The sequence below is a fragment of the Dasypus novemcinctus genome, chromosome Y (genome assembly GCF_030445035.2).
Source record: "Dasypus novemcinctus isolate mDasNov1 chromosome Y, mDasNov1.1.hap2, whole genome shotgun sequence".
In the NCBI taxonomy this organism is placed as follows: domain Eukaryota; kingdom Metazoa; phylum Chordata; class Mammalia; order Cingulata; family Dasypodidae; genus Dasypus; species Dasypus novemcinctus.
The window spans coordinates 30,748,092-30,892,270 of NC_092216.1; the positions used below are offsets into that span (position 1 = coordinate 30,748,092).

Here is a 144,179-nt window from a genome sequence, read left to right on the forward strand (position 1 = left end):
CCTGCTGTTTCTTCCACACAAATGCTTTTCTAGATTGTAGTAATCTCATTCATAAATAATTGTGCTAACGTTATTTAATCGTGCTTTCCTGAAGCATTTCAGAGATTAAAGATACCTCATTTCATATTATTATTTTAATGATAAAATTAGTTATGTCAAAGTGGGTTTTTAGTACTATTTAATTTTCATTTCTGGGAAGTCTAGAATTAAAGACTATAAGTATAAAAATATAGAATTTGTATTTTATTAATATTTTATTTATGTATAATCCCTTTGTCTTCACAAAGATATTTTAAAATTTTAACAATTTTAATAAATAATAATAATGTTGATTCATTTATGTTGGCTATATCCAGATGAATTTCTATTGTATTGAAAAATATTTTGTCCAAATTGATGTTTATAATATCCTTCCTATTATATGTGTTTTCTTGTAATATCCACATTTTTTTCATTACATTAGGCAGATTATTTTATTAACTACTGAAACTTTACTCTGGTTAATCTGATAAACATCACCAATGGTGCATATTACTGAATTGACAAACACTGAAAACTATTGTTTTCTAATATTTGCTTTACCAGAATCATGTGTAAACACTGGATCATTAAAGTATCCTTCCTATCTTCCATCTCTTCAGATTCCATCTTCCTCTTCAGTCTACAGAAATTCACAACTTTCACTATGCTAAATTTACCATGGCATATTCTTCAACATACATCATGAGGGTTAAATGAATATATTTGGCCACAAGAGAAATCTCAGGGTTTTTCCCCTATTTTTTTTTACAAACTCTTGGATATTTAGAAAGTATTCACTTTACAATTTCAAAATGTGGACACTAACATAGAGAGTGGTGTTGGTAATTCTTCGTCTATGGTTAAAAAGCTATAAATGGTATCACATTAAAATGATCAGCATAGAGCAATGCTGCATCAGAAAATCAAGCAAATAAATATCAGAAATTGTTCATTGTAAACAGTACATTGGAAATCTTCATATTCATCGGATGTTTAAATGACTATTTTATTTACATTGATAGATTCCCAAGAAATTATATCATAACTTTTATTTGTCTGTAAATTTCATAGCTCTCATTTAGAAGCTAGCTCTAGAAATTTTCTTTTTTCTTCCAACACTCCAATTTTTCAAGGAATTTTGGTATCAGTGTATTTCCAGTCTTTTCAGCCAAACTGTGGATTCACAGACAGATCTTTAGGTACCATTTTAAAACATGAATAACATTTAAATCAGAAAAAACCCAGCCTACCTTATGAGCTAAAATATGTCATATGGGGAAGTTATAAGTAAGTATGCAAATGATCTTGAAGCATATCAGTGCTGTTTCAGAGAATTATTCTTTGGTAATATCAAAGAAACAAATCAAACATAATGTACAAATATACCTGAAAGGTGAGATAAGTGATATCCCCTAGCATGACTATACCTTTTGAAATATTTAAATGATTAATGAAATTCATGATCCTGCCACTTCCTTCACCAATAAAACTCATGGAGTCTCTTCTCAGTGAGATATAATCTTAATAACCAGTCTACTTCTGGATTCTTTATAAACATGTTTTTTTCCTTTGGAATGGACATATATAGGTCTTACCTCTCATGAGCCCTGGTTAACTGTCAAGGTCAACCTCAAGAAGCCAGCTTTCCTGCAACAGCTGCTTGGTAAGAATCCTTCCCTATACACTTGAGATTAATTAAATTTGTAGTGGTGTTTCTTTAAAGAAAAAGTAGGATTTTTGCTTGTTAAATTTAACAAAGAAATATTCACTAATGTTTACCAATTCACAGGAGATTCAATACATTCTTGGTTTTGTAACAGATCGTAAATGGAATTTATTTACATATAGAAAATCCATAATATTGAGTTACCCCTAATAAAATACATTTTCTGAAGATTTTGGACTAAACTTATGGCATTGAGGAAATTCATATGCAGTTTAAATTTAACTAAAAAATTAAAAACTAATAATTGACCAGCAGTTACTAAGCTAAAAATAAACGAATAAGTAAAGCCAGCATTCAAGAATAGATTTTAAAAGGTAAAGAAATTTTTTTAAAAAGAGTTTTAGCACAGAGTGAGACTTATTTAAATAAACCTGACTGAATAGATTTTCACACAGGGAATGTAAGCAATAAAGTTTGGTTGCATTTAGACTCAATTTTTACCCCTCAAAAGAAATTCTTAGTAAAGAAGACAATTGAAAATTATTCTGAAATTTTCATTAATGACTGCCCATCTGGAAAAAAGCATAATTTGGGTAGGGCTAAGAAGCTCCAAGAAAATCCTGGAAATGAAGCCTCAAAATTAGAAGATTCTACAGGATTTTAACATAGTTATAAAATTCAGCTGGGAAGTTTGATGAGTGGAGATAACCACTCCTCTTTTACATTTTGAAAATCTCTTTAATGTCTGGATTAATAGAACACATCTGAATTCTCAAATCATTTTTTCTTTCAAACTTTTTTTTTAAAGATTTATTTTTATTTATTTAATTCTGCCCCCTCCCCCGATTGTCTGTTCTCTGTGTCTATTTGCTGCGTCTTGTTTCTTTGTCCACTTCTGTTGTCGTCAGCCGCGCGGGAAGTGTGGGCTGCGCCATTCCTGCTGCCACACTTTCTTTCGTGCTGGGCGGATCTCCTAACAGGTGCACTCCTTGCTCGTGGGGCTCCCCTATGCGGGGGACACCCCTGCGTGGCAGGGCACTCCTTGAGTGCATCAGCACTGCGCATGGGCCAGCTCCACACAGGTCAAGGAGGCCCAGGGTTTGAACCTGCGGACCTCTCATGTGGTAGACGGACGCCCTAACCACTGGGCCAAGTCCGTTTCCCTCTTTCAAACTTTTGCAACATCATTTGTTAGCTGAAGTATATGGACAAAATATGGCTTCACACAAAAGGAATCTTTACAAAAAATGGTTGCCAGAGGAAAGGAGCGCATGAATCACACTTTCAGGTAAACAATGTTATTCTTTTGGGATTCTAAACCAAAATTCAACAAATGGTGGTTTCTTTTTTTTTTTTTTAATGAAAGTTAATAGATAACAGGAATGTTACATTAAAAAATAAATAAAAAAACCTAAGAGGTTCCCATATATCCCACTCCCCACCCTCATCTCATCATTTTTGTAAATTGTAGTTTTTTGAAGACATATACATCACAAAAAAAAAAATATGAGGTTCCTGTATACCAGCCCCCCCCAACTCCTCCCACACCAACAACCTCCCTCATCATTGTGGCACACTCATCACATTCGGTGAACACATTTTGGGGTCCTGCTGCTCTACAGAGATAACAGTTTAGCCTGTAGTTCACACTCTCCCCCAGTACATTCAGTGGGTTATGGCAAGATATAGAAAGTCCAGCATCTGACCCTGCAATATCATTAAGGACAACTCAAAATCCAAAAAATGCCCCATATCATGTCTCTTCTACCCTATCCCTGCCTTCAGCAACTAGTGTGGCCACTTTCTCCACCCCAATGTTACAATTTCTTCTATTACTTGTCACAATAGTTTTGTAGTAGAATACCAGTACATCTACTCTAGTCCACATTTTATTACTCCATTCTGTGGACTCTGGGATGATGATGCCCTCTCCACCTCTAGATTAAGAGGGGGCTTAGATCCCACATGGATGATGGATGCAATTCCTCTGCTTACAGATGTAGGCACTTTTGATACCCTGGTGTGGTGGTTGACTATCTTCACCTCCCTGTTAGCTGACCTAGGTAAGACCAATGAACCAGAGAATAGGAGTCGCCACTCTGCTGAGGCTCAGGGTCCAGCTGGCACATGGGCAGTCCAGAGATTCAAGTCTCCTGAGTATGGACTAACCCTAGCGCCAACCACAGATTCAGTAAAAGCGACAGAAGAAACATGTGTAGAAAAGTCACATCTCAGTCCAGCTCCGTCACACTCAGGAGCACAAATTCCAAAGTAGGGCCCTCTGACATGGCACAGAGCTCCAAATCCATCTGCCATGACTGTATACCCTGTGGATCTCCATAGTCTTCAGGAGAACCAGTATCTAGGGTTGTATCCACTTTGACTTTTTCTTGGGTCCTGCTGAGGTGTGCATAAACGCAACCCCTCAGATGACCTCCCGACTCTTTTTAGAAGACTCTTAGCCATATCATCTCATTTATCTTTGTCATTTCCCCCTTTTATTCAAGGTCAAAGAGCAGTTTTTAACACCTGATCCAACATGTAGGCTGAGATATTCTGCTGGTCTGAGTTGACCCTTTTATTCAAGGTCTCTTTCTACTTGCTTCTCCAGTTAATGATTGGTAGTAATCCCTTGGGGCTAGGAAGGCTCATCCCCAGGGGTCATATCCCATGTTGAGGGAAGGTAATGCCTTTACACACTGAGTTTGGCTTAGAGACTGGCCACATTTGAGCAACATTGAGGCTCTCAAGAGGTAACTCTTAGGCACCCTACAGCTTTAGACCTAGTTCATATTTCAGGCACACAGGCTCCTAAGCATAGTCATCAGTATCAAAGGCTCATTATTGGACCATCCTTCCTTGTTGATCTTTGCCATTGCACTTGGGGGATTATTGTTGTTCCATTGGAGAATGTGACAGAGCTCCCCTGGGTGGGAACTCAGCACTCCCTCAGTTGATGTTTGTAACTGTAACTACTATAAAAATACTCAGCATATATCCTACCATATTTATGTTTCCTACATACATGCCCTGGAGAACTACCCACCACCCATGTGCCCCCCATCAATAAGACCCCACACCAGAGTTCCTTCCATGCCATAGTTGAACCTCTCTGTAGTCCAAAACTTCTTCAACAATGAATCATATTATATTGCCAAATTCAATTAATAGGAAATTGAAATACAGTGATGGGTTTAAAGTTAAGAAATAGAATACATAGTAATTGGAAACACTAAAAGTAAAAATAAATTGGTATACTAATAAAATGAAAAATATTATAAAGATTTGTTTCTAACATTTTGCTTTCATCACTGTAATAGGTGTTGCCCTGTATGTACAATGGCAAGGCACTTTCATTTCTTCCTCAGTGTCTACATCCTTTCTTTTATTTCTAATTTTTAATTTTGTTTTCAAAAAAGTTTTAGATCACAGTAATTCACTTGCACAATACAGGGGATTCCCAAATATCTAACATCAAACTCTTCACACCTTTCCTGGCAATGATCTCTTTACATATTCACGTTATATTTGCTGCAGCTGATGTACAAATTTTGAAACAAAACTATCAAACATGGTTTCATTTTGGTCTACATTATTGTTTATATTTTAGACTGTACAGATTTTGAAATTTTTACTTCCCTTATGTTTTACATTATAGTTTACATTTTAGTTTATAGACTTTTATACACTTTAGATGTAAGTTGACATGTCCATCATTGCATGAACTTGTGGAGCACTTCCATTGCTCCCCAGTTGCCCTGCTTCCATTCATGCTATACCTCTCTCCCCCTCCCCTCAGGGTACACCGTGACACTCAATCTTCACTCCTTGAGGAATGCAATTTACAGATACTGCAATAATGCTGAGAGCTTGACATACTAGACGGTCCTAACTAACTGGGAGCCAGTGATCCTCTCAGGACACACAATTCCCTTTCTTTGACAACATCAGGTCTCTCCAGGATGTGGGTACACCTTCACATTCATTGTATGGGTCTCCATCCAATGATATAACCCATTATGATGAAATGATCACTCACATACTCCCTAGAAGCTTGCCCCTGTACCAGATCCCCCCAAGCACCTTAAACACGTGATCCTTCCTTATTATATTTTCTAAAGAGTTTTCCCAACATTGTAGTTTCAGCCATATACATGACATTCTCCTATATTCAATGGTTCCCCCCCCCCACCCTCCCCACACTTGCTTGGGTCAATGACCCATCCTCCCACCCCTAGACCCCTCAAGCCCACAAAGCCCCACCCAAAGGTATCCCTATGCCCCCATCTTATCTCTTCCCTGTACAAATACTTACCTCTAGCTTATCATAGACTTCACCCATGTAGGAGTCAGCTCACAGCCTTCCTCTCCCTTACAGATCCCTTTTAGCCTCTCTTCCAGTCTTTAGCTCTCTGAGACAGCTCTGTTTGCTTGCTTTATATTAGAGAGTTCATGCAGTATTTGTCCTTCAATGCCTGGCTTGTATAACTCAACATAAGTCCTCAAGATTCATCCATGTTATCACATATGCTTGTACTGTATTCCTTCTTATAGCTGAGTAGTATTTCATTGTATGTATATACCAAATTTTATTTATTCATTCATCCATTGATGGGTATTTGGGTTGATTCCAACTATTGACAATTGTGTATAATGCTGCTATTAACATTGGTATACATATATCGGTTTGTGTTCTTATTTTCAGATCTTCTGGATATATACCCAGCAGTGGAATTGCAGTGGAATCATATGGCAAATCTATAGCTAACTTTTTGAGAAACTGCCAAACAGTTCTCCAGAATGGCTGGATCCTTCTGCATTCTCACCAGCACTGGATAAGGATTCCCATTCCTCCACATCCTCTCCAGCATTTGTAGTCTTCTGGTGTTTTTTGTTTTTTGTTTTTTTTTTGTTTTTGATAGCTGCCAGTCTTATGGGAGTGAGATGGTATCTCATTGTAGTTTTGATTTGCATTTCCCTAATAGCTAGTGATTTTGAGCAATTTTTCATATGATTTTTAGCCATTTGTATTTCTTCTTTGGAGAAACATCTGTTCAAAATTTTTCTCCATTTTTTAAATGGGTTGTCTTTTTATTTTCAAGATATAGGAGTTCTTTATATATCCAGAATATAGTCTCCTATCAGATATATGATTACCAAATATTTTTTCCCATTGGGTAGGCTCTCTTTTCACTTTCATGACAAACTCCTTTGAGGTGTGAAAGGCTTTAATTTTGAGGAAGTCCCTTTTATCTATTTGTTCTTTTACTGCTTGTGCTTTGGGTGTGAAGTTTGTGAAAACATTTCCTGTTACAAGGTCCTGTAGATGCTTCCCTACATTGTTTTCCATGGTCTTTATGGTCTTGGCTCTAACATTTAGATCATTGATCTACCTTGAGTTGATTTTTGTATAAGATGTGAGATGGTAATCCTCTTTCCTTCTTTTGCCTATGGATATCCAATTCTCTAGACACCATTTATTGAAGTGGCCATTCTCTCCCAGCTGAGTGGGCTTGGTGGCCTTGTCGAATATCCTATGACAGTATATATGAGGATCTATATCAGAACTATCAATTCAGTTCCATTGGTCAGTGTGTCTCTCCTTGTGCCAATATCATGCTGCTTTCACTACTGTAGCTTTGTAGTATGTTTTGAAGTCTGGTAGTGTGATTCCTCCAGTTTCATTTTTCTTTTTCAGTATGTCTTTGGCTATTCAGGGCCAGTTTCCTTTCCAAATAAATTTCATAGATAGTTTCTCTAGTGCCTTAAAGAATGCTGTCTTGATTTTTATTGGGATTGCATTGAATGTGTAGATCAGTTTTGGTAGGATAGATATCTTAATAATATTTACTCTTCCTATCCATGAATAGGGAATATACTTCCATTTGTTTTGGTCTTCTTTGATTTCCTTGATGGTTTTGTGTAGTTTTTTGTGTATAAGTCTTTTACATCTTTGGTGAAATTTATTCCTATGTAATTGATTTTTTTATTTACTGTTGTAAATTATGTTTCTTGATTTCCTCCTCAGATTCCTCATCATCAGTGTACAGAAATGCTACTGATTTTTGTGCATTGATCTTATAACCTGTGAATTTACTGAACACATTTATAAGTTCTAGACTTTGTTGTAGATGTCTTAGGGATTTCCATGTATAGGATCATGTCACTGTAAATAGTGAAATTTTGACTTCTTCCTTTCCTATTTGGATTCCTTTTATATCTGGTTCTTGCATCAGTGCTCAAGCAAGTTCTTCTAACACAATGTTAAATAGAACGGATGATAGTGGGCATCCTTGTCTTGTTCCTGATCTTAGAGGGAAAGATTTTAGGATTTCACCATTGTAAATGATGTTAGCTGTGGGTTTTTCATATGTACCCTTATTATATTCAGAAAGTTTCATTCTATTTCTATCTTTTGCATTGTTTTTAGCAAGAAAGCATGCTGTATTTTGTCAAATGCTTTTTCTGCATCTGTAGATATGATCATGTGATTTTTTCCCCTTCAATCTGTTTATGTGGTGTATTACATTAATTGATTTTCTTATGTTGAACCATACTTGAATACCAGGAATGAAGCCCATTTTGTCATGGTGTATAATTTGTTTAATGTGTTGTTGAATACTATTAGCAAGCATTTTTTGAGGATTTTCACATCTAGGTTCATTAGAGAGATTGGTCTGTAATTTTCCTCTTTTGTGGCATCTTTGTTTGGCTTTGGTATTAGGGTAATGTTGGCATCAGAGAATGAGTTAGGCAATGTTCCTTCTATTTTGATATTTTGGAAGAGTTTAAGCAAGACTGGTGTTAGTTCTTTCCAGAATGTTTGGTAGAATTCACCTGTGGAGCCATCTGGCCCAGGACAGTTCTTAGTTGGGGGGTTTGTAATGACTGATTCTATCTTTAGTTGTAACTGGTTTGTTGTGATCATCAATTTCTTCTTTTGTCAATGTAGGCTGCTTATGTGTTTCTAGGAATTTGTCTATTTCCTTTAAATTGTCTTTCTTGTTGGAATACAGTTTTTCAAATATGCTCTAATGATAGTCTTTATTTCAGGGGGTCAGTGGTGATATCACCCTTCTCATTTCTTATTTTAAGTATTTGCATCTTTTATTTTTCTTTGTAAGTCTAGCTAAAGGTTTGTCAATTTAATTGATCTGCTCGAAGAACCAGCTCTTTGTTTTATTTTTGAGTGCTTTCCTATTTTCTATTTCATTTAGTTCTGCTCTGATCTTTGTTATTTCTTTCTTTCTTCTTTCTTTGGGTTTAGTTTTTTAGTTTTTTTTTTTAACTAATTCCTCCAATTGCTCAATTAGCTCTTCAATTTTAGCTCTTTCTTCTTTTTTGATGTATGCATTTATGGCTATGAATTTTCCCTCTCAGTACAGATTTTGCTGCATCCCATAAGTTTTGATACCTTGTTATCATTTTCATTAGTTTCAAAGTAGTTATTGATTTCTGTTGGGATTTCCTCCTTGACCCATTGTTTTTCTAAGAGCATGTTGTTTAACTTGCATATCATGTTGCCAAATCTGGGCCTCTGCCCCTTGCAGATTTCCAGCTTCACTCCACTGTGTCAGAGAAATTATTTTGTATGATTTTGATCTTTCTGTATTCACTGAGGCTTTCTTTGTGGCCTAGCATGTGGTCTAACTTGGAGAATGATCCATGTGCATTGAAGAAGAATGTATATCCTGCTGCATATGGGTGTAATGTTTTGTATATGTCTATTAGGTCCAGATCCTCTAATCTATTGTTCAAAGTCTTCATTTCTTTATTGATTCTCTTTTGAAATGTTCTGTCCAATGATGATAGTGGTGTGTTAAACTCCCCCACTATAATTGTAGAGGCAGCTATTCCTTCACTTAATTTCTCCAGTGTTTGTCTCATATATTTTGAGGCACCCTTGTTAGGGGCATAGATGTTTATGATTGTTCCTTCTTCTTGAAAGATTATACCTTTCACTAATATATAGTGTCCGTCTTTGTCTTTCACAACAGTTTTGCTTTTAAAGTCTATTTTGTCTGATAGTAATAGAGCTACACCTGCCCTTTTTTGGTTATTGTTTGCCTGTAAGATTGTTTTCCAGCCATTCACGTCAATCTCCTTGAATCCCTGGGTCTAAGATGTGTTTCTTATGGACAGAATATAGATGGGTTATATTTCCTTATCCAATCTTGCAATCTATGTCTCTTAACAGGTGAGTTTAATCCATTGAAGTTCACTGTTATTACATTCAAGGAATTACTTATATTAGCCACATTTTCTTTGGATTTGTGTTTGTCAGCTTAAAGCAGTGATTTTGGTCTTTTGTGCTGCTGGACCTTGAATGATTCTTCCCTGTGGCCCTGTCAGCACTGTTGCCCTGAACACCTTCCCTGTACCCCAAGGCACTGATCCCTCCTGCCCTTGGTAGAGGCGCCCAGGAAAGGGATGCCTGAACAGAGGTCACACAGACATCACTTTCAACAGTAAGGTTCAGATGGTTCAGATACCTAAGGCTGGAGTAGTTCAGTTATCACTAGCTGGCTGTTTGGGTGGGAGTGTCCCTGCACCCTGCCTGAACCTGGCTTTTCATTTTCCTTCATTTTCCTGAACAGGAGTCAGGGTGGCAAATGGCATAGCCTTGTGGTTCTGACCTCATGAGCAGTGGAGTCGTGAAAGTTGTTTACGGACCAGGTAGGTCTGCTGTTCCTTGAGGATTCTATTTAAATCCCAGGGCCTGCAAGGATCTTTCTCCACCCAGGGACACTCCAGGTATCTGCACTTTACTGGGTCTAGGATCTCATCTTTCAATTATTTCCTCACCTCAAGTTCAATTTTAAGGCTGAGGACCTTTCTTTGCTAGAGGCACACACACTCCCCTTGGCCCAAGTCACCTGAGGACTTGGGTGCAGCAGGTCTGCCAACAGCCCAAGCCTCACCTGGGGGCTACAGTTCTGCCTCCAACCACATGTGTCTCCTCTGTCCCACTCTAGAGGAAGAACAACTCAACCCTCAGAGGGAGGAGAGCTGCACAGTGTGGATGGTTAAGGCAGGCAATTGCAAGAATCTGGTGGAGTACCTGGTGCCTGCCGTCCAGGAGAGCAACCTCATGTATATCAACATCTTCTTTGGAACATACTGGGTCTTCACCACCACTGAGCAGGTACTGGACTGGTTGTTCCATAGGTGAGAGCCAGCCCCATGCCTGGGCTTGACTAATCTGCCCCCAACTTTCTTATGTCTCAGAAATATCATTTCACTCATTGGCCTCAGTTTCCTCCTTGGGAAGGGGAGCATTTAAAGGAAAAATCTTCAAGGGTGATTGTAAGGACTAACTAGGAGAATCCATGGAAATTACTTCCCCAAGCCTGACTCAGTGGACAGGGTGGCTGGAGGGGTAGGGTTGTTCCTAGGCAGGACTTTCAGCTTCCCAGCGAAGAAGCTCTCAGTCTCGCCTGCTTACTGATCCCAGTTTTCTCATTTTTAAGGGAGTTTGAGATCCTTTTCAGTGCCTCCAACCTTGGTATGGTCAGAGTAGGGGTCACTGTAGGTTTCCAGAGGGATCAAGACTCACCCTAGGTCTGAGAAGGTGCTGCTTAGGACTCATTTCTTCACCAAGTATTCATCAAGTGTCTTCTAGGTGCAGACATTTTCTGAAGTATGCAGCATCATGCAGTGAACAAAGCAAACAAGTGTCCCTGTTCTTCTGGGTTTCATTTGAGTTGGGATTGCAGGCAGTAACATGAGTCATCTTAAGCAGGGGCTACACTTAGTAAGTTAGCTGTGACACACTCATGGTCTTTCCTAGATATGGATGTAAACACCGTGACAGTGGCAGGTCTGACGTATGCCTTGAAATGAAAAAGTGAGTGCACTTTGGGAGAGGGTCTGGGGCTCTTCTCACCTGAGACCAGTGTGGGGATTTGAATGGTGGGTGGCAGGGAGGGGATAGGCAGAACACTGGGCCCCACTCATCCTATGACACCCCTGTAGGGCTGAGTCCAGAGCACTTCCCCCTCCAGTTGGAAAGGGTCAAAGGAAACTGTGGGTGGGGTCCCAGGGCACTGGCTGCAGAGGAACCTGGGGGCTCATTGTAAGTCTCTGAGAAAGCCCTTCCCCACCACAGCCACGTCACAGCCCCAAGGCCCCCAAACACCATTTCATGCAGACCCATGACAGGAGGAGGTGCACAGCCTGTTCCAAATCTTCCATGGACCTCAGTCTTGTCTGCCACCTTCAGGGGTGGCAGGGCTGGCTTGCCCCTGTCATTTGGGAGGTCAGTGTCAGTGCGAAGAGGAGACACATGGCACATGGCAGGAGATGAGGCAGCTCCTCAGGCCAGAATTACAAGGTGGGGGCCAGGAGGGTCTGGAGCAGAAGGACAGACCCTGTCCCCTCCTCACTCACATACTGATGAAACTCCTACTGTGTCAGTGCCAGACTATGAACAGACCAGTAAAACAATTCCCTGTCCTTATGGACTTTATGTTCCAGTGAGAGGGACCCTGGGGGACATCAAGGAAGAAAGGCCATTTTCTGACTCTGCTGTCCACCTACCTGACATCAGTACCCTCTCCTCCCTCCTGAGCACCTGGCTGTACCAGTAGCCTGAAGATTTCCTAGAACTGTCCCAGCATCAACCTGCTGGTGGTCTATGCCCAGGTGCATTTACCTGGCTCTGCCCTGGAGCATCATTCCATGATTCTGCTTTCACAGATGAGCCATTTGGAACCCTTTGAGGCAGACCCAAAGAGTGAGGAGGCTAGAGATGGTAGCACGTGAGCTTGTGGAGTGGGGACCAGGACTGGAACACATAGGCATGACCTACCAGATATTGCCCTTGGGCCAGCAGAGAAGACTCTCAGACTAGTCTGGGCACACTTTTTTGAGCTGGATATTCCCCTAGAGGTTGTGAGATCTTCTCTGTATTTGAAAGACACTTGGAGCCACTCATTGTGTGGACCTTCCTCTTCTCCAGCTCCTTTGTCAGCTCCAGAACTGCAAATGACTCTAGTGCAAACTGTGGCACCAATTTTGTCATCTGCAGCAGACACAGGGGCAGTTCCATAGGCTGATTCTGCTCCATTGCCACCTCTACTGCCAGCTTCTGAGTTTGCACCAGTGCTTGCTCTGGAAGTAGATCCTGATACCTGATACCTGCTGTAACACCTACACATTCAACAGCTGGAGCACCTGCTCAGGAGGTGAGGTAGCTACATCATAATCAGCTGAACAAGTTACAGAGTCTGGGACACTCATTATCAACATCAGATGTACCAGATCCAGAGCCAGAGGCAAGTCCAGCTCCACCTAACTTGACACCTATACATGGATTGGCACTACCCGCTCTGCAGGTAGTTTGCTCCTTCAATATCAGAAGCACCAGCTTTAGTGCTTGAAGAGGTTTTGGTGCCATCTCCACAGCCACTTATGGTCGTAGTGCCAATGACCACTCTGCAGATAGAGCCAGCTTCATCCCCAGATGGAGCCCCTGCTGCCAGACTGGAGGAAGGCACATCACCATCTGCATCACAAGTTCCTGAGCTAGAGGCAATCCCACCACTACCACCAGTGCCACCTACACATCTGCGCCTGTGTCCTTTCTGGAGCTATAGCCTGGTTACTCACCTTCAGCAACACTGGCTCTCGAGAGGAAGGCTTGTCTGACAACACCACCAGAGCCACTGGCAGAGCTAAAGTCAGTAGCAAGGCAGCCTACACCATCAGAGCCTTCCTGTCCCTGTCCTGAGACCTCAGAGAACCTGTTGAGTGAGGAGAAGGCTAACCTCCCAGCTTTCCCTCCTGAGCTGGTGGCAGAGCAGTTGTATGTGGATGGATGTGGTGAGCAGCTGGAAATGGCAGGGTGAATCTGGGTGGATCTTCCACCTAGGATCAGCTGCCCCAACCTTAGCATCCCCTGATCTAGAATCTTCTTTTTACACTATTTTAAATTTAATTTAATAGATCACAAAGAATGTTACATTAAAAAAAAACATTTAAAAAAGCATAAAAAACATAAGAAGTTCCATATACCCTGCTCCCCACTCCCCACTCCATCATTTTTGTAAATTGTATTTTTTGTATATACATCAAACTAAAAAATGTTACATTAAAAAATATAAGAGGTTCCCGCATAACCCCCACCCTCCCACCCCAATCCTCCCACACCAACAACCTCCCCCATCATTGTGGCACACTCATCGCTTTCGGTGAACACATTCTGGAGCACTGCTGCACCACATAGATAATAATTAACCCTGTAGTTCACACTCACCCCCAGCACATTCATTATGTTAAGGCAAGATATACAAAGTCCATAATCTAACCCTGCAATATAATTTAGGAGAACTCAAAGTCCCCAAAATGCCCCCACATCACGTCTCTTCTTCCCTCTCCCTGCCCTCAATAACTAGTGTGGTCACTTTCTTCTCAATGCTACAATTTCTTCAATTACTAGTCACAATAGTTTTATAGTAGAATATCAGTAAATCTACTCTAATCCATATTTAATTCCTCCATTCTGTGGACCCTGGGATGATGATGTCCACTCCACCTCTAGATCAAGAGGGGGCTTAGATTACACATGGGTGATGGATTCAATTCCTCTGCTTCAAGTTGTTGGCACTCTTGATCCCCTGGTGTGGTGTTTGACCATCCTCACCTCCCTGTTAGCTCACCTGGGTAAGTCCAATGAACCAGAGAGTAGGAATTACAACTCTGCTGAGGCTCAAGGCCCAGCTGGCACATGGGCAGTCCAGAGATTTAAGTCCCCTGAGTACACACCATCCCTAGCACCAATCACATGTTCAGTAAAAGTGAAAAGAGGCATGTGTAGGAATGTCACATCTTAGTCCAGCTCCATCACACTCAGGAGCACAAATTCCAAAGTAGGGCCCTCTGACATGGCACAAAACTCCAAATCCACCTGCCATGACCATATATACCCCATGAATCTCCATAGCCTTCAGGAGAACCAGCACCTAGGGCTGTATCTCCTTTGACTCTCTCTGGGGTCCTGCTGAAGTGTGCATAGGCGTGACCCCTCTGATGACCTCCCGACTCTTTGGAAAACTCTTAGCTATATAAACTCATTTGTCTTTGCCTTTTCCCCTTTTTATTCAAGGTGAAAAAGCAGTTTTTAAAACTTGATCCAATATGTAAGCTGAGATATTCTGCTGGTCTGAGCTGACCCTTTTTTCAAGGTCTCTTTCTAGTTGCATCACCAGTCAGTGATTGGTAGTAATCCCTTGGCACTAGGGAGGTGCATCCCCAGGAGTCATGTCCCACACTGGGGGGAAGGTAATGCATTTACATGCTGAGTTTGGCTTAGAGAGTGGCCACATTAGGCACCTGCTGCTCTAAGCCTAGTTCATATTTCAGGCACACAGGCTCATAACCTTAGTCATCAGTATCAAGGGCTCATTATTGGACCATCCTTCCTTGTAGGTTTTTGCTGTTGCACTTGGGGGATTATTGTTGTTCCATTGGGGAATGTGACAGAGCTCCCCTGGATAGGAACTCAGCACTTCCTCAGTTGACATTTGTTACTCTAACTACTATAAAAATACCCAACATATATCAGAACATTTTTATGTTCCCTATATACATGCCCTGGAGAACTCTCACCTACTCATATGCCCCCAACAGCAGTACCCCACACCAGTGGTACTCCCCTGCCATAGTTGAACCTCTCTGTGGTCTACAACTTGAACAATGAAGCCTAATATGTTGTCAAATTCAATTAATAGGAAATTGAAATATAGTGATGGATTTAAAGTTTAGAAATAGGGAAACGGACTTGGTCCAGTGGTTAGGGCATCCGTCTACCACATGGGAGGTCCGTGGTTCAAACCTCAGGCCTCCTTGACCCGTGTGGAGCTGGCCCATGTGCAGTGCTGATGCGTGCAAGGAGTGCCCTGCCACGCAGGAGTGCTGTGCCACACAGGAGTGCCCTGCCACGCAGGGGTGTCCCCTGCATAGGGGTGTCCCCTGCCACGTAGGGGGGCCCCACGTGCAAGGAGTGCACCCCATAAGGATTAGCCACCCAGTGCAAAGAAAGTGCAGCCTGCCCAGGAATGGCACCACCCACACTTCCCGTGCAGCTGATGACAACAGAAGCGGACAAAGAAACAAGATGCAGCAAATAGACACAGAGAACAGAAAAACGGGGGAGGGGGGATTAAATACATAAACAAATCTTTAAAAAAAATAAAGTTTAGAAATAGAAGACATAATAATTTAGAAATACTAAAATAAGTTAAAATAAATTGGTATATTAATAAAATGAAACATATTATAAAGCTTTGTTTCAAACATTTTGCCTTTCATCATTGTAGTAATTGTTGCTGTGTATGTACAGTGGCAAGGCACTTTCTTTCATTTCTTTCTCAGTATCTATATCCTTTCCTTTTTCTATCTCATTTTTAATTTTGTCTTCAAAAAAGTTTTAGATCACAGTAATTCACATTTACAATATAGGGGACTCCCATATATCCAACATTAATCCCTTTCCCCCTTCCCCAGCATTGATCTTTTTACATGTTCATGTTATGTTTGCTGTAGCTGATGTACAGATTTTGAAACATAGCAATCAAACATGGTTCCATTTTGGTTTACATTATGGTTTTTAATTTTAGACTGTACAAATTTCTAAATTTTTAGCTTCCTTATGTTTTATGTTATGGTTTATATTTTAGCTTATAGACTTTTACATGCTTTTGGTGTAAGTTAACATGTCCTATATCCATCATTGCATGATCTTGTGGAGCACTTCCATTGCCCCCCAGTTGCCCTGCTTACATCTATTCTATACCCCCCCCCCAGGGCCAACAGTGACAATCAGTCTTCACTACTTGAGGGACCAGATTTACAGATACTGCAACAATGCTGAGGGCTTGAGTTACTAACTGCCCTAATTGGGAGCCACAATTCCTGGAGAGATACAATTCCCTCTATTTGGGAACATTGGGTCTCCCCAGGATGTGGGTACACCTTCACACTCATTCATGGGTCTCCACCCAATGATATAACACACTATGACAAAATTATCACTCACACACTCCCTAGAAGCTTGCCCCTGTATCAGATGCCCCCCCTTAAGCACCTTAAATGAGTAATCGTCCCTTATTATATTTTCTAAAAGAGTTTTCTCAACATTATAGCTTCAAACATATACCTGACGTTCTCCCATATTCAACTGTTTCCCCCAGCCCTCCCCCAAATTCCTTGGGACATCTGACCCATCCTCCAAACCCTAGCCCCCATTAAGTCCACAAAACCCCACCCAAAGGTATTCCTATACCCCCATCTTATCCCTTCCCTGTACAAATACTTACCTCCAGCTTATCATAGACTTCACACATGTAGGCATCAGCTCACAACATTCCTCTCCCCCGCCCAAATTCCTTTCAGCCTATCTTCCAGTTTCTAGCTCTCTGAGAGAGCTTGGTTTGCTTGTTTAATATCAGAGAGGTCATGAAATTATTTGTCCTTCAATGCCTGGCTTGCTTCACTTAACACACGGTCCTCGAAATTCATCCATGTTATCTCATGAGCTTGTACTATATTCCTTCTTATAGCTGAGTAGTATTCCATTGTATATATTTATCACATTTTATTTATTCATTCATCTATTAATGGGCATTTGGGTTGATTCCAACTTTTGGCAATAGTGAATAATGCTGCTATGAACACTGGTGTGCATATACCTGTTTGTGTTCTTATCTTCAGTTCTTCTGGGTGTATTCCCAGCAGTAGAATTGCTGGGTCAATGGCAAATCTATAGCTAACTTTTGAGAAACCACCAAGCTGTCCTTCAGAATGACTGGATCCTTCTGCATTCCCACCAGCAGTGGATGAATGTTCCCATTCCTCCACATCCTCTCCAGCACTTGTAGTCTTTTGTTTTTTGATAGCTGCCAGTCTCGTGGGAGTGAGATGGTATCTCATTGTAGTTTTGATTTGCATTTCCCTCATAGCTAGTGATTAAGTGCATTTTTTTCATGTACTTTTTAGCTATTTGTATTTCTTCTTTGGAGAAGCATCTGTTCAAATATTTTTCCCATTTTTTAAAATGGGTTGTTTGTCTTTTTGTTTTTGAGATATAGGAGTTCTTTATATATGCAGGATATAAGTCTCCTATCAGATATATGGTTACCAAATATTTTCTCCCATTGTGTAGGCTCTTTTTTTACTTTCATGACAAACTCCTTTGAGGAGGAAAAGTCTTTAATTTTGACGAAGTCCTGCTTATCTATTTGTTCTTTTGCTGCTTGTACTTTGTGTGTGAAGTTCATGAAGCCATTTCCTATTACAAGGTCCTGTAGATGCTTCCCTGCACTGTTTTCCAAAGTCTTTATGGTCTTTGCTCTTTCATTTAGGTCTTTGATCCATCTTGAGTTGGTTTCTGTATAAGGTGTGAGATGGTAATCCTCTTTCCTTCTTTTGTATGTTGATATCCAATTCTCTAGGCATCATTTGTTGAAGAGGCCATTCTCTCCCAATTGAGTGGGCTTGGTGGTATTGTCAAATATCAGATGACTATATATATGAGGACCTATATCAGAACTCTCAGTTCAGTTCCATTGGTCAGTATGTCTATCCTTGTGTGAATACCATGCTGTTCACTACTGTAGCTTTGTAATACGATTCAAAGTCAGATAGTGTGATTCCTCCAATTTCATTTTTCTTTTTCAATATCTCTTTGGCTATTTGGGGTCTCTTTCCTTTCCAAATAAATTTTCATAGTTTTTCTAGTTCATTAAAGAATGTTGTGTTTTTTATTGGGATTGCATTGAATGTGTAGATCAGTTTTGGTAGGATAGATATCTTAATAATATTTAGTCTTCCTATCCATGAACAGGAAATATTCTTCCATTTATTTAGGTCTTCTTTGATTTCCTTGAACAGTGTTGTGTAGTTTTGTCTGTATAAGTCTTTTACATCTTTGGTTAAATTTATTCCTAGGTATTTCATTTTTTTAATTTACTGTTGTAAATGGTATTCATTTCTTGATTTCTTCCTCAGATTTCTCATCATCAGTGTACAGAAAGACTACTGATATTTGTGCATTGATCTTACACACTGCAACTTTACTGAACTCATTTATAAGTTCTACAAGATTTGTTGTAGACTTCTCAGGGCTTTCTATGTATAGGATCATGTCATCTGCCAAGAGTGAAATTTTGACTTCTTCCTTTCCTATTTCTATTTGGATCCCTTTTGTATCTGGATCTTCCCTCAGTGCTCTAGCAAGTCCTTCTAACACAATGTTAAATAGAAGGGATGATAATGGGCATCCTTGTCATGTTCCTGATCTTAGAGGGAAAGATATTAGGATTTGACCATTGTAAATGATGTTAGCTGTCAGTTTCTCATATATACCCTTTATAATATTCAGAAAATTTCCTTCTATTTCTATCTTTTGCAGTGTTTTTATTAAGAAAGGGTGCTGTCCTTTGTCAGGTGCTTTTTCTGCACTCATAGATATGATCATGTGATTTTTTTCCCATTTAATTGGTTTATGTGGTGTATTACACTAATTGGTTTTCTTATGTTGAACCATCCTTGCATACCAGGAATGAGACCCTCTTGATCGTGGTGTATAATTTGGTTAACATGTTGTTGAATATGATTAGCAAGTATTTTGTTGAGGATTTTCACATCTAGATTCATTAGAGAGATTGGTCTGTAATTTTCCTTTCTTGTGGTGTCTTTGTTTGGCTTTGGTACTAGGGTAATGTTGGCATCATAGAATGAGTTAGGCAATGTTCCTTTTATTTTGATATTTTGGAAGAGTGTAAGCAAGATTGGTGTTAGTTCTTTCCAGAATCTTTGGTAGAATTCACCTGTGGAGCCATTTGACCCAGGCCTCTTTTTAGTTGGGAGGATTTTAGTGACTGATTCTATCTTTTTACTTGTGATAGGTTTGTTGAGGTCATCAATTTGTTCTTTCACCAATGTGGCTGCTTATGTGTTTCTAGGAATTTGTTCATTTCTCTAAATTGTCATTCTTGTTGGAATATAGTTTTTTTAAAGTATCCTCTTATGATAGCCTTTATTTCAATGGAGTCAGTGGTGATTATCCCCTTTCTCATTTCTTATTTTGTGTATTTGCATCTTCTCTCTTTTTTTCCTTGTTACTCTAGCTAAGGATTTGTCAATTGTATTGATCTTCTCAAAGAACCAGATCTTTGTTTTGTTTTGTTTTGTGTTGTTTTGAGTGTTTTCTTATTTTTTAATTTCATTTAGTTCTGTTCTGATCTTTGTGATTTCTATCTTCTTTCTTTGGGGTTAGTTTGTTGTTTTTTTACTAAGTCCTCCAATTGTGAAATTAGGTCTTCAATTTTAACTCTGCTTTTTTGATGTATAAATTTATGGCTATGAATATCCATCTCACTACAGCTTTTCCCACATCCCATAAGTTTTGATATGTGTTATCATTTTCATTAGTTTCAAGGTAGTTATTGATTTCTGTTGAGATTTCCTTCTTGACCCACTGGTTTTCTAAGACTGTGATGTTTAGCTTCCATATCTTGGTGCCAAATCTGGGTCCCTGGCCCTTGCAGATTTCCAGCTTCATTCCACTATGCTCAGGGAAGTTATTTTGTATGATTTCAATCTTTCTGAATTCATTGAGACTTTCTTTTTGGCATAGCATGTGGTCTATCTTGGAGAATGATTCATGTGCACTTGAGAAGAATGTATATCCTGCTGTATTTGGTTGTAATGTTCTGTATATGTCCATTAGGTTCAGATCTTCTAATCTATTGTTTAAAGTCTTTGTTTCTCTTTTGAGATGTCTGTCCAATGGTAATAGTGGTGTGTTATACTCCCCCACTATAATTGTAGAGGTAGTTATTCCTTCACTTAGTTTCTCCAGTGTTTGTTTGCCTAGTGTATTTGGAGGTGTCCTTGTTATGGGCATAAATGTTTATGATTATTCTTTCTTCTTGAAAGTTTATACCTTTCACTAATATGTAGTGTCCATCTTTTACTTTTAAAGTTTATTTTGTTTGATATTAATATAGCTATGCCTGCCCTTTTTTGGGTTATTGTTTGCCTGTAAGATTGTTTTCCAGCCATTCACTTTCAATCTCCTTGAATCCCTGGGTCTAAGATGTGTTTCTTGTGGACAGCATATAGATGGGTTATATTTCCTTATCCAATCTTCCAATCTATGTCTCTTAACAGGTGAGTGTAATCCATTGATACTCAGTGTTATTACTTTCAAAGAATTACTTATATTAGCCATATTTTCTTTGGATTTGTGTTTGTCATATATTGTTTGTTTGTTTTTTTCTCTTTTTGTCATTTTAGTTGATCTTATACTCTCCTCCAACTCTGTCCCTCCAGTTTTTTTCTTTCCTCCTGCAGAACTACCTTTAGTATTTCCTAAAGGACAGGTTTCTTCTTGGCATACTCTCTTAGTTTCTTTTTATCTTTGAATATTTTGAACTCTCCATCATTTTCAAAGGCTAGCTTTGCTGGATAGAGTATTCTGGGTTGGAAATTCTTTTCTTTTAGCACCTTGACTATGTCTTACCACTGCCTTCTTGCCTCCATGGTTTCAGATGAGAGATCAGCACTTAATCTTATGGATCCTTCTTTGTATGTGATGGTTCTCTTTCCTCTTGATGCTTTTAGTATTTTCTCTTTGTCTTGCACACTGGATAATTTGCAAGCATATGTCTTGGTGTAGTCCTGTTTGGATTTATGCTGTTTGGGGTGCATTGTGCTTCCTGGATATGTACATGCATCTCCCTCAATAGGTTTGGGAAGTTTTCAGCCATTATTTCCTCCAACACCCCTTCTGTCCCCTTTCCCTTCTCTTCTTCTTCTGGGATGCCTATGATGTGTATGCTTGTGCCTTTTTAATTATCATTCAGGTCTCTAAGTCCCTGCTGGATTTTTTCTATCTTTTTATTGATCAATTCTACTATCTGTTTTATTTCAGATATACTGCCTTCCACATCACGAATTCTTTCCTCTTCCTCTTCAAATCTGCTGTTATTTGCTAAGAGTGTATTTTTGATTTCTTTTATTGTGCTTTTGATCCCCATTATATCTGTTATCTTTTGTGCATGATTACAATTTCTTCTGTGTGCTCTCCAAGTGTTTTCTTAATATGCTTAATCTCTTCCTTCACTTCATAGAATTGGTCCATGATACATGCTTTGAGAACTGTAATTATTTGTTCAGTGTTCCACTTCTCTTCCTGGTTTTTAGTCTGTTCATTGGGTTGGGCCATTTTTTTCCTGATTATTGGTATGGTCTGTAGTTTTTTGTTTCTTTCTGATCATTTTATCTTGTTAGGTTTATTCAGTTGCTTAGCTTCTTCATCTCATGGTTTAATTAGTTGTTTTTGTGTGCGTGTTAAGTCTTCTCTTTGTCACTTTGTTCTTCTTATTCTATTTCTTTGTTGCTGGCTAAGTTCCCTAGAAGGAAAATATCAGGGCCAGAGAAAGCAAAAAAGGTAAGAAAATAAAATACAATAGTAGTAGTGATAGTGAATGTTAGCAGAAGAACCATATGAGATCTAGAAGGATAGATATTGAACTCACATAAGCAGTGTATAGTTATAACCAAAAAAAATGTAGTACTTATAATGAGATATTAAACTGAATATGGGGAGGAATATAGTATGAATTAAAAGGCCAGCCTGGTCAGGAGAGAGGGAAAGAGAAAAGAAAAGACAGTAATATAAAGAGTGAACAAAATAAAACAGAATAGAGGTATTGGAGATAAAAAGTCAGAAATATTGGGGCTAAACAAAGGTGGAATGTAAGAGAAACAATAAATGGAGGATAGAATGATGTAAAGGAAAGAGGATAGTGTTGTTAGCCAAAATCAGCACACAAAGAAAAGAGGAAATCGAGGATGAAGCAAGGCAAATAGGAAATGTTGCCTGCAGCACTAATACAAAAAAAAAAAAAGAAGAAGAAGAAGAAGAAAAAAGAAGGAAAATTTTTAAAAAGCAAGCAAGAAAAAGAGAAAAGAAAAAAAGAAAAAAAGGGGGGGCTATGGGGAAGATAAAAGGGAAAGAAAAACCAGAAAACAAACCAACAAAAAAGACCAGGCACTGTCTCAAGCAAGGAATCCTCTTTGCAATTGAATAAACTGCTTAGGAGTCTGGCCTTCCCCCTTTCTCCCTTCCTCAGTTCCCTCTCTCCCAGGATAGAAGGATGACTGTGAGAGGGCTCCTGCAGGAAATTCAAATGGGTCCCTGGTGAACCAACTCACCTCAGAAAATAATGTCTTTTAATTTCTTGAAAGAGAGAAGCCTCCCATTGCCAGGAACCCTAAATATGCTATTAGCAGTCTGGAAAGCTCATTCTACTGTCCCTCTCCCTTAGGTGTGCTACTGGGGAGCAGGTTAATTTTCTGACTCCACCTTTTCCCAGACCGTTTCTTATCCCAGGGCATTGAGGTAAATCAGGCTCTCAGCAAAATCTCTCCTCTCTTCCTAGGCTCTCCCCAAGTCAACTGATTATGTTTTTCTAAACTCAATTAATGGGGGGGGAGGAGCAGAAAATTGAACGTACACTCCTTGGGCCCCTCTGAACCTCCCACCTAAACTCTCCAACTCCCAGAGTTAGTCTCGGACCAGAGGGGTAGGGCAATGTCAGGTTTCTGGAAGTGCTGGGCTCAGGAAACAGAGCCCTGGAAGAATGTGGACTCAAGGTATGTAAGTCTACAAAATGTGGTTTGCAGGGGTTCAGGGAACATGGACTTGGGGTTCATGCATTTCAGGGCCACAGGGCTTGGGAACGCTGCCACATAACTGGCAGCTCTCCAGGAGTGCTACATCCTCAGCCCTAGGGGAAGGGATTTACCTTTCCATGTTTTTCAAGTTCAGTGTTAGAAACGAGCCGTTCTACCTTGAGCAAGCGCTAATTTTGCTGCAGTCTCTCCAGATCAATATCCAGACACATCCTGAAACAGCCCACTCCAGCAGAATTCTGTCACCACACAGCCAGTCCTTTGTGGGAGAGATTACGATGGTGGACTCACTCAGATGCCATCTTGCTCCACCTCTGATCCAGAATCTTATCTTGTTCCAAAGTCTCGTTCCACTCCCAGAATTGTACCTGAGCAAGTTCATTAACCCCTAATCCTGTACCTCTCCTCTCTAGAGAGCAGATATAAGACACTAAACATACCTGCCATACACACTGTGAAGATTACATGAGAGCAAAGAAATAGAAAGCCCAAGGGGGCTTGGCCATTGGGGGTTGAAGGGAGCTCACTGAGGTGCAACCAACTCCGTGTGTGGCCTGCTCTGTACTGGGGTCTCTACAGCATTTATACTAATAAGACCCTGATGTGCACTGGATCCTTTGGCAGGAACCCAAAGTCTCTGCTCCCCTCCCCCCCTGGGACTGTGTACCTAACTGCTAGCAGGCCCAGGAAGCATTATCAGGAGCGACCATGGTACCATCTGGGTCTGTGGAGGCATGAGGCACATACTGGAGTTTGTGAGAGGGACTTGAAAGTGAAGTTCCATTTTCTCCTCTAGACTTGGGCATTGGGTCATTTGTGCTAGGTCCCCTCAGGGGACAGAGTACACACCCTGTCCTCAGCCTGCTGAGCTCCAGCTGAGACCACTGGACCCGGGTCTGGGTATTGAGGGTCTGCAGGATCTGAGATGCATGGATGTGGAACCCACTGACATCTCCTCCCCAGGAGCTGCTCAAGAAGGTGGTGTCCTATCACTGTCTAGGTGCCATCTGGTCCCAGCACAACAATAAGGGCAAGGAGCATGTTGCACCCACTATCCATGCCATTGTCACCCAGTTCAAGCATATGACCAACTGCATCATCACAGCCTGCCTTGGGGACCAGAGCATGAAGGCTCAGAGGGACAGGGCCAGGGTAGTGGAGCTCTGGATCAAGGTGGCCAGGTATGCTCAGGGGGCCCTCTCTGGAATCCTGGAGCCCCTTTGTACTTTTATTGGCTCTCAGGCCTCCAGGCCTTCCCTGGCCTGTAGCACAGCTCTACACTATCCTCACTTCCCACCCAGGCTACTCCCTCAGATTGAGTGTGGGTGTCCCTCTCTGGGTAAATGGCATGCACTCAGGGTCTCATTGGGTGTCTGTCTCATCCTAGAGGGGAGAAATCAGCAGAGGATGCTGAAGCTGGAGCAGGGGGGCACTCAGACCACATCTCACTGCACATTCTCCCTTTCCAGGAGTGCCAAATCCTCAAGAACTTTCCCTCATTCTGTCATCCTCTCTGCCTTTGAAAGCCATTCTATTTACCATCTCAAGAAGACATGGAAGAGGGAAACAGACTTGGCCCAGTGGTTAGGGCATCCATCTACCACATGGGAGGTCCGCGGTTCAAACCCCAGGCCTCCTTGACCCGTGTGGAGCTGGCCCATGTGCAGTGCTGATGTGCGCAAGGAGTGCCATGCCACGCAGGGGCGTCCCCTGCATAGGGGAGCCCCACGCACAAGGAGTGCACCCATAAGGAGAGCCACCCAGTGCGAAAGAAAGTGCAGCCTGCCCAGGAATGGTGCCGCCCACACTTCCCGTGCCACTGACGACAACAGAAGCGGACAAAAGAAACAGGACGCAGCAAATAGACACAGAGAACAGACAACTGGGGAGGGGGGGGAATTAAAAAAAGAAATAAATAAATCTTAAAAAAAAAAAGAAGAAGACATGGAAGAAAGTTTTCAAGTGGGCAGACTTCTTCAGGGACACCAGGTTGAACAATGGACCTTGTGGGGATTGAACATTGTCCTTTAGGGAGCTTGGGAGGCAGTGGCTCCTGGGCAAGGGCTGTGTGTGGGGGGGGGCACCTGAGATCAGCTGTTCTGTCTCAGCACTGGTTCCCTCCACTTTCCTCCACTCTCAGTTACAGAGTTGAACCAAATGGGAGCATGTTAAGTGTTTGCTTCTCAGCAACACACTTTGTCCATTGAAGTCTACATATGTCAGAACCAGCTGCTCATGAAATGGGAAGGAGGGTCCCCATTAAGCCCACCTCATAGCTCAGCTCCCAAGTCCCACGATGTCTTGCAGTGCTCAAAACTATCCAGTTTCAGCACTATGCAACCAGGCAGACTGAGTCCCAAGAGACTAAAATAAAATGGATTAGCCTTTATACCTTTCTACCCACTCCCATCATTCTCCTTCTTTCTTGCCCTCCCCAAGAGACATCTTCCACCTCTTTCAGATGTTCTCTTAGATTGTCTCAAATGAGAACAACTACTTACAGAACAGTGAGCTGATCATCAAGGTAAAGAGGAGGCTGGAGAGTCAGGGCTCAGGTGATGGGGATTTTAGTTTTTTTGAAAACATCCAGTCTGGCTTACTCTGGTTGAAGATGTAGAGTGATATGTTTGGTTTGTGGTCAGTGGGGGACAGTTGTAGGGCAGTAGGCTGTAGCTTTTGGGTTTTGTGGAGTTGGCTGGGATGTTCCAGGAGGAGAAGATGAACTGGCAGGATGAGAAGTCTCCATCTGAGTGGGAGGGTCTCATAACTATGCCTCGTAACTAGTGACATGTGTGCCAGAGAGCTATGAGAAATATTTGGGAGACAGGAAACCATGGCAGTCCTTCCTGACCAAATCTAGAAGATTCCACATAAAAGAGGAAGCCAAAACTTCAATGCTCAGCACTCCTGGCAGCTGCTACCCTACCTGGACAATCAGAGCTGGCACCATGGAGACCCATTTCTGAGTGGATACCAGGACTTGTCTGTAGGAAGAATATCCTGAGTGGACTCCAGGAGAAGGGATGCCTTTGGTATGGCTTCAGGCAGACTTTGGGGCCTCCACTCCTGTTGGCTGGGACAGGCAGGAGCTGCTCAACTTGGCCTCCAGAAACACCCCATCCTCAAGCTCCATGCCTGGGATGACACGAGGCCCTAATCCACACCCAGAGGCCAGGAGAAACAGACACCAGTTAGTGGTGGTCAGTGGTGGTGTGACATCAGTTCAGATGTGGCCACTGTCTTAAGGGAGCAACCTGTCCTCTGAGGCCCTGAGTGATTCAGTCCTAGTCAACAGCCTCTTGGGGCTCTGTGTCCTCATGTGGAATGGAAGCTGGACCATCCAGTGGTGCCACAATCACAGTGAAGTGGTAAGGTTCAAGGGGGAAAAGCAACATGGCTGAGCATTCTCTTGACTCTGAGGAGTAGAGCACGATGACCAGAGCATCCTCACTGCTAGTATGCAACATTGAGGTCTCTGGACTCCCAATGAGGGGGTTCAGATCTCTGTCCTCACATCAGAGATAAACAGGCTCAGGGAGGCTGGTCCACTTGCACAAGGTCAGGCAGGGAACCTCAGGCATGAGATGGCAACCAATCTCCACCTGCCCACTTGATCCAGGTGTCCAAGACCCCAGGGACAGTAGTTGAGGGATGGAGAGCCTCACTGACCTAGTTCTCAACCCTGGCAGGAGGAGAACTCCAAGTTTGCCACCCTGGAGATGAACCTGAATAGAACCCAGAAGAAGGAGCAGCAGCAGGAGAGGGTGAGTGCGCATGAGGCTGGGTGGTTGGGGAGGGGTGGCCTCAAAGTCAGCATGGGGCCCTCCTCAGGCCCATCCCTCTGGACCACTATGCCTGGAAAGCCTCCTATCCATGTCTCCCCTGAAACCTTTAGGACCATGAGCTATGGGAATCCTGGGGGCTAGTTGCAACAGTAAGAGTAAGAGTCTGGAAGAGTTGACTCTGGGTCTGAGTGAGGGAGGGGGGTAAACTTGGTGACTGCAATGGATTTTGGGGTCCTTGGAGTCTGGAAGAACTTAGGGGGTGAAAGCTAAGTGTCTGGCATTGTCCAGGGAAGGCTGTGTGGTCTTAGAAGTCTGAGACTGAGGAGTTTTCATGGCATGGTCATGGGGGCACCTGAGAACATGTGCTTATCCCTACCCTACCAGTGAGACAGAGTGTCATCCAGGGCATTGTCCCATGCCTGGGGACATTTCTCAGATTTTGATGATGGTCTATGCCATGCAGGACTATCTGGAAGTAAGTGAGCCTGGGGGCAGGGGCAGGGTGGGAAAGGGACCCCGAGGGTTGGGAGGAGAGACCACTCCCTGAGCTCTCACCAGTGGACACATAGGGTATCCTGAAACCGCACAGTCTCCCTGGAAGTTGGGGGTGCCATGGCCTTCTTGCAGATGAGTAAAAGGAGGCTGGGCCAAGGGTCTGTCTATTCATTGTTGTCAGAGGCTGAGATGGAAATTCTGTCTCCACTCCTGGTCCCCACACCTGGCACTCAGAGTCTGTCTGGTTCCATCCCTGGTCTGGACTGTCCTGTTCATGTTGAAACCTGCAGTAATGCAGTGTGACAGGGGTTCAAGGGTGTGAGCATGGCAATGGCCTTTGCTTCAACTACCCCAGTGAGGTGTGACCCAGGTTGGGTCTCCACCCTTTTGCTGCAGCCTTACAAAAATAGAGAACTGCAAACAAAAACACAGAAAAATATGAGAATGCCATTTTTGCACTCTCATGTGAAAGAGGATTCCATGACCAGCTTTAGCTGAAAAAGAGGCCAATCAAAATCCCTGGAGGCTGAGATAAATGTCAGAGGCTGGAATCAGTGGAGCAGGCCTGAACTGAGGAGGAGCTACAGTCTTGCTTTGCCATGTGGCAGGAGCCCAGGATCTGACCAGCAGATGGACGATTGACAAGAAAGCATTTCTGATGATGCCTTGATGTGGACATTTTAGCAGCTTTGGAACTGTAAGCTTTTACTCTAGTAAATCCCCATTATAAATGCCAATGGACTTTTGGTGTTTTTGTATTGGCAGTCTTGGCATATTAAAATAAAAAGATTCCTAACAAATCGTAAATGAGAAATTAAAAGTTCATGAGATTTCTATGTTTTCTATGTTTCCGTGTTCTTATTTCTGACTCATGGCTGGAAAATTTTAAACTGAAGCTCTAAACTCTCGATTTGCATCTGTCTGTATGTTTGAGAAATGACATTTTTGTTCCTCTGGATGGTAATATCAAATTAACTTATAAAACCCCTTTAAGACCTTTATTCTAATTTGCCAGAAGACAAATAAATGCTGATATATAAAATAATCATATAGTCTTAGAAATTAAGGAACCTAAGCTTCTAATATTTCCAAAGAAAAAAAGTGTGTAAAACTATACCAAAATTTAAAAACAAATCAAATCAACATAATTCAGAAAAACCTTACACAAATGGGATTAATTAGCTCAGTAAATAAAATTAGCTATGTCTTCTGTAATGGTATGTACAATATAAGGATAAATTTTTTTCTAACTTGGGCATGTTCTTAAATTTATGTAGGCTTACTGATCAGAGAAGCTAACATTATATCAATGAACTCTTTAAGATGAAAAATGTAAATCCATGTTCACACAAATTGAGTTATTAGGCTGACAAACTTTTTTTTGAGTAATTGTCTGAAGACAGTTTCCAAGATATTTTTGGTAATTTAAATATATAAGGTATGCAGGATGTGTTTTTTTAAGGGAAAAGAAAAGTTTTGTCCTAAAGTAAAATGACTGGTTGTTGCAGAGTGAGAACGAGCAATGTGTAGGACAAAATCTGTATAGGTAAAGAAACCTGTAGAAGGTTTGTGGAAAAGGAATTTAATTTGTCATGGTCAAGGTTGATTAAAATTTGATTGGTTAATGAGATTTTTAAGAGTTCTTATCAGACAATACCCTAATACAAAATTAGAATTTGTTTTTATCTTTGTTAAAATAACAGTTTTCTTGGCTTGTTAGCCTGCTAAAGGGTTTAAAATGGTTACTTTAACCTTCTGAGTAATCCACCTAGAAGGCAAATATTGTGATTCTAAACAGATAATGCTCTGGGCTTTATATTGACCATATAATGGTTAATTGTTTTACAAAACATACCTTCTCACTTTAAAAAAAAAACTAAGTCTTTGAACCTTTGTTTACTGGGGCAGTTAGAGAGATCTGCCTGAGATCTGCATAAGCATAGCCTCTGCAATGACGTTTGAAACGCACTTTGAAATCTCTAAACTATAAAACTCTCTGGATTTAATGTTTTCTAATTTGGGTCAAGGTCTTTTTCCAAATACATCACTGATGGCTCCTGGTAATCCCTTGGTGCCAAGGAGGCTCATCCTTGGGAGTCCTGTCTCACATTGTGGGAATGGTAGTGAGTCCAGGTACTATGGGCAAGGCATACAGCCTCATGAAATCAACAACCTTTCATAGGTCCTATTTTAGTATATATGATAATCTATTTTCACAATGTAACAAAGTTAGAATCATTTATAATTTCCTTACTCATGATTCCTCTACCCCTTTTATCTGAACCTATATTTATCACTATCCCTATTAAAGATCTGTCTCAGGGATTAAATCTTCAGTCTGTTCATGTGTTTTTAAAGCAGTTTTAGCCAACACCTACTCTCCAGTTCCCTGGACTTGCCCAGAGTAACTAAGAGAATGATAATGGTCAACTCCCATTACAAAAAACAAAGAATATCTACAACTGCAAGTGAAACAATTCTTTCCATCTGCCCCAAAATAACTAAAACCCTTTCAGTCAGAAGCAGTCAGAATCCCAAATTCTTCAATATTGAGGAATGAAAAAACACAAAGGGGGAGTGTAACCACAGATGAAGATTTATTATTATTGTTTTACTATCATGTGGTAATGAAAGAAATTTTAACTTGATATGAATAGTGATTATCAGATTTATGAGGGAAGGGGAATGGATGGATAGTTGGAATGCAGGACATTTCTAGGACATTGAAATTTTTCTGTATGATACTGCAATGACAAATACATGACACAATACATTTGTGAATGCCTATAAAACTGTACTGTATAAAATGTAAACCATAAAGTAATCTACAGGCCTTGGTTAGTAGCAATGCTTCAATATCACTTCATCAATTGTAACAGATGTCTCACACTAATATAAAATGCTAATAATAGTAGAAAATATGTATGTGGTTGATGGGTGTTATATGAAAATTCCTTATAATTTGATGTATTTTTCCTGTAATCTAAAACTTCTCTAAAAATAAAGTTTATTATAACATTTTTAAAAGTTTATGAAAAATATTTTAAGAATGGAGTATTTTTCTTATAATAATGTTAACTTCTCTATTTAATTCTGAAATCTGATTGTCACTTTGTTTGTATAGAGAACTATATTATTCAGTCAATAAGGTGCTCATGGAAAGTATCAGAAATCTGCTGGCTTTTATAAAGGGTATTTATTTGGGGTAAAAATTACAGTCACAAGGCCCTAAAGAGTCCAACTGAAGGTTCCTTCCTTACCAAACTCTGATGCCACATGTTGAAGCAAGATGGCAGGCTTGCCATCTTGTGACAGTTTAGCCTTTCTCTTCCTTCTTAAGGCTCTGTGGGCCCAACTTCTTCTGATCTCAACTGTAGGCTGGCATAGGAATCATCTCTCTTCCCAGGGCTCATTTCTTTCCAGTCTCAGCTGCTCTGTTCACTTCACAAGGTCAGCCATGAACCCTCAGGCGAATGGTTCATCTGTCTTCCTGGGGTCTCTGCAGTGTCTATGGAGCTGTCTCTCTTCCTCTGTGTGTCTTCTCCTGTGTATCTACTTCTGTGTGACAGTCTGTTCTATTGGTCCCTCAAGGGGCCAGGACTCAACCCTGCATGCCCAAATGATATGTTTGAATCAAAGCCCTAATCTTGATTTAATCAAGTAAATGTAAAGCCTTTGAATTTAAATCAATCAAAGGGTATCATTCCCAAAGAAGCAGACCAGTTTATAATCATGACCAGTATCTTTTTTTCAATTCATAAATATCAAACTGCTACAGTAACCAAATAGCACTTCACAGTGACCCATGATCCTCTTTAACAAATTGTTCAAACCTGACCATTTTGAAATTTTGCCTTTCCAATATCATACCCTACATAATATCTTCTTGATCTCAAAATGTTTGGGAATTTCAAGGGGCCTCTGGAAAATTACAAAGGATTTCTTTCATTTTACAAAAAAGAGGTAATAAAAATGTTATGTTTCCTTCATATTTTATGAAATACATGGGAAGTGTTGTCTAAATTTGAAAGGATTTTCTAAGCTTCTCTTGGTTAAGTCTGTATAGGTGAAATGCTATTAATATAAACACTTCAGAAATTTTATAAAGTTTTAGATATTTATCAATCTTTACATACCATGAGTTGTCCTAGCAGTGATCTGCCTGATGTCAGCAGTAAAATTACTTGACATAATTTGTTATTCTTAAAATATTGTTTAATGAACACCCAGCATAAAATTTATTTCTGTAAAGTGACAACAATTTAACCATTTTAATGTTCTGTCATATGCAATTAGTTTTTACTCTGATGTTTCTCTGAACTCATTTGCTGTCAGCTACAGGCTAGAAGACTTCATATTCAACAGAAAACAGTCTTAGTAACCCATGGAAAAGACTTTGCCAAGTGCTTTGGGGCACAGGTTACTAATCATATTGATATATAACTTTGAGAACAAAACACTGAACTGGGGCAGGCTTCCAGAACTCTAGTGAAGGAATTGATGTGTTCATGAGATGGTAACACAAAATTCAGTAGAAGGAGGATTGTTAGGGACTGAATTAAATGATAAAGAATGATTATAGTTTTGTTTAGATTATTGCTGATGTTAATGCTCTTTCTTCTACATACAAAGAATCTCTTATTTCCTTATCTTAAACTATCTAATTCATAAAACATTTCTCTTTTCTCACTGCCTGACTTCTCTAGAATTTGGAAACTCTTATTAAATAATTTTATTTTTACAGCACTATAATTATTTGCATAGGTTTACAGAATCTGTACTCTTTATTAACAGGACATAATTGAAGACATTTGTTATGTTACCAAGGCTTTGAAAGGAATGTCATGTTTGAGAATGATGCTCAGTTTATCACACTTGACCAGAAACTTTTAAGGAACTAAGGTTGACTTTTTGGAGCTAATGCTTACAAAACTCTCTTGGAAAATCTGGTCTGGTACCTTGCTCTTGGGTCCCCAACCTTATAGGTCAGTAAAGAAGGTTACTTTCTGGCAAACATTTCCTTATTTTCACTGATTTTAAGAAAGAGGAATTCACCCAAATGCATTGACAAACTGCAGGTGCACTCTGGTGCTGAACCTTTGTCTTGGCTTCCTAGTTTCAAGTAACTTTTCAAAGTCCAAGTGGAGGTTTCTTGTGAAAACTTCCAGAAGACCAGACTTAAAAAGGCCTATATGGTAAATCACCATTCTTGTTGCACATATGTAAATACTTAGGCCAAATCTAATGAAACCAGATTTATTTTATGGTGAAGAATATTCTTTTTGTGGTTATCTTTTATCAGAAGGAGGGAGACTATATAGAAAAATTTTGGATTTCAATGGAAAATTATAGCACACTCCTATGGGTTATCAGATTCTGTTCCTGTTTATTGTCTGAGCTCTTTTATATCCCCTTTGTAAACTTCAGATAACTGCATGCATTGTTACCTACCTGTAAATTGGCCTGGGTCCTGTGATCTTACATATCTTGTTCTGCCCTAAATGCCTGTCAAAAGTTAACAGGATCTTTTGTGTATCAGGTCTCCAACAGACAAAGGGGCATAACAGCCCCAATCCTTTGACCTACTTTACTACAGAGTCCCACTCTTCCATGTGCACCATCACACCTTCCCTAAGAACACATGACCTGGAGTGAACAGTTATAAATATACCTAAAATTATGAAACAGCTTTAACACCATTGTCAAAGTGCTTTGGGCTCCTCAGGCTGAGATTAACAGCCTAGCACCAGTGGCCCTGCTACACAGACAGGCTCCAGATACCCTGGCTGTCCATGAACAATGTTGCATTTACATTAATAATTCTGACAACATATGTAAATATCCTAAATATTTTGAAGAATGAAGTTAAGTTGTTTTATGATGTCAGTCAGGCTCAATCATTTCAATGGCCAGAACATCCTGAACTAGGTTCTTGGTTTGATGGACTATGAAGACAACTAGTTTGATTTGGATTTATGCTTTTAGTAGTGATTATTATTCTACTTCAGTTTATTTCTTGTTGTGTAAACTGTTTCCTAATTTTTTTCTATTTCTTTGTCATCCTTAAGACAGATGTCTTAAGATAGTTAATAAAAATGAAAATGAGATGGAAGTGGGACTCCCTCTAGTGGACCAAGACTAAAAATAAAAAAATAAAAATAATGAACAATCTAACTTCGAGAGAGGATCATACCCATAAACTACTCAGCTATTCTAAGGGTCTTAAGTGTGATGTAACTTCCAGCCAATTAACCTCACTGCAACCCAGAAAGGAAACAAACATAAAACACAAAAAGTGGAACAAAACAACTGACTAAACTTACTCAACCACCTGACAAGAAATCATTGGTAGTGATAGGAGTGTTTTGATCAAGTTTCAATGAAATCTTAAATTGCATGATCTTTTTTCTTTTAACAATAATATCCACCATTTTCTTATCTTGATTTTAACAATAAAATATTCATAGTCCTACAATTACAATCATCTTTACTTTTAGTATCATTTTGGAACTCTTTATGAAATGATTAAACCTTCATCTGTTGTAGAATTTGAGAGAGGTTCAATTATTTGCATATAGAGAGGCCAGGACTCAGGAATCATTTTGAGAAGGAAAAATGATTTATTGATGGCCAGCCAGACTCAGCAGCTTTCTGTTTCAATCCTGAGCCCTGAACAAGACTTTTGAGTTCCTTTTATACAGAGAGGAAAGGTTAAATGGTCCCTTTGTTTCAGTTCTCAATAGGCTTGAATTAGCATATATATCTTCCACATCTTAGGTAAGCTTTTAGCATGGACTTCATACATTCTAGATAAGCTTTTAGCATATTTGGTTTGCATTTCCCCTGAATACTTAAAGTTTATAGACCTTGCATTGTTAAACTGTTTCCTGGGACTGGAGTCATTGCCATGGTCACTAAGGGCAGGACTGCAGCCTCTTACTGTCTCACACCCACAAGTCAGACAGCTTAGGTTATCTCTGAAGAGACAGAGCCTTCCACCCATAGCCCACATCATTCCCCCCTTTTGCCAAAGTTTAACTTGCTAAGCTTTGGCATAATTATTGTTGGAGCTATGAGGTGGATGGCTGTTTATTGTTTTGTGTAGCATCTAGGACTGTTTTTAGAAATTTAGAAGTTTTTATTCTGGACAGCAGAATCTGGGGGGGGGGGCTGCAGTCATTCTGGGGCCACTGATGCTCACATGGATTTCCAGTCAGGTTCCAGATCCATCTATTAATCTTGTTTTATCCTTAAAGAGTTTACACCTTTAATCTAAAATGGGTGCTGAAGGGAGATGATCTCTTTTTTGTAACTGCTTCCTGCTGACCATGGGCTGTAGTCATTGCCTAACAAGGTGAAAAACTTTTATTTTATTTTAACTGGAGGAAGATGGATCTGGCATTTTGTATGAAGTTGGATGAAGTTTTCATATGGTTAATAAGATGTTCATTCTGAAAAAAACACAATTAAAAGTTTGGAATGCCTGTTTTTAAAAAGGACATTGGATTACAGAGGTAGACAAGGTTAAGTGCTTATAAAGATGGCAGTCCTTTTTTAAAAACTGGTGGGAACAGTATATATATATATACTTTTTCTGTTATTTATCTTTAGGGAGAAATTACAATAAATACTTATTTTTGTTTGAAGACACATTTCAAGCTGTTTAATGATTGGCACTCATGTGCTTTGTCAGATGCTCCTGGTGAACTGGCACCCTTTGGGCAATTGGTTTCATTCAGGATTAGTATACCAAGTTGGAAATTTTCCTAGTTTATAGTTGCAGGAGTGATCAGAACTACAGAATAAAGGTTTTACTTGTACAATTTTTAGTAATTTTTGACTTGTTCAATAGGTGACTCATTATTAGCAAGCAAGCTTCAGTTTTGCTATATGGTAGAGTACACTAGAATATAGTAAGTTGACTGAGCCTGGCTGAGACTGCCACCTTATTCTATAGACATGTTTATTAATTGTTTAGAAAATGAGTTTACTAGGAATTTAATATGTCTAATATACTTCTGCACTTGATCCAAAATAGAAAAGATAACATTATAATTATTAGGCATATATTTAGTACAGGATAAGAGTACAGCACTTAATATTAATTAATGTATTATTACTTAATGCAGAGGATTTAGAGTTGCAATTAATAGTTTTAAGTTTCAGATTTGTAATACTTTACATGTTATCTCTCCATGAGAGCAGGCCATAATGCCAATTGTGTTTAAGTTTTACTGACAGTATCCTGGTATCATGGCTCCACTTAGCATGTTCTTCATGAAGTGAACAAGTCGCAGCATACTTGATCTTAGAGAGATTTTCCAGTATTCTACTAGCCTGGTGCATGGTGCTCTTTGGTACTATGGAACAGTGCCTGTCTGGAGGAGATATCCATTTTACACTTGACTGTACCGAGTCATTATTGGCTGCTGCAGGAGCTTGAAACTGCAATGTAGTTTCCATTGACTTCAGGAGCAGAACCAGAGGCTGATATAGCAAATATTTTTAATTGAGGGGCCAGTGACCAGCCTAGCCAATAACTAACATGGAGAGGCCACCTGTAATGTATTCAAGGCCTGGTTTGAATGTACAAAAGAGTTTGACAATGTTAAAATTTATTCCTTATTTTTATATATATTTTAAACAATTTAATGCAACACATATATCAAATGACTGTTTACTTACACAATTTTACTATGAAGATAACACTAGGTACTTTAGTAATAGAGGGAAAAAATTTATTTTTCATTGTTAAAATGAAAACAGAAGATTTCCAATAGAATCAAGATAACTTTTTATTACTATTTACTTAAATATGTACTTTGCGGTGGCCTTTAGACAGGTTTTATTATCACGAAGTTATTTCTTGCAACCAATACCAATCTAAGTTTTTAGTTAACAATGACTTCTAGAACTATAACTATTTAAACATTTTCAGTTTGGAAGATGTTTTACAAACTCTTTATAATTGACTATAACCACATTGACTAGCCACCTCATGTTTAAATAAACTTATTAAATTACAATTACTAACCAAAGAAATTTACTCTATTTATTTAAGAGAGCATATCTACAATCTTTTTCTTTTAGCCTAATTTCATCAATGTGAACTTACAATTTTTATTACTTTAAAGATTTTGTACATATAATGTTAATTTAGTTTATAAATTAACTATGGGAGATTACACTCAAGTTAAATAAAATTGAAACCATTATAGTTTATGCAAGGAATGTTCTTTTTTTCTCTTACAGGAAACTAAAAACTTTTTTCCTTTATTTAAGTTATGAAAATGAATAATTTAAAAGCATACTGACTACCAGGTTTTAAAACACATTGCACAATTACTTAATTTATTTAATCATAATCCAGGAAAGATCTTTCCATAGATTTTATGGACTTTTCTTTATTTACTGAAATTTGTTAATAGAGCCATTAATTACTTTTATTTTGTTGGAAAGAAATATTCTGGAAGAAAATAAGGCTCACTAGATTGTGGAGAAGAAAAGAATTTATTCTCAATCTTGCAAGAAGGGGTGCAGAGCCAGATATGGCTGGTGCCCCGAACAAAGAAAAGACACAATTTATACCCCTAAGCCTAGCATGCAAGCTCCTCTGTTTCTCTATAGATTGGATACTTCAGAAATTACAGCTTATCTGAGAAGATCTAACTTTCCCATGCAAAAGTTTGTGATTTAACTGCTTCCTCTATCACATTCCAACCATTTTAGTTTTTACCTGCTCTCCTTTGTCAAATAAGGAATAGAATTTAGTGCTGAAATGGCACCGACCTAGCTCCTTCTTGGGTATTCTTCCACTGCCCACAGGACTGGCCTAAGCTGATCTCTTCCACTGCTGTCCAACCCTGGAATGGGAGACTGAGGCAGCAGGCCACCAGGTTACACCAATTAACATTTTTTTCCTTTATGTGAAAACTAACCTAATCTTTGTTTTTTTACATTTTATGGCAGACAAAAGGTTTAAACTGGGAAATTACAGGGCAAACTCATTCTTAATTCCCTAGCCTAGTAGATAGGTTTAATCTGCCATATCTAGTCTTGCCTTTAAAGCTCTTGCAAAGAGGAGGCCCTTTCCCAGTTGTTTCTATAATCAGATTTCTATATGACTTTTTCATCCTGCTTAGTTTAATTTGGGCTTTAAGAATATTTACTTACATATATAACTGCATATTTAATTTTTAACAATTTGAATAGAGCTCTTTTAAGAATTTTCATTTGTTAATTTGATATTATTATCCTGATGTATGAAGACATATACTGACCAAATGGGGAGACAAAAAGAGTTAAACACAGGGAAGTGGACTTGGCCCAGTGGTTAGGGCATCTGTCTACCACATGGGAGGTCCGCAGTTCAAACCCTGGGCCTCCTTGATCCATGTGGAGCTGGCCCATGCACAGTGCTAATGTGCACAAGGAGTGCTCTGCCATGCAGGGGTGTCCCCCGCATAGGGGAGCCCCACACGCAAGGAGTGCACCCCATAAGGAGAGCCACCCAGTGCAAAAGAAAGTGCAGCCTGCCCAGGAATGGCGCCGCACACACAGAGAGCTGACACAGCAAGATGATGCAACCAAAAAGAAACACAGATTCCTGTGCCTCTGATAACAACAGAAGCAGACAAAGAAGACGCAGCAAATAGACACAGAGAACAGACAATCAGGGGTGGGGGGAAGAAATAAAATAAATCTTAAAAAAAAAAAGAGTTAAACACAGAAACACAACTCATTGGTGTTACTTATAATTTGCATTATTTTATATACTGTTTAGCTTAATTTGGGGTCCAGAAATATATATTACTTATATAACTGCATATTTAACCTCAACAATTTGAGCAAATAGGCAGACATGAATAGTTTGACACAAAAACATAACTTTAGTTACTTTAAACTTTTAATTTTTACAAAACAAGTGTGACTGCAAAACATTTCAAAGACTCCTGAAACTTTTTTAAATTTGCACTATGACTGTGCAGTTTTACACTATGACCATGCAGTTTTACACAGGAATTTTCTTTCTTAATTGATGGATTGCAACCAAAACGTTCTCAATGCTTTAGCACCATTTTTTGTTTCAGAATTTTATATTTTACTTTGAATTTAGCAGAATTTTGGATAAGCAACAAGATTAATTTTATATATATTTACTGAGGTTATTTGAAGCCTCAGGCAGACAGACTGGTTCTCATGAATTGCCACTCTTAGGAATGCTGACCATCAAGGCAGGACACTTCTCCCCCTCTCCCCCCACCTTTTTTTAAATTTTGGAGATAATAAAACTCCAGTGGCCGCTTAATCTTATTCCATCAGGCAGCAATTTATTTAGTTTACACTTGAATTCATGAGAGGAAGGGTTACAAATACCAGGACAGGAGACAGTGATGTCCCAGCTCTTCTCTGGCCTGTAGGGACAGAGGCTATTATGAAATAACCATAGGCAAAGGCAAGGGGTGAGGTTAAGCTTGAAGCAACCATAAACAAAGGAAAGGTTAGTTTAGAATTTACACTTAAATAATAGTTTCAGTCTAAATTCACTCAGCTATAATTTCAGTTATTTATCTTTCCACTGTTTTATAATATAAATGCATTTATAAATGATTTTAACTCTTAGTTACAGTTTTTATTAATTTTTTTAAAACCTGTTAATTTTATAACACCTTTAACCACCTTTCATTTGACTTATATTAAATGAACTTAACTATTACTTTAATTTTTCTTTTAAGGTAAAAGAATAAATCTCTTGCAGTTAGTTTGAAATAAAAAGCTACTTTTCAGGATTTGATTTCTAGAACATAATGTTCTTTTAAAAGAGATAAGACCCTTTCTTCTTCAAACACTGAGGAAATGACGAGGTTAAAGCACAAGAAGCTATTTTGATAAAACATTTTCTTTGTATATTGATCTTACTCAATTTTAATCATAAAAATTTTCCTTTCACAAACCCTCCACACTTTCAGTATTCACTCAGGTTTTGTCCCACACTCTACTTTTTCCAATAATCAATCATTTTATCTTAGGACAAAATCATCTTCTGTTTCCTTAACAATAAAAACACATTCTATATATCCCACATACTAAGTTACCAGGCAAACTTATTACAACATATAATTGCCATTAATACTAAACAAGCTTGTTAAAATAATGAACTTTTCTTCATTTTAAATACTTAGTAGCATGTAATACCAGAAACAGTTTTTTGGAAGCAAGTTGGCAGGGGAGGCTGGCTGCCGACAAGTTTTCTTGTTATGAAATTACCTTTTATTACTATTATCAATTCAGTTTTTAATAATGACTTTCTGCAATTAGCCATTTAAATACCTTAATTTAAACAATGCTTTGTTAAACTTTTATAATTATTTATACTTTTAAGACAAATTTTACCTTCACAGAACACATTCTCTTACTTAAAGTTACTACAAAACCTTCTAAGAACCTGGGCAGAATGCAAACGTTTTTGGCTTTGACACCCTAGGGAGGGAACATTACTGCATTTATTTTGATTCTGCTTTTCACCCCTTTCACTCCCCCCCCCTTCCAGGCAGTCAGGTGCACAACAATCTAATTGGAATGCAGCTTATGAATAGAAGGTGTGGACTCACTGGAAAAGGGCAAGCTGCTCCCCCCTTTCCAGCTTTTGGCCAAAATGGGCAGACAGAATCTACTCAAATTTGGCAATTCTCCCAGGGACCCAGCCACCCTGACTGGGGCAGCCCCAACAAACTAGGGTGCATGGCACAGACACAGATGGCCTCCAAGCCCCAGCAAAGGGGCAAACCAGAGACAAGACAGCAGAGCATGCACGAACATCTAGACTCCGCAAACATCCAGACTCCTCAGTTTTGCCCCATAATCATTTCACCCCCTTGCCAATGGCAAGGGAGGGTTTCAGCTCAACTGAATCCTACTTTACATAACCACACAACTCCAACACTAGCATTGAGCTGACACAGACAGAAGCACAAAGGTCACTAATCTGAACCACAAGTTCTCTCTATATTTTTTCAGCATGGCTGCCCCCACAGCCATCACACACCTTAGAACACTTAACATTTGGTATAAAGCAAATTCATTCACAATTTAGCACCATAACAAAAGATTTCAGCTAGACTTTTTTCACTGTTTAACTTTACACCCAGACCAAGCTCCACTAGAAAAGCCAATCCAATTTCCTGTAACCAAGTTTTTGGTTTTTTTTTTAAATCCAGACCAATTTCCAGGATGTTAGGACTTCAACCTATAAACAGCCCTTCCTATTAAAATCAAGCCTCCACTCCTTTAGTGGATATAAGACCAGTACCAGATTCTAACATGCAGTTAGACAAACCTAAAACACCAGGACTTTTTCCCTAGAGAGAAAGGCTTCCCCCCAATTTTCTGGGGCTACTAGGGTTCTCTCAGGAGGTGATCAGCCTCTCCTTCCTAGCAATTAAAGCTAGGGCTTTCTAGACTGTGCTCATCCAGGGAGTCTTACCTTCTTCCATGTTTGGAGTTCTTTTTTGTTCCCAGAATCTTTCTCTTCAGACCTTCCATTGCCCTCAATTTTTGCCAGGAAGATTCTGGTGGAGCCCACATCTTTTCTGGATTAAATTTAACCCAGGAGTGCCCAGATTTGGGGTTCACCTGAGTCCTCCCAGCTTCCTTGGGGATTTGGAAGGGGCAGCAAAATGCTACCATCTCTGGCCTTCATTTGCAGTGCCATCTGGGTCGCAAAAAATGATGTAGAATTTGAGAGAGGTTCAATTATTTGTGTATAGAAAGGCCAGGACACATGAAAGATTTTGAGAAGGAAAATGGTTTATTGATGGCCCGCCAGACTTGGGAGCTTTCTGTTTCAATCCCGAGCCCTGAACAAGACTTTTGAGTTCCTTTTATACAGAGAGGAAAGGTTAAATGGTCCCTTTGTTTCAGTTCTCAATAGGCTTGAATTAGCATATATATCTTCCACATCTTAGGTAAGCTTTTAGCATGGACTTCATACATTCTAGATAAGCTTTTAGCATATTTGGTTTGCATTTCCCCTGAATACTTAAAGTTTATAAACCTTGCATTGCTAAACTGTTTCCTGGGACTGGAATCATTGCCATGGTCACCAAGGACAGGACTGCAGCCTCTTACTGTCTCACACCCACAAGTCAGACAGCTTAGGTCATCTCTGAAGAGACAAAGAGCCTCCCACCCATAGACCACATCACGTCTACTTCCTTAAGGCAATATGTATGTTACACATAAATGTTCAACAAAAGACATTAGCTCCAAGGATCACTCTCAGTAATCCTTCAGAATCTGATTCACTATTTTGTGTATGATTAGGTATATCCCAGTGCTTGCTCAGTGGTATCATGAAGCAAAAATAGGTCATGATGGCAGGGATAGAATTTGCCTTCTTCCCTATTTTGAGTACATTTACCAAGCACTACCATATGTGGTCTCACACCTTCTTTTTTCATAAGCATTATACCGTAAACAACAGTTTCTGAAATATTAGCTCATCTTTTTCTGGGAGATTTCTTTAATATCTTTTCACATAATGTATGATTTTACTAACTGTACAATAGGAACAATGAGTAATAATATAAACATTTTACAATTATCACATATTGTTATTATTACTAATAAATTTGTATAAACTGGGAATGAATTAAGGATTTTATATTTATTATCACTTATAATTTTCTCACAACTGTCTAAGATCACCAAGTGTGGAGTAAATGTAACTCTTGAACTCAGATATGCTGATACCAGAGTTGTCTTTTAATGACTGCAAAATTCCGCCTCATTATTTTGAAATATTTTTATGTCATGTAGACAAATTCCAACTTAGTTATGCATTGAAGATATGTGAAGCAACCATTATGATATATTCCTGAAATTAGAGTTTTTAAATAAAATCTTCTTGCTTTTCAAAATGTGTTGGTAAGTAAAACTACAGAAGGTCAGATGAAAAATCAAACTATGACTAAATTATTGATCATATAACAGTGACCATAATCATTATAATAGATTTTTATCAAGTTTAAATGTTAAATACTGCTATAAAATTTTGAATTAAAATATTTGATAAGAGAAATGTGATTTTATTTCACATTGTTAATTATCTTTCATGTATCTTATCCCTGGATTTTATATTTTGCCCTTTTTAAAATATTTCCTTTGATCCCAAAACAGTTTAAATGTAAGGAAAATCTAGCTTTCATTAATTTTATATTTTAAGATGCTTATTAATATTGATTATAGTGTTTTATCAAATCAATGCTGTGGGTATATTTGGACAATATCATTGTGGTCATCACGAAAATATAAACCCAGACCGCAAAATAAAAATTCCCCAGTCTTTTCTATTTTCCTGTGCATATGAATATTCATAAATAATCAAATTTACAAGTATGGAACTCATTAATTTATGTATCTATGATATTTGTCTGATAGCATTTAAATATATTTAAGACACACATTCATTTCAAGTTAAGTATACATGGCATTATATTTCTGTAAAGATGTACCTTTGCAGTTTTTAAAAAAGTATTCCTCAGCTATTGCCTTGTAGATTTCTTGGTTTGTTTTGTTTTTTTCTGGACCCTCGGTGGTAATCAGCTCCTTCTCTCCTGTTCTGAAGGCTCCTCGTCCTGCCCCCCCAGGGGCTCTACCAGCCCACAGGCCTGGCTGAAGGAGTGAGGCCACCCTGGTTACGTCCCTGTAGCCCCCACTCCAGGTGAGCCCAGGGGTGATGCTGCACACTGGGCAGCTGCAGGCCCCCAGTGGGGTCCAGCTTATGAAAACCTCAACTTTAAAAAGTTTATATTTTCAAAATGTCAACAGTATTTTCTTAATTTTAATTACCTGTCCACTGCTATAGTTTCTCTACTGTATATAAAAATGAAATTGCATCTTTTTTGAAATAAAATTTATAGATTTTTTAAAAATTTACCTTCCTGAATTTGAAAATGTAAAGTTCATGGAATAAAGTATAAAGTATAGTTTATTTCCACGTTTATCTTTTATTTTCCCTACTCCAGCCCTGAATCAGCTGATTCTCTAAAGAATCCCATATCATTTTTGTGGGGAAATTTCCTTAGAAACCAAGATTTAGGTTTAGGAGTATTGTTGCAATTGGAATGCCAATCCTTTTAGGCCCCTTCAGGATGTATTTTTTACAGGCATATACATTCTTAGCCAGCATCATAGCTTCAAAATATACAAAGATAAATCAAGTCAAAACTAAAAGGAAACATAAGAAATACACAATACTAACAAGAAACTTTAAACCTACTTTTATTCATAGCTTTTGGAACACACAAACAAAAATTAAATGATTATCTGGAAGATGTGAAAGGTATACATAATACATTTTATCTAATTGGCATAAATATAATACTGCACCTAGTAATGTTATAATTGTTACTATTTCAAAATCATGTGGAAGATTTATGGAAAGTATACTTTTGCTGCAGGTTAAAGAAATCACCTACAAATTTCAATATAATAAAAAATCCATTGTATCTATAAACTCCAATAGAATGATCTACATGTCTATAACATGTTTATAGTCCTAGAACTCTAGCTTCATGAGTACTCACTATCAGTGTTGGACAGAATTCTCTATAGAATAGTAAACTAGGAAGCTAACTCCCTGAAAGGAAACTAAAGGAACATTCTTTGTAATGGACATGGAAGCAAAATCCACAACAAAATGTGAATGGAACCTAGAGAAATATTAAGTGGATTATACTTCATAAAAAGGAGAATCAATCATGTATATGATGCTTAACTTCTATAAAAGCATTCAACATAGTTCACTACATTAAGAGAAATAAAAGAGAAAACCTTGTTATCTCAGTAGATGTGGAAAAGTACTTGATAAAATCTAGCCCAAAAATGAAAAACCATTTAAAAAACCTAGAAATAGACTATTCTTAATCTCACAAAGAATATCTATAATAAAACTTGTTTCCAACATTATAAGCATGTTGGGCTTTTGAAAACTTTCTGATATTCTATATAGGAATGCCTGCTACCATCATTGCTATTTAATTTATACTGTTGTGACTCAATTGTACAAGAAATTAAGACAAGTAATAAATGGCATATAAAAAGGAAGACATAAAATGGTCATTTCCAAATAACATAACCTTATATCTAGAAATTGCAAAATATTCTATAATTAGATTTAATAACTCATTACAAATTGGCTGGAAGGTCAATAATAAATCATTTGTATCACCATATTCTGGAAACAAAGGATAAAATTGAAAGAAGGTACCTTTTACAACGCCAATGAAACTATCCAATAACAGTCGTAAAATATGTTTAAAACCCTTACATTGGCAACTACAAAGCATTATTGAAAAAAGTTAAAGAAACCTTAGTAAATGGTGGCACATATCAAACAGAATACAATTGTTAAAATTCCACTAACTCCCAATTTTTCCATATATTAGATTAAATATAATTCCTCTTAAGATTGTAGGATTATTAATGTGAGTAATTCACACATTCTACATTCATAAGCAACGGGCCAAGGGTGAAACTCAACTTAAATTAGAAGAACCAAGTGGGAAGACTTAAGTCACCAAGTATGAAGAACTCTTATGGGATCTACTTATTAGAAAGCATGTTAGTGGCACAAGGGTAAATGAAATAATCAGCATAACAGGTTAAGGAGTTGAAAGCATATCCATAATTACGCAAGCATCTGACATAAGAAAAAAAGCAGACAGTGTGGTGCAGTGGGTCAAATGATGTGGCCTTTTTAATAAATGGTAATTTGTGAAGAGGTTGCCCAAAATGAAAAAAGAAATTTAGGATTCCAGTTGCACTCAATAAACCAACATCAATTCCACATAGATTGAAGGTATAAAAGTTATAGGTAAAAATAGAGGAATTAATTAAAAATACAGATTTTAGAAAAAAGATATAAACTGTAATTTGTGATTTACAATTGTAAGAGTTTTGTAAACAAGCCAAATTAAACTTTACTGTTAAAAATTAGTAAATGGGCTTTTTTCCTCCATGCCGCCCTCCCCTCCACAGGGGGTGCCTGCGCCTCCTGCGCGGAAGGCTGGGGTCTCAGCGCCCTGCCCAGCTCCCTCTCCTTTGCTCTCCCGGCCTCTTTCTCGGGGTCGGACTCCTCGCCCGCCGGCCTGGGCCTCCCTCCTGACCCTCCTCTGCGTCCCCGGGCGCCCCGCGCTCGTCCCCCCACCCCCCAACCCCTCCCCGCGCAGCTCAGCCTGGCTGGGCCGCGGAAGCCCGCCACGTGCAGTGGCGTTTGGGGGAGTCTCTGTGACTTCACGTCACGCCGCACCCTGAGTCGGAGCTAAGGGGAGAAAGAGTGAGAGTGGGAGCGGGGGGACAAAGAGGGGGAGACCGAGCCGGAGGCCGGAGAGGAGCAGAAGACGCCGCCCTGGACGGCTGGATTCGCAGTCCGCGGGGCAGCCGCGCTCTCGGCCCTCGGCACCCCCGGAGCCCCGCACTCCCCTCGGCCCGGCTTTCGGCACTTGCGGCGCAGCCCGCTCCTCGGCTCGCTGGAAGCCTTCCCGGGAAGCGGGGGGACGCGGACACCCACTCTCGGTAGGGGTGAGTGAAGGCCGCCTCTCCTGCAGGGGTGGAGATAAGGCGAGTCTGGAAATGTGTTCCACTTGGGAGAGTCTTCACCGTAGGGGATGTGTGGCTCCCGGCGCTGCGGGTTCCCCGAGGTAGCGCAGCTGGCGAACGGACCTGGCAAAGCCCTTTCCCTTCCTCCACGTCCGCACAGACACCAACACTCTATGGTGTGGAGAAGTCGAGCGGGAAGTTAAACTGTGGATGGCATTTAAAACTAGGCATCTTCCCTTAAATCTTGGTGCGGAGGCCACTGGGGCAGATCTTCAGGCCCAGGATTAGCATTCTCAAGATAAAGGGTCGGGTACAAAGTTTCCTATCTGAAAGATGAGCCCTCTTCCCATTGTCGCCCACTGGAAAAAACAAAAAACAAAAAATAAAAAACTGCCCTTTTAACTGGCTGTGTGTGACCTCTCAGGCCCAAGCAATTGCCTGGGAGCCAGGCCTCCGTGCCAAGCATGCACAGTGACTTTGGATCAAAATCCTTTAAATTATCACCAGTCAACTCCCATCTTGACTTCAGGAGATACGTTTTAAATGCGTGCAGGGGAGAGAGCTGTTTTCCAACTGGCTAAGAAAAAAATTGCAATTCCAAACGTGAGAAATATGCCAGTCTTTTTATTCCAATGTAATCACTTTAGTTTCCGAAAGGATTTTGAAATCAGTCATGGGCTAGTGTACTTTTCACTCTCTTTTGTGTGAGCATTATAGTTCACTAAAAAAAAAGCTGACTAAATGGGAAAAACGTTTACAATTATGGATTAAAATAACAGAATTCATAAATTCTTAAATATTTAATGAAAAATAACCTGCTTTAGAGAGATTTCTATGCACTATTCCTAGGTCATTAATAAGAATTAAAGGTGCTTTTTTATCACAAAAACTATCCATTTGGAGGAAATCCATCTAAAATCCAATACCAATAATATCAAGGAAACAAAGCACTTAAGCAAAAATAGACTGAGGAGTGTCGTTGATGTAACAAAGTAAGCACACAAAATTTCAATGATCAAACTTTCCCTAAAAGTTAAATAGCTACTTCATTTGTGGACTGTTTTACTTCACAAAACTACACTTAAATTATTCAGGTGCTTTATTCCTTAAATTAAGTATGTTTGTATTCAAATGATCCTGTAGCATTAATATTAATTCATTTTTTAAAAAGCTCAAACATTGTTAAAATTGAAACTACATTAAGTACTATTTTAATTTCCTTATATAATTACCCACTGCAAATTAATCTACTAGTTAATCTCACCAGTTAAATTCATTTACAACATGTGTTCTTGTGCTGCTTATTTTTAAACTTTCCATTACAGCTGTTGTTCTGAGTAACAGAGTAAATGGAAAAAGGTGAAATGTGAAAGGATTTGGAATTCTCAAAACTATGTACTTTTCCTACAGTGTTATTCTTAAGGCAATTGTCAGAAGTTATTTTTAAGCAAGTTGTTTTATTTCCTAGTATTTGCCTACCCACCTTGGCCAGTGTGATTCAGTGTGCTCCATTTGTTGTACGGTGCTTTTTAGCATGCTCACAACATAAAACTCAAGCTAGTCAAAACAAGAGTGCCTGGCATACACATTCCAAACACTGGACTTGAGTTTTTGGGGGTAGGGAACAACTTCCCATCAGGTAAAAGTTGTGCATCTCAATTTGAGAGAGCAGTTAGCCACTGAAGTCAGCCCAGAAGTCTGGCAACTGAATTTGCCAAACAAGGTTTGTCTTAACAGGGCGTGTTTAAGATTTGGCTGCCAGGATTTGGAGTTCTTCTTTTAAAAACTATCCCCCCTCCCCAATCCCCCCAATTATTTCCACTCAATTTATCTACCAGACCTGGCATTATATGAGCATGATATGCAGGTCTCAGAGCTTGCTTTGACTAGAAAATAAATTTCCAAATCACAAGAACACATAGGCATGAGCTAAGGAAGTCTCCTTGTCCTTTTTAATCCTTAGAGCCCAGCCCTCTGAGTTCTTGATGATTTCTTTTGTATTGCTTTGTTTGGTCTTCAGCACTGAAGCATTAGGGTTTGGAGAGAATGTGTAATAATTGGCTGACTTTACACTCAGCCGACCCCCCTTTTTTTTTTTTTTTTGTATATTTCATTCTTTTAAAAAATAAGCGCAGTTTGCAGTTCAAAAATTAATAAATGGGATTATTTCAAAATTAAGAATTCCTTTGCTTCATAAGACATCAGTAAGGTGGAAAGTGGCAATCCAGAATGTGGAAGAATGTATAAAATCTCCTACCAAAAAATGAGAACATGATAGGTGCCCAAAATAAAATTATCCAAAAGCTTGAACACATAATTCACAAAAGGATATACATGAGGCTAATAAACAAAGGAAAGTGTGCTGTACATACCCAGGCATCAGAGAAATGCAAACAAATCCATTGAGACATTATCACCACAAAACTGGCTAAGGTTTACATGACTTATAACATTAATTGTTGGTTAAGATGTAAAGCAACAACAAATAAATACCTTGCCAAGCAAAGTGTTTGGATACATTTTTGCAAGCACCTTGGAAATTTGGGACCAGTTCCAACAAAGACTGAATTTATTCTCAGTTTATAACCCAGCAATCCCCCACACCAACAATTTATATTCCACAAATTTAGATATGCATTACCAAAAGATACATGCTCATTTATATTTGCACAATTTAAAACAAACAAACAGAAACCACCCAAGCATCACCAAACCTAACATTAACAAAAGCATTTTGGAATGTTCATACAATGAAATAAAATACAGGAAGTAGCATAAATTAAATACAGTTATGATAAACAAAAGAGAAAAATAGCACCAACTTAGCATTGTATGATAGAAGGAGAGACAAAAAGAAGTAACACAAATAATTTTATTTATATGAATTACAAAAATGTGAAAATAATATGTTCTGATGCGTGTCAGGAAAATGGTTATCATTTGAGATGGTACTGACTAGATTGGGGCATGAGGGGACCTCTGGGGTTCTACCACAGCTCTTGATCTGGGTGCCAGTACACAAGTGTTCTTGATTTGCCAAAATTCATGAAGCTATCATTTTAATGAGAACATATTTTAGAATTTTAATAAACTCAATACAAGTGGCATGAAGAATTTTACTACTATGTCAGTAATTTCCAACAGAGAAGCCCAATAATAAGGGTGAGAGGATTAACCACGAACTACCTGATCTCTTTCCTGCCATTTTAGCAGGAAATTGTTGACAGCATCTGAGAAGACCTCCCCAAACATAGAAGTGGGATGGGTGGTGGAGGTGAGCAAAACACGGCCCCATGAGGGTCATCACTCTCTTTCCTCAATCCCAGCTTTTCCTTTACTCCTCACCACTCTCTCACAGGACAGGATGCTGGGAAATGTCTTTTAAAAAAGAAAATTACCTTGAAATCAAAGACATTAGTTTAGATTTGGTCATTTTGGGGGCACTTATGAAAGAAACAGCGTATGAGAAGGAGAAGGAGGGATATAAATTGAACTTAAATCAGTCCCCAAATAGTTTCAGTATACAATTTTTCAGGAAGTCTCTCACACCATTTCAGTGGAAGCTAGTCTCACCACCTGAGTCAAACAAATGTGCTGAACGTCATCTTTTCCTTGCAGAAAGTGTACAAAAATAGCAGACCCTTCCTGGTTTGATAACAGATATAGTCTTTCCAGAATCATAGAAAAGAATAAACAAAGTTTCCCAGCTAAAACATGGCAGAGTCAGGACATAAAAATGATTTTTAATTGTGGAGATTTGATAACAAATAAATTGTTTCTTAATATAACCATTTCATGACATAATCATTTGCCAATTCATCCTCAGTAGAGATCTGCTGAAGTGTGTGGGTGGGTGCAGGTTCTGAATTGGTATTGTCTAAGTTTTGGCAGGATAGCCTGACATTGTATTAAAAGACTATGTTAATAGTTTGGATTGTTTTCTTATTCACCAGAAAATATTCTTATTTTCTCATACAATATTCATGGCTTCTCTATAGTTGTGGGAATTGGAGAGGTCTGTGCAGATTTTTAAAAATATATATTTTTATTAGAGAAATTGTGAACTTACAGAACAATCATGCACATATGTGAAATTCCCATATAACACCCCTCCACAAATGCATGGCATTGTTGCAGGACATTTTTTGCAGATTACAAAATAATATCATCAGACTACTAGCACTAACTATGGTCTATAGCATGCCTTTGGTATTTTTTAGATACACCCCTATTATTATCATAGTACATCTTTGGCATTGATGCAAGAATATTACAGTATTGCTGTTAACTATAGTCTATAGGTTACATTCCCATGCTTCTCTGTATTATTACCACCTTTCAACTGTGATATATATTTGTTCTAGTTCATAGAAGGGCATTCTTGTATTTATACTATTAACCACAATTCTCATCTATCTCTGGGTTCACTATCTTATTTATTCCCTAGATTATTCTTGAGCTTTCTTTCAATTGACATTTACATCCCTAGACTACCCTTGTTGGAAACTGAGGCACAATGGCCTCACAAGGAGAGATGTGCTGTCTCCATGGCTATGCTTGCAACCTAAAGAATTCAGTAATTAAGAATTCTGGGCAAATGGGATGAAGTTGTTAAAGACTGAAAAGATGAGCACATACCTTTTGTAGTGAATAGAACACTTAGACTCTGTTCCTTGAGATAAGATTTTTTAAAATTCCTTAGACTATGGGTAATGCTGATAGTTAACTGCATTTTGCTGCTTGATGTCACATAGACTGGGGTATATAAACAGCCCCTTGTAAACAATAAAGTTGTCTGATGAGTCTCTACTTGCAGACCCCCTGATCCCAGCTCTCTTGTTCTTTCTTTCTCATTCTTTCTTTCTTTCTCTTTCAGTCTCCTTATTCTCTTTCTTTCATTCCCGATACCCTTCAGGTCCAAATCTCCAACAACTGGCACCCAATGTGGGACCCAAAGAAGTCAGTGAGTCTTCCAAATCAGTATCGGGAACCATGGAAAAGACCTCATTGAGGGTTGTGTGACATCCAAAGCAGTGTGACTCGAGTCTTCTTTTAAGTAAGTAACATTTTCTGTGAAGTCATCAAGAGAATGGGTAATCAAATGGGATGTGTGGAAGCATATTCACAAGTGTTAAAAACTTTACTGAAAGTTAATGGGGTGCCTGTAAAAAGTTATAAATTACTAGAGTTGTTTTCTTTAATACAAAAGCATTGTTGATGAGTCAATTGTAAACTGTATGTTTCTGTTAATGTGTTGTAATTGTTTTGTGTTTGTTCATTCAATGTCATGTATATTTTGATACCTCCAGATGGTGATATAAATTAATAAATAAAAGTTTTTAAAAGAGCTCTATTCAAATGGCCAAAAATTAAATAAGCGCTTATATTAATGCTTAAGTTTAAATGTTAATAAGATCTCTACAGTGATAAGTATTGTACGTTTTGATTCACAAAATTACTGTAAGTCTTTTCATAAAAAGTTGTTCTTGCCTAGATTGAAATGAATAATTTATTTTTCTTTACAGGATAAAATGAAGGATGTAAAACTTAAATGAATATTAAAGAAGGTTAAAAGTTTGTGGGAATGCTGGCTGAAATTTAATAAGTTTTTTCAAAAAGGTGTGTTTTGTCCTAAAATAAGATGGCTAATTTTCATAAACTCAAGGGACCTAAATGCATGTGGCAAGTTGTAGAAGGTATTGTGGTAACTTTAAGTAAGGGAATGTGTTCTGTGCAGGTAAAATTTGTCTTAAAATAATATAATTATAGTCTATATGGTTATAAAGAATTATAAGAAGTTTAATGAAGCATTGTTTAAATTAGGGTATTTAAATGGCTAATTCCAAAAAGTCATTCTTAAACAAAAACTAACTTAATAATAATAAAAGGTAATTTTATAACAGGAAAGCTTGTCAGCAGCCAGCCTCCCCTGCCAACTTGCTTCTAAAAGACTGTTTCTGGTATTGCATGTTACTGAGTATTTAAAGTGAAGAAAAGTTCATTATTTTAACAAGATTGTTTAGTGTTGATGGCAATTGCATGTTGTAAGAAGTTTGCCTGGTAACTTAGTATGTGGGATATATGGAATGTGTTTTTATTGATAAGGAAACAGGCGATGATTTTGTCCTAAGATAAAATGATTGATTATTGGGAAAGAATAGAGTGTGCGACAAAACCTGAGTGAATACTGAAAGTGTAGAAGGTTCATGGAAAAGAAATTTTTATGATTTAAGTGGAGTAAGATTTGATGGGTCTGTCTATAAAGTTTTAAAAGGTTTAGTATCAAATAGTATACTAATGCAAAGATAAAAATTTTGTCCTTTTTCAAAGTCTCTCAAGTCATTAGTCTGTCTTAGTAAGTTTTCTGAATAATCAGTATACAAAGAAATCTGTTTTATCAAAACAGCTTCTTGTGCTTTAACCTCATTTCCTCAGTGTCTGAAGAAGAAAGGGTCTTATCTCTTTTAAAGGAAAATAATGTTCAAACCTGCTTTCTCAAAGCCAAATCCTAAAAAGTAGCTTTTTATTTCAAACTAGTTACAAAAAATTTGTTCTTTTACCTTGAAAGAAAAATTAAGGTAATAAAATAGTTAAGTTCATTTAATATGTTATAAGTTGAGAGTTTTAAAAGTGTTATAAAATTAACAAGATTTTTTAACCCCCTGTTAAAGTTGTATGAGTAAAATTTCAAATGAGTACTTAAGAGTGTATAAATTTACCAATATTTCAGCATAATATTAAACAAGTACAAGGTGGTTTATTTACGGTTTTCATTATTATAAAAAGATATGTGTCACAAAACAACCTCTTATAAATTAAAATAACACTGTAGTATGCAATAGTTCCCAATATTGCTAGTTCGTTGCAAGAAATTAATGTCCAGCTATGTCACTATCACTTTGTTTTAAAACATGCTAAGACTTTCTTCAGTATTTCTTTAGGCAAGTCAAGCTAGCCTGCATTCTCCTACCTGTAGAAAAGTCAACAATGGACTTTTGCAGTGCTTCCCCAAGGCTGCATGCATAGCCCAGCCATCTGTCCTGGCATGGTGATAATAATCTAGCTGCATAGAAAAAAACTGGTGGCTGAAACTCTACTGATGACATTATGTTAACCAGTAATCCTTTTTTCAGAATGAAAAGAAACATCAGAGACAATAGTATGTTATCTTAAGAGCCTGAACTAGGCAAACAATTTGGACAGGCTGCAAAGTCCCTGCTGCTCTATCAAATTCCTAAATGTGGTTTGGTTGGGTGGGATAAAACTATGCCCTCTGTTGTAACTGATGGAATGCAATATTTTCTCATATTAATAGAGTTTGTAATATTGTTGAAGTACTGAAAATATTGCATCCCTCATTTAGCTCAAATATTAAAACCATTGTATGTATTAAATGGGAAAGGTCATTCATGGAAGTAGGAAAACCTCCAACAAGCTGCTTTAAATAATCATAAAAGGAAAGTAAATTGTGGACATTAACTTAGCCAATGAATTGGATGTAGCAAGCACCAATATTGGTTTTGGGTGGAGTTTGTGGCAAAAACAAAATTTTAAACAAGTACCCCTTGGGTTTTAATCACAATTCTGAAAAGAGGCCAAAAGCAAAATATAAAAAAGCAATTGTGTGCAGCATGGGAGGTCCTGCTAAAAGTGAAAGACTTAACCCAATAGTGTTTGGTCACTCTAAAGACTGCCATTCTGGGAAGCGGACTTGGCCTAGTGGTTAGGGCATCCATCTACCACATGGGAGGTCTTCATTTCAAACCCTGGGCCTCCTTGACCTGTGTGGAGCTGGCCCATGCACAGTGCTGATGTGTGCAAGGAGTGCCGTGCCACTCAGGGGTGTCCCCCATGCAGGGGAGCCCCCCACACAAGGAGTGCACCCCATAAGGAGAGCTGCCCAGCATGAAAGAAAGTGCAGCCTGCCTAAGAATGGTGCTGCCCACATGGAGAGCTGACACAACAAGATGACCCAACAAAAAGAAACACAGATTCCTGTGCCATCTGACAACAACAGAAGTGGACAAAGAAGAAGATGCAGCAAATAGACACAGAGAACAGATAACTGGGATGGGGGGAAGGGGAGAGAAATAAATAAATAAATCTAAAAAAAAAAAGACTGCCATCCCTATCCAGGGGTAGATTGCAAATACTAAAAACAAGACAGAAATGATGGACTGTTGTAAATCACCCTCAGATTATGAAAAAAACATCTGAGATACCTGCTAGTAGTAACAGGTGACTGTCATTTCCCTGCTCACTCCACTAACATCCCTTTTAGGACTGTTGATGCAAATGCCTTTGTGAAGATCCAGGGCCCTACCACTGAAACCTGAGAAAAGGCAGAAGTGGCTCCACCTAAAGGTGAACATCGATGAGCCATGGCCAGAAGAAGAAAAGGCATCTGGATACCGGTGACAATGACATGGATTTGGCAGTCATCTTCTGAAAGTCAATTATCGCTACATAAGAATTCTTGAAATGGACTAAACACTTTATTGGACTGCTTATTATAAGCATTTTAGGACTAATTGGAATCATTACAGCTGCTGCTACTGCTGTGGTAGCTTTCCATGAAAGTACAAACACAACAATATGTACATGATTGGCATAAAAATGCTAGTGATTTGTGGCATAGCCAAGAGCACATTGATGAGCAGTTAAATAATTGGATTAATGAGTTAGAATCTGCTGTTTTGCATATTGGAAATAATTGTATAATTTAAACTTGTTAAGGGGATTGAAATGTGATTGGAATGAAAGCAAATTTTGTATTACTCCTCTTGCCTATAATTCATCCAATATAGAATGGAAAAAATTAAGAATCATTTACTAGGCCATAAAAGTAATATCTCTCTGGAAATAATTGAATTACAAAGGAAAATATTAGAAATGTCTCAAAATCAAATTCATGTAGCCAATGATAAGGATATTTTCTCAGATATGATTTCACATATTACAAAATTTAACCCAGTTAATTGGTGGAAATCACAGCATTTCCTGACAGCTTTAGGAATAGGGCTCATCATGTTTGTTCTGTTGCTCATGATCCTTGCCTGTGCTGGACAGTGCTTTCGAAGAAAGTTGCAAAGCGTAACAGCCATGGGACATGAGAATAATCTGGTGCTAGCAAAAGCACTTCAATAATTCACCCAAGTCAAAGAGCTTGGCTGGTAGTCAAAGATGGGTAAGACTCTCAGAGGAGGGCAACCTAAGACAGGCATGGTCACCTCGACAAAAACAAAAAGAGGGAGATGTTGGAAACTGAGGCACAGTGACCTCACAAGGAGAGACGTGCTGTCTCCATGGCTATGCTTGCAACCTAATGAATGTGATAATTAAGAGTTCCCAGCAGATAGGATGAAGCTGTTAAGAAAAGCTGAAAGAAAAGATGAGCACATACCTTTTGTAGAGAATAGAACACTTAGACTTTGTACCTTGAGATAAGATTTTTTAAAATTCCTCAGACTATGGGTAATGCTGATAGTTAACTGCATGTTGCTGCTTGATGTCACGTAGGCTACATGTTCCTGCTTGTTGTCACATAGACTGGTGTATATAGAGAGCCCCTTGTAAACAATAAAGTTGTCTGATGAGTCTCTACTCACAGACCAACTGATCCCAGCTCTCTCTTTCTTTCTTCTCTTTCTTTCACTCTCCTTTTTCTCTTTCTTTCATTCCCAATACCCTTTGGGTCCAAATCTCCAACATACCCTTTTCAGCCACAATCCCATTTATGAATCAGCTTCATTAGTTCTACTCACTATAATGTGTTACCATCAACTTTATCCATTTCCACACTTTTACAGTCAAGTTAATTACAGCTTCTACATATATTAAGCATCAGTACCCCTTTTCAGCCTTCCTTTTGCAAAATTTTAATTAAGATTAGTATGAAACATAAAGCCTGTATTGTAAATTATACATTTTATTTAATTTCTCTTATTAAATTGCATTACTGGTTTTTCATCACTCACTAGGTATAGAGTCAAATTGGGGTCAAGATTCAATAGTGTAACTTTCACAATATTGATTCAACAAAGAAGTTAATAGAGGAAAATATTTTCTTAGAAGTCAGAAATCGAATTCTAACTTGTCATATCTTCTATTGGTGTAACATATATGAAGGGGGATGTACTGTGACAAAGTGAGTCAACTGCATAGTGGGAATAGTACAAATGAAATCTCTGTTTTTAATGTAAGTTGCAAGTTTGAGAGTCCCCAGAACCACCATCAATGTTTCATGGCTTGCTAGAAGGACTCCAAGAACTCACTGAAAACTGTTAAATTCAGAGTTATAGTCTATTAACTGGGATAGGACATAGATTAAAGTCAGTCAAGCAAAGAGACACATAGGGCAGAGTTCAGGGGAAAAAAAATATGGAGCTTCCTATTATCCTCTCCCCAAGGAGTCAAGAAAGTGTTATTTTGCATGCATTTAAGTGTGACAACACTAATAGATATTGCAAACAAATGGAAGTTCATGTGAGCCTTAGGGTCCCATCATGTAAGCAGGGGTCCCATCATGTAAGCAGAACTGATCTCAGTCTACATCTGCCAACCTCCCTGGAGGCTGACTAATACTACATAACCCAAGATACTACCTAAATCAAATTGTTATCTCTCTGACCAAGGTCCACAGGTCAACAAGGACACTTCTATCTACCACAACATTTCTAGGACCTAGATAATACCTCACAGAAGCAAGGGCAAAACTCAGGATTCTCTTGGGTAAGGTTTAATTGTTTACCAACAGATGGTATGATATACAAAATCCATTCTTGCATAATTTCCTTTTTAATGGATACCCATGAGATAATATTAAGCACTGTGAACCTTACAACATTTATATAACGCATTAAAGGGTAACTATATAGCAGTTCAACCATATATAACATTTTTTCTTATATTTTGTTGATATGCAGAAATTTTAACAAGGGAAGGTTGGAAATTATTGCCAATACAGTGCTTATACATTTTAGATGTATCCCAAATTAGGGATGGACATAGTGATACATTTAGATCATATTTCATTTTTATTCACTAAGATTTAAAATGAGAAACATATTGAATAGGAGACAACATTCAAGAAAATATATTTCCCCAAAGAAAGTAGAAGGAAATAGTGTAGCAAAGATATTTTTGAATTAAACAGAAAGGAATTTAGAATACATTCAGGGAGAAAAGAACTAATTAATTAATATTGAGTTGTGAGGAATTTTCATTACTTCTGAGACTCAGAGTCTTACTTCATAATTTGGTCTGCAATGTTGAAAGATATAAATGTTCATTTTGATTCCAGTTTTTCAACAATATATGAAATTTATACTTGATTGGAGCCCACAAAGAAGAGTTCATGATCAAGTCAGTATCTCTTCCAATCATAATTGCACACAAACAACAGTAATACATAGAAACACATGCACAAAGTCACAAACAGAGCACACAAGCCTGCCCTCTTTTTAAGTTGAAGAGCAACAACATAGTGAGCCTATAATTTATTTAGTTTATTTAACCAGTTAAGTCATCTCAGAGACTCAAACTGTGTTTAATTCCAAGTCTAGTCATATGGTAGTTCTATACTGAGCTTTCTGGGGATCTTCCAAACTGTTTTCCACAAGACCTGTGTCACTTTATATTGCAACCAGCAAGGAATGAGTCTTCTTCTCTATGTACATCCTCTCAAAAACTTATTGTCAGGAAGCAACTGTAGCTCAATTTGTTGGGTACCTGTCTACCATATGGGAGGACCTGGGTTCATGTCCCAAGGCCTCCTTGTAAAAAGGCAGGCATGTCCACATGCCACAGAGAGCCACGAGCCATGCACTGCAGTATGCCGCCAGCCCACAAGCGCCGTGGAGTTCCACCCAGCCTGCAAGCACTGCAGAATGCCAACTCAGCAAGGTGACCCAACAGAAAGGGAGACCAGCAAAAACACAGAAGAGCACGCAGCAGATGGACACAGAAAGCAGACAGCAAGCAAGGTGCAAGGGGGGGATAAACCAAAACAACAACAACAACAACAAAACCTTTATTCATTTTTTTAAAGATTAAGAATACCCATTCAATTTAATATGAAAGGGTTTTGTTTTGCCTGACCCTGATTGCAGATTATGTTGAGTACCTTTTCATTTGTTTGCTCACTATTCTCTATCTTCTTTGGAGAGATATATCTTCATGTCTTTTACCCAATTTTTGACTGATTGTCATTTTCTTAAATTGAAAGATTTCATTATATATACTGGATATTAATCCTTCATCAGATGTGTGCTTTCTAAATATTTTCTCTCATTGTATAGGCTGTCATTTATCATTTATGATAGTCTTTTGAGCAAAAGGAATTTTAAATTTTGATGATTTCCCATTTACCTGTTTCCTTTTTGTTAACAAATCAAATTTATTGATACATATTAAAGGTACTTGTTATAATCATTAAAAAAAAGTCCAAGTCTAATGTTTAAACCTCTAAAAATCTTAACTTCATTAGTTAGTGTGAGAAGGTGACGATCTGATTACACTTGGGAAGACTATAATGTCATTACATGAGCAGAAAGTTTTTCACAATGAATCCTTAGGGAAATTAACTTTCCTCCACTTTGTCCCCTCCTAATTACATTTCCATGGATATTTACATTCTTGCCTGTAGTAACAGATTTGTTTGCAGAATTGTTTAAATTACTATTAATATATCCATGCATTGTCAACAACCAGACTCAAATTTATTTTGAAAATTGCAACTAAACAGTTATAAAACTAAAAGTTAGAATGCTTTAATCTGATGTTTATGTGATTATTTTGCAAATTTTAGTCAGAATCAAATTAGTTTCCAGAAGATTTTTTAGCAGAGACTACACTAAACTTATTTCATAATTATGACTACATGTCTGTTAACTCCATTACTGCCTTGGAAGTTGGGAAAGTAATACACGAGTGGCAATACATAAATATATTATTTGGGAAGAAGTTCATAGTATTTTAATAAGAAAGTTGTAAGTTTATCAACCAATCATACATAAAATACAGGATTCCCATACACCAGCCCACCACCAACAGTATGCATTGGTGTGGAACATTTGTTAGAATTGGTGATAATACTCTTTAGTAATTATACTCTTTTATAACAGTAGTTACCTCTGTTGCAATTGATAAAAACTTATTAAAATAGCACTATTAGCTATGGTCCATAGTTTATATTCAATTAATATTTTTCCACATTCCACTTATTATTAACATATTGTATCAGCATAACATCTTTGTTATAATTCATGAAAAACAGTCTTATACTTGTGCAATTTACTATAATTCATCTCTACAAAAGGATGCATTGTGTTACAGTCTTATGCTTTACCTTGAAATTATGATTCTAGTAACATATGACCTAAAGTTTTCCCTTTTAACTACATTCACCTATATAATTTGGTGTTGTTAATTACACTCAAGATAATAGGCTACCATTACCACCATCCATTTGCAAACCTTTATAATAAACTTAAATAGAAATTTTTTACAGATTAAGCCTCAACTCCCCATTCTGTAACAACAATCTATCCCCTTATAACCTACATAATACATTCTAACTCTTTGTGTTTGCTTATTATAATTTCTTTATATCAAGAATAATACAATATTGGTCCTTTTCTTTCTGGCTTATTTCAGTAAGCGTAATGTTTTCAAGGTTCATCCAAGTTTAGCATGCATTAGGACTTCATTCCTTGATTTGGCTGAATATTAATCCCTTGTGTAAACATATACCATATGTAGTTTATCCATTCATCTGTTGATGGACACTGAGTTTGCTTCCAAGTCTTCGCAGTTCTGCAATTGTGAATAATGCCTCTATGAACATTAGTATGCAAATATCTGTGTGAGTTCCTAATTTCAGTTCTTCTGAGTATATTCCTAGTAGTGTGATTATCAGGTCATATGGTAATTCTCTATTAACCATCCTGAGGAATTATCAAACCCTGTTCCACAACAGCCACACCATTTTACATTGCCACCAGCAATGAATGAATATTCCTATTTCTCTACAACTTCTCCAAAACTTGTAGTTTTCCTTTTTATTTTAGTAACAGCCATTCTAGTAGGTATGAAATAATATATCATTGGGGTTTTTATTTCATTTCCCTAGTAGCTAGTGATGTTGTGCATTTTTACATGTATTTTTTTCTTCTTTATTTCTTTTAAATGTTACATTAAAAAAATATGAGGTCTCCATATACCACCCACCCCCTTCACCCCATTCCTCCCACATCAACAATCTTTTCCATCATTGTGGCACATTCACTGCACTGGTGAATACATTTTGGAGCACTGTTGCACCACATGGACAGTGGTCTACATTGTAGTCTACACCCTCCCCCAGTCCACCCAGTGGGCCATTGTGAGACACACAATGTCCAGCATCTGTCCCTGCAGCACCACCCAGGACAACTCCATCCTGAAAATGTACCCACATCATATCTCTTCTTCCCTCTCCCTACCCTCAGGAGCTACCATAGCCACTTTCTCCAACTCAGTACTACAATTTCTTCCATTACTAATCACAATAGTTCCACAACAGAACACTAGTAAGTCCACTCTAATCCAAACTCTATTCCTTCATCCTGTGAACCCTGGGATGGTTATGTCCAGTCTCTCTCTACATCAAGAGGAGACTTAGACTCCATATAGATAATGGATGCAATTCTCCTGCTTGCAGTTGTAGACATTCTTGGCTCCCTGGTATGGTGGTTGATCTTCTTCACCTCCCTGTTAGCCAGCCAGGGTAAATTCAATAAACCAGAGGGTAGGAGTTGCAAGTCCACTGGGGTTCAGGGCCTGGCTGTCACATGGACAGTCCAGAGATTCACCAACCCAATACCAACCACAGGCCCAGTAAAAGTAACAGGAGAGGCATGTGTAGAAAGGTCATATCTGAATAAAACTCTGTCACACTCAGGAACACAAACTCCAAAGTAAGGCCAACTGACATAACACTGAACTCCAGAGCCATCTCCCATGACTGTAGAACCTGTGGGTCTCTATAGCCCTCATGAGAACCAATACCTGGGTTTCTATCTACTTTGGCTGTCTCTGCTACCCTGCTGAGGTGTGTGTAAGTGTTATCCCTTTGATGACTTCCCAACTCTTTTTTTGGAGACTCAGCCATATAAACTCATTTGTCCTTTCCATTTTCCCCCTTTATCCAAAGTCAAAAAGCAGTTTTTAACACCTGATAGTACATTTAGGCTGAGATATTCTGCTCGTCTGAGTTGACCCTTTTATTCTAGGTCTTTTTCTAGTTACATCATCAGCTGGTGCTTGGTAGTAATGCCTCAGCACCAAAGAGGCTTATCCCCAGGAGTCATGTCCCAGACTGGGTGGGGGGGGTTGGAATGAAGGTAATGCATTTACATGCTGAGTTTGGCTTACAAAGTCACCACATTTGAGCAACATGGAGGGTCTCAGGAGGTAACTCTTAGGCATGTTGCAGCTCTAGGCCTAGATCATATTTCAGGCACACAGGCTCATAATCATAGCCATCAGAATCAAGGGCTCATTGTTGGACCATCTGTCTTTATTGGTCTTTGCCCTTGCACTTGGGGGATTGTTGCTCTTCCATTTGGGGAATGTGATAGAGCTCCCCTGACTAGGAGCTCAGCACTCCCTCAGTTGTTTTTAACTGAAACCACTATGAAAATATCCAAACGTTTTTATGTACCCTGTATAACATTCCCTGGAGAACTCCCTCCCAAACATGTGCCCCTATCAATAACACCCCACACCAGTTTTCCTCCCCTGCTGTAGTTGAAGCACTCTGTAGTCCAAAACTTCCTTAAAAATGAAGCCTAATATATTGCCAGGTTCCATTAATAGTAAAATGGAATATAGTGATGGGTTTAAAGATTAGATATAAAATACATACTACTTTAGAAAACTTAAATAAAGGACAAATAAATTGGGGTATCAAAAAATGAAAAAATGAAAAAGCTTTGTTTTTGAAATTTTGCCTTTCATCACTGCTATAGGTGTTGCCCTGTATGTACAGTGGTAAGAAAATTTCTTTCATTTCTTCATCAGTGTCTACATCCTTTATTTTTTTCCCTAATTATTAAGTTTTTCTTCACATAAGTTTTAGGTCACAGTAATTCACATATACAATATATAGTACTCCTACATATCCAACATCAAACCCTTTAGCCCTTCCCAAACAATGATCTTTTTACATGTTCATATTATATTTGCTCCAGCTGATGTACAGATATTGAAACAATAGCTTTCAAACATGGTTGCATTTGGGTTTACGTTATGGTTTATATTTTAGACTATACAATTTCCAAAATTTTAGTTATCTTATGTTTTATATTATGATTTCCATTTTAGCCTATAGACTTTTATATATTTTTGGTATAATTTAACATGTCCTATATCCATCATTGCATGATCCTGTGGAACACTTCCATTGCTCTACAGTTACACTGATTCCATCTATTCAATACCTCTTTCCCCCTCCCCTCAGAGCCCACTGTGACAATCAATCTTCATTACTTGAATGACCATATTCAGAGATATTTGCAACAATGTTGAGGGCTTGACATACTCGACTGCCCTAACCCATTGGGAGTCACCAATTTTCTTGAGAGAGACAATTCCTTCTGTTTGAGAACATCGGTTCTCCCCAGGATGTGGGTATACCTTCACTCTCATTGTATGGGTCTAGTGAAATATATATCCTCTTCAGAGAAATGTCTATTCAAGTCTATGCCCATTTTTTTTTTGTCTTTTTATTGTTGAGTTGTTGGATTTATTTATATATTCTGGATATTAAAACCTTAATGGATAAGTGGTCCTCCAAATATTCTCTCCCATTGAGTTTGTTTTTTCAATTTCATGACAAAGTCTTTTGATGCACAAAAGTTTTAAATTTTCTTTTCTTGCTTGAGCTTTGGTTTCAAAGTCCAAGAAACCATTGTTCAATGCAAGATCCCAAAGATGCTCCAGTATATTTTTTTTCTAGGAGATTCATGGTTCTGGTTTTTACATTTAGTGATTTATGTATTACTTTTTTATTTGGTATGAGATGGGGTCCTCTTCCATTCTTTTCACATGGATATCCAATTCTCCTAGTTCTATATGTTGAAGAATCTATTTTTTTTCTCAATTGAATAGACTTGACAGTATTTTACAAAATCAATTGTCATACCACTACCTTCTTGTCTCCATGGGTCCAGATGAGAAATCATCTGATCATGATTTTAGATGAGAAATCAACATTTAATCTTATGGAACAACCCTTATATATGGTAGATCTCTTTTCTCATGTGCTTTCAGGATTCTGTTTGTCTTGAGCTTTTGACAGTCTGAGAAGTATGTGTCTCAGAGTAGGTCTGCTAGGATTTATTGGGCTTGGAGTATATTTTGTTTTCTGGACATGTATATCCATATCCCTAATAATTTTCAGTGGTTATTAGTATATAATTACTGAATAATTTTCAATGATTATTTCCTCAAACACTTCTACTGCCCCACTTTCCTTTCTCTTCTCCCCTTGATTGCCTATAATAGATGTTTGTGGCTTCATTTTATCTTTCAATTCTCTGAGTTCCTGATGAATTTTTTCCATTTTGTCTTTTCTGTCTACACAATTCCAGATGCCCTATTTTTGATGTTACTGATTCTTTCCTTTGTTCAAATCTGCTGTTATGGGCTTCTAGTATATTTTTAATTTCATGCATTATGTCTTTCATCACTGTGAGATCTGTTTTCTTTTTACATATGTTTACAATTTCTTCTGTATGTTCCCCAAGCTTCTTCTTGTTATCCTTTATCTCTTCCTTCATTTTATTGAGTTGATTAACGATAGTTCTTTGAACATCCTTGATTAGTTGTTCTACATTGTGTCTTTCCTCCTGCTCTTTTTGAGAGAATTTGCCAAGACTCATGCCCGTCAAGAAATACTAAAGTTGGGGAGCAGATGTGGCTCAAGAAGTTGAGCTCCTACCTCCCACATGGGAGGTTCTGGGTTCAGTTCCCAGTGCCTCTGAAAGAAAAAACAGACAGTGAGCAGACAATGATCAAGAACAACAAGCAAAAACAATGAGCAAACAGATGAGAGAGTCATTTCAGGGGGAAGGGAGAAGAACTACTATAGGCACTTCTGCAAGTTGAAAGGAAGAAACAAGAGATACAGGATTAGAGCAGAGTATAGAAAGGAAGATGATTGGTTAGAGTAAAAGGATAAAAATGAAATAAAAATAAAATATAACACATATAAGGCTAAAGAAAAAATGACGGAAGTACTGCCTTTACAGTAATAACATTGAATGTTAATAGATTATACTCTCCAATCAAAAACACAGATTTCCAGAATGGATAAGAAAATATGATCCATGTATATTCTGTTGAGAAGAAATGCATAAGACTTCAAAGGGAAGGTGGTGAAGACCCCCTTTATGTTCCACAAACTGGGAACAGCTGTGTCTGTGGTGGTGGAGTGAGGACCTGAGTTCCAGGGGCAGTGAGACAGACTCTGCTCTCGATGTGGTCCTAAAGGAATGGCACAGCACACCAGACAGATGGCTCAGTGGATGAAGGGCAGACTATCTTCTAACAACTGTACAGAGGGCAGGTTCCAGGACATGGAAGACTTGATCTTCTGAGCTACTCAGCAATGCCTTCCTCCCTCTCCCTTGGAAGCTGAAGGATACCGGGTCTTCAAATCCCCGGTCCATCCCCTCTGGTCACAATGACTTGCTTCTAGAAGGAGTATCAGAACCTGGAGTGGAGACTGCCATTGTCCTCAGGTCTCTCCTAAAGTTATATTTCTCTGTAAAAAATAAAAAACGAGGGGGGATACTGTGACAAATGTTGGGAAATCAAGACAGGAATTTGAGGTACTAGTTGTAATCACATTAGATATAATCTTATAATCACTGTGATAAAGCAGAACACTTTGGCTGCGAGTATTGATGAAGATAATGAGATGTCAGAAGGCACTGAAATATAGAGCAAGGAACAGGAAGGATAAGAAGGGCTAGTCAAGAGACTCAGGAAAGTTGCAGCCAATGTACTTGACAAAAAATGATGCTGGGTAAATGTCTTTCCAGTAATGGTTATTTAGATGATGAGACAAGTGTTCCATTTCAAACAAAGAGAAAAATTGGACAAAATACAAAATAAAATGCTCTTCAAAACCTCAGAGCAAGAAGAAAATGCCATTGGAAACAAAGGGATAAAGATTTGGGGTTAGAAGTATATTGAAGAAAAGTATATCAGGAAATGGAAGCTTTTCCCCAAGTATCTGTCTATTCTGAAAGCGGGAATGGAGGTGCAGAGAATCTAGGTAAGTTTTTGAGAAGACACAGAGAGTTTGTGGAAGAAACACTGGCTTTTAAGTTTTATACCTTAAGATTAAGCCAAAATGACTTCACTCTAAGAATAAGCCAAAACCAAAGTACATCAGTGCTTCCAGGTACTGTCATATGTTTGAAAGTCCTCAATCCAATTAGGCTATGTGAAATAATGTCCACAGTGATTTAAAGAAGTAAAAGTGCATTATCCAAACAAGAATACAGTATATTCTAGTTGTCAATTTGTCTCTGAAATATTTCTTGCTCAGCATCCAGCACACATACACAGAAAACCAACCATACAGGAAAATGATACCATGTGATAAAAATAAAAAAAAAGATCTATTGGGGGTGAAAGATAGTGAAGTTTTCAGAGACAGATTTAATATAACTATGTTTAAAATATTCAAGGAAGTAAAAGCAATGATTGAGAATGTTGGAACAGAACAGAAAATTCTAGAAAATCAACAAATGAACTTTCTACAAACTGAAATTAAGCACTCACTTGTTGCTTATAACAGCATTTAATAGCAGTATAAGAGAGAGATCAATCAGAAGACTATATGCAGAATTAAACACAGCCAAAACCATGGAAAATACAGAAAAGTCCATAAGTATAAAAAGGAAACAGTAAAATACCACAGAGAGGAAACAGAGAATGTGACATAACCAATAATTAAAGAGATAATGGCTGATAATTTTCCAGTATATTCCATTTCTTTTACAATTTTCATATAAAATGTCCAAAAAATAATAATATGCAGTACATGGAAAGACAGGATGGGGCAAAAAACTGTGAAATATGGAAAATCAAATTGTTCAAAATGTAATTCACTTAAGAAAAGGCTTTCATTTCCCATTGCTCTGTATTTTCACATGTATAATGAATTAGGTGTCTGTATGTGTTTTGATCTCCATTTGTATTCTCAATTTCTTATATTCACAAAGACACTGGCTTAATTACATAGAGAATTGCTGTGGAAGGAATGGCTTCTTTCCTACTATTTCATCACAGATTCACTTGATATTCTTTTCCCTTGGAATTTCCATACATATTTTAGAATCAATGTTATTGATTGAATATTAAGTATTCCAATTCAAGAACCACATATACTTTGGGTATTGATCTGCCTTGAGTAGGTTTTTTACAAATCAAACTCAAATGGACATATCTATTCATGTGTACCTATTGTATTTCAAGATATAATTCAATACTTCAGAGGTGTGTATAAACACCATTTTACTTTATCTCCCTGTGAAGCAGAAGGTCATCTGAATGTTTACACACCATGGGAAAGTAGTTCCTGTTAACTGGCAAAGGTAACCTCCTTTTCCACTTGCAGTTTGGGAAAACCTGCAATGTTTGTTATCAGTCTTCACAATGAAATGAAGCATCATTGAATTATTATTTGATAACCTCACAGTTACATGCTCTCTTGTAGAGAAAGCTCTAGAGTATTATATATTGTCTTAAGTGGACAAAATGTATGAATTTTGACTCCAAAAATCGATCACTTTTTCTTTTCAGCATGCAATATGCATACATCCTTATCCCTATCCCTATCCCTATCCCTATCCCTATCCCCTAACCCTAGGTCTAGCCCTAGCCCTAGCCCTAACCCTAACCTCATTTTCTGTAAGTTGAAATTTTTCTTTCAATTTCCATAAAGAATAAAATGTAATATTAAAATGTCTTTATGGTATTTATCCTAAGTTGTTGTAGTTTAATAGTAAATTATCAAGCACACCCAGATGCAATGGAAACCCAAAATTCAATCCTGTAACTGTGGGGTTATCGCATATTACACAAATGTACTCCTGGAGCCTTAAGGGTACCTTAGCCTGGATCAATGTACTTCATGTGATGAAAAAGGAGTAATAACCTAAATATATATTTTACAGTCTAAATTCTTAATAAGATTATGACCTTTTGGTAGATAATTCTCTTCTGCCTTCCTTATCTTCCTTTCCCTCTGAGAGGACTACAGTTTCTACCATCTGAAAGTATAACCAATTTTCATTGTTCTAGGTTCCAAATCATTGTTTTGATTTTGTTGTTTTTTCATTCTTCATATCAGAGTTCTTCATTAATTAAAAAAATTCACTAAGTGGTTGATGTTATACAGTAAATCTCCTGGTTCAAGTATTAATCATGGGTGCCTCCATTGTATATTACCAACCCAATTTTCCTTTGGTAATCAGCATCAATCCTCCTGGCCAGTAAACTTTCCTATTTCTAAAAGTGAATGAATAAGAATAATATTGACTATGGCCATCCCACACAAATCTCTTCTCTTGCATTCTGATTCTTCTCAAAAGCACTCAGGTACTTTTGAGACATGACATGAAATACTGGCTACATATGAGGGGTCATAGGAGATGTACATTGTTAAAAGAATAAATTATGTCCATATTTCAAACTTGGACTGACACCATCTCTCTTCATTGATAGATGTGAATAAAAAATTTAGGGACCAACTTTGTGTTATTAACATGTTAGCAAGTTGGGTCTAGTGCATATCTGAAGAACTCATGCAAAGAGAAAAGAGAGATACAAGATGACAAAAATGCCAGGTACCAGTTGTTCTATGCTTGCATTATTATCTAGAAATAAGGCTGAGACCTTTTATAAGAAAGTCAACTTTCCTTGATATTTAAATCATATTTGGAGAGAATGACAAAAACAAAAAAAAAATTGTAAAGAACAATGAAACTTCATAATGGCAATGGTATAAGGGCTGATGAGGGATAATCGATTTGTTTTTTTCTTACATCTCTAAAGTGAAATTTATAGTACAAATAAATGTGAAATTTGAGAAGAAACTTTCTTTGCAAATGGAATAAAATGAGGACATCATGAAGAAGATGCATGAACTGACATAAAAGAGAAATGAAAAGTTAAAGGCAAAATCCATGGAAAAATGTGAGAAATATATATAGTTAAAATGAATAATAAGAAAGTCAGTAGCCTCAATAATAGTCGATGCTAAGTTACAATTGAAGTTTATGTACCACAGAATTTATTCTTTATTTACATTCTATCATATGTGTGTGTATGTGAATACTCTTCTTACTTGACCTAGAGCACTGCATTGTTTTCTTCTTTCCAAATTCCATATATATAAATGCAACCAAGTACTAAACTCATATACTATTCTACTGTTCTTTGACCATTCTTAACCAGTAGCACTAACACCAACACATATAATAACTACTACATCTATTACCGCAAGAGTCCTATTACCATGGGGACATCATAATTTTTAATATTTATTTAGTTCTTAAAATATTGTATGTACAGTAATCCATTCCAACTATTATTTAAGATTGGAAATTATATAAATACATAATTGGAGCACAGTAATCTCCAATTTACAGTATCAAACTGTGGACTGTAAGCCTTAGTAGGACTGAAATTTCCCATAGTTGGAATGATTGTCAAATGTTGCATTACTTGGACCTCATCCTCTTAAGGAATTCCTGGCACTTGAACAAGGTAACCTTCAGTGCATCTTTCATGGATTCATTCCGTAGACTGAAGATGAAAGGATTCAGGAGAGGTGTAATGACACTGGAGAGGATAAAGAGGATCTTGTTGAGGTGGAGGCTGCTCTTCTGTGAGGGACGGACATAAACAAAGATGGAGATCCCATAGCCCATGGAGACCACAGTGAAGTGAGAAGCACAAGTGGCAAAGGCTTTGCATTGTCCTTGTCCTGAGGGTATCTTCAGAATGGTATAGATGATATAAACATAGGAGACCACTATGAGTGAGAAGGAGCTGATGAGCAGGACAAAGGAGCTGAGGAAATCCAATAGGTCAATGGCATGTATGTCAGCACAGGCCAAGTGGAAAAGGGGAACACTGTCACAGAAAAAGTGATCAATTTCATTGGGTCCACAATATGGCAGTGTTGCTTTAAGAATAGTGGATGGGAAAATTAGGGAAAAAACACCAACCTAGGAGAAGATGACAAGATGGACACAGAGTGAACTGGTAATAATTGTAGGGTACTGAAGGGAACTGCAGATGGCTACATAGCGGTCATAGGACATGAGAGCAAAAAGGATAAACTCAGTGCATCCAGAGATGAAGTAGAAATAGGACTGAGTGATGCATTCACTAAATGAGATTCTATTCCTTTCTGACAGGAATCCTGCCAGCATCTTGGGAACAGCACAGGTTGTGGTTAATATTTCACTGAAATGGAGGTGCTGAGAAAGAAATATATGGGTGAGCGGGGCCTGTAATAAAGATCAGTGTAATGATGAGGTGTTTCCAAGGACAGTCACCAGAAAAGTCAGTAAAAATTCAAGAGTAAGATGCTTCTTAATGCTCCAGTGGTAGGTATCCAATAAGAATGACCTCTGTCACCCTGGTCTAATTCCCTCTCTCCATGCTTTGTAGGGAATTTCTTCTCTTAAGAGAATCAAGAAAGAGAAAGAAGCATGATTCATCATTAATTAAAACAGCAATTTCTAAGATAAAGGGAGTTGGGCAGTTTGATTCATTCTATTTTGAACAAGAAGTTACATGATTAAAAAATATGGTTATATTTTTCTTATAACTTCCAGATAAGAATATATGAAAATCAATGTTCTTAATAACAATCTGTAAAAATCAATTTAACTGACAGTTTTTTAAATCCTCACATCCTTATTTTTATCCCAAACATAAAAAGCCAGTAAAAAAAATATACTTATTTTCATATACACACACTGATATACAGATACACAGATATATATATGCAGGATTTTTGGTTAAGTTAGAATGAAAGCAATAAATGTATTTTTATTAATTATTTAATTTGTAGTTGATAATACTTTCAAATTAACTGCCTTGCATTAAATATTTCAGATATTCATTAAAACAAGGCCTCGATTAAATCTACAAGGCAAAGACTAATTGTGTTCTGCCACTATACATCCATATTTAACTATTTAGAGTGAACACTACAATGAAAAAAATGTTGGTTACTGGAAGGCAGAAATCAAATTAATTCACTTTTCATCAGTTAGGTACTAAAGTGTACTCCTATATAGAATTTAATCTTCACTAATGTTTTCTTTAACTTTATTGTAGTCAATGGAGTTTAATCTATTATGGTAGAACCTGTAAAAGACAACATAGTAAATACCTAAATGGAACAGATATGAAGGGTATTAAACTCTAAATAATTAAAGACTTTCTGGAACAAATTCTAGAACAACCTGCTAGCATTTTATTGATGCTTTGGAATGTCTGCATAAATGTGCGTAGGTGTATTAGGCATTAATTTCTAGCTTTAGCCAGAAATGTCTGTAATGACACTTCTCTACAAACAAGATAATGTGAGAATGTTTTCATTTTATGTAATTAAAATAATTTGGTAGAGTACACAGAGAAAACTCTAAATTTGAAGGTGACAATAGATCTGTCATTTTCAATGAAAAATTTAACAATAGAATGTGATTTTAATAGGCAGGAAAACATCAAAAGAGACCTCAAACCAAAGACAATAGGGAAAATCCATAAGAAAGTTTCTGAAAAATAAAGGAAACAAAAGTGAGAACAAATAATTTCCAGAATAATGAATCACACAATTAAAAGCGAATATATCAATGCTATTTGAAAAAGCAATAACAGCTAATTATAACTTTCAGAATGAAATATAAACAAAATTTTATTGTATGCAATTTGTATGAAGCATATGTAAATGTAATGTATCAAAAATTTAAAAAGCATTGTTGTATATATATCACTGGACTTTAAAAAATGCATAAGAAAAAAGTAGATGTTGCAATGTGAAAAATAGACACATTAGAAACTGAGGCAAAAAAGAAGACAAAAATGTTAAATGTATATTATAGTATAATAAATTTCAGAAGGCAGAGATGAAGTGTATATTATTCAACAATAAATTTCAGAAGACAAAGTGGTTAAGCATATATTATTGAATAATAAATTTTCAGTAAACATACAGATCTGTGGGTTTATGAAGTAAATGGGATTATATCATGCTTGTCAAGGAAGGTAGTAAAATGCAGGGATTAATTGATAATAATGAAATGAAATAATTTGATGTACTCCATTTTTATTGATCAATAGAGCAGGAAGTGAACACTGTTAAGGACAAAATTAATATTATAAATGAACTGAAGCCTTTCTAATTAAATTATGGAAATATATGGAATGCTAAAGGGGAACATAGAAAGATTCTATTCCTGGATTTGAAATCACTATCTCAAAATTCATATTGATGCAAAGTATATTTGTATATAAAATGTAATTACAGCCATGTATCAGTACAATTTTTATTTTTGAAATAGGTAAAAATAAATAAAATGAAATATTATATAATAATACTGTTTTAAAATCTATTAGCTTTGATAACATACTATTAAGCTACAGTAACTTAGGACAAATTTCCAAAAAATTATAAGGATATTTAAAATATTTTGCTTTATTTTTATGAAAATTGAAAGAAGTAAAATTTCGCCTTACAGAAAATGAGGTTCCAGTTGAGCCTACCCTGAATAGAGAAGCTGGCTTAGGAGATTGTGACCATGAAGTTAATGTAAGAATATGTAAAATGGAATCAGGCTTCAGAGCTGGGAAGATGGGGTTTGCACAGAAACTGTGGAGCCAGATCCCCTTTTAGGTTGGACTATTGTCAAATTATCACAGGAAATTTCCACAGCACAAACCTAGAAGAACGTTCGCTGAGACTAGCAAAGCTTTAAAAGCAGGCCAGAACTCCTCAGGGGCAACTTTGCTCCTGGAATAATTGCAAACTTGTTTCTTCTCACTCTTGAAATTTTCTTTGTAAACTCATTAGTGACTGTATTCCCTAGAGGTAAAAATATATGTTTAAAAAATCTTTATTTTCCAGGAGACTTTTTTAAAACTTTTGGCCAAGAAATTTCAAATCATGTGAACAAGATTTTTCTGAACTGTCTATACAGCCACAGAGAAAATTCATGAACCTTCAAATATGTATGTATGTAGGTGTATGTGTGATCTATCATCATGTGGGACCTCAGAGCTTCAGCTGGTTGTCTTTCAGTGTTGGAGAGACTTGACCTAAGTTACTGCTTATTTTCAGGGGGTGACTTTAATGAATGTAAAGGAGTATTTCATAAACAGAAATGCATGAATGTGAAGTCAGGAAATGCCAAATAAGTAGGTATGAAAATAGCAGAACTATTTGTTCATGATATTAAAGTTTTAATTTTTAAATTCTATACTAATTACTATTAAATCTAATATTTGAACACATTTTATTTAGTAATAATAATTGTGTACTTTTGTATTTCCTGCTTTAAACCTTGGTAATATATCACATTTTCCATATGCCTAACCATTTTATTGTAATTTACTCATTCATCTACTGACAACCACTAAGGATGATGACAGAGAGATTCTTAATTTGCAAGATCTGTGTGTTATTATGCAAATCACTAAATAAAAGTGTCAGATGAAGGAAGACAAGACATCACTAGTATTGTATAACCTAAAAGTAGGACCAGTTGATAAATATCATGGTGTTAGATACAATTCATGGAGATGTTGAAATATATTTGCATTTAAAAATGTGAATGGTGGGAGGGAAAGTTGTTTTGGTTGGAAAAAATGCACAATTAAAAGTCTTGGGTGATGGAAATATACTTAGAAAAAGAAATATCTGGAAATAATGAAATGAGACAAAAGTTAATAACCACTAATTATTTAGTGCCCTTTAATGATAAAAATGATATACACTTAAATATAATCAATATCATGAATAAATAAATTAGTTTTATGTTCAGTTGAAATCTGAAAAATTATAACTACTGTGCCTTAAAAGAGAATGTCTATACAAGTTTATTGAACATATGGCCCGGTTTGAGAAATGGACTCCTCATTTATTCCCCTTATTATACTACCCCCCATTCCTCATTAGAAATTCTCAATTATTATATTTATAATAATATAATATAAATATTATTTCTTATAGTATGTTTCCAAATATGCCTGTGCCAACAAACTTCATTTTAAGTTCCCAGATATTAGCAGTTTGGATAAGACCCAGTTTTCATCAAATTTTCCAATATTATTTAACAGTCCATGTTATTCATCAGAAGTTCCTCAATATTATTACCTAGCGCCACCACTCCTCATAAGAACTTTACCAGTAATACACAGTGCCACCCCTCCTTATAAGGAGGCTATTGTATTATTCCACAGTCCCCGTTCATTACCCGAACCATCCCAAATTATATGTGACCCCAATCCTCATTTCCTGATATAATACTAGGGACTCCATTTCCCAGGATGTTCTAAATATTTAACCAGTGCCCATTTCCTCATTAGAATCTTCCCAAAAGTATATCAGTGCCCTGATTCCTCATCAGAATTTTCCCAGTATTACAATACTGCTTCCAATCCCATTGTAACTTCACTAATATCATACCAGTGCCCCTTATCCTATCAATTCCCATTACTATCATCCTTATCAGAACTGTTCCCATTCTTCATCAACATTTCCTAATATGGCAGTCATGCATCTAGTCCTCTACAGGACATTACTAGCATTAATAGCATTATACCAAAACCCCATTCCTCAACATATGCATCCCATTGTTGCCATTGTTCGACAAAAATTTCCCAATAATATACTAGTTTTCTCCATTCCTTTTTGGAGTATTCCTAATATTACATCAGTGTTTCTTTTCCTCATTATAAATGTCCATATATGATTCCAGTGCCTCTAATTTTCATCAGATGTTTCCACATATTATTTCACTGTAACCATTTTCATAGGACATTTGTGGACATGCTTTAAGTTCAGTTTCCCAATAAAGCCCCAGTGCTCCTGTTCAGCTTCAGAATTCCTCGTGTTATACCAGTGCTCTCTTTCCTCATCTACAATTCCCCTTATCTTATACTATTGTCTTCATTCATCACTACTACTTTCTTCTTTTATTTAAAAATTATTTTTTAAAATTTTTATTGTTTTTTGAAGATACATATATCACAAAAGTGTTACATTAAAAAATATGAGGTTCCCATATACCACACACCCCTCCCACATCAATAGCTTCTTTCACCACTGTGGCACATTCATTGCATTTGGTGAATACATTTTGGAGCACTGCTGCACTGCATGGATTATAGTTTACATTGTAGTTTACATTCTCGCCCAGTACTTTCAGTGGGTTATGGCAAGATTACAATGTCCAGCATCTGTTCCTGCAATATCACTTAGGACAACTCTGAGTCCCAAAAATGCCCCCACATAACATCTCTTCTTCCTTCTCCCTACCCTCAGCAACTACGGTGGCCACTTTCTCCACATCAAGGCTACACTTTCTTGCATTACTAGTCACAATAGTTCTATAGTAGGATTCCAGTAAGTCCACTCTAGGACAGTATTTTCTGAATACAACTCTAGTGCCTCCATTTCTCATTGAAATTTTCACAACGTGATATTTCATTATCAGAAATTCCTCTTTGTAATAGTTGCATGGATTCCTCATTGGAAATTTCTCATTATTATTATTATAAGGACTTATTGATCATCATATGTGTTCCAGTATTTTACCACTATCACTTTGATCAACTGAAGTTCTCCATATGATATCAGCACCCATAGTCCTCTTCAGATATTTCTTAATATTATACCAGTGATGCCTTTCTCATCAAAATCTTTCCCATAGTACTCTAATGCCTCCATTCCTCTTCAGAAGATTGATGATATTATTATACTGAGACTCCCAAAGTTTCTCCATATTATATCTGTTGTTAGTCTGCATTAAAAGTGTCTTATCTTCTGAACCCCCAATCCCAGGCAGAATTATACAGTTATCACACCATTACATCCATTTCTCATCAGAAGTTTTATCATATTTACCATCTCCCAGGTACTCCTTATATGTTTCTCCACATTAAGGCAGCTTAACATTCCTTGCTTGAAATTCCAAATATTATACTGGTACCCCTATTTCCTTAAGAATTTTGCCTATATGATACCAGTGCTCTTATTTATCTTCAGAAGCTTTCCAATATATCATGTTTCCCCAAGATCATCAGAATTTTCTCATATTTTACCATTATCCCCATTTCTTTGAGAAACTTCTTATTGAAAATTTCACCATACTATACGAATGCCCCCATTCCTCATCAGAAGTTTCTCTATTTAATTGTTCCATATTCCTCTTCAAAACTTGTCCAATATCACACTATTTCCCCTTCCCCCATCAGAAGTTAACTGATATCAGTGCTCCCATTCCACTTCAAATTTTCCCGATGTTATACCAGTGCACCCATTCATCAATATATTTAACCATATGATACCAGTGAATACATTCTCACTGAAAAATTTTACAAATGATTTGAGTCCACATTCCTAATAAAAGTTTTCTGTTATAGAAGGAAGCCTTTGTTCATCAGAATTTCCCCAGTCTTACCAGGTTGACCATTCCTCATATGAATTTGTCTCATCATATAATTGCCGTATTTTCATCAGATGTTTTTAAATGTTGTGAGAATGTCTCCATCCTTAGTAAGTTTTTCCATAGGTTTACAAGATTACAGTAATCTTATTTCTTTTCAGATTATTCCCAATATTAAAACAGTGCAACCATTATTTTCAGATGTTTTTCCTATTATACCAGTGTTGGATATGGAAGCTCTTAATATTATTTCACTGCTCTGATTCATCATTAGGAGTTTCCCTGTATTATGGAAGAATCTCAACCCTTCACTGGAAATTTCCCAGTATTTTATGTTTTTCTTCCTTATTAGACATTTCAGAAGTTTCTCCATATGATACCAGTATTACATTCTTCTTCAGAAGTTTCCTCATATTCTACTAGTGCCTGTATACCTCATAAAATTTTCCCCAAGTTGCCATCCCCATTCCCTTCCTCATATCCCATCTCCCACCAGGTGTTTCTCATTAGAAGTTTCTCAGTATTCATCATGAATTACCAAATATTAAAATGCCCCTCCTATCTTCATGGAATCTGTTCTATTATTATACCAGTGTCCCCCAGTTTTCACAAGATGTTACCCAACATTATGCAAATGCTGCCCGATCTTATTAAAATTGCCCAAGATTATATCAATTCTGCCATTTATTATGTAAGGATGCACTCTATTATATCAGTACTCTAAACCCTCACCATGAATTTCCCAATATTATTTTGATGCTTTCCTTCCTCTTAAGAAGTTCATCAATATTATACCAGTAATATTCCTTATTAGTAGTTTTTCCTTCAGTTATTAATGTTCCATTCATTTTCAAAAGCCCCGGTATTTATATCAGGACTTCAAATTCTGCTCTTCTATTATTATTTTTTTAAATTTTGAAATAAACCTATTGATTGAAAAAATAAAATCCTCACTATATTTTCATATTACAGAAAATCACAAATTGTTTACATGCTTATATGAATTGTTTATTGCTTACATGAAAATTCACTGTATTATACCAGTGTTCACATTCCTCATCATAAATTTGCTAATATACTTGTGCTCTCAATTCCCTTTGGAAATTTCCCTGTATTATTCCATTCTTCCTATCCCTCATCCAAAATTTGCAAATATTACACCAGTAGCCTGAATCCTCATCAGAAAAATGTCTACCTATTACATATAACTATACACCTTCTTTATAGGAAGGTTCTCAATATTATACTAATGAACCTATTCTTAATTGGGAGATTTCCCAAATCATACCAGTACACCTTGCCCATGAAAATTTGACCACAATTATATCCAGATCTCCATTCCTCAATGGACAGTTCCTAGTCCATCTTCCCTTACTAGAATTGTCACAATATTATTTTGGTTATGCTTTCACAGAAGAAGATTTCTCATAATATAACAGTTCTTCAATTCTTTGTTGAAATTTTCCAAATATTGTACATTCAGTCCTCTTATACAATTTTACAGTATTATACAATTATTCCCATTCCACATTATGTCTCTCTATATTATACCAATGATTCCACTGAACTTCAGAATTTCCCTCAATTATGTCAGCATCTCCATTTCTCATAAGAAGTTTTCTCATGTTATACTAGAGCCCACATTCCTCATTTTTAATACCCTGGATAGGACCTTAAGTTATGTGGCCACCAAAATGTAAGTCAACATGTAAATTTCTAGTGTTCTAAATAGCCCACATGAATTGAACATTTTTTAATAATTGAGAAGATAGGTATTTAAGTAGGGATGTGCTTTTCTTACATGGTCACTGATGTATAGTTCCCTGCCTTAATTTTATATAATGTTATTATAAGTAGATGTCTAAACATTAGACATTCTTTCAAATCACTAAAAATATAGTAAAGTTCACAAGCACCATATACATTTAACCAATTTTACCTCATTATTAATATTTGTACTCTTATGGGATTTTGCTCATTAAAAGTTTGAGTCCCAGTAATGAATCCCTGGAAATTTCCCAGAGTTTGCAGATGTGCAATCGGAAATTTTTTCTTACTTCAGACTCATATTTAAACTGATCACTTGTTGCTCATTGAGATAATAGTCTTCACCTTGTATAGAAAACTCAATAGCCAGGAACTACCAAGCATAAGTACATAAAATACACGTACACACAGGCAAAGACATGTGTTGTCACATTTCAGTAATAATACAGCTAACATATTTTAAGTGATGCGATACTACAGATGGAACAATTAAGTTCAGTGGCTGTGGCTGAGGTCCCCAAGATCACACTCTGGTTTTTAATGTATTGCAAAAAGGAATTATGGAGCTCAGAAAAGCTTTTATATGCATGGTTTATTAAATGAAGGAAAAAACTCGAGATTAGTAATGGCAAAGATGCATGGAATGAAGTCCAGAAGAAAGAAGGTGCAAGTTGTCAGTTTTCCTCTCTCAGTGAAGTTGCATGGATGAAGTTAATTCATCCAGCAATGATGTTGGATATCAACACATTAAAGTGGGGCCAATCAGGGAAGGGCACAAGAAACTTGGTGTCCAATAATTTCACTGGGAATTAGTCAGATAGCCATGCAGCACCAATATGACTTACCTCAGATATTCATACTCCACTTCCCACAACCCCAAGGTCAAACTGATATGGTGTGAGCAAAAGCCTCAGGAATAGGAAAACAAGTATTCACAACAATCATTTTGCTGTTATAAACTATATTGAGTGGCCCACGTTCTCAGGTATACAAACCACTCTTATTGTACAGGCTATGCCAATGGCTCAGAGGATTCTCCCTTTAGCCTTTGAACAGTCAGTTCTAAAGATCTTTGGAATGTGCAGAGCTTAGTTAACTCATTACTGCACAGTCTAGCCCCTGGCCCTTGGCCTAGGTTTTCTTAGAGAAAAATTATATTTTTTCTGAACATCTGCGTTTAGCATGCCGTATACATAGCATATACAGAAACAGTATCAATTTGAATAAGCTTAACAACATTTGGATGATTCAGAGTGGGGTAGGGATCCATTTAAAGAAACACCTAATCCATCATATAAAACCAATACAGACATACATTTTCATATTCTTGTATTAATTTGATTACTCATTTTTCTCTTTGACCCACAACTATTTTTATCTTGTAGTAAACCATGGAAAACTATTTATTATAGAAATTAGGTAATTATTAGGTAAACCCAGTCCTTTCTTAAGCAAGACAATTTTTATCAGTATTAATTCTGAGAAAATTTTAACTCATTCTCCCAGTTCATTTAATCATCAGCATCTGTGTTATCATATGATATTTTTGGCATAACATTTTTTCATTAGAGAAGTTGTATGTTTACAGAAAAATCATGCATAAAATACAGGATTCTTAAATATCACACCATTGTTAACGTGCTGAATTGGTGTGGAAAATTTATTACAATTGATGATAGCATACTTTTAGAATTGTACTATTAACTATAGCCCATGGTTTAACCCAGAGTTCACTGTTTGTGTAGTGTAGTTCCATATATTATTTAAAACATTTTTTATTCTGTTACCATTATATGCAATGTAACATTTCCAATTTTAATCACATATATACTTATATTTCAGTACTGTTAATAACATTCTCAATGTTGTGTTACCCTCACCCCATTCATTACCAAAGCATTACCATAATTCCAAATATGAATCCTTTACATTTTAGCCTTACTTCCTATTCCTTATTCCCATTTCATCTCCTATTAATTCAGATTCTTATTTACACATGGTAGGTGAATCTTACAAACCTGTCAGTGTGACACTGTAATTCAGTATGGTAATGGTACAATTCAATTCAATTATGAAAGAAAAAACTAAGATTTGAAGAGGTACTTGACACGTATTACCAACAGAATCAGCCCTAGCCCAAGTGCCAGATATTATTACAGACATGTATCATTAAAATTGTTTTTGATATGGCTATTACTGAGTTCAAAGCCAGTGTCTCAGTTCACAGGCTTCTACTGGGATGAGTTTCTGTTTGTCATTTCCTTTGATTGTCCGACAGGAAGAACATGGGTGTGGTTTATAATAGTTCCTACCACTACTGAATAAGGATGTGTCTTATTCTGTTCTATTCTTGGGATGAGGACAGCCATAAGGCATTGATGTAACATGTTCCCAGAGAACTTTTATAGACTTGGGCATCTGTGAAATTGTCCTAGATGTGTCCCTTAAGCCATGGAAGCAAGGACAGAAGGACATTTCCCCATGGATACTTTGACCTTTATCTATTTTAAAAGAGTTAAGAAATACTGTTAATTCAGGGTACATACCCTTCCCAAACTCATTGGGTTCTAGCATTATTCAGTATTATTTGTTGAGGCTGCCTGATCCATTTCACAAAAATCTCATCATTTTTCCATTCTGGCTTTCATGCTTTGCCTTCCTCCTGGAAGAAAACACCCTCTAATCTTATTATTCAAGTTAATAGATGTGCTAGTTAATAAATCTTCCAGTTAATAAATGCTGTGCATTATTAATAGTAAATTAATTTTGTTCCATGAAGCTTAGACTAGCACCTATCTTCCCCTAAGCACCTCTGTGTATTTGGGATAATGTTCTTTGATCCACCATGCAGTTATTCTCATTGCAGATTAGGGGCCTGAGTTAAGGTAGGGTATATGTTTTGTTCCCCAAAATGGTGGGCCCCCCATATTAGGGTTAAATGAGTGGTAGGCACACCTAAATTTTATTTAGTTTGAGTATGCTATCAGGTCTTGTATAGCCTTGTCAATTTCTAAAAGGAAGAGTAATCTTGTCAAATATTTACTTCATCTTTCTGGGCATTTGATGTAATTGTGCTAAGTGATTTGCTTGATTCTCATTATTTGCAGTACTCATGTTCTATGAAGTCATAGGGATCACTGAATCAGTTCATAACTGTGTTAGGTTCCCGTGAGCCCCTGGACACCATGTTTCCCATCAACCAATTAAAAATTATTTTATGTGTCTTTTTCTTTAAAGACTCCCTAATGTATATTGCTGATTCATTATCATTGCATTCTTGACCCACAGCCCCATAATTCATGCCTGAATTAAGAAGTTTAAAATACATATTTTCTCTGTAGGACACATCACAGCAGTGTTCAGATTATGAACTTTGGATAGCACTCCAGCACTATCCTTTGGAAACATTTTAAACAGTGAAATCAATTTTTAAAAAACAAAATGCAAAATACTTGTCGCTGTATATAGCACAAAAAAGACTCTTTACATTATGAGAGACAAAACAAGAAAGCAAAGTGTCAAGTTTAACCTCAACTGGGATGTACTCATTGTGAGTAAAAGTTTTCACTGCTCTGCTTTTGTCTGAAATTACTGGGAGTGACAAATTAATTTTACTGAGTAGACAGAGTCACAAATACAAAAACCCATGAATAATGAGATTGGAATATATTTTTATTCTCTGCTCTGAGCATCTTTTGAGGCATTAATTCTGTCAACAGTACGCTCTGGGTTCTGGATTTCTAGGTTCTTGGTGATGTCACATAAAAAAATTTAAGGACACACCATAGGCTAGGCAGGGGAATAAGGAGTTTATTAAGAAACACACAAAAAAGGTAGTACACAACCCCAGACATGGGTGCAGGCATGCTACAGGGTGAGATACATGCCCCTTCTCTGGGGGACTCTGGTTTTATTGACTACCATTGGGAGTTAGGGTTTACTCTGATTGGAGTATTTAGGACAAAGTGGGGGGACTTTATTGGGTATTTTAATTTTTAATGGGCTGTTCTAAAGAGTGACGTCTGAGATCTCCAAAAGTTTGCATAGGGCTGAACTAAGTAAAAGGAAGAGAATAATGAACAAGAGGAAATCACTATGATAGGGAGAATAGAAAGAAAAGAAATGGGCTCAAATTTTCAGTCTCATCAATATTGATTGTGGGTGTGGTCTGCCCTATGAAATCTAGAAAAGAAGTTACCTGTTTCCAATATACAATGGAGGGACAAATATAGGATAAACATTCTAATTCGAATAAGAAATTGGAAGGAAAGCAGGGTTCATGTGTCCCAAACAATCCTGAAACCCAGCAAAGCAAAGCCCATTAGAACTAAAGATCTGTGAGTCATCTATGGATCAATGTTTTTACATGAGGACCTAATGGAGCACCAGCAACATCCCTTGCAAGCACTTGTGCAGTGGCCAAGTTCTCCCCAAACACTGGGGCATACTCTTTACCTTCTCCAAGCATTGAGATGGCATCCAGGTGCTACACAAACCTGGGTCACAGGCTCCACACTCTTGGGTGATGTTCAGGTTCTCTACAAACCCCTGGGCACAGGTCTCACACTTGGGTGGTGTCCAGGCTCTGCACAAACCTGGGTCACAGGCCTCATTCTCTTAGGTGGTGTCCAGGCAGGCTCTCCACACATCCCCAGGCCCAGACCTCACACTCTCAGCATTGGATTGTTGTTTAGGCTCCCCACAAACCTTGGAACATGGACCACACACTCTCTTAGGATTGGGGTTGTAATTAGACTCTCCACAAATCTTGAGGCATGGATCTCTGACTCTCCAAAGGCTTGGTGCTGAGCAGGCTTTCTGAAAACTTGGGGCACAGGTCCCCCCATCTCTTAGTTCTAGGGAAACAGCACTCTTTCTGAACAACGGGTTGCATGCCCACCCCCCCAAGAGCAGGGTGGGCCCACATTTTCCACACACTTGGGTGGGCCCACTCTACTGGCCTGAAGAAAGCTCTTCACCACAGACCTAGGCTTCCATTGTATTGCAGCTGACGTCATTCTTCCTTCAATTTGTCCCTTCCTGTACCTTTTATTCAAGGCTGGCAGTGGTACCATTCATACAAGTTATACATGCAAAAACAAAAACAAAAAACAACAAATCAAGACAATTGAACTTTCCATAGATCTTTCTGGTAAAACTACATTTCCAATGCTGACTTCCACTGAAATGGCTGACTAGTTCCAAGTTCAGTTAAACATTATATAGAACCCTATTCTTTTCTTTTCACTTAAGAATTCATCCCTTTCATCCCTTTCCTCTCATATTTGACTATAATCTGCAAGGAATTACCAAGCTTCATTTCCATACTTAGCTTGGAAATCTCCTCAGCTACAAATCCAAGTTCATCACTTTCAAGTTTTGATTCCCAAGCAACATCAGGTGCGGTCACCCCTCAGGCTGAAGTGTGGTTTGCTGGCCTGGCGGGGGAGCAGCCGCTGCAGGCCAAGCCACTGCCCCCAAAATAGGGTGGCTGGTCGGACTCACCGCCACCCCTGAAGGGAGCTCGGCATGGGCACAGAGTGCCCTCGGGTCTCCCCTTCTCGGCAGCCATGCTTCGGCAGCTGCCCCTCCTCCCAGATAGCGCCACACAATGCCTTTTTTCTCCCTGCACAAGCGCAGGGCGGAAAAATCCAGTCTGCCCTTTTCCCTCCCCCCGACAGCAGCAACAGCCAGGCATGGGCGGAAAAATCCAGTCTGCCCTTTTCCCTCCCCCCGACAGCAGCAACAGCCAGGTATGGGCGGGAAACTCAAGTCTGCCCTCTACCCCAGCAACAGCAGCCACCAATCACTAAACCCTGCCACTTCCCCCAGCAACAGCAACAGCCAATCCCTAATCACCACCCCTCCCCCATCCAGTACCGCCCACTGACCTTTCTCCGGCAACCAATCAGAACAGGGCATGGCTTCGACCAATCAGCCTTCCCCAGCCCCTATAAAACTGTTGCCTCTCCCTCAATAAAGTGGACTTGCGTGTTTACCTTGTCTCCGCCGTAGTTCTTCTGCCGTGTGCCCTCCAGTCCTGAGAGCCCCCGACAAGGGCCTGGCCTCCCTTGACCCCAGTTCATCACCTGCTTCTCCGGGTGACCCCTTCGTCGCCGGCTTTGCTGGGCGACCCCATCAGCCGAGCCGCGCAACCCCTGTGAGACCGACCCCTCGTCTACTGCCGGACCGACCCCTCATCCCAAGCGGGACCGACCGCTCGTCCCAAGTGGGACCGACCCCTTGTCCCAAGTGGGACCGACCCCTCATCCTAAGCTGAACCGACCCCTCATCCGCAGCCAGACCCCACCTCTACCGACCGAGCAAGCCGCCGCAGCTGGCGCCCAACGTGGGGCAAAGCAACCCCACCACAGCCTCACTCCATAACCTGGCGGCCCCCCCCTCCTCCCTTCTCACTGTGGGGCTTCTCTCATGCAACATTGCTGCTACCTGAGCCTTGGCTACCTCATATGATCCACGGCGGTCTGGGAGAATCGCTGGATGGCTTTCTCCTTCCATGTCGGGGGCTTATACTGACCCGCTATGATTAAGAGGTGCCAATAAAACTCTCAGGAGCGTGTGCCTGAGCACCTACACCCCTGCCTTCACCTCTGCCTCCTCCCCTCCACGCTTGCTCCCCTTTGCCTTGCTCCACTGCTCGTCGTTCCGCCCTCCCCTCGTCGGGGCCTTCCTTTGGCCCACGACCACCGTTGGAGTCCCATCGGCTCTGACCCCTCGTCTCACCACGCACCTCGGCTCCCATCGCCGCGCTCTCAAGGTAAGGGCCCCTTTTCTTATCGGCTCCAAAAGGCCATTAGCAATGGGTAACATCCTTTCTGCTAAGCAAGCCCTGCAAGTTCGGGCTCTAGCCGGTCTCCTAGACACTCACCGGTGTAAGATCTCTTTGAAGCAGCTCCAAGTATATTGGGACCTTCTTCTCCCCTTTAATCTGTGGCTTACCACGTGTCTGCTCTGGGACCCGGATACCTACACTCGCCTTATAGATAGGGTCACTTCTGCTGTGGAGCAGGAAGGTAAAAGATTCCCTCCTGGCTTATTACTGGCGCTTTTTACCATCCGCTCCTGCCTTCAAGGCGCCCCTACCATCAACTCCCCCCGGCTGCGCCACCGCCGCCGCCGTGATTGTCAGGACAGCGACTTTAACTGGGATCCTGATGCTGGCTCTGACTCCGACTCTGAGTCACTTGTCAAGTGCCTTAATAACGCGCTCGAAGATTGTACCCCTAAACAGTGTAATCTTGCAGCGCCGAGCACCAGTGAAGATGGCGAACCTCCGCCTTCTTCGCCATCTGAAAAGGGGAGGCACTGTCAAGATGGCGGACTTCCGCCTTCTTCCTCGCTCGAAAAGGGGAGGTCCCTTTACCCCTCCCTCCCCCCGGCGACTTCCTGCCTGAGTGGGCCGGAAGCTCCCTCCCCGTCATTTTATCCCTCCACGCAGGGCGGCCCGCAGCCATTTTGTAACACCGCATGGGCAATGGCTCCTCTCGTGCCCTCCGTGCCAGCGGCCCCCCCTGGTTCCACCTCCCCCTGGCAGCCTCCTCCATCCGATCCGTGGCAAGCTGCTGCACGCGCGGCCCCCTCTAGCCTATTCTTGGACCCATATTCCTCCCCCACCGGGGCACCTCCGCCTACCTCCCTGCCACCGCCTACCACCTGCTTTCCCCTTAACGTAACTCCCACCCCTCAGCGTCCCTTTCCTTGGTACCCACATGATGCAGAAAGTGTTAAACAGCTCCACAAGGCCATTAAGGAGGATGGGTTAGGCAGCCCTTATGCTCAGCATTTGTTAGAGGAGATGTCCACCCTTCTGTGTATCCCCCTCAATTGGCTCCAACTGGCCCGTGCCATCCTCACACCTGGCCAGTTTATAAATTGGCACACCCATTTTCATGCCGAGGCTGAAAAGCAGGTTGCGGCCAATGTCGCAATGGGTGTTAATCACCCACCAGAAGCCTTCACCGGCACCGGTCAGTTTAGCCAGGCTGCAGCCTACTACCGTGCTCTGGCTGGCTTCTGGCTTCAGATTCGCGAGGTCGCCCTACTGGCCTTTCGCGCCTGCACTGCCAGTAGTGCTGACAAGTTCACTAAGCTCACACAGACCAAGGATGAGGACTTTTCTACCTATCTTTCCAGAGTCCTCCGGGCGTGTGAGCGCAGGGCCCACGATGAACAGGCTCAGTGCGCCCTCGCCCGTGAAATTATCCTTGAAGGGGCCAGCCCCATTTGTTGACAGGTGATCGCTCCCGTGAGGGAAAAGCTGATAGATGATTGGGTAATTGCCTGTAATGGCCTTGACCAACAGGCTGCTTCTTTCGCCAAGGCTGTCACGACAGCCATGGCACTTAACTCCTCTTGTTCCAAATGTGGCGAGCCAGGACATTTCACCCGTGAATGCCTGGCAGTCTCTATGCCACCGGGCCCTCCTGTTCCTCCCCCCACCACCGCCCCAACGGGGCCCTTCTACCCCTGCCCCCGCTGCAGCTGGGGTACCACTGGGCTCACAACTGCTGTATGCAGCCTCCCCTGCAGCGGCAGCAGCCATCTTTAAACTCCAGGAGGGGCAGGCCTCAGCCCCACCCCAAAGAGGCTCCCCGTCCCAACCTTCCAAAGCCCTGATGTGGACAGTCCCCATCACGTCCACCAGGCCTACCATGAGGTTTAAGATTCACCACCGCTGGTACTCTGGGACCCTCGACTCGGGTGCAGAGGTCTCTTGTTTCCCTGCTCATTTTGCCGCCCAGTGGTCTGTTCAAGAAGGCCCTTCCGTCCAAGGGGCCACTGGCTCCTCTACCTCCCTTCGTGCCAGTCACCCTATTGCCTGGGAGGACAGTGAGGGATGTGTGGGCACATTCCGGCCCCTCTTCCTTAGCACCCTTGATACTATACTTTGGGGGCGAGATGTCCTGGAGGAGTGCGGTGTTCAGTTAACCACTCAGCCCCCCCAATAGTTTGCACCACTGCTCAATTAACACCTCCCACACCCACTCCTCTGTGGTGGGATACAGAGGAGCCTATTTGGGTGGAGCAGTGGCCCTTGCCATCCCACAAACTCCAAGCTCTTCGTGAGTTGGTTCAAGAGCAGCTTGAAGCTGGACATATAGAACCACCCACAAGTCCCTACAATTCGCCTGTTTTTATCATTAAAAAGAAGGCCACTGGCAAATACCGCCTCCTACATGATTTGAGGGAGATTAATAAGCATATCCTCCCCATGGGAACTCCCCAACCGGGACTCCCTCACCCAGTGGCCATTCCTAAACACTTTTTTGTGGCCACTCTAGATATAAAGGACTGCTTTTTTTCCATTCCGCTTCACCAAAAGGACCGCCCACGCTTTGCCTTTACCGTTCCTGTCCCCAGTCACCGAGGGGCAGCCGATAGGTATCAGTGGAAAGTCCTTCCACAAGGCATGCACAATACCCTGGCCATCTGCCAGCTGTATGTGAACGCGGCAGTCGCCCCCTTGCGAGATCTGGGCTACCTCATCCACTATATGGATGATGTCCTGGTCTCATGTGAGACCCATGAGAAGCTGCAGTATGTCCTCTCTCAGCTTCAGCATAATCTGTCCACCATCGGCTTAACAATCCAGAATGACAAGGTCAAATTTGAACCCCCCTTAACCTTCCTGGGGTTCCATATCTCCCAGCATGTAACCCCAATGGCTGTATGATTAAATGTGCCAGACCGAGTCACCCTCACAGAGCTCCAGCAGCTCTGTGGAAATATCAGTTGGGTCCATCCCGCTCTGTCTGTTACCACGGCACAGCTCCAGCCATTATTTGCTCGCTTACAAACCAGCCATAAACCCCCCTCTGCCGTGTCTGCAAAGATAGCCATCACACCAGAAGCTCGAGCCGCCATTGCCGCTGTAGATAAGGCCCTTAATAACTGCTGACTCCAGTGGTTCAATCCCCAGCGGCCTCTCCAGGCATTGGTCCTCCCCACCAAGGGAACGCCCACTGGAGTTCTTTGGCAGGACGGGCCCCTCCTCTGGCTCCATCCTTCTAAAAGCAAGATGCAGAAGATCTGCCCCGCAGTAAGACTATGGATCTCTCTCGCAGCTGATTCAGTGCAGCTGTCCATCCATATGTTTGAAACTCAGCCTGCTGTAATTGTTTGGCTACTTAATGAGAAAGAAACCACCTTCCTCATTAGGGATAATGAGCAAATGCAGGTGCTGTGTGAGGGATTTTCAGGTGATTTCAATTGCCATTTCCCTAGTCACCGCCTACTCCAAGGCGTGTCCAAATTTCCCTCCCAAAGTCCTTTTTTCCCCTTCCCATCTTCCTCCCCCTTTCCAAGGTCCGTCACTATTTTCACGGATGTGTCTAGAACTAAGTACTCCATGGTCGTGTACCTGGACGGAGTCGCAGAGCTGAAAGTCTTTACACATCTTAACCTACACTCCGTCCAGACGGGAGAGCTTTTGGCTATTGTAGCAGCATTTCGCGCTTTCCCCTGTGAACCTGTTAACATCTTTACAGATAGACTCTATTTTCTGCAAGTCTGCAGGGTCTTGGCATTAGCTACATTCTTCCCGACCTCCTCTCCTATTGATGAGGCACTGGATGCCCTTAAGACCCTTCTTGAAAAACGCATGGCACCCTGGTATATTGCTCATATCCAGAGCCACTTCGGGTTGCCTGGCCCCCTAGCAGCAGGCAGCGACACCATGGATCAGACGGTCTCTGCCCTTGCCCTTGATACGGTCAGAGATGCTATCAATCAGGCTAAGTCCTTACATTCGAGGTTTCACTTTTCTGCCACCTCACTCCACCACCTTTTGCCTGAGTTGCCAATTGAGACTTGTAAGCACCTAGTGTGGACATGCAAAACCTGTGTCCCCTTCCTGCCTCTGGGGCCTCTGCAACCGCAGGGTGTGAATCCCTGTGGCCTTAGGCCTAATTCCAGGTGGCAGATGGGTGTCACGCATGTCCCATCCTTTGGACGCCTTAAGTTCTTACATGTTATAATTGACACCTTCTCCCACGTGTGCTATGCAGTCCCCTTGCCTGGGGAGACTGCTAAGCACTGCATTAAGGCCCTTCGGCAAGGGATTCTCTTCATGGGAGCCCCCTAGGACCTAAATACAGATAACGGCCCTGCTTATCGCAGTGAGTCCTTTGCGAGGTTCCTCCAGCTCTACCAAATCGCCCAACATTTTGGCATTCCATATAACCCACAAGGACAGGCCATTGTGGAGAGCTCCCACCACCGTCTGAAACAACAAATTGAAAAACAGAGGGAAATCCTCCCTCACGCTCCTCCCGGAGACATCATCACCGCTGTCCTAATCCATCTAAATCTCATGACCTTTGATAAGGATGGTCTCTCAGCAGTCCATAGGCATTGGGGCCCCTTGTACTGCCCCACACAGGCCCCCCTGGTCCTTTGGAAGGACCCTCAAACAGGTCAGTGGCGTGGCCCATGCCCCCTCCTTACCCAGGGCCGAGGTTTCGCTTGTGTCTTCCCGCAGGATGCCGCTCAGCCAATCTGGGTCCCCGGGAGATGCGTCAAACCTGCCACCTCAGCAGCGGATGAGCCGCAGGGAACGGCGCCAGATGCGAGTGATCCAGCACCAACTGAGCCAGCTCACCCTCCACCCCGAGAGACAACCATCCAACCCTGAAGTCCGTTCGCTGCTCGCACTCTACCGTTAGTGCAGACGCCGCAACCCTCGCTGTGCTGGCGAGCCAATTAACATAGTCTCTCTCCTTCTCCTTATGCTCTCCCTCACCACCTCTGGCCAAGCTAACCCCTCTCTCCAGCCCTTCAATTGGACACTCACTCTCTGGCAACAAGAAAGCGTTCTCGCCTATAATATCACCTCAGGTGCCCTGTCCTTCACTGCACGTGTGTGTGCTCTCGCTAATCAGCAGAGCTGCTGGGGGTCTAAGCAACAATATGGCCCCTACAACCACCTTATATCAGGCTTTTACATTTGCCCTTCTGCTCGAGGCTGCCACAATCCTGCACAATATTATTGCCCCTCCTGGGGCTGTGTAACCATGGCATACGGCTGGAGAGGCGCTCCAAACCGGGACCCCTATCTCTCCTTCCGCATTGCAAATACTTCCCAGTGGAACATAATCATCTTCACTGTTAAAGACCCTACTAACACTGCCTGGCTGCATGGCCATACATATGGCATCCGGCTTTACATGTTGAGCTATGATTATGGCACCTTCTTCATAATAAAAAAGAAATTGCCTACTCTCACCCCTTCAGTTGCAGTTGGTCCCAACGCAATCATTAACCCTCCCCCTCCTCCTTCTGCTGCGCCAAGGCCAATCACCAATCCTCCTTCTCCTCCTCCACCATCTACCATTCCCTCCTACATAACCTCCAGCAGTCCATCCTATAATCCTGTCTGTACCCCTCCTACCCTTCTACCCCCACTACAGATCCATAACCCACTCCTGTCTCTAGTCCAAGCTACCTTTTGTACACTTAACTCCTCTAATTCTAACCTTACCGTTAGCTGCTGGCTATGCCTCTCCCCCTCACTTCCTCTCTATGAGGCCATAGCCACCAATGCCTCTTACCAATCTTCTGATAGCAGCAATCCCGCCTCTTGTATTTGGAACCAAACGAAGGCAGGACTGACAATCCAATCTGTCTCTCAAAGCGGGCTTTGCGTCACCAGAATCGGAGGCGCTGTTCACCCCTCCATGAAGACTCTTTGCAACCTTACAGTCACCCCTAACGTTACCTCAAAAATTCTTTTACTCCCCAATAATACAAGATGGCTGTGTTCCTCCACAGGTCACACCCCGTGTCTTAATGTTGGCACCCTTAACTCCACCAACGAAACCTGCGTGCTTGCAATCATACTCCCCTGGGTTTTTTATCATACCGATGTCCAATTCTTTGATTCCTGGCAGCACTATCTCCTTCCAGACCATGTGCAGAAAAGAGAAATCATTACCGCCATTACTGTCACCTCTCTTCTAGGTCTTGTAGGAGCTGGCACCGGAATCGCAGCCTTAACCACTCACAGCACCGCTTTCTCATCTCTCAGGGCAGCCATCGACGAGGATGTCGCCCACCTCAAAACATCTGTCTGACACCTAGAAAAATCGCTAAACTCCCTTTCTGAAGTGGTTCTTCAAAATCGTAGGGGATTAGACCTCCTCCTCCTCAGAGAGGGAGGCCTCTGTGCCGCTCTCAGCGAGGAGTGCTGTTTTTATGCTAACTACTCTGGTCTCATTCAGGACAATCTGGCCCAAGTCAGAGCCGGCCTGGAAAAGCAAAAAAGGGAGAGAGAATCCCAAGGAGGCTTCTCCTGGGGATTCAATGGCATCCTCCCCTACATCCTCCCCTTCGTAGGCCCCCTAATTATTGTCCTCTTTGCACTAGCCATTGGACCATGGGCTATTAGAAGGATCATCCGACTCACCAAGGATCAGGCTAATGCAATTTTTAGCACATACGTACAGGTCAGCTATCAGTGACTCGCCACTGCCAAGGACACCCCTCCCACTTCATCTTCATGGCCTCCTCCTGCCCGACCTCTTCCTGCTCACTCTTCCTGCAGGTGCCCCAAGTCTTCTGTAACCACAGCCCCCCATGCCGCCATCGCTCTCAAGCAGCTCCAGCCCCACTAAGCGGCCTGAACCCGCTTTCCCCGGCCCGCACCTGCTTTCTAGCATCTAATAACATTTCTGCTTTTGCCTCCCCATACTTCTGCGGAGCTTCCTCCTGTCTCAACCTCACTCCTCTTCTCAGCCATCCAAAGCGTCCCTTCTCGTCCCCCACCCCCTCCTTTTTTTTAAAACCCCCATTGTGTTGCAGATTGGGCTGCCCCATGTCGGCCCGCCCCCGTTAACATCAGCCTCTCTCGCGCCCGTGGAGACTTTGGCCTTCTTGCTGTCCTCGCCTACGTCTCCACCACTCCCGACGCTGCCACTACCACCGCCGCTGGTGCCCTGACGTGACTTGTCCTCACAGCTGCGATCCTCCAGACCATCACACAGTCTGCCTCTGCCACTCTTCGCTGCCAAGAAGAGATCAACTACCTGTAACGCGCTGTCATCCTGGACTTTTAACAGCAGATGGACCTTATAGCTGCTGAGACCAACGAGAATTGGACATTGGCCACCCTTGCTTGCAATGGCAAGATACCACCCCCAAAATTGTACATTTATATCCCCATCATACTCACCTCCCTCTTCAGCCCCACTTCCCTCATTGCTTACTGCCTCTTGGGCCTCAGCTACTTGTTGCTGCTGCCATCCTGGCCCTTATTTGAAAAGAAGGGGGAAATGCGGTCACCCCTTGGGCTGAAGTGTGGTTTGCTGGCCTGGCAGGGGAGCAACCGTGGTAGGCCAAGCCACTGCTGCCATAATAGGGTGGCTGGTCAGACTCACCGCCACCCCTGAAGGGAGCTTGGCATGGGCGTAGAGTGCCCTCGGGTATCCCCTTCTCGGCAGCCATGCTTCCGCGGCCGCCCCTCCTCCCAGATAGCGCCACACGATGCCTTTTTTCTCCCTGTGCAGGTGCAAGGCAGAAAAATCCAGTCTGCCCTTTTCCCTCCCCCCAACAGCAGCAACAGCCAGGCGTGGACGGGAAACTCAAGTCTGCCCTCTACCCCAGCAACAGCAGCCACCAATCACTAAACCCTGCCACTTCCCCCAGCAACAGCAACAGCCAATCCCTAATCACCACCCCTCCCCCATCCAGTACCACCCACTGACCTTTCTCTGGCAACCAATCAGAACAGGGCGTGGCTTTGACCAATCAGCCTTCCCCAGCCCCTATAAAACTGTTGCCTCTCCCTCAATAAAGTGGACTTGCGTGTTTACCTTGTCTCCACCGTAGTTCTTCTGCCGTGTGCCCTCCAGTCCTGAGAGCCCCCGACAAGGGCCTGGCCTCCCTTGACCCCAGTTCATTGCCTGCTTCTCCGGGTGACCCCTTCATTCCCGGCTTCACCGGGTGACCCCGTCAACCGAACCGCGCAACCCCTGTGAGACCGACCCCTCGTCTGCTGCCGGACCGACCCCTCGTCCCAAGTGGGACTGACCCCTCGTCCCAAGCAGGACCGACCCCTCGTCCGCAGCCAGACCCCACCTCTACCGACCAAGCAAGCCATCACAATCAGGGATCAATCTTTCCAAGTTCATTGCCATTGTTCTTCTGCTGGAACTCCCATAATGCATATACTGGCATGCTTGATATTAACCCTCAGGATAGTAACCTTCAGATCTCATAGGGTCTGTTCACATTTTCCATTATTTTTTTTCTTTCTGCTCCTCAAACTGAATCATTTCACTTGTCTTCTATTTGACTTTATTCATCTTTCTTCTGCCAGCTAAAAACTCCTGTTGAAACACTAGCAGTTTTTAAAATATATTGTTGGTTTTCAACACCAGTATTTCTGTTTTCTTCCCTTGTAAAATATCTCTTTATTGAAATCCTCATGTTGTTCATTCATTTTTCCCCTGATATTCTTTTTTTAAAAATTTTTTTACAAATCACTTTTATTGGTACATATTAATAAACCATAAATCCATCCAAAGTGTACAATCAAAAGTATTTGTATAATCATATATTTGTGCATTCATCACTTCAATCATTTTTTAGAGCATTTTCATTACTCCAGTAATAAAAATAATACTGAGAAACAAAATCAAACCAACCAACCTAGTCACATCTCAATCTCTCTATGCTTCCCCTGCTGCCCATAGCTGCTCTTCTGTTCCTTCTTTCTAGTTTATTTGTATTTGTTTTGTAAGAATATATGCAATATCACCCATATTCATATGTTATGCTATATAGTTCTATGTTACACTTTTTAGCTTTACTTCTAGTAATATACAAATCTGTACTTTCCCTTTCAACCACTGCCATACCCATATAACTCTGCTAGTCATAAACACCATGATGTGCTCTCACCATTTCCATTTATTTCCAAATGTTTATAACATTTTTACTAATTCTGCACAGATTAATCATCAGCTCTCCATTCTCTACTCTCATTCTATTTCCTGGTGACCTACATTCTAATTATTAATTTCATGAGTTTACATAATATATTTAGTTCAAAATAATGTAGTCGTATTTTATCTGTCCTTTTTTTTCAAATTCTGCTCAATTTATTCATTTTTTAAAAAATATTACATTAAAAAAATATGAGGTCCCCATTCACCCCCACCACCCCCACCCTACCACTCCCCCCACAGTAACACTCTCCCCCATCACCATGACACATCCATTGCATCTGGTGAGTACATCTCTGGGCATTGCTGCACCCCATGGCCTGTGGTCCACACCATAGCCCACACTCTCCCATGTTCCATCCAGTGGGCCATGGGAGGACATACAATGTCTGGCAATTGTCCCTGCAGTACCACCCCAGACAACTCCAAGTCCTGAAAATACCTCGACATCTCATTTCTTCCTCCCATTCCCCACACCCAGCAGCCACCATGGCCACTTTTTCCACACCAATGCCACATTTTCTCGATTATTAACCACAATAGTTCATGAATAGGATATCATTTAGTTCTTACTCCATTATTTCTTTTTATCCTTGAGCATGAGCATCACATGTTTAAAGTCTTTGCTTGGTATATACAAAGTCTATTCTTCCTCTTTGATGTTTCTGTTATTTTATCTTGTTCATTTCAACCAGTCATCATTTTCTGTTTCTTTGTCCTATAGTCCTCTGCTGCATAATTTACATTTAATATTTGACAGTGTACTCTCTGGAATATAGCCCATGATCTATCTCTTTCTTACATTTGTTTCCAGGTAGTAATATGACAGAGATTTCCTAGGGAGTTAGGACCTAAGTAAAATAAACAAAGCACTGTAAGTAACACCTTTCACAGTCTTAGTAGAGTAGCACTGCTCTGGCTGGTGCCCTTCTTCAGAGTTTAGCCCTTTTGTCAAAGTCAGCAGAGGAGTATGTAAAGTGTAGTTTCCACTTGTCTTCTCTGAACCGGTGTCTTGCCATGGGCTTGTGATTTTATTTGGGCATAGGAATTCCCTCAGTTACAGGAATTTTAATGTGCCCACTAATTCCTATGAAATATACTTTCTCCCAATCCTGGATGCCCTATTGTATGACATAAAGTAGATAATCTTTTGCCTCAGCCTGTTTTGACTTGATTGCTTTCCATAGTTTTTGCTCCAGCAGAGTTTTCATTTAAAGGTATATAAATATCAACCACTAGATGAAAATGAAGCAAGGTGGAGACTTGGAAGTCATTTTTAAAAAAACAAATTTTATTCATGGTTACTATAATTTACATTTAAGTATAGTTACTGGTTCACAAATAACTTCTGTGATGCTGTTTAAAAATTATTTGATGGATATATCATTAATCTTAAGCAATAACTGGGAAAAACACTAGTTTTACTGTATATGTATTGGTTCTAGATTAACTTGATTGCTATTACAAAGTTATGTAGTATTCTTGCATTTCGTTTTACTTGCTAGTCATGAAAAAAAATTCATTAGAATCACAAAAGAATAGTTTTCCTTAACTAAGGTACAAAGGCTTCAATTTTATGGTAAATGAAATGAGCCCCAAATATTTAAAAATTTGGGGTTGAGTTACAATTTCATTCAGGTCTCTGATTTCACACACAAGGCTGTCTCCCTACAGACCATTGCTTCAGGATGTTTAGTTGTCCTTTTTTTCAGACTATTAGAAGCTTGGGAAATGTAGCTCTGATAATGCTCATTTCTCATAATGAAATGGAACACCTTTGAATTATATTGCCTGAGAACCTCTGGGATATTGTAGTTAGCCTGCCTCAATAAATTCAGCAGTTTTGCCTTTCACCATCCAATAAAAGTTTTTGGGTCTTTTTTATTTCTAAATACAGGAGAAACCTAAAATTCTACCTTATTATTATAAGGCAATGCCATATTAGTCATATATTCTCCTGGAACCTTAATTGTAATTTAAACTAACATCAATATGATTCATCTTTTGAAGGAAAAGTAGCCAAAAATAAGCTGCAATATATCTGGTATAGCCCATTTGTGAAATCAGTTATGACTTTTTAAGAGATAATCTTCTTTCGCCTTTTTGGTTAATGAAGAAAATTTGAATTTTAATATTATGCACTGAAATTGCATTAATAAGCATTAGAAAACAAAAGCAAGACTACTGAATTGAATTGACTAGAAGAAATTGATGAGTAGTAACAAAGAAATGAGGGTATTGTGTATTTCTTACTAAGGAATTAAGGTAAGAAGTGGGATGCCCCATATTGTCCTAAGGTCTTAGAGCCCTCACCAGCACAGTCAGCTTAGTACAGTTTATATATTATTTTCCCAGTATAGCTATTAGCAGTGCATTTTTTCATTTTCCAAAGTGTTTCAGCTCAGAAAAAGACTGTGTTCACCTTAACTGGAAGCCTGTTTCTTGATATGATTTCAGGAGGCCACCTAATCATGATGGGTTCATGTCTCTCTTCTAGGTGCAGATATTTTATCCACAAAAGGTCAGTTCACCCAAGCCAGATCTATAAATCCCTCCCCTGTACTTCTCCAAAGTATAATGGAGAATCAGAGTCAGTTTCCTTTCTTTGGCATCAGTTGTAAGGGACTAATGCCACATCCGTCACTGGAGGTATTCTTCCCTATGGATGGAAAACATTTCACCCCAGAGAGAAAGAAGCCAAGAAGCAGAGATGCAGGGAAGAGCAATTTGATTTAAGTGCTGGTCAACACAGAGGCCTGTGTTTTGCTTACTGAATTCCTTGTAGGAGTCTCTGAGCCATCAAAATACTTTCTTTCCCCTGACTGATTTAGAATTGAGTTTTGTCACTTGCAGCAGCCCTCCAATACAGATTTTGGTTACTAAAATCAATGTGCTGCAAGTGATATGCCCAAAATTATGGATCAAGCAATATTTTTATGCTACAAGATTGTGAGGATTTTCAGACTGGGTAGCTGGCCACTTTTAATATGGAGATGTAGAGAAATTCATTAAATTATCTTCTTTATTTTTCAGTGAATTCTGAGCTTTTGGGAAATTCACTAGGAAAGTTTTAGTACATCACAGTGCTTTGAATAAATCTTGTGCCCTTCAATGGGGAGGGAATCAGGTTGGGAAAGTAATTATTCAAACAAGCAAACCTGAAAAAAAGGGAACAGAAGGAAGACAGCATCATTATGGAAAGCCATTTATTCTCATATATAATTAGCTTATCATTCATGGTGGGCAGCTTCATATACCTGTGGAACTGTACAGTTAATCTACAACTATGAAATCCTAGAAGCTATAGTAAAGTGAGGGAAAATCCAGTAATTGTTCCACCCAACTTCTGACTATGTATCCCCCAAATGACAAAGTCAAGATGGCTCCATTTAAAAGCATACACCAACTCTGGTACAAACCTGTGAACAATATACCATGAAAATATATTTGTATCTGCCCTGCCTCACTAGGCGAAACAATTATTACCACATATCTCACTATGCCAACCAATTTTTTTAACAACACTTAGAGGCCAGACAGAGGCTGAGATTCATTTATAGAACCTGAGATTAAGGGATTATGTATAACCCTGGGTGTGGTGACATGAACTCAAAGTACAGTGATGAAGTACAATGGAAAATATAAACAACTTCTCTGAAGTTTGTATTTAGCAAACTAATCCCCCTTCCAACCAAATCCTCAACAAGAAAATGAACTATATCCAAGTAATGTTAGAATGAACTGTTTGATCAGGAAACATGAAGCCAGTTGTGCCAGCATGTTGGCTGCAGCTGAAAATGGAAAAGGAAGCATACTTTGCAGGGTTGAATTCCTTTGCTAAAGTTTTCTTGCAAAATACTTTTTCTGAAATGTACTGGAGGAAGGATTATGGGAATATGGAAATAGGCTAACAGGCAGAACTGAATGCTCTCATAAAAACCATGGTGAAAGAGCCAGAATCTGTCCAAGCAACCTGCTTTGGGGGTCAGCAGACCAGGAGAGTACTACACAACTCCCAGGAGGGTGAGGGACATATAGATAAAAGAACTGAAGTGACAAATATGAGTTACCAAGTCCCCATGGAGGCCAGGAAGGTCTCCCCTCCCCTACCCCAAGAACAACTGGTTCATCACAGCTCAGAGGGAAGCAGACATGTTCCTCCCTGTCAGCTGTTTTAAGGGAAAAGGGATGGGAGATTGGGGGTGTTTTCTTCAGTAAATTCAGCTATCAGAGCCCTCTTTGAATCCCTATCTGGAGATTCAACACATGGAAATAGGAAAGCTGAGACTGAAACACCTTCATGAAAAGGTGTGCTGACTAGTGCCACCTCCTGGTAAGTCTGGAAATTGCATAGACAAAAGCTGTTTGACCTTTCCATAGCCAACCCTTGGGAGAAAATCAATGACCCACTGGTGAGTACCTGGTCTGGTTTAAGAAAACTTAAGCTGGGCAATTTAAAAACTGAGAATAAGTTGAACCAAATATTAAGGAAGAGCTTTGAAAAAAACAACAGGCAAGAGAGAGAAATTAACCATCAGAGAAACTTCGCCAATATATTTGGATGCCTGCAAATCAACAAGAAATTACAAGCCATACTAGGAAATAGACACAGCCTGGGCACAAGAACAAACCAAATATCCTGATGAGATACAGTGCTTAGTACAATAAAGCAATAATAATTATACAACTCTTCTAAATCACTTCAAATAATTTAAAGAAAATATGATTAAAGAAATAAAAGATATTCAGAAGACACTGGGAGAGCATGAAGAACAATTTGAAAGTCTGCAAGGAAAATTAACAGACCTTATGGGAATGAAAGATATGGTGGGTGAGATTTAAAATTCATTAAAGGCACATAAGAGATTTGAATTGCTTGAAGACAGAATTCATGATTTTGAAGACAATGTCTGAACTGGAAAAGAAAGAACAGAAAAAGAAGAGAATGGAAAAAAATGGAAGAGTCTCAGGAAATTGAATTACAAAATAACACACAAATATTTGCATTATTAGTGTCCCAGAAGGAGAAGAGAATGGAAAGGGGACAGAAGGAATATCTGAGGAAATAATGACCAAAAACTTTCCAAACCTTATGAAGGACCTAGATATGACTATCCAAGAAGGAAAATGCACCCCAAACAGAATAAACCTGAGTAGACTTACCCTGAGACACCTAGTATTCAGAATAACAAATATCGTAGATATAGAGAGGATTCTGAAAGCAGCAAGAGGAAAGCAAAGCATCACATACAAAGGAAACACGATAAGATTAAGTGCCAACCTCTCATCAGAAACCATGGAGGAGAGAAGAAAGTGTTATGCTGTATTTAAGGTACTGAAAGAGAAAAACTGCAAGCCTAGAGTTCTGTATCTAGCAAAGCAGTCCTTCAAAAATGAGACAGTGGCCACTGGAGGTGCTGAAGGCAGGAAGAAGGAAAATAAGGTGTAATGTAGGGGGCAGTTTGGAGGCTTGGAATTGTCCAGAATGACATTGCAATGACAGATACAGGCCATTATATATCCTGCCATAACTTAAAGAATGTAAGTTGAAGTGGAAGAGAGTGAAAACTACAATGTAAACTATAATCCATGCTTAGTGGCCATGCTTCAACATGTGCTCATCAATTGTAATGAATGTACCACACTAATGAAAGAAGTTGTTAATGTGGGGAAAAGTGGGAGGTGTGGGGAGTGGGACATACAGGAATTCATTATATTTTTATGTAACATTTTAAGTAATCTAAGTATCTTTTTAAAAAATAAAAAATATTAAAACTAATAAAAATAAAATAAAATACATGTTTTAAAAAATGGTGAGTTCAAAATCTTCACAGACAAAAACTGATAGAATATTCTACTAAAGACCAGATTCGCAAGAGATTTGCAGCTTCATAGGAAAAAACAAAGGCAAGAGATTTGGAGATAGTTTAAAAATGAAGATTATTAGGAAGGGTAAAGCATAAGACAGATATTAGAATGATATGACAGTACAGAACAGAAGGACAAAATGGATGAAGTAGCGCCTTTACAGTAGTAACGCTGAATGTTAATGGATTGAACTCCCCAATCAAAAAACATAGACTGATAGAATGGATAAAAAAATATGAGCTGGTTATATGTTGTCTACAATAAACCCACCTCAGATGTAAGGTTAAGAGTGAAAGGCTAGAAAAAGGTATTTCAAGCAAATACTAACCAAAAAATAGCTGAGGAAGACAGATAAATGTAAAATAACAACATTATCATATATGAACAATAATTACCCAGTGCAGCTGGCAAATTGTTCCCATTCTCTGAATTCTGCAATTATTTTTCATATAGAATGAACCCTTTTAGTAGAGGAGGGCTAGAGAAGAGTTAAATTCTTGGGTACATCATTTTTTTTAACCTTTTTAAAAATGCTTTTAATTAAAATAGTCTATCTGGGTCAATAATTATTTTGCATGACTACTATTGAAAAAGATTTTTAGTTTTTCTGCCTTATAAAATTATGAATTGGCAAATTATTTGTGTAATTCATTCCAACAAGATGTGAAGAATTCCCAAATAGGAATTTGGTTATCTAGAAAAAATTTTGTCCTAAATGGAAATTAAATAACTAAACCAATAATTTATTTCATTCTTAAAGATTATGTCCAATTGTTTAAGCTGTAATATAAAAATTAGAATTATGTTATAATTAATTTCTGTTTTATTTGAATTACTATTTGCATTTATAAATGTTTGTTGCTATGCTACTGCTATTCATATTTATAATTGATTATATAAAATCTATCCTGGCTTTGCACTCTCATTCAAAATTTGTAATTTCCTTTAATCCTTTTTTCTATTTATTTTACAATTTTATAATAAAGGATTTTTTAACTGTTAAAATTAGCCATTTGATTTTACACTTTGGATAGATCATATAATATGTGAATGTATCTCAATAAACCTGCTTAATAAGCAAATAAATGATTGTGCAAAAGTAGCCAGAAATAGCAGCTATGTGTATAGTATGGGAAACAGAGAAATGGAGAGGTGAGCGATGTTCTTATTTGTTTGTTTGTTATTTTTATTATTGAAATAGTGAAAATGTTTTAATAATGATTGAAGTGATGAACACACAACTATGTGATTGATTGTACACTTGGGATAAATCATGTGCTTTATTAATATGTATCAGTAAAATTGACTTGTTTAAAAATTTTATGTGGAGGACATGGGAGAAGAATACTTAGAAAAGGCTAAATCGGGGACATCCAGGTTAACTGACTGAGAAAACACTTTTTCTGAAGGCCAATGGTCAATAAATTTATATGACAATTTCTCTTACTGGCCTTATTTTTCCTATATTGAAGTAGTATATGAATATAATGTGGAACACTATATTGCTTCCATTTTTTCCCTCAACTAAATAGGAACAAATTATTCTTCCTATATCACACAATGTGTATTTCAAAAATTTACATTATTTGATTCAAAGATGGTAGAACTCAAGGTATATATCTGGGCATCTCCAATAAGAAAGACTATCATCTAGTATGCCTTGTTTGGAACAGGAAGTCATGTGGAATGCTTTTCTATTCTCTCACTGGCAGGTTGACCAGAAGATAAGATATGCCACTGGAAAGTATTTCTTTGCAACTGTCTTTTCATAACCCCATTTTATTCTCAAAAGGAGCCCAAATTTGTCAATATTGCATGCTTTCCTTATCTACTGTGAAAAGCATAGATGAAATATATCGCAGTATAAGTGATATTATGATTATATAATTCAGTGGTGGATTTATTGTATGGAGGTAAGGACAGAGAAGACAATTGAGGTTTCCTTTAGCACACATCTGTTTTATGTATGACAAGGAAATTTCTTCTCCTAGAAATCAGTTCCTCTCAAAACTGTACAAAAACTTGATTGGTCCTGGTATGATCATGTAGCTAATGTCAGATAAGGAAATTTTCTGGGTCATTGCAAATTTGAATTAAATCAACCTCAATTCATTGATAATATCATTATAAAACTCAGGATTTCCCTTCGTTGTGTTACTACATGTGAGGAAAATCAGTTTACCATGTATCTGAAGAAGATATCAATGCATGGAGAAAGTTTAAACAGAAGATGGCAAAACATTCAAGTCACCAGTTATGTATTTTTGGATTTTTATCTAGTAATGGGTTTGAAATTCTTATGAGGTTAATGTTTTCCTAGATATGAAAATTATAATTTATTGGGAAAGATAAAAACTACATAAATGTTAAGGTAAAACAGAAATTTAAAAGGACAATGATATAAGGTTTGATATTGTTTATTTGACTTAAATCTATTTCTAAAGTGATGAAATTAATAGTAAGATATGTATCAAGTTCATTGGAGAAGCAGTCTTTCTTTCTAGCTGGATGAGAATAAGTACTTCATGTAGTAGTAGATGCTTGAATTGACATAAAAGGGAAATGCAAATGTTAAAGAGTAAAATGTATGGAAAAGCATCATTCATAAATATATCTAAATTTAATAAGAAAAACAATGATTTTAATAATAATTGCCACTAAGAGCTAATTTTAAAAAGAACTCAACTTATTCATTGATTACATTTCATTGTGTGTGAGTGTGTAAGAGAGTTTGTGTTTATGTGCATATGTGTGCACTTCTTTACAAATCTGATACATATCAACTCAACCAACAATGTACAAAAATATGGGACTTCATTACTACTCTACTATTGTTTTGTCTTCACTTAACCAACAGCACAATCACCATATCAATTAAGTGTCACTATCAAAACCAAGAGTAATTTATTTAATATTTATTTGTGAATTTTAAGAATAAGAAGCATGTGAACCCAGTTTCACTACATTCTTATGACAGGACATAATATGATAACTTAGCATAGATATACTGCCATTTATTGTATCAATTGCTGAATTCATTCTCGAAAAGACCAAGAATTCTCAGGTCTGGAATGATTCCCAATGATTCCCTCACAAGGATTTCATCCACTTGATGAAACCCTGACTCTTAGTTAAGGTGTCCTTCAGTGCATTTTTCATGGTTTCATTCCGTAGACTGAAGATGAAGGGATTCGGGAGATGTGTGATCACACTGGAGAAGATAAAGAGTATCTTGTTGAGGTGGAGGCTGCTCTTTTGTGATGGGTGAACATACACAAAGATAGAGACCCCATAGCCCATGGAGACTATGGTGAAGTGAGAGGCACAGGTGGCAAAGGCTTTGCATTGCCCTTGTCCTGAAGGTATCTTCAGAATGGTGGAGATGATGTAAGCATAGGAGACTACTGTGAGTGACAGGGAGCTGATGAGCAGGACAAGGGAACTGAGGAAATCCAATAGTTCAATGGCATGTATGTCAGCACAGGCCAAGTGGAGGAGGGGAGCACGGTCACAGAAAAAGTGATCAATCTTATTGGGGCCACAGTATGGCAGCCTTGCCCTATAGATGGTGGTTGGGAGAATAAGGAGAAAGCTGCTTACCCAGGAGAGTATTACAAGACGGACACAGAATGAACTGGTCATAATCATAGAGTACTGAAGGGGGTTGCAAATGGCCACATAAAGGTCATAGGACATGATGGCAAAAAGGATGAACTCAGTGCATCCAGAGAGGAAGAAGAAATAGAACTGGGCAAGACATCCATTAAGTGAGATGCTCTTTTTCTCCAACAGAAAGCCTGCCAGCATCTTGGGAACAACACATGTGGTGGTTAATATTTCACTGAAAGAGAGATTGCTAAGAAAGAAATACATAGGGGATTGGAGCCTATAATCCAGAAGACTCAGGGTAATTATGAGGGTGTTTCCAAGGACAGTCACCAAGTAAGCCAATAAAAAAATGAAGAACAGGATACCCCCAATGACCCTGGTGGTATGTATTCCAATAAAATTAATCTCTGTCACCATCGTCCAATTGCCTCTCTCCATGCCGTATGGGAATCTCCTCTCACAAGAGAACCAAGGAAGGAAAGAGCAAAATGCAGGACTCATTAAAGCAGAATCATCTAAGATAAAAGAAGTTAGGTAATTTTATTTATTTGAGAAATTAGCTACATGAATGAAAAATACAGCTATTATAACGTTTTTCTAAATTCTAGAAAAAATATGAAAATCAATGTTCCTAATAATTAAGACATATAAGAATTGAATTCCATAAGTTTTTTTCTAGCTCTTACATCTCTATTTCATAACCCAAATGATAAGGCAATAATTACCATATACCCATATCTTGTCAATAAATATTTATCATTAAGATTATTTGAAGAAAATTGCTTTAAACCAATATAAGCAACAAATAGATTCATTTCAATAGTTAAGAATAATGTAATTTTTAACTGATTTTACTTCAGGCATCTGGTTTACACAAAATATTGAATATATTACCAGGTAATGCAAGTCTTAATTTTGTAGGGCAAAGACAAACTGAATACTACCTCTATGTCTTCATGTTTAACTACTGTGAGTAAATAGTATAGCTCAACCAATATTGGCCACTAGAAATGAATTTGCTAATCACCTTTTAGATATTTAATGTGGTTGTCACCAGAGAATCTCAAATTTTACTAATATGTTCTTTAAATTTTATGGTAATCCATGGAATTTTATCTATTAGTGGAGATCTTTTAAATAGTAAATGAATGAAAAGTTAAAGGAAATATATTTCTATAGTATAAATTTTAAAAAAATTTTTGAGATTTTCTTGGAACAAATTTTTAGAATAAATGATTTTAGACTGCCCCAATAAATGTGTAATTGCATTAGCCAGAAATGTTTGAGAAAATACTTCCCTTCATAGAGTGATAGCTCTTATGTTATATAATTAAATTGATAGTGTCAGTGCACAGAGAAAATTCCAAATTTGAAGATGTCATAATAAAGACTGTTATCATAAATGAAAGCAAGCACTTACCAGTAATATGCCATTTTGGTAGGAAAAAAATATCTAAAGAGATCATCTCGCCAAAACTTGGGAAGAGCAGTAATCAGTTATATCAAGACAAACACATAAATGGATTAAGTTCAACTAGTTTAAGTATGAGACAAAAAAACAAAAAGAAAACAGAAGTTAACTTTATTCATTTTGTAAGATATGAACATAATTAAAATGGATAAAAATGTTATTCCTTTTAAACTAGAATGAATTTGGGAATTTAAAAAATTAGTAAGAATAAAAGCAAGTATCACAATAAAATTTCAAACAAATTTCAATTCAGACAATAAAGAAACCCAATAACAAAAGAAGTGTAAGTTGATGTTGTGGAATAATAAATATCCAATACAGATGCAAAAATCTATGAATATATGAGACAATTAAGATTACATAATTATTTCCAAAGTATGTGTAAGCAATACATAGATTAATAGAGAATATTGGCATAAAAATATTTTGAGCCTCTCTATGTTTTCTGATCACTAAAAGAAAAAATGAGCTATGGTATGGATGATGTTAATATTGTTGATGAAGTCAATTATTTATAATTAAATTATGAAAATACATTCAATATTTTATGTGAGTGTCCAAAAAATGAATCAGTAGAGATAAAGATTGTAACATATTAAAATAAATTTTCCAAAATATGTGAATATATATTATAATTACAATTAAATACTAGAAATGATTTTTATTTTGAAATTAATCAAAATAAATCAAGTGCAATCTAGTAGAATAACTAATACAATTTTCATATCAACTATATATGTTTACATGCAATCAAACCACAGCAATTTAGGGAAAATATCCCAAACTCCATAAAGACATTATTAATATTATTTCATTTTATTTGTTTAGAAGTGGAAAGCAGAAAAAAATTCAGCTCACATAAATGTGATTCCAGTGTAGCATATCCTGTCTTTCAACAGCTCCCTTAAGAATCTGGGTTTAGATTGTGACCATGGGGTTAGTGCAAGGAATTGTCAAATGGAATACCAGATGGTCAAATATCATTATATTATTGCATAAAAATGAATGAGTCAAAGACCTTCTTAATGTTACTCAGTGGGTGGTGGTGAGTGGAGAACTGGGGAGAGAGCAAGAGAAAGAGATAAAGAAAGAGAAGTAAAGAGTGGGAGACAGAACAGGGAGAGGCTGATTGACTAAGGGAAGTTAAAAGGAATAAAATCTTTAGACAAAAGGCCTTTGAGTAGATCTTAAGGAAATTGATGAGGAAGAGTGACTTCCAGAGACACCAAGCAATGGAATAATATCAGAAAGCTAAAAAATGGTGAGACTCTATCTGTTATTAAATCACTAAATTAATTTATTTATGATTATTTAAAATAAATATTCAAAAAATTATTCAGACATTTCAATACTATACAACTTTCCCTAACATTGAACCCTCAAAGAATTCTCCAACATCTACCATGAGTTGAGGCCATCTTCTTTGCAGGTAAGATTTTTGTATAACAGGAAATAGTCCCATTAAGTTTCTATGCTCCTTTTCTAAGACATCCAACTTTTCCCCTCAGCAATCTCTAACCTTGCTATAGGAAATATCTTCATGCACAGCAGAAATGTCTTAGTCCAGGAGTAGGAGATTGAACTTTGTTCCATTTTTCTTTCCTTTGAAATTGGTCTTCAGAGACAAGAGGAGGGTGTTTTCATAGGGACTGCTGATACCAGATCACTTCTGAGGTTGGGCCACTTCCAAATTACCCCAGGACAACTCTGCAGCACAAACCTGAAAGAAGCCTCCCTGAGGTTAACAAGGCTTTAAAGTCAACACAGGATCCCTCAGGTGAGCCTTTTTATTTAGAAAAAATAAAAACAGCCTAATTTTTTCTCTCTACAAATTTTGCATTGTAAACTCCACTATGAATCTATTCCACAGAGACTCAAGTAGATATAGAAAAGTTTATTTCCCAAGAGACTTTTTAAAAGCAAAGGAACAAGGAGTTTCAAATAATTTGTATAACAAGTTTCATGCACATAGGCATGCACATATGTATGTGTGCATGCATGTGTATATGAGTTTTGAATATAAACTATAATCATGCAGTACTTTAGAGCTGCAGTGAGCTATCTTTCAATATTGGAGAGAATGAAATTCAGTTACTGCTCATTTTTAGTGACTGTAATGAATGTGCAGGTTTATTTCACAAACAGAAATCCATGCATGTGAAGTGCTAAGATCTACTATTAGGGCTACCACTAGTCGTTGAACATGTGTGTCCTACACTAGAACTTTGGAGAGGAATTTGAGAGGAGCTAAAATCCATCCCCACCCACAAGGCCATGACCACCTCTGAACTAGGGCATTGGGGACCTTATGAAAGCAGTTTCTCTCTTGGATTTTTCTTCAAACTTTTCATACAGAGGGATCATTTTCTCTAATTTCCACTGACATTTCTTTTTTTTTTTCTTATTAACATTTATTTTTTTTCTTATTAACATTTATTTTTTTTATTGATTTTGTAAAAATATTACATTAAAAAAATATGAGGTCCCATTCGACCATTTCTTTTTTTATTTATTTTTTATTAAGTTGTCTTTTAAAAAAAGATACATAAATCATAAAATGTTACATTAAAAAATATGAGGTTCCCACATACCCCCACCTCCCCTTACCCCACTCCTCCCACATCAACAACCTCTTTCACCATTGTGGCACATTCATTGCATTTGGTGAATACATCTTGGAGCACTGCTGCACCACATGGATAATAGTTTACATTGTAGTTTACACTCACCCCCAGTATATTCAGTGGGTTATGGCAGGATATATAATGTCCAGCATCTGTCCCTGCAATATCATTTAGGACAACTCCAAGTCCCCAAAATGCCCCCACATCTCATCTCTACTTCCCTCTCCCTGCCCTCAGCAACTAACTACCTAGGCCACTTTCTCCAGATCAATGCTACAGTTTCTTCCATTATTAATCACATCTATAGTAGAATAGCAGTAAGTTCATGCTCATGCATATTTTATTCCTTCATTCTGTGGACCCTGGGATGATGATGTCCGCTCCACCTCTATATCAAGAGGGGGCTTAGAACCATGGTTGCTGGGTGCAATTTTCCTGCTTGGAGTTAGGTTCCCTGGTGTGGTGGTTGACCATCTTCACCTCCCTGTTAGCCAACCTCTGAAACTACTTATTCACTAGTTGTAGCTCTTTTGAACATGCATGTAAAGATTTTGTGACCTTAAAAACTTTATTTCTAATCATAGTCAATTATGCATTACATTATGGTCACATCAATACTTAGCTATGATGGACTATACAAAATGGTTCCTTGGTTTTGCTTATGCGTATTCTTCTTCCTATATTATTCAACAGTTCCTTCTTTCTACAGATAGAATGAAATTCTGTCTTCATTAACCTACAGTGATTTAAACCCTTTTTTATATTTCCTATGGTCACAAGTTGAATGATTAGTTAACTTACTTTAGGTACCTATACTATTTCATATGCAAATAAAAACATACACACATATTTTTAGCATTTTGCCCTTAGATGACATTCTATGTGGGTCATGCCTCTCCCTATTGCAATTATCAATGATGTTTAGTGTCAAGAAATTGTTTTACTCACTTTGGAACATAAGTATTTAGAAGAGTAGCACAGAGCACATGGTTAAAATATTTGATATATGAGTAAATGAATGAAAAAATGAAAAAAAGAAAAAAGAAAAGGAAATATTAGATCTGTTCTAATTCTGGCACTTTTATAGAAAAGCAAAATTTGATAAATGTAAAAATCTTTCTGGAAAAGAATTCCAAATGAATACTCTGCACTTAACATTAGAAAACTGAAATATAATATTGTTTTAACATATATTCATGAAGAATCTGGACTTGAAGAGATATAGATATTCCATAGGTTTTAATTTGATAGATTCAGAAATAACATCCAAAATGAATAACTGGGTCCTGTTGGCAAGATTTGAACAGGAGAATTGCATATGATACAAACCATGAAGGGATTTTTATATTCATACTTTCTATTGAGTTAGAGTTGAAGAGAAGTGGTTTCAGCTCAATTCCTTCCTTCCTCATTTCAACCACAGACATTGATCATTTCAAAAATCATATACAGAAAATATGGATTATGAAAAATTATCCACATTAGGTTTGATTTACATATAGAACACAGTTTACCCACTTGTGGTTTTCCAAGAATTTCATTTTCTTCCAGATATGACTTAATACAGTGCTAATCAATGTGCATTTCTATAACACCTCCAATCCACACTCAGTCATTCCATATCTGACTTTATATTGTTTCAAATTGCAGAATCACTCAATTGTCTGGTAATTTCATGTTTTATTTTTAACTCTGCAAATGAATTTTATATCATTTATAATCATTAATCTGACTTCATATGTTCTCCCTACTACACAAAATGTCAAGGAAAGAGTAAAAATAAAATATAGGGTCAGTTCCGTATTGTTGGACAGATTCAGTTTGGAAGACATTGAGTTATTCCCATATGTGTTTAAATAAGGGAAGCTCTACAAATAGTTCATTGCAAGAACAGAAAAACTATCTCCACTAAAATAAGAGGAAAATAGCTCCATAAATTATTTTAATTAATTTAGTTCTAGCTAATGATCATTTGTCTTAGTTTAATAGAGATGTTGTAAGAAAGTACCACAAACAGGATGATTTAAAACAACAGAAATTTATTGTTTCACTGTTTTGGATGGTAGAAGTGAAAATCAAGTTTCCAGCAGGGAATGATTCCACTGAGACCCGTATAGTGAGAAACCTGCCTTGCCTTGTCCTTGCTTCTTGCAGTTTGCTGTCAATTCTTGGTGTGCATTGACTTGGCATAACTTCAATCTCTGCCTTAGAAATCATAATAGACTAAGGCCTTCCCTACTCCAGTTTGGCTTCATTTTATCTAATAATATCTTCAAAGATTTTCTATCCAAATAAGGTCACTGTCACATGGCTGGTGGTAAGGACATCAATTTATGTCATTTTATGTTTCCCAATATATCAATGCCTTGATATTATATCAGATGTTTCCAAAATATTCAATAACTCACTCATTCATCTCTAGGACTTTCTGGATATTAAATCAGACATTCCTATATATTATAATAATACTTGCATTTCTCATTAGAAGTGTACAGATACTAAGCCTGTACCTTCATCCATCACTGGAACTTTTCCAACATTACATCAGTGCCCCATTATCTCAACAAAAGGTATTTCTTTTCTGTATTAGAAAAGATGTTAGTTTACAGAACACTCATTGATAAAACATAGGATTCCCAAATACCACCCTCTTATTAACACCAGTTACCATTTGACATTTTGTGACTCCCAGAAAATGTAATGTTCTTGGAACTAACCCATTCTTGTGGGTGTCGGACCTTCTGATTGCTTTAGATTAATTTAAGGGAACTTTTGATAAGATCATTTGGACTGGATTGTTTTAGGGCCTTTGATTTGACTAAGTCGATGAGGCAAGGCCCAGATTAGATCTCCACCCTCTGTCAGAGTTTTATATAAACTGAGAACTAAAAATAGAAACAGAAACACAGCTGCCATTTTACCCTGCCATGTGAGGGAAGACTCCATGATCAACTATAGTTGCAGAAGATAAGAAAGCTTCTGTCTTTCTTGTCTTCTGCTGAGATCCCAGATGCCAGAGACTGGAAACAGGGAAGCACAGAGGCATGGAAAGAGGCCCTCAGGAGACTAGGCCACAGAGCAGCTTAAAGCTGTCAGAGAAAGCAGCCTGTGGGAGAAGGTAGAGATCCAGATGGAGAGCTGCCATTTTGCCTTGCCACATGGCACAGTCTAGGATCTACAGCTTCCAACCTTGATGAGACAGCATCTCTGATAATGTCTTGATTTGGATACAAGAAATGTAAGATTTTACCACAAATAAATTCTCATTATAAAAGACAAATAATTTCTGATATTTTGCCCCAGCAACTTTAGCAAACTAAAACACCATAGATTTGTGTAGAATATATGTTGAAATTGATGATACCACATTATTATTATATATTATTACATAATTATTGCTATTGTCTTTATTATTATACCATGTTTTAACTTAGAGTGTAGTGTTTGTAGTAGTGTAGCACCATGATTTTTAAAAATTTTATTAAGTTAGCATATATACCTTCTAACATTTTCTCTTTTAATCTTATTAATAAATGCATTGCAGTGCTGTAAATTTCATTCACAATTGTTGTACTGTCATAACCACCATCCATTACTAAAACATTTCCACCATTCCACACAGGAACTCTATACAGTTTAAGCCTTAACTTCAGCCTTCCCTACCCCCATCCAAATACCTGGTAATCTGTATTGTAAATGCTATGAGTTTGCTTATTAGAATTGTTTCAAATCAGTGAGATCATACAATATTTGTTCTTTTCTGTCTGGTTTATTTCACTCAACATTATGTCTTTAAGTTTCATCCATGTTGTTGCATATATCAGGACTTGATTCCTTTTTACAACAATGATATTCAATAGGATTTATCTAGCACATTTTATTTATCCATTCATCACTTGATGGACACTTGGGTTGCTTCCTTATTTGGCAAACATAAATTAAATGCTGCTGTGAGCATAGATGTGAAAATATGTTTGAGTCCCTGCTTTCAGTGCTTTTGGGAATTTACCAAATAGTGGGATTGATAGCTCAAATGGCAGTTCTAAACTCAGCTGGCTGAGGAACCGCAAAATTGTCTTCCACAGCCACTGCACCATTTTATATTTCCACCAGCATGAATGAATGTTCCTATTTCTCTGCATCTTCTACACCATTGTTATTCTCTGTTTTTCTTTTTTTTTTTTAAATAGCAGCCATTCCTATGGGTGAAAAATGGTCTGTCATTGTGGTTTTGGTATAAATTTACCTGAGGGCTAAGGATATTGTATATCTCTTCTTCTGCTTTCTGGTCATTTGTATACCTTCTTTGGAAAGATCTCTATTCAAGTCTTTTGTCCATTTTCCTCCTTCCCCTCCCCATCCTTCTTCTCCTCCCTCCACCCTGATGTTTTAGCTGTACATGTCCATTTGCTGTGTGATCTTCTGTATCTATTTCTATTTTTGTCTTCTCTTCTTGTTTTTTCCTCCTCTAGGATTCACCAGGATTCAATCCTGGGGACCTCAGATGTGGAGAAAGGTTCCTTGTCAAGTTCCTGATTTCTGCTGCACTTCACCTTGACTGTTTGCTTCATCTCTTTTGTTGCATTATCATCTTGCTGCATGACTTACTTGTGCAGGCAGTGGCTCACCATGCTGGCAATTGGCTTGCCACATGGGCATTTGTGTGGGCAACTGACTTGCTGCACAGGCTCTTGGCTCACCACTTGCACACTCATGCAGGCACTGAGCTCACTACACAGGCACTCAGCTTGCTGCATGTGCACTGGCTCACCATGCAGGCATGCTTTTTCTTTTTTTTTTTTTTACCAGGAGGCCCCAGGGATCACACCCAGGTCCTCCCATATGGTAGGCAGAAGCCCTATCACTTGAGTGAAATCCACTTTGTAGTCCATTTTTTAATTGGGTTGTTTGTCATTTTTGTTATGTTAAAGAATTTCCTTATATATTCTGGATATTAGATCTTAATTGGTTATGTGGTTTCAAATATTTATCCCATTGTGTAAGTTGCTGTAATTCTTTTATGAGAAAATGCTTTAGGGTGGATTTTTTAAAAAATGTGATGAAGTCCCATTTATCTGTTATAACTGTACCCCATTCCTCAGTGAAAATAACCCATTGGAGTATAAATTACATGCTGAAAAATGCAGCATATTATAGCATTGACTCTATTTCTCATCAGAAGTTTCCCAATATTATATGTCAGGTCCCTCATTTTACATCAGATGTTCCTTAATATTAAATGAGTGGGTTTCCTTCTATGTAGAATGTTTATCAATATTATATGAATGCCCCAATTCCTCATTGAAAGCAATGTAATACAGTGTTAGCTCCCTCTTCCTCCTTTGAGTGCCCCCAAATTATACCAACATTACCATTCCTCACTAAAAATTTCCTAATATTTTACCTGTTCCCACCTTCCTCATTTTAAATTCCCCAATATTTTGGCAGTGATGCAATTCTAATCAAAGTTTTTACAATATTATTCCAGAGTTCCTATTCTTAATCAAATGTTTCCCAATTATTACACAGTACTACCTCTATACACAGGGAATTTGTCAATAATATACAAGTAACTGGTTTCCTCATAAGAATATTAATAATATTCCATTATCCCTATCCTCATCAAAATTATTCTGTGTTGTAATAATGAAGCCATTCTCCCAGATTTTTCTGATATTTTATCATTGCCCAAATTCCTCACCAGATATTTCTCCATACTGCACCATATCTCTTATCCTTATCAGAAGTTTCCACATGATATACAATTGCCAATTACTTATATAAAGTTTCAGAATATTACATTATTGTTACCATCCTTGTCAGAAGATTCCCAATATTTTATTAGGACACTGTCCCCCCTAGGAAGCTTCAAAATATTTTTACCAGTGTCCAATTCTTTTTGTTTTCTGTGTTTTTATTTTGAAATAAATTCAAGTTAGAAGGCAATTAACAAATAATACAAAACCTCTATAGAGAGCTTCTACATAATTCCTATAAATAATCAGATTTACCAATATTAACATGGTACCACATTTGGAATTTCTTCCTCCCTCCCTCCCTCCCTTCCTCCCTCTCTCTTTCTTTCTTTCTTTCTTTCTCTTTCTTTCTTTATTTCTGTCTCTTTTTTCTTTCTTTCTTTCTTCTAATTGATCTATATTCTCAGTGTTTGAGAATCGATTGAATTCATTATTCTCCTTGAACACATTACATACTCTTACAATTCCTAAGAATACTGGTATTCAATTAAGTAACCACCAAGCATGCAGATATCAATTTAAGAAATTTAACATTGATGTAATGTTTACAACATCTATTCCAGATTTTTATACGTCAACAATAATGTGCAGAAGAGGTGGGGCAAGATGGCATCCCAGCGAGTGCACCCTCATCATCTCTCCTGCAAAAAACCAGCTGAGTAGGGACAGAATCCTGCCTGAGTGAGCAGTTTTGGGATCCCACAAAGCAGGTGGTTTCTGGACATGGACCTGGAGAGAGTGTGACAAAAGGAATACTTGCTCAAGGTAAAACCATGGGTTTCTGACACTAGAACCAGAAGCTGCGGGAAGGCTAAAACCTTCCCCTAGGACTGATAGCCACAGCATTCCCTGAACACTACAGGTCACCCAGCAGTGTTCCTGAGCAACTTGTTCCCCAAACAGATGATCACTGAACCCATGTTCCCTGAACAAAGCACTCCCAAGACCCCAGCATTCACCTAGCCCTCTGATCGTGGGCAAACTCCTAGAGAGAGAGTGTTTTGATGAGGTATGCAGATGGGGTCCAAGGAGTGCAAATTCAATTGTCTATTCCCCTCTTTTTGAACTTGGAGGAGCATGCCAGTTGGCTTGAGGAGAGGTTAGGAAGAGAGGAGAGGTGAATCTGCTGAGAGAGCCTAATTTACCTAAGCATGCTGAATTAGGGAAACATGGTGTGGGAGAAGGTGGATCAGGCAATTAGCTAGTCCTGCACATCACACCCAAGGGAGGGAGATGATGTGCTTGGTAGCTTCCAATAGCATATTTAGGATTCTTGGCAAGGTGTGGGTGCTCTCTCTCAAAGAACCTAAGAGTCATCATTTTCTGTGGTGAGTTGGTTCACCAGGGTCCCATTTGAATCTCAGAGGGGAGTTCTCATATGGCCTTCCTGCTGCCCTGGGAGAGAGGGAAGTGAGGAAGAGAGAGAAGTGAGGAAGAGAGAAAGGGGGAAGGATAGACTCCTAAGCAGTTTATTCAATTGCAAAGAGGATTCCTTGCCTGAGACCTTGTCTGGTCTTTTTTGTTTGTTTGTTTCCTTGTCCTTCCTTCCTCCTTATCTCTCTATGGCCCTTTTTTCATATTTTTCTTTTTCCTTTTATTTTTCCCCCTTCTTTCTCCCTTCTTTTCTAATAGGTGCTGCAAGCAGTGTTTCTTGTTTTCTGTGCTTTTCATCCTCGATTTCCTTTTTTCTGTGTGTACTTATTTTGGCTACCAATGCTCTCCCCTTTAATCTTTCTGTCTTCTGTCATCTATTGTTTCTCTTATGTTCCACCTCTCTTTGCTCAGCCCCCAATGTTTCTGCCTTTTTATTTCTAACACCTCTATTCTGTTTCTATCTTTTATTCACTCTTTATGTTATTGTCCTTACTTTTCTCTTTCCCTCTTTCTTACCATACTATATTCTTCTCCATATTCAGTTTACATTCACATTGTAGGTACTCCAATTTTTAATTTTATAACTCTTCACAGCTTACATGAGTGTAATATCCATTCTCCTAAGAGTCACATGGCTCTTCTGCTAAAATTTTCTATCAATACAACTATTATACTATTTCTTTTCTTAAATCTTTTGCTTTCCCTGGCCCTAATATTTTCCTAAAGGAACTTGAAAAAAAAAAAGGAAATAGAATAAGAAGAATAAAATGTCAAAGAAAAGACAATGCACACATACACAAACAGCACCTAAATAAACCCCAAGACTAGATGGGGAAGCTAATCAACTGAACAAACACATCAAGAAAAAAGGATGACCAGACAGTAATAAAAAATTACAAGCCATACCAATAATCAGGAAAACATGGCCCAATCCAATAAACAAACTAAAAACCAGGAAGAGGAGCAGTACATTGAACAACTAATCAAAGCTCTCAAAACATATATCAAGGACAAATTTAATGAAGTGAAGGAAGAGATTAAGGGTCTTAAGAAAACACTTGGAGAACATACAGATGAAATTGGAAACATATGCAAAAAGTTAATGGATATCATGGCAATGAATGGCACAATCCAAGAAATCAAAAATACACTTTCAGCAAATAAGAACAGATTTGAAGAGGGAGAGGAAAGAATTAGTGATGTGGAAGACAGTACATCTGAAATCAAACAGTAAAATTGATGGATAAAAAGATAGGACAAATCCAGCAGGGAGCTTGAGAAGGGCAAGATGGCAGTGAGTGAACTTCCTGGTTACTAGCTCCTGCGGGGAATCAGCTGGGCGGCGTTGCAGACTCTTTGGGACCGGGCTGTTTCGGGATTTTTGCTGGTCTGGAGGTGTCTGGACATCGATTTGGAGGGAAGGTAACAGAGAGGATCCATCTGTGAAATATATACGGTCATCCCAGCTACATGTGGAGGATTCCCTCCTTGGGTAGGTGGAGCTGAGGTGTCCGGTGCTGCGGCGGCGGGGGGAGCCAGGCCGAGCGCCGAGTGGCGGCGGCCGGAGGAGCCGAGCCGGGCCAAGCCGGGCCGAGCGCCGAGTGGCAGCGGCCAGGGGTGCCGAGCCGGACTGAGTGCTGAGCAGCAGCGGCCGAGGGTGGCCGAGCCGGGCTGAGCGCCGAGCGGCAGCAGCCGGGGGAGCTGGGCCGAGCCCGGCAGCGGGGTTTCTGTTCTTTTTATTTATTTATTTATTTTTTGGAGGTTCTGCAGTATTGGGGAGTTCGTGGGCCCTGGGCAGCCTATTGGGGGTTGGTGGGAAGGGAGGTGCTTGCGGACCCATTTGGGCAGACAGACGGGGATTTTAGGGCAAAGTGGGGGCAATTTTTGATTACAGACACAAACAATAGCATTTCTGCCTTGAGCCACGCCCCCCCCAAGCCTGGCTGCTGACCTACGGCAGTCTCAAAGGGATAGCAACAAAGAGACACTACCAGGGTCTCGCGGGGTGGCAGACATTTGGAAGCTGATTAGGGGAATATTTTGTAAAGCGTGGGAATTTTGGGTTTGGACTCTGTTATTAGCATTTCTGGCTGGAGCCCCTCCCCCGGAACTGGATATTGATCTGAGTCATTAAATTGGCTGCAGCCTAGAGGAGCCCCCAGGTGGACATTCCCTGAAGTCAATTGGTGATATATCCACAAAATAGACCCTAGTAAGTAAGTGAATTGTAGAACACAGAACACAGGATAGAGCTTGTGGATGAGACCTCACCCATAGGGCTGGCACCCAGCTGTGGGGATCCCTGAAGGCAGTGATGCACTGTGGTTCTCCCAGGCCTCCTGTTAACTGGTCTTGAGGTTGCCAGGTCTGAGATCCCTGGACTCTGGTGGCCCACATGCCAGAGACTCACACCTCTTGAGGCCTCAATACCTCAGACTGTCCATCCCTGAATCCACCACGCCCTGAGGTTCATCTGAGGCGCTTGAATGTCCTAGCCCTCAACGTTTGCATTTTTTCTTCTTTGTTTTATTTTGTTTTGTTTTTATTTTTATTCTATTTGTATTTTTTATTCTAGTTTTTTAATGTTCTGATTCCTGGCATTGCATTATCCCCTAGTCTTTTCTCCCAGCGTATCCCCCAAAGTCTCTTTTTTTTAAATTTTTTTTATTTTTTTATTTTTTATTTTTTTTATTTTTTATTTTATTTTTATCCTCTCTTTCTTGTCCCTGATCTTCTTCTTATTCTATTTTATCTTAAAAACACAATAAGTCCTGCAGGAAACACCTCACATTTGCTGGGTTTCCTCATCCTCCACTGCCTCATTTCTCTGTGAATAGATTTAGGCTATCTACACTATCCCCTTTCCCCTACAACTTGATATCCTCCACCATCTGCTATCTCTCCTATATTCCACCTCCCTTTCTTTGATCCACAAAGTGTCTAACTCTTAATTTCTAATACCTTTGTTTAGTTTTCCATCTGGTATCTGCACTTGAAACTATTACCTCTCTTTTCTCTTTCCCTCTCTTACAAAAACATTAGCTTCTTAGTACGTACCATATTCCTCCCATATTCAGTCATCTACCTCATTATAGGTACTTTCCTACTACTATAACTATACACAATTTACACGATCTAACCTCCATCCTCCCAGAACTCATATTGTTGCTTTGTTAACATATATCACCAATACTACTTTACACTTTTCCTTCCTTACACAGTTGCCTTTCCCCAGCACTAATACTTTCCTTTAAAGTGAATTTAACCAGCAATAAGAAATTGGAATAAGAAGAACAAAGGGACAAAGAGAAGATATAACACTTACGCAAAAACAACAGCTAATTAATCACCAAGACTGGACAAAGAAGCTAAGGAACCGATTAAACCCGTCAAGAAAAAATGATGACAAGACAACAACAAAAATCTACAAACCAAACCAGTAATCAGGAAAACATGGCTGAATCCAATCAAGAAACTAAAAATCAGGAAGGGGAGCAGATCTTTGCAAAAGCAATGAAAGATCTCAGAACATTTATCACCGACAAATTTGATGAAGTAATGAAAGAGGTTAAAAACATGAAGACAACACTTGGAGGGGAAATTGTAGACATGCACAAAAAAATAACAGATATGATGGAAATGAACACACAATTCAAGAAATCAAAAATACACTTGCAGCAAATATCAAAGGACTAGAAGAGGCAGAGCAGAGAATTAGTGATGTGGAAGACAGTACATTGGAAATCAAACAGATAGTAGAAGTGGTCAATAAAAAGGTAGAAAAAATCCAGATAGGATTTAGGGACCTGAATGATAACACAAAACGCTCAAACATACTTTTTATAGGCATTCCAGAAGGAGAAGAGAAGGGAAAGGGCTCAGAAGGAGTGTTGCAGGAAATAATGACTGAAAACTTCCCAAATCTACTGAAAGAGACAAATGTACATATCCAAGAAGCACAGTGCACTCCACTGGTCATAAACCCCAACAGGCGCACCCCAAGACATATACTTGTCAAATTATCGAATGCTCAAGACAAAGAGAAAATTCTAAAAGCAGCAAGAGAAAAGAAAACCATCATATACAAGGGAAGCTCCATAAGATTAAGTGCTGATTTCTCATCTGAACCCATGGAGGCAAGAAGGCAGTGGTATGATATAGTCAAGGTACTAAAGGAAAAAAATTTTCAACAAGAATACTCTATCCAGCTAAACTAGCATTCAAAAATGATGGAGAGTTCAAAATATTCACAGATAAACAGAAACTGAAAGAGTATATCAACAAGAAAGTTCCCCTTCAAGAAATTCTTAACGGAGTTCTGCAGGAAAAAAGGAAAAAAAACAGGACAGTCAGAGATGGAGGAGAGTGTAAGAGCAACAAAAAAGACAAAAATAGAAGGGGAAAATAAAATATTACAAACAAAATATAACAAACACAAATCCAACCAAAATATGGCTACCATAAATAATTCTCTGAACGTAATAACACTGAATGTCAATGGACTAAACTCACCTATCAAAAGATTCAGACTGGGACACAGGATAAGGAAATATGACCCATCTACATGCTGTATACAAGAGACACATCTTAGACCCAGAGACTCATGGAGGTTGAAAGTGAATGGCTGGAAAACAATCATACACGCAAACAACAACCAAAAAAAAGTAGGAGTAGCTATATTAATATCAGGCAAAATAGATTTTAAATGCGAAACAATTGCGAGAGACAAAGAAGGATACTACATTTTAGTGAAAGGGACAATCAGTCAAGAAGATCGAACAATCATAAATATTTATGCTCCTAACAAGGGTGCCTCTAAATACGTGAGACCAACGCTGGAAAAACTAAGTGAAAAAATAGATGCATCTACAATTATAGTGGGGGATTTTAATACACCACTATCAACTCTGGACAGAACATCTCAAAAGAGAATCATTAAAGAAACAAAACATTTGAACAGTATACTAGAAGAGCTGGATCTAATAGACATATATAGATCATTACACCCAAACACAGTGGGATATACATTTTTCTCAAGCGCACATGGCACATTCTCCAAGATAGACCATATACTAGGCCACAAAGAAAGGCTGAATGAATTCAGAGATCAAAATCATACAAAACAATATCTCTGATCACAGTGGAGTGAAGCTGGAAATTTGGAAGGGACAGAGACCCAGACTTCACACCACAATTTGGAAATTAAACAGCACACTTTTAGAAAAACAGTGCGTCAAAGAGGAAATCTCAAAAGAAATCAATGACTACCTTGAATCAAATGATAATGATAACACAACATACCAAAATTTATGGGATGCACCAAAAGCAGTACTGAGAGGGAAATTTATAGCCATAAATTCACATGTCAAAAAAGAAGAAAGAGCAGAAATTGAAGAACTAATTGCACTTTTGATGGAATTAGAAAAACAACAACAAAGTAACCCAACAGGAAGAAGAAGGAAGGAAATAACAAAGATAAGAGCAGAACTAAATGAAATAGAAAATAAGAAAGCACTTGAAAAAATAAACAAAAACAAGAGCTGGTTTTTTGAGATCAACAAAATTGACAAACCTTTAGCGAGACTACAAAGAAAAAAAGAGAAAAGATGCAAATACACAAAATAAGAAATGAGAAAGGTGATATCACCACTGACCCCACAGAAATAAAGACTATCATAAGAGGATACTTTGAAAAACTATATTCCAACAAAAATGACAATTTAGAGGAAATGGACAAATTCCTAGAAACACATAAGGAGCCCATACTGACGAAAGAAGAAAATGAGGATCTTAACAAACCAATCATAAGCAAAGAGATAGAATCAGTCATTAAAAATCTCCCAACTAAGAATAGCCCAGGGCCAGATGGCTTCACAGGTATTCTACAAAACATTCTGGAAAGAACTAACACCAATCCTGTTGAAATTATTCCAAAAAATCAAAACAGAAGGAACATTGCCAAATTCCTTCTATGAGGCCAACATTATCCTAGTACCAAAGCCAAACAAAAAGACCACAGGAAAGAAAATTACAGATCGATTTCTCTAATGACCCTAGATGCAAAAATACTTAACAAAATACTTGCTAATCATATTCAACAACACATTAAATGAATTTTACACCATGACCAAGTGGGATTTATTCCAGGTATGCAAGGATGGTTCAACATAAGAAAATCAATTAATGTGATACATCATATAAACAGATTGAAGGGAAAATTCACATGATTATATCTATAGATGCAGAAAAGGCATTTGACAAAATACAGCACCCCTTCTTGATAAAAACACTCCAAAAGATCAGAATACAAGGAAACTTTTTGAACATGATAAAGAGTATATATGAAAAACCTACAGCCAACATTGTTTACAATGGCGAAATCCTGAAATCCTTTCCTCTAAACTCAGGAACACGAGAAGGATGCCCATTGTCTCCCCTCCTATTTAACATTGTCTTGGAAGTACTTGCACGAGCACTGAGGCAAGAACCAGATATAAAAGGCATTCAAATTGGAAGGGAAGAAGTCAAAATTTCATTATTTGCAGATACATGATCCTATACATAGAAAACCCTGAGAGATCTATGACAAAGCTTCTAGAACTCATAAACGAGTTCAGCAAAGTCGCAGGTTATAAGATCAATGCACAAAAATCAGTAGCTTTTCTGTACACCAATAATGAGCAAGATCAGGAGGAAATCAAGAAACAAATACCATTCACAATAGTAAATAAAAAAATCAAATACTTAGGAATAAATTTAACTAAAGATGTAAAAAACTTATACACTGAGAACTATACAAGACTGTTCAAGGAAATCAAAGAAGACCTAAATAAATGGAAGAATATTCCTTGTTCATGGATAGGAAGACTGAATATTATCAACATGTCTATCCTACCAAAACTGAGCTACACATTCAATGCAATCCCAATAAAAATCAACACAGCCTTCTTTAAGGAACTAGAAAAACTAACTATGAAATTTATTTGGAAAGGAAAGAGGCCCCGAATAGCCAAAGACATATTGAAAAAGAAAAACGAAATAGGAGGAATCACACTTCCTGACTTCAAAACATACTACAAAGCTACAGTAGTGAAAACAGCATGGTATTGGCATAAGGAGAGACACATAGACCAATGGAATCGAATTGAAAGTTCAGATATAGAACCTCATGTATATAGCCATATAATATTCAATAAAGCCACCAAACCCTCTCAACTGGGAGAGAATGGCCTATTCAACAAATGGTGCCTGGAGAACTGGATAGCCATCTCACACCTTATACAAAGATCAACTCAAGATGGATCAAAGACCTAAATATAAGAGCCAAGACCATAAAGATCTTGGAAAGCAGTGTAGGGAAACATCTACAGGATCTTGTAATAGGAAATGGCTTCATGAATATCGCACCAAAAGCACGAGCAGCAAAAGAACAAATAGATAAATGGGACTTCCTCAAAATTAAAGCCTTCTGCACCTCAAAGGAGTTTGTCAAGAAAGTAAAAAGGGAACCCACACAATGGGAGAAAATATTTGGCAATCATATATCTGATAAGAGACTTATAACTTGCATATATAAAGAACTCATAAATCTTGAAAGCAAAAAGATAAACAACCCATTTAAAAAATGGGGAAAAGATTTAAACAGACACTTCTCCAAAGAAGAAATGCAAATGGCTAAAAAGCACATGAAAAAATGCTCCAAATCTCTAGCTATCAGGGAAATGCAAATCAAAACTACAATGAGATACCATCTTACTCCCATAAGATTGGCAGCTATGAAAAAAGCAAGAATACAAATGCTGGAGAGGATGTGAAGAAAGAGGAACACTCATCCACTGCTGGTGGGAATGCAGAAGGATCCAACCATTCTGGATGACAGTTTGGTGGTTTCTCAAAAAACTAACCATAGATTTGCCATATGACCCAGCAATACCACTGCTGGGTATATACCCAGCAGAACTGAAAACAAGGACACAAACCGATATATGTACACCAATGTGCATAGCAGCACTGTTTACTATCGTCAAAAGTTGGAATCAATCCAAATGTCCATCAACAGACGAGTGGATAAATAAAATGTGGTATATACACACAATGGAATACTACTCAGCTGTTAGAACAAATACACTACAATCACACGTGATAACATGGATGAACCTTGAGAATCTTATGTTGAGTGAAGCAACCCAGGCATTGAAGGACAAATACTACATGACCTCAATGATATGAAATAAGCAAACTGCCTCAGAGTGCTAGACTCTGGAAAAGAGTCTTACAGGAAATCCGGGGGTGGAGGAAGAATGTGAGTTAACATCTGTAGGGGTGGAATCTGTGATGAGCTGGCGGTAAGTATGAGCACAAAGAAGGGACAAAATGGTGGCAAGGGGTTACCTTCAGGTGGGGCTTTGTGGGTTTGAGGGGGGCTGGGGATGGGCAGAGGGGTAATATTGTCCAAACATTGGGGGGAGGGAGGGGCAACATATGAACATGGGAGAGTGTCAGGTGTTCGTTGAGAACAAAATGTTGAGAAAATCGTATCAAAGTATAAGTAGGAGGGTTACCTGTTTAGGATGCTCAGGGGGTATGGTCTGATGTGGGACGGACTCTGGGCGAATAGCTGAAGGCTCATTTTGCCAAAGTGGGTTATACCATTGGGAAGAGACCCAAGAAATGAGAGTTGGGGTGGACCCACATCCTGGGGAGGACTAATGCCATCAAATAGAGAGAACTGTATCTCTAGTGAGAAAGGATGGCTCCCAGGGCATCAGGGCAGTTGAGAAAGTCAGGCCCTGAATACTCCTGCAAGTATCTGTGGAAATGGCTTCTTGGGAAATGGAGATTGGCTGGTGCTGTGGGCCCCAAGGAGAGGGGAAAATGGATGTGGAATGGATGGAACCAAGGTAAATATGGGAGCAAGAGAGGAGTTTTGTGAGAGTACATGAAGATGAATATAAAACATGTAATATTACACCAAAAACATATAGGGGATGACAGACTAATAATGTAAACCATAAGGCAAAACATAGGATAACTAAAACATTTAGAAAACTGTACAACCTAAAGTATGGACCACATAGTAAGCACAGATGTCATCTTGTTTGAAAGCTATTCTCTCAGAATCTGTACATCAGTTTCAGTAAAAATGATATGAACAAGTTAAAAGATTATCGCTGTGGAAGGGAAAAGGTTTTATGGTGAATCTGGGGAAGTACTGTATATTGTATATATGAATTTCAGTGATCTAAGACTCTTGTGAAGCTGCATTATGTTGGGATTCACTTTACAGGAAGTTTTGGATCACAGAGTGGTTCAACAATGGCAGCGGAGGAATACTGATATAGGATGTTATTGACAGGATATATATGGTTGACAGGGAGTTATACAGGGCATATGCCCAGGGTATATAGTAATGTCCAGATATACTCATAGTGGAAACAATTAAAAACACCAGCTGGGGGGGTACTGGGCCCCTGGCTGGGGGTCACTGTCGTGGACCCTGGGGGAGCAGCGGCAGTCCCCCAGGGGCAACGGCAAGAACCAGGAAGGAAGGAGGTCCCAACAGTGGGCTCCTGATACTAATGGCTATGCTTTTGAGCCTATACACCTGCAATAAGAATAAGGCCTAGAGTAGCACTGTGCCTGGGAGTTTCCTCCTGACAGCCTCATGTTACTCAAATGTGGCCACTCTCACAGCCAAACTCAGCATGTAGATGCAGTGCATTCCCCCCAGCATGGGACATGACACCCAGGGATGAGCCTCCCTGGCACCGAGGGATCACTACCACATACCAGCTGAAGATGCAACTAGAAAAGGACCTTGATTTAAAGGTTCAACACGGATCAGCAGAAGATCCCTGTCTACATATAATAACATGACTTCAAAATGCTGTTTGACCTAATGTAAGGGGGAAATGGAAAGGAGAAATGAGAATATAAGGCTATGAGTCTCTAAAAAAGAGTCTGGAGGGTGTCAGAAGGAATGCCCTTATGCACAACTGAACAGAGTCTGAGAGACAGATAAAGTAGATACAACCCCAGGTATTGGTTCTTTTGAGGAATAAAGAGACCCACGGGTTCTATGGTCATGGCAGATGGGGTTCACTGCCATGGCAGATGGCCCTTCTTTGGAGCTGGTGTTTCTGTGTGATGAAATTGGACTCAGAGGGGATCTCTTTTCACAAGACTTGCATGCTACTTTATTGGAATTTTAGTTGGTGGTGGGGTTTTAGATATATTTAGGGGATTTGAATCTCTGGACTGATAATATGACACCCAGGCCCAGAGCCTCAACAGACTTCAGCTCCTACACTTTGATTTATTGGACTTACCCCACTCAGCTAACATCAAGTTGAAGAAAGTCAACCACCACACCATGGAGCCTAGAGTGTCTACAACTGAAAGCAGGAGGAGTGCATCCAGTATCCATGTGGAATCTAAGCCCCCACTTGACATAGATGTGCAATGGACACAACCAATCCAATGGCCACAGAGAAAATGTGGAATGGGTGTGGGAAGGGTAGCCATGGTGGCTGCTGGGTTTGGTGAATGGGAGGAAGAGATGAGATGTGGAGGCATTTTCGAGACGAGGAGATGTCCTGAGTAGTGCTTCATGGACAATTATGGGACATTGTAGATCCCCCCAGGGCCCACTGGATGGAACTTGGGAGAGTGTGGACTATGATGTGGACTATTGACTATGGGGTGCAGTGATGCTCAGAGATGTACTTACCAGGTGCAATGGATGTGTCACGATGATGGGAGAGAGTGTTGCTGTGTGGGGAGTGGGGGGTGGGGGCGGTGGGATTGAATGGGACCTCATATTTTTTTAATGTAATTTTTAAAAATAAATAAATAATTAAAAAAAAATCCAGTGGGGACTTAGGGACCTGAATGAAACACAAAATGCACAAAATACACACACATTATAGGCATCCCAGAAGGAAAAGACAAGGAAAAGGGGACATAAGAGGTATTGAAGGAATAAATGAAAACTTCCCAAATCTATTGAGGGAGATAGATGTACATGTTCAGGAAGCACAACATACTCCAGACAACATAAATCCCAAAATGCATACCACAAGACATATACTTGTCAAATTATCCAATGCTCAAGACAAAGAGAAAATACTGAAGTCAGCAAGAGAAAAAAGAACCATTACATAAAAGGGAAGCTCAAAAAGATTAAGTGCTGATTTCTTATCTGAAACAATGAAAGCAAGATGGCAGTGGTATGACATTATAAAGGTACTAAACAAAAAAAAAAGCTTCAGCCAAGAACACTCTATCCACCAGAAGCTGGAATTCAAAAATGATGGAGAATTCAAAATATTCACAGACAGAATCTAAGAGAGTATGCCAACAAGAAACCTGCCCTTCAAGAAATACTAAAGGGAGTTCTGCAGGAGGAAAGAAAAAAACAGAAGAGACAGAGTTGGAGGAGAGTATAAGAACAACTAAAAAGACAAAAACAGAAAGAAAAAAAAACATATGACATACACAAATCCAAAGAAAATATTGCTATTGTAAGTAATTCCTTGAGAGTAGTAACACTGAATGTCAATGGATTAAACTCATCTGTCAAAAGGCAAAGATTGAAGGAAAGGATAAGGAAATATGACCCATCTATATGCTGTCTACAGGAAACACATCTTAGACCCAGGGATTCAAGGGGGTTAAAAGTGAATGGCTGGAAAACAATCTTACAGGCAAACAATAACAAAAAAGGGAGGGCAGGAGTAGCTATATTAATCTTGGACAAAATAGACTTTAAATGCAAAACTTTTGTGAGAGACAAAGATATTCACTACATATTAGTAAATGGGGTAATCTTACAAGAAGAAAGAACAATAAAACATAGTACTACCATAGTACTACCATGCATCCCACCAGGGTGCCTCCAAGTACATGAGGCAAACACTGGAAAAACTAAGTGAAGGCATAGACACTTCTACAATTATAGTGGGGGACTTTAATACACCACTATCATCATTGGACAGAACATCTCAACAGAGAATCAATAGAGAAACAAAGAATTAGAACAATATATTAGAGGAGATGGACCTAATAGACATATACAGAACATTATACCCAAATACTGCAGGATATACATTCTTCTTAAGTGCACATGGATCATTCTCCAAAGGAGACCACATCCCAGGCCACGGAGAAAGCCTCAATGAAATTGGAAAGATTGAAATCACACAAAATAATTTCTTCTCCACAATGAAATAAACTGGTAATTTGCAAAGGCCAGAGAACCAGATTACACACCAAGATATGGCAGCTAAACAACACACTCTTAGACAAACATAACAGTGGGTCAAGGAGGAAATCTCAAAAGAAATCAGTGACTACATTGAAACTAAGGAAAATGACAATACAACATGATAAAACTTATGGGATGCAGAAGAAGCTGTACAGAGAGGGAAACTCAAAGCTGTAAATTCATACATCAAAAAAGAAGAAAGAACTAAAATTGAAGACTAAGTGCACACTTGGAGGACTTGGTAATAAAACAAAAAACTAACTCCAAAGGAAGAAGGAAGAAAGAAATAACAAAGATCAGAGCAGAATTAAATGAAATAGAAAAAAAAAAGCACTAGGAAAAATAAACATAACAAAGAGCTGGTTCTTGGAGAATATCAATAAAACTGACAAACCCTTAGCTAGAAAAATGAAGAAAAAATGGAGAAGATGCAAATACACAAAAAAGAAATGAGAAAGGGGATATCCCCAGTGACCCCACAGAAATAAAGACTATCATAAGAGAATACTTTGGAAAACTATATGCCAACAAGAAGGACAATTTAGAGGAAATGGACAAATTCCTAGAAACACATAAACAAGCCTACACTGACAAAAGAAGAAATTGATGATTTCAACAAACCAACCACAAGTAAAGATAAAATCAGTCAAAAAACCTCCCAACTAAGAAGAGCCCTGGAGAAGATGGCTTCACAGGTGAAATCTACCAAATATTCCAGAAAGAACACCAATCTTGCTTACACTCTTTCAAAAAATCAAAATAGAAGGAACATTGCCTAACTCATTCTATGGCGCCAACATTACCCTAATACCAAAGCCAAACAAGACACCACAAGAAAGGAAAATTATAGACAAAACTCTCTAATGAACCTCGATGCTAAAATCCTCAATAAAATATTTGCTAATCATATCCAACAACACATTAAATGAATTATACACCATGAACAAGAGGGTTTCATTCCTGGTATGCAAGGATGTTTCAACATAAGAAAATCAATTAATGTAATACAGCACATCAACAGATTGATGGGAAAAAAATCACATGATCGTATCTATAGACACAGAAAAAACATTTGACAAAATGCAACACCATTTATTGATAAAACACTGCAAAAGAAAGGAATAGAAGGAAACTTTCTGAACATGATAAAAGGTATATATGAAAACCCCACAACTAACATCATTTACAATGGTGAAATTCTAAAATCATTCCCTCTAAGATCAGGAATGAGACAAGGATGCCAATTATCACCCCTCCTATTAAAAATTGTGTCAGAAGTATTTGCTTGAGCACTGAGGCAAGAACCAGATATAAAAGGCACCCAGATTGGAAAGGAAGAAATCAAAATTTCACTATTTGCAGATGACATGATCCTATATATAGAAAGCCCTGAGAAATCTAGAACAAAGTTTCTAGAACTTATAAATGAAATCATTAATGTCACAGGTTATACGATCAATGTGCAAAATCAGCAGCATTTCTGTACACCAATAATGAGCAATCTGAGCAGGAAATCAAGAAACAAATAACATTTACAATAGTAAATTAAAAAATCAAATACCTAGGAATAAATTTAACAAAATTTGGAAAAGACATACCCAGAAAACTACACTAAACTGTTAAAGGAAATCAAAGAAGACCTAAATAAATGGAGGAATATTCCCTATTCTTGGATAGGAAGACTAAATGTTATGAAGATATGTATCCTACCAAAACTGATATACAGATTCAACGCAATCCCAATAAAAATCAGCACAGCATTTTTTAATGAGCTAAAAAAACTAAGTATGAAATTTATTTGCAAAGGAAAGAGGCCCTAAATAGCCAAAGACTTATTGAAAAAGAAAAATGAAATTGGAGGAATAATGCTACCTGATTTGAAAACAATACAAAGCTACAGTGGGGAAAATGGCATGGTATTGTTACAAGGATAGACATACTGACCAATGGAACCAAATTGAGAGTTCTGATATAGATCCTCATACATATCGCTATCTGATATTTGACAAGGCCACCAAGCCCACTCAACTGGGAGAGAATGGCTTCTTCAACAAATGGTGCTTGGAGAACTGGATATCCATATGTAAAAGAATGAAAGAGGATTACCTACTCACACCTTATACAAAAATCAACTCAAGATGGATCAAGGACCTAAATATATGAGCCAAGACCATAAAGACCTTAGAAAACAATGTAAGGAAGCTTCTACATGACCTTGTAATAGGAAATGGCTTCATGAACTTCATACCCAAAGCATGAGCAGCAAAAGAAAAAATAGATAAATGGGACTTCCTCAAAATTAAAGCCTTTTGCACCTCAAAGGAGTTTGTCAAGAAACTGAAAAGACAGCCTACCCAATGTGAGAAAATATTGGTAACCATATACCTGATAATAGACTAATATCCTACATATATAAAGAAATCCTATATCTTGAAAATAAAAAGGCAAGCAACCCATTTTAAAAAAATGGGAAAAAGATTTGAACAGATGCTTCTCCAAAGTAGAAATACTAATGGCTAAAAAGCACATGAAAAGATACTCAAAATCTCTAGCTATTAGGGAAAAGCAAATCTTTGTCCCATAAGACTGGCAACTATCAGAAAAACAGAAGACTACAAGTGTTAGAGAGGATGTGGAGGAATGGGAACACTTATCCATGGCTGGTGGGAATGCAAAAGGATCCAGTCATTCTGGAAGACAGTACGGCATTTCCTCAAAAAACTACCTATAGATTTGCCATATGACCCAGCAATTCCACTGCTGGGTATATACTTAGTAGAACTGAAAACAAGGACACAAACTGATATATGCATACCAATGTTCATAGCACTACTCACCATTGCCAAAAGTTGGAATCAACCCAAATGCCCATCAACACATGAATGGATAAATAAAATGTGGTATATACATATGATGGAATACTACTCAGCTATAAGAATAAATACAGTACAAACACATGTGATAATATGGATGAATCTTGAAGACCTTAAGTTGAGTGAAGCAAGCCAGGCACTGAAGAACAAATACTACATGACCTCTCTGATATGAAATAAGCACACCAAGCTGTCTCAGAGAGCTAGAGACTGGATGATAGGCTTACAGAAAATAGGGGGGAGAGGAAGGTTGTGAGCTGATGCCTACATGGGTGAAATCTATGATAAAGCAGAGGTAAGTATTTGTACAGGGAAGGGATAAGATGGGGGCATATGTTTACTATTGGGTAGGGCTTTGAATGCTTGAGTGGGGCTAGGGTTAGAAGGATAGCTTTGAAGGCCCCAGGAATTGGGGGGAGAGTGTTGGGATAAGAGGTGAACATGGGAGATTGTCAGGTATGTGGTTGAAACTATAATGATGAGAAAAACTCTTTAGAAAATATAATAAGGAAGGGTTACCTGTTCAAGGTGCTTAATGGGGGGGCATCTGGCATAGTGGCAGGCTTCTAGGAAGTGTGTAAATGCTCATCTTGTCATAGTGTGTTATATCATTAAGTGGAGACCCATACAATGTGTGGGAAGGTGTACCCGCATCCTGGGAAGGCCTGATGTTCTTAAACATAAGGAATTGTGTCTCCTGAGACATTTGCTGGCTCCCAGTGTGGGTAGGACAGTCTAGTGTGTCAAGCCCTCAGCATTGTTGCAAGTATCTGTGAATCTGGTCCTTCAAGCATTGAAGCTTGTTTTTCACTGTGGGCCATGAGGGAAGGGGGAGCAGAGGAATAGAAGAGATGAAAGGAGAGCGACTGGGGCACAATGGAAATGTTCTACAAGATCGTGCAATGATGCATATAAGGCCTTAAATTTAAGCAAAAATGTATGAAAGTCTATAGGCTAAAATGTAAACCATAATGTAAAAATTTAGAAAATTATACAGTCTAAAATATAAACCATAATGTAAGCCAAAATGGAACCATATTTGGTGCTATGTTTCAGTATCTGTACATCAGCTGCAGCAAACATAACATGAACATGTAAAAAGGTCATTGCCGGGGAAAGGGGTAAAGGGTTTGATGTTGGATATATGGAAGTCCCCTCTATTGTGTAGGTTACTTTACTGTGATCTAAAGCTTTTTTGAAGACAAAAAAAAAAAAAAAAGGATTTAGACACTGAGGAAGGAATGAAAGAAATTGCCTTGCCACTGTACATACAAGGCAACACCTATTACAGTGATGAAAGGCAAAATGTCAAAAACAAAGTTCCATGATATTTTTCATTTTTAATACCCCAATTTATTTTTCACTTTATTTTAGTTTTTCTAAATTTGTATGTATTCTATTACTAATCTTTAAATCTTTCATTACTATTTAATTTTCCTATTAATTGAATTTGAAAATATATTACGCCTCATTTTAAAGAAGTTCTGGACCACAAAGAGGTTCAAATATGACGGGGGGACACTGATGTGGTGTGTTATTGTCAGTTGGCCCTACTTTGGAGTTTGTGTTCCTGAGTGTGATGAAGTTGGATTCAGATGTGATCTTTGTTCACAAGCCTCTCCTGTTACTTTTACCAGACCTGTGGTTGGCACTGGGGTTTAGTGTATACACAGGGGACCTGAATCTCTGGACTGTCCATGTGATAGCCAGGCCCTGAGTCCCAACAGACTTGCAACTCCTACACTCTGGTTTATTAGACTTACCCCAGCCAGCTAACAGGGAGGTGAAGAAGGTCAACCACCACACCAGGGAGCCAAGAGTGCCTACAACTGAAAGCAGGAGAATTGCATCCATCATCCATATGGAATCTAAGCCCCTCTTGATAAAGATGTGGAGTGGACATAACCATTCCAGGGCCCACAGGATGAAGGAATAGAGTATGGATTAGAGTGAACTTACTGATATTCTATTAATGAACTATTGTGATTAGTAATCGAAGAAAATGTAGCATTGACATGGAGAAAGTGGCCATGATAGCTGCTGAGGGTAGGGAGTGGGAAAAAGAGATGTGATGTGGGGGTATTTTCAGAACTTGGAGTTGACCTGGGTGGTGCTGCAAGGACAGTTACTGGACACTCTATGTCCTCCCATGGCCCACTGCGTGGACTGGGGGAGAGTGTAAATTCTAATGTGGATCATTGGCCAGGTGGTGCAGCAGTGCTCAGAGATGTATTCACCAAGTGCAATGAATGTCTCATGATGATGGAGGAAGTTGTTATGGGAGGAGTGGGTGAGAGGGGCGGGGGGTATATGGGGACCTCATATTTTTTAAAATATAACATTAAAAAAATAAAGACAAAAAAATCAGAAAAAAAGAAAAATGATTGCCAGTGACAGAAAAATTTTTAAAAGTAAAAGACTCCAGTAATAAATAAGGTTAAGACCCATCCTGGCTGAACTGGGGCACTTAACTGAAGTAACCACATCAAATTTCCTAGTTAAAATGGGTCCACACCCACAGGAATGCATTAACTTTAAGAAAATATTTTCTGGGGTACATACAGCTCTAAGCCAGCAAACCATGATACCTTAGAATGGCCCTCTAAAACATACACATACAAAAAATTGAGCATATACACACACACCTACACATTTGTGCACACCATACATACTTTCTTGAAGAGATGACTCTTGTTACAGCAGAGTGATGAATTCAGCCCATGAAAATGATAAAAGAAAAGTTGTCAGAGCCAAACAAGTTTAAGAAATTAGTTAACTAATATATTTTTTAGTTTATGTGTAACCATATAATTTATGGTCTAAGGAGGGCACTGTTAATGATAAAAGGGGTAGAAATTATAATTTACATAGTCAACAGGTAGAACACAATATTTCTGAGTAACTCACTCAAAATGTTGCTTGCATTAAGTACATATTTTTATTTTCTTAATGGAAACCATGTAATTTCATCCCATTTGTTTCCTTTGCTTATAATCCAAAAAAAAAAATGAATTGCAAGCTATTTGTTTTTCCTGAGACATTTTTACCATTGCTGCCCTATTCATATTGAATTTTCCTTCTCCAGAATTTTTCATTTCCCACTAACTTCAAAAATTGAAATGCTACCACTTTCACTGGCATCCTAAATTACCCATCTCCCCATCATACTCTTTCATCCCAACATTGCTTCCTAGAGACTTGGGTTTATTCTCTCATGTGTCTGATGCCTCACATTTCTTTATCTCAGACTCTTTATAGCTTACATGATTTTGTAAGATGCATGGTAAATGTATGGAACAATCCTGAAGGGTATAAGAAGTGTCATTCCTGTGCTTTCCAAATAGACTAACAGTTGAATAAATGAATTTTAAAATTTAAATTAGGCACAAATAATACATGCTTATGATATAAGGTTAAGTGAAAAAGAAGAGGATAAATTATACATAATGTTTTACTGAAAAAATAAATGTGTATGTTTATGGAAATGCTGTGTATACTTACCATGAAAATTAAAGGTTCATGTTTTCAAACTAGAGTAAATGTTTCAAGGTTACATTTAATTTATTTCCTTGATTTTTAAATTTTCTGTTTGAGGATCTTTATTACTTTCAGTGTGGGAAATGTATAACTTAACACATCGATGATTCTAGAAATCATCACAAGAAATAATGAGTTCTGGCAGCATGTTGTGAGTAGCAATAGATTATGTGAGATATGGTTCTTACACATAGAAGGATAACATTTATTTGGACATTTAAAAGCAATGCATAAACAAACTAGATACTGTGTAAAAACCTTACTTAAAAGGTAAGATTGTGGGGTTTTGAACTTAGAGAAATGTAGATTGAGTGGGGGAGTGTGCAATGGAGTAGACAGGGAATGCCCTTCTGAGAGGATAGTATTTACTGATGCCTTTAAGAAGACATGGAAAGAAGTCAGAAAGACAATTATGTTTCAATGGATATAAAGGATCGATATGGGAAAATTTTCATAATCTATAATTTTGGAATATGAGTTGTAAAAATGAGAAGGAACTTAGTTAACATGTGAAGAAAATGATTTAAATAGAGCAACTCTTGTTCCCTTCTGCCTCAAAAGAAGGTGTGACAATAAAAATTCCCTCAGAATATTCTTTCTGATTCTAAGCTTAGGCAATGATACTTCACAAATATTGCTCACTGGCAGCCAAATGTAACATCTCAACACATTTTTTCTAATGCTTTTATTGAGATGTGTGTATAGGTTGTACAATCAGTGACATTTGCTATAATCACAGAGTTGTGCATTTTTCACTTCAATCAATATGAGAGCATTCATATTACTCAATAATAATACTAAGAAACAACACAAATGTACATCTTAGTAGTCACCTCTCAATCTCTCTATCCTTCCCCAGCCATATATAACTGCTAAATTATTTCTTTCTCTCTAATTTAGTTGTATTTATATTTTGTATAAATGGATTCAAACAGTATGTAGTACCTATTGTCTACTTACTTTCACATCATAGTCAATAAGGAAATGTTGAAAGCTTTCACTCTAAGATCTGGAATAAGACAAGGATACACAGTGTCACCACTGTTTCTCATCCTTGTGCTAGAAGTTCTATAAAGCAATTAGACAAGAAGAAGAAATCAAAGGCATCCAAACAGGCAAAGAGGAAGCAAAGTTCTCACTATCCACAGAGGACTTAGTCCTATATTTAGAAAATTCTGAAATATATATGACAAATAAATGAGTTCAACGAAGTGAAAGGATACAAGATGAACATGAAAAATCAGTACTGCTTCTATGCTCTAGGGATGAACAATTTAAGCAGAAAATGAAGGGAAAAAATTCCATTTACAAGAGCAACAAAAAAGTCAAATATCTATGAAAAAGTTTAACCAGAGATGTAAGAACCTGTACTCAGAATACTACCAAACACTGATAAAATAAATCAAAGAATACCTAAACAAATGGAAAGAAATTCTATTTTCATTGATTGGAAGACTAAATATTGTGAAGATGTCAATTTTGCTCAAACTGATTTATAGATTCAACTCAATCTCAATCAAAATTCCAATGGTGGGAAAAGGACTTTGGCCCAGTGGTTAGGGTGTCCGTCTACCACATGGGAGGTCCACGGTTCAAACCCCGGGCCTCCTTGACCTGTGTGGAGCTGGCCCATGCGCAGTGCTGATGCGCGCAAGGAGTGCCCTGCCACACAGGGGTGCCCCCTGCGAAGGGGAGCCCCATGCGCAAGGAGTGCACCCATAAGGAGAGCCACCCAGTGTGAAAGAAAGTGCAGCCTGCAGAGGAATGGCACCACCCACACTTCCCCTGCCACTGACAACAAAGAAACAAGACGCAGCAAAAAGACACAGAAAACAGACAACTGGGGGAGGGGAGGGGAATTAAATAAATAAATAATAAATCTTTTTTTTTTTAATTCCAATGGTCTATTTTTACAGAAATAGAAAAGGAAATTACTACATTTATATGGAAGGAAAATGAGACCCAAAGAGCAAAAACACCCTAAAGTAGAATATTGAAATAGGAAGACTCACACTTCCTGGCCAGAACATCATTGTATTTGCATAGTAATAGATGCTTTGATAGAACAGAATTGAGAGCTCAGAAATAAACCCCCATTTCTATGGTCAACTGGTTTTTGAAAAGCCTACCAAGTCCACTTCACTGGTACAAACAGTCCATTCAACAAATGATGCTAGTAGAACTGGATATCCACAACCAAAAGAATGAAAAAGGACCCATCCCTCAGTTTCTATATAAGAATTGACTTAAATAGATCTAAGATCTAAATATTAAAACCAGGAACATAATACTCATATATAATAATTTAAGGAAACATCTTCAAGAATTTGTGATAGGTGGAAGTCTCTTAAACCTTATATCCAAAGCATGAACAATGAAAAAAATAGACAAATGGGACCTCCTTAAAATTAAATGCTTTTGTCCCACAAATACTTTGTGAAGAGGGTGAAAAGGCAGTAATCTCAATGGAAGAAAATATTTGGAAACCACATATCCAATAAGGGTTTAATATCAATGATATATAAAGAAATTTTACAACTCAACAATAAAAAGACAAATTACCCAATTAAAAAATGGACAAAAGACTTAATATGACACTTGTCCAAAGAAGAAATAATCTTGATGAAACACTTGAAAAAATCTTCAAAATCATTAGTTTTTGGGGAAATGGAAATCAAAGCTACAATGAGATACCGTTTCACACCTATTAAAATGGCCACTATTAAAAAGACAGAATACAACAAATATTGGAAGGGATGTGGAGAGAAAAAGGATATGGAGAGATAAAAATGCTTACTCACTGTTGGAGAGAATGTAGAATGGTACAGCCACTCTGGAGGACTGCTTGGTGGTCTCTCAGGGAGTTAAATACAGATCTGCCATTTGACTTGGCAATGCCACTGCTAGATATATACCCAGAAGAACTGAGAGCAGGGACATGAATAGACATCTGCACCCAATATTCATAGAGGCATTATTCACAATTGTCAAAAGGTGGAAACAGCCCAGGTGTCCATCAGCTGCTGAATGGATAAACAAATTGTGGTATACTCATGCAATAGAATATTATTCAGCTGTAAGTACAAATGAAATCATAAAGCATATGACAATATGATGAACTGGGAGGACATTATATTGAGTGAGCAAGGCAGACACAAAAGGACAAGTATTACATGATTTTTCTTTTATGAACTATAATGAGTAAACACATGGAGTTAATAACTGGAATATAGGTCACTAAAAATAGAATGGGGTTAGAGAATGGAAAGCTGAGGCTTAATCTGAGGAGAATTGGTAAAATATTTGCCTGTTTTTTTGGAAGTGATTAGAGAAGATGAAAGCACATCATAGTGTTTGCAGCTAACAGCACTAATGTTTGGTTATGATAATGGTTGAAAAGAAAGTGTAAGTTCCTGTATAACAGCAGAAGGAAAGCTAAAAAGAAACATGGACCTGTATGGCATAGCAAAACCTCATATGAAAATGAGTATGGTTATCTGCATATTTAAGAATTTTTTTTTCTAAAACAGAACAAATATATGTTAAAATTACAAGATATTTGGGCAAAAACATAACCAAAGCAAACTATGGACAGTAAAGTAGCATATTCCTAATATTTAACAGCTATTTTTAAGATTAGTTCTATGAAAATTACAGTTGAATCCACTTCCCCATATACCCTTCAATACTTTGACAACTACCAAACTCCCCAAATCCTTTATTCTTTATCTTCATTAATTTCCAGTCCACTATGTGAATTGTCATATACAATGCTCTCTCCACACACACACACACACACACACACAAACATATACACACACCCCAAAACAAAACATGATACAGATTTTGGTACTCTGAAATGCTAACCAGGATTACTGAAATGCAATTATCATATTAACTTTTTCATTCAAACTTTCATCAAATATTCCAACCACCTACTATATCCTAAAAGCTGAGTTCTAATATACATAAAGTGAATAAGTTATTTATCCTGAATATTTTCAATACTAAATATTTGAGAGGTATAAAAATAAGTGGAATATAAGTTATGTGCAAAAAGGTAAAAGAGGTATGAGTGTAAAATTCCAGCAAACACTGTGGAGAAAAAAGAATAACTAGACTTGCAGTCAGAAAACACAAAAAGTCTGGAAATGAATATTGGTCACAAAATTGAATTTCTCCTAGTAGAAAAAAGGGCAGAAAAACACCGTGCAATTTCTGGCTGATGAAGAATATAATGCCTAGTTTAAAATAATTGGAAATAAAAGTTGAGAGATGTGCAAAATTAAAATCGATTTAGACCCTACACACACTCAGGTAGGACAACAGAGAGTGCATAGTGGACCTTAAAGCAAATGAGAAAAATTGCTGCCTATGGAAAAACAGGCAATAAAATGGTACCCTAGGAAGAACTTATTTAAAACAAAAAACACCCAGGACCTATTGCACACTCTTCCCAAACTTGTTTGAAGAGTCAGATGTGTTTCAACTGTTTCATGTGCCTCCTGAGGGCTCTCTGCCTAGAGGCAAACATGCTTAGCCAACCTCCTGGCATCATACAAGCCTGAATTCAGTGAACTGAATAATGTTCGGACAAGAAATCCTCCATATTTACTAAACACATTATGGTGAGAGCATTTTGAAATTTAAACCATATTCACCCACTGAAAACAATTTTTTTAAAAGTATTGTTAATGTGTTTCTGATATTATAGAGCAACTAGCTTAATTGTAGATAAATAAAATCTTACCTTCATCTTTTTTAGATAAGACTGCACAGAAAAAGAGTGAATCATGTTTGTGAAACTCTTTATATAATTGGTCATACCATTTGCCCAGGAAATCAAAGTTTTCTGCATTTATTAAATCTCTGAGGAATATACTCATTAAAAAGTTAACAAACCTTGCAGAGTAAGTGGAAACTTGGCTTGTTCCCACTTAGTTCCCCAAGGAGGCATGAATTAAGCCCCTCTTGAAGACTTGTTAGTCTCTGAAAGTCTTTCTTCTTGGCTTCATCTGTACAGTTCAGTTGCCCATTATATTTTACCCATCCTCACAAGGGACTTGATTAAATAGATCTTCTGAAAACCTCATTCTCTTGGCACTGAAACTCAAGCTCAAGGAGAAAAATTGGTGCAAAAATGGGAATGTCTTCAGCTTCTTTCTAAGTGAAATCATTTTCCATTGGGTTAGGGTCACATTTTGTAAGGCAAGACTATGGCATGATAGAGGAAAAAGGTTTTCTGTGCTTGTAAAGAAGATGGGACACTTACTGTGCGTATTTCTTAATAAGACTATTAAGAATATGATATACATCAATAGATGATGTTTCAGATTTCTTTGAAGGTGAGACTACAGAAATTCACTGGGTATTGTTTGATCAGATCTTTATTCAAAAGTTGGATGATTCATTTCAAGGAGAAAGTAACTTGTGTATTCTCATGCATTTTCTTTCTTTTGTGACTACTAAGAACTTCATTTATTCAGTGTTCAACTTCCTCATTACCATCTGTAATCCCCTACCAAACACCTATTGTCAAGGTTTAATCCTAGGCATGTTATTTAAGTGGTGGATCAAAATTATGTAACTATGTTATAACTATAGTATTTATCTGAGGGACTTCTCGCTCTCGATATATATATATATACACATACACACATATATATATTTCTCATAGGGATGCATATGGAATGCAATTAAATTATCAATATCATCTCATCTTGTCTTCTCTAGTCACTATAAAACACATTTTGATAGCCTCATTTTTCCTTCCATTTTTTATTTCTTTGCACTACTCCAATGCTTCCTGTCTCCAGATATAGTTCTTAAAGAGAATTTATTACAGACAGTTTATGTCTCCATTTAAATCTTCTATGTGAGTTGATTTTTTCCTCTACAGTGTTTCCCATGAAGGAAATAAAAATAGTTTAATGTGCTTTTATGAAATTTGGGATATTTAACTTAGTTTTTTCTATATGTATAATATTAATAATGCCCAGTGGTGTGAAATAATATTTGATTCTCTGTTTAAAAATTGACTCTTTATAAGACTTTTTAAGATTAAGTTTAAAATATTTTGTTCACTTTTGAAAAGATTATCATCCTAGCAATTTATTTGGAATTGCACCTTCTTCATAAATAACTTTGTAATATTGGATAAGGGATATAACCAATTATTCCATTCATATCAATGTGTGAATTTCATACAATTTACTTTCAAAGAGTTGGCCAGAGATATTAAAACGTATTTTACTTTTTATGCTTTTCAAATCTTTAGAATATAAAAAAACATTGCAACAAAATTTTCATTACTGCTACTTATTTCCACTTCTGCATGTATTTCTTAATTTCCCTTAGTAAATATGATGTGATATCTAATGTCATATAGTTTCATGATATTTCAACATTCACTAGAAATTGTGTTATTTCCCAAAACCAACATCAGCTTTTTTTGACTCATTTTGAATTTTATGCACTGAAAAATAATTTTCATGCTCTTAATACTACCACACCAACTTTTATTGTTTTTTTTTCCCCAATTTGTTTTTTACATATGCTTACATTTAATATTTTTGATCCATAATGTTCTGTGTGTTTTCTGGCAAATAGCATATAGCCACATAGTTCCTGTTTTAGAACCTTAACTAGGAAGATTAGTTAATTCATGTTTATTGATACATTCTTATTACTGCACATTTATTAAGAGGATTACTATTTTCAAAATTGCTCATTTGTTTTTGATAATTTGTTATTTGCAAATTGGTTATATTTGCTTCATTTTCCTCTTTTTGTTTGTTTAGAAAATCTTGCTTTGTGTCTCTCATTCATGTTAAAATAATTTAATCTTCAAAGAGTTTATAATTTTTACCCATTCCTTTTAAATTATTTTTAAAATGTGAGGATTATTTGTACACTCTACCAAATCATTGCAAATTTATAGTAGATAAGCCACCATTGGCTCTAATCTTCATAGATAGAAATATTGTGTCTGATCTTTTGTACCTGTTACTAATCCAGCCACAAACCTCAGCTGAACTTTCCCATATTCTCATAAAAATATTAAAATAAAATTACTCAAATATTGGTGTCAGCTTTACAAATTTAAGGCTTTTTTTCATATTCCTTTTGCATGATCTGCACAGTCTTTAAGGATAGATTAAATCTCAATGAATTTCAAAGTAATTCATAAGTAGAAAAAATTTTGGATGGAGGATTATCTTTAAGTCTGTAGATATAATCACCTAAAGTATCTGAGGGATAATCTAATTCATTCTTATTTCTTCACCCTTCCTAGCTGGCTGATTACTAAAATTCCATGTAGGAAAGAACCTCCATTTAATTGGCAGCCATGGGCCCACTCTCACGTGTGACCTTTGAACATGTCATTGCAAATCAAAGACTTGGAACTGGAGGCATGTACTGTTAGTTTTGTTCTCTCAACTTCTTAGATACTGCCATCTCTACAAGGCAAACTTTGAAACTTTGGTAATAAACCATTCTGATTGGTATAGGTAGCAACTAAGTATTTTATTTGTATATTCATTAAAACATTTGCATGACAAATATTTTATTGATGTAATATTTAGGTCTGTTTTAATTTTTAACACATATTTCTGTGGGAACTAGGGAATATAAAAAAGAAAGATGTTAGAGAAGTTGAGTTTCATATAAACATATTGTAATTTTTCTGGAGAAACATTGCATCCAACCATAATTTCAATTATGTTGAAAATGACTAAAACAGCCTCTTCTAAATTTGTCGTGAATTCTGTGTTTTAATGAATAACTCATATTACTTATTTTCTGTAATTCTCTTTACAGTAAATAGGGATGTAATTAAGGAAATGGGAAACTGGACACTGGTGACTGAGTTTATTCATGTGGGAATACCCACAACCAGAGCATTTGGGGGGCCTCCTGTTCATGATTTTTTTATTGGCCTACTTAGTGACAATCCTTGGAAACACCTTCATCATTACCCTCATTCTTGTGGATTACAGGCTCCACTCACCCATGTATTTCTTCCTCAGCAACCTCTCTTTCAGTGAAATATTAACCACAACCTGTGCTGTTCCCAAGATGCTGGCAGGCTTCCTGTCAGAGAGGAAGACTATATCATTTGGAGGATGCTCTGCACAGTCTTATTTCTACTTCCTTTCTGGATGCACTGAGTTTATCCTTTTTGCTCTCATGTCCTATGATGGCTATGTGGCTATCTGTAGTCCCCTTCAGTACCCTACAATTATGACCAGCTCACTCTGTATCCATCTTGTCATCTTCTCCTGGGTGGGTGGCTTTTTCCTGATCCTCCCATCCACTGTCCTAAAAATAGACTGCCATATTGTGGCTCCAATGTGATTGATCACTTTTTCTGTGACAGTGCTCCCCTCCTCCACTGTATGTGCTGACATACATGTCATTGAGCTCATGGATTTCCTCAGTTCCCTTGTCCTGCTCATCAGCTCCCTCTCACTCACAGTGGTCTCCTATGTTTATATCATCTCCACCATTCTGAAGATACCCTCAGGACAAGGACAACGCAAAGTCTTTGCCACTTGTGCCTCTCACTTCACTGTGGTCTCCATGGGCTATGGGACCTCCATCTTTGTTTATGTCCATCCCTCACAGAAGAGCAGCCTGCACCTCAACAAGATCCTCTTTATCCTCTCCAGTGTCATCACACCTCTCCTGAATCCTTTCATCTTCAGTCTACAGAATGAATCCATGAAAGATGCTCTAAAGGACACAGTAGCAAAGAGACAGAACTTTCTCAAAGGACTGAGGTGCATGTGAAAGAAGGTTGTGAATCAACCCTGTGGATACTCAGAGTTACCAAGAATGATTTCAACCTAATCACAAAGTATTTTTAAATGGCACATGTTATAAATTATGACACAATAACAATTATGTTATCATAATATTTTGAGTTTATTAGCAGCTGTCTGTTAAAGATATTTTATATCAATCAAAATTGTAATTTTATTTTCACACTGATAATTTGAGTGGCATTTTTTACAATTGCCAAAAGATGAAAACCACCCAAGTGTACATCAAAAGATGAATGGATAAACAAAAACAAAATGTGATCTGTTCATATAATAGAAAATGAGTCAGTCATAAAAGGGAATGTAGTCCTAATACATTAGACAACATGAATGAACTTTAAAGATGCCATGTTTCATGCAAAAAGGCATAAAAAATTATTTGTGCTCTCACAAATAATTAAAATAAGCAAATTCATAGAGTCTCAAAGTAGAATACAGGTCACCAGGGTTACAGTGGAGGTAAGAAATAGGAGTTAACAATGAATGAGACCAGAGATTCTGTTTAGGGTGATGGAAACAATTGGTAGTGGAATGTTGTGATGGGAGCACAAAACTGAGATTATAATTAACACCACCGAATTGTGTATTTGCAAGTGGTTAATATGGTAAATTTAAGTTGTATGTATATGAGAATAAAACAAATTAAAACAGTACAATGTAAACATTGATTCCTAATTACATTATGGACTATAGTTAGCATAATTCTAATAATATTTCAATAACTGTAACAAAGTTCTTACAGTAATGTAAAATGTTAATTAGAAAATGTGTGTATGTGAGTAGAGAATACATGAGAAATTTGTAATTTCTGCATGATTTTTCTGCAAACCTACAACGTCTCTAATAAAAAATGAGAAAAATGCAACTTTCAGGTAATAATAGAAGGTAGTTATGGGTAGATGTGATATAAGTAATAATATAGTATATTTTAAAAGCCCTACAATTGTATACACTGCTTGGTTGAGAATATTACAGAGCTAATTATATATAATCAGTTCAGCCCCATGAAATATAGGATGAAAAGGTTTCAAGGCACCTTCTCCCCAAGGACACACTCTCATACACATGGAAATTCAAGCTTGGAAAAGACTCAGTTTTTGTCTTTAATACTTGCATTTTTCTTATATTTTAGTTCAAACATTAGTTACCACATGATGTTCATATTCTTTTCCAAGTGGAAAACAAGACTTCCTTCCAGAAATACTTCTATCATATTATCTTTTCAGAGTCCTCGGTAATAATCAGTAAAACAGTCCCCTTAACATTCTAGCATATCACCCTTTCATATATTTATTATACTCTTCAAGCTATTTTGTTTGATATTTATATTTAATAAAAAATTAAGCTCTTTGAGAATAAGGATCTTGAATTTAATAAAAAATTAAGCTCTTTGATAATAGGGATCTTGACTTTCTTATTCAAGGCTTTAGTTCTAGTTCTGAAAGAGTATCAGCAGTGTTACAAATGGAATACATAGTTTTCTTTTATCACTGAGATCTCTCTGAAGGTTTCCTCAGTTATACTCAAACCATACTGATTCTTCTCAAGTACAAGATGAAGTTACCGTTTGCCTCACTCAGTGGAAAAGGAGTGATTTCCTCAGTTCAAGTCTAAAACAACTCAGTTACAGAAATGGCACAAGTTATGTAATCTTTCAGGTCCAAAGATATGGCCAGAAGTGTAATGACATGCTTAATAATCCATATAAATTTGAGATGGTATTAATCTGAGGAGGAACAGAAGAGTGGAAGGCAGAAAATACAATCTATGTCCACTTGAATGGTGCTTCTCAAACTCTCTATGGCCAAGGAGATGTCCCCCCATCCTCCATTTATCAATACCTTTCTAAAACATAATAAAAATGAATAACAAGAAATTATCTATAAAAGCTATATAATTCATAAGCTCCAAAATGGTTATAATACTGGACAGACATAAATCCATATTCCAATAAATAAAACAGTCATAAAACAGAATTACAAAAACTTTATGTTTTTCTTTCAAAGCGTCCCTTTATAGGTGATTCGTAGAGAATGGCTCTTCCATTTGTAACATTTTGTTGTTCTGCAATTGTTAACCAGGTAAAAAAATAAAGGAACACAACCATTCCTGTCTGAATTGCCAGGATTCCATAGATCCTTGACCAACACACTACTTTTAAACATTAGGGAGGAGTTCAATTGTTTTATTTTTTTAATTTATTTTTAAAGGAGCTTTTGATTACATAAATGTTAC

At 38.2% G+C, this 144,179-nt stretch overlaps 1 long non-coding RNA gene across 2 annotated transcripts; it reads left to right on the plus strand.

The window, feature by feature from the left end:
• Window positions 1-45,893: 45,893 nt before the first annotated feature.
• LOC131277873 (uncharacterized) lies at window positions 45,894-106,423 on the plus strand. 2 transcript variants are annotated; one of them, XR_011648070.1, is made up of 3 exons: window positions 45,894-46,245; window positions 51,185-51,325; window positions 106,312-106,423. It is a non-coding gene; the product is annotated as an uncharacterized lncRNA (long non-coding RNA). The 2 variants fall into 2 exon arrangements; XR_011648069.1 differs by having other exon boundaries at window positions 46,034-46,251.
• The last annotated feature ends 37,756 nt before the right edge of the window (window positions 106,424-144,179 follow it).